At 42.4% G+C, this 144,179-nt stretch overlaps 1 protein-coding gene and 2 pseudogenes across 2 annotated transcripts; 2 read left to right on the top strand and 1 right to left on the bottom strand.

The window, feature by feature from the left end:
* Positions 3,855-24,518, bottom strand: LOC100524905 (annotated as a pseudogene).
* LPL (lipoprotein lipase) lies at positions 30,424-60,627 on the top strand. Of its 2 annotated transcripts, none has more exons than XM_021072174.1 (10): positions 30,424-30,710; positions 39,326-39,495; positions 46,176-46,355; positions 48,048-48,159; positions 49,710-49,943; positions 51,720-51,962; positions 53,512-53,632; positions 54,781-54,963; positions 56,121-56,122; positions 56,690-56,794. In XM_021072174.1, exons 1-10 carry the CDS (start codon positions 30,623-30,625, stop codon positions 56,692-56,694), a joined length of 1,338 nt encoding a protein of 445 aa, XP_020927833.1. In that variant the 5' UTR covers positions 30,424-30,622; the 3' UTR covers positions 56,695-56,794.
* Positions 75,701-77,466, top strand: LOC110256687 (annotated as a pseudogene).

Consider the following 144,179-nt stretch of genomic DNA (forward strand, 5'->3'; position numbering starts at 1 on the left):
AATACATTTTCTTTATTCATGGTTTCCAACTTGCTACATTCTGATTATCTTGAAAGAGGAGACTTTCTTTATCTTTATAACTATCATAATCTCTATAATATTAGTATCTTTCACAGTACCTGATTCAGGCACGAAGAGTCTTTTCCTTAATAAATATCACTTGGAAAACTGAGATTTGGAATTGGCATAAGGAAGTATTTCAGATAGTCACTGCTGCTCAGAGATGAACCAGGTACCCACTAGAACAAGGGTGCCTCACATCAGAGAACAAAGATTTCTAAAATTGCTTTTAACTAAATTTATCAGAGCTCCCATATAAAGAATGATCAAGGAAGTTCCCATTATGGCTCAGTGGTAATGAGCCTGAGGATGTGGGTTCGATCCCAGGCCTCGCTCACTGGGTTAAGGATCTGGTGTTGCCATGAGCTGTGGTGGGGGTTGCAGAAGTGGCTCGGATCCTGCGTTGTTGTGTCTGTGGTGTAGGCCAGCAGCCGTAGCTCTGATTCGACCCCTAGCCTGGGAACTTCCATATGCTGCAAGTGTGAACCTAAAAAGCCAAAAAACAAAACAAAACAAAAAAAAAAGAATGCTCAATAATTTCTCCATAACCATGAGGAAAATTAACTGACTTCCCTGGTTTATAAGTGCAGAATATTATGAGAGATAAAAGGGGAGAACTTAGCTTGGCTTCCACTCTTACTCAACTTTCCTTCTGCACCTGCCTCTGTGTGTGTGTGTGTGAACATGGAAAGTCCTACTGAGAGCAACTTAACAGTAAGAGCTGGAGGCAATTGATGAATAAAATCACTGAGTAATCAATTTCATAAAAGAAAAATGTTTTCATAATGATCAAGTCTAAAGCTATTTCTCTGATAATTTGTTTTATTGCAACTGAAGATTGCTACAGGACAAAATAATCTAAAGTGATGAGGGTCCTTTTTCTTTTTAGTAATGATAAGGAAAATGCTTAGGAGAAATACACTTAAGTGGTAAACTTTTTTGAAAAGCAAATAGTATAGGTCGTATTTTCTTCACTTGTGTCTCAAATGCCCAGGCCAGATCTGTGGACACCACATAGAGATTTTTCTAGAGACAACATGACAATAGACTAAACACGGCCATGAATGCAGGATGCTCAAATCCCCTAAGATAGAGTTTGAGTAGATACATACATAAGGATGGAGTCCTACAGGAAATGTTGGCCTCTCTCTGTAGCAAAAGAGGTGCAAAGCAGTTGACGCGAGAACGGGAAATTCAAGCAGGGTTCCAGGGCTCTCCTCCCACCCAGATGCTTAGCCTTAAACAAGTCACTTCATGTTGGGCTTTTGTTTCTCACCTAAAACATGAGAGACACAATTGCTTGCACAGATTTTAGGACAAATCTGTATCGTCTCAATAGCTAATGCAGGAAGCATTTTAAATAAAAGTCTGGCCTGACATTGGGAATATCTGGAACATTCTTAGTTTTCAGTATTTGCATGAATTTTGAAATGCCAAGCCTTGTGAAAATGTCTTCTACAGCTTCCCATGTGTGGCCAATCAGGACAAACAGCAACTCATGTGAATTGAGTAAGAAAAAGACACATTTTAAAATAGAAAAATCTTGCCCCATAAAACTTGTGTCACTATGAACACTGAGAAAGGTCAAAGAACAATTTCTTTTAGTTGCTCAACAGTATCAGACAAGGTTAAATAAAAGGGACAATTGCCTAATATGTACTCCTTCTCCAAACCATAAAAAAATTAGCAGTCACATGAGGCAACTGTATTTAAACCAGGAAATCCTGAATCAGAAAGATAAAGAAGTAAATGTCTACTGGTATAAAATCCTACAGAACATGAGAATATGCAGTTTAAATTCTAAGGAGACAAGAAAATCAGAGAATTGCCTAGCTCAGTGTATAGGAATATTTGATAGCATGTACTTAATTCATAACACTAGTAGTGACAGCATAGAATCATAAGGATAAATTAACATAAAAATATTTAACATCTTTATTTATATGCTTTTTTTGTATAGCATTTTACAATTTTTTTTTTTTTTTGGTCTTTTTAGAGCTGCACCTGTAGCATATGGAAGTTACCAGGTGAGGGGTCCAATCCGAGCTCTCAGCCACTGGCCTATGCCACAGCCACAGCAACATGGGATCCGAGCCATGTCTGTGACCTACACCACAGCTCATGGCAACGGTGAATCCTTAACCTACTGAGTGAGGCCAGGGATCAAACCTACATCCTCATGGATACTAGCCAAGTTCGTCACTGGCTGCATCACAATGGGAACTCCCTAGTGCTTTACAATTTAAAAAGCGTTTTCACACACATTGTCTGAATGTGAGACTCAACAACACTGTGAGGTAAATCGATTAGTCTAATTCCATTTAGACACAGGTTCCTCCTTCCTCCCAGATGCCAAAGGAATGGCCTACAGAAATCAATATGCAAGTCCTTTCTCAAAGTCATGTCTTTAATGGACCGTGTTCCCCTGTACAGAAAGCTTAAATTATTACGTTATGGAAAGAGGAGTACATGATTATACTGTGATATCAAAGGCTAAAGAAGACTTTTTTTACATCATTCTGCTTTTCTGTTCCCTTTCTTTTCCGAAAGACTAATTGACTATGCCTCTAACATGAAAAGGATGTTCCCTAAGGAAACACGTGTAACGAGTCCTACGTCGACCCCTCGGTGACCTCCAGACCACAATTCCAGCCATTGTTTATTTTCCTTACCAGTCACAATTCCGTGGCTTCTCAGGAAAAGGCCATTATATTCTCCATGCATGACCCTTGGAAAGAGTTACTCACTCCTTTTATTTTTTATTTATTCTTTTGAGGGCCCCACCCGTGCATATGGAACTTCCCAGGCCAGAGGTCAAATCGGAGCTGCAGCTGCCGGCCTACGCCACAGCCATGGCAGGATGCAGGATCGGAGCCTCGTCTGCAACCTACACTACAGCTCACAGCAACACTGGATCCTTAACCCATTCAGCAAGGCCTGGGATCGAACCCACATTCTCATGGATACCAGTTGGGTTCGTTACTACTGAGCCACAACAGGGACTCCAACTCACCAATTTCAAATGACAGATCACAGAGGAAGTGCAAAGAAAGCCATCACATATACTTTTTATCATCAGTTCCAACCTTTTTTTGCTTTTAGGTAGCAAGATAAAAGACACGGGCAGTTAGGCAGTATGAATAAAAACAGATGGTCAAAAGGATCTTGAACCTTCAAAAAGGGTGACTATCTCCTCACATGTTTTCTTAGTCAAATAGGGCAGGGAAATAAGCATCTGGTAAAATAATTGGATCTCCAGGGTGGTGCAAAGAGGACTGACTACTCCTAAAAACAAACATAGGGCTCCATCAGAATTATTTCAATGATTTGACGGCCTTATGGTTATTTTGACATTTCTTTCATATATATATATACATACACATATATACATACACATATACTTAAACCTCCATGGAAATTATGTAATGATGGTATAAATAGTGGCAAAGCATATGAAGAAAACATAGTGTCTAGGATTGAAGTCATGCAAAATTAAAGATGTATGATGGCATGTCTGTGTTATGCAATGAATCACCATCATGCAGCAGGATGCTGATACTGGATTTATCCCACAGCACCACATGTCTACACTAAAAACTGGGAAAAAAATTTACCAAGCTCTTGGTAGGTTTGCAAATCTCCAGGAATGTGTTATCATGTAAACACCTTATCTGAATAACTGCCATATATTCTTTTTTTTTTTTTTTTGGCTCTTTTCAGTTTATTGCAGAAAGGCATTACATTAGTCCAAGTTAAAAGCAGACCCAAATGGTTCCATTATACAAGCTGTGAGGTTTTTAAACTGGTGACGAGGAACAGAAGGGAAATTCTACTCATTGCAAGGAAATCCTCACTTAAGCTTCAGTGAGCCAAAGGCACTTAAAACCCATGAACCTTCAGCTGGTCGTCCTTAGCCAGTCCAGTCACTGCAAGGAACTGCCATATGTTCTTGCGCTGGTCACCCTGTAGATGAATGACTTCTCCATAGTCTGGATGCTCAATTACGGTACCATTGCAGGCAAATTTCTTCTTAAACGCCTTCACTAGTTTCTTTTTATCGTAATCCTCAGCGATCCCTTGGACAGTGTTAAGATCTTCCTGCCGTTTTTCTGTTGAATTTTTATATGATCCCTAAGTGCCAGCAGGGATCAGATCACCATCCCTACCTACACCAGCAAAGGGATGGTGAGAGTGGAGGTTCTGGATCGCGGACCTACGATAAGATTCCTTTTCTTCACTGGAAACCTCCTTCAGAAAGCAGCTGTGGGAGAAGGCGGGCTCGGGTTGGGGGATGGAGCAGCTGGAAGCAAGGGGGCTTGAGGGGGAGGCTGCTGAGTCCTCGGCTGTGGCTCAGTGACAGGGCCATATATTCTTTATGTAATAATGACAAACTAGAAATCAATGGTGCTATACTACTACAGAATTCCTTTAATTTCCAATTGCAAAACCAAACCAATAGCACAAAAATAATATCTCTGCTTACTGAGACCTAGGCAGTCACATATATTACAAAAGAGCAAGTACTCTATAAATCTTTCTATAGCACATCTTCCTGAAACATGAGCTGGTCCTCACTGAGATGTAACAAATTATAGAGACCTTACAAGATCATCTACCCAATCTCCTATATTAAAACAGATTTCAATTGATTGATTGATTGATTTAGTCTTTTTAGGACCACACCTGTGACATATAGAAGTTCCCAGGCTAGGGGTCAAATAGGAGCTGTAGCTGCCGGCCAACACCACAGTCACAGCAATGCTAGAGCCCAGCCTCGTCTGCAACCTATAGCTACGCCCCACTGAGCAAGGTCAGGGATCAAACACGAGTCCTCGTGGATACTAGTCAAGGTAGTTACCGCTGAGCCACAACAGAAACTCCAAGACAGATTTTAGATGAAAAATGTCAACCTTTAAAAAAATCAATCTGAAAAACACAAGCAGACACACAAATATAGGGAACAGACTTGTGGTTGCCAAGGGGGCAAGGGGAGGGAGTGGTATGGACACAGAATTTGGGGTTAGTAGCTGCAAACTATTACATTTAGAATGCATAAGCAATGAGATTCTACTGTTCCCACAGGGAACAATATCCAGTCCAGTCTCTTGGGATAGACCATGAGGGAAGATAATACGAGAAAGTATATATATATGGAATATATATATATGGGATAGTGTATATATATAATGACTGGGTCACTTTGCTGTACAGTAGAAATTGGCACAACATTGTGAATCAACTATACTCTAATAAAAACTTTAAAAAATAAAAACTGAATTTTAAAAATCAACCCAAGTTTGCAACATTTAGGAAAATAAACCCTGCTTGTGTAAATCTCCAAGGGCAAAAGTTTTCACAATGAAATATTTCAAAACACAGAATAATTCTATAGGCACTGAAAAAAATAGCAATCAAATATGAGCCCTTTAGAAAGCTCGAAGGGTAGAAAATCAAAACAAATACTTGGAGTTTGTTGTGGCACAGCGGAAATGAATCTGACTAGGAACTGTGAGGTTTTGGGCTCAATCCCTGGCCTAGCTCAGTGGGTTAAGGATCCGGTGCTGCCATGAGCTGTGGTATAGGTCGAAGACAGGGTTCAGATCCCCCGTTGCTGTGGCTGTGTGTAGGCCAGCAGCTACAACTCCCATGGGTCCCCTAGCCTGGGAACCTCCATATGCCGCCGGTCTGGCCCTGAAAAACAAACAAACAAACAAAAAAAACCCCTCAAAATAATAACCAAAAATTCTTACTGCCTCTCTAAACGAATCTATACTTTTATACTCACAGCAAACTCTGCTTTGTAAAAAATAAAACAAAAAACTTGAAAACACATTGTTTCCATCTAACACAGCTATTCTTCACGTCTCACAAATAAAGCCATATTTATAATGGAGAAAAACATTAAAATAGCAAAAAATTAATTTCTTCCGATGCAATCATGTTCTCTCTCTTGTTCAAGATAACTGAGATTTTTAGTTTTAGAAAATACACAAGCACCCAACGGGAATCTATGAGATTGAGAAACTGAAAGATTAATTTAGGGAGTTCCCATCGTGGTTCAGTGGCAATGAACCTGATTAGTATCCATGAGGATGTGGGTTCGATCCCTGGCCTCCATCAGTGGGTTCAGGATCTGGCATTGCAGTGAGCGGTGTGTAGGTTGCAGACAAGACTCAGATCCCATGTTGCTGTGAACTGTGACTGTGGCCAGTAGCTAAAGCTCTGATTCAACCCCTAGTCTGGGAACTTCCATATGCCATGAGTGCAGCCCTAAAAAGACATATATATATATATATATATATATATATATATATGTATATATATATATATATATATACACACATAAATTTGGGATTAGAGTATGGACCTGCTCACTACAAAAACCTCCCAGTTGTGATTTCCTTGCTGAGAATCCAAATTCTGGGAATTTAGGGTTTGGATTATTTGTATTTGCTAGTTAGTCTGTAAGGGAAAACAAAAGAAGATGAAGGAGCATTTCCAGGACATGTCCGGCCATAGCCTTCATGCCTATAATGTCCTGGTATAGGTTTGTTTCAGTCCAGGGAATGCCACCTCTCACCAAGATGCAGATCTCTGGGCATCAGAGTGGAGCTGCCAAAAAAGCAGAGAGACAAAAGTCAGTGGTCACCAACTGGCTGCCACATCTTTCCAAAGTCATCACATTCTCAAATATCATCCAAGCAGATGCCTTCAGAGCATCTTAAATATAAATATGAAGGGAAGGCATCAGTTGGGCTTGTCTCCTGATCAACCTTTCTAAGGTAATACCAAAGTATCAGCACTTGAGAGGCAGCTCACTTATAAAACTTCAGGCTTCAGGAAATTCACAAGCACAGAAATTACTCTATTCAAGGACCTGGGGGTGGTTCATGTTGAACACACATGATGTATTGTCTCCTCGGTTTTTACTGGTAACTCCTCATACAGAGAAGTGGCCCTGGACTCTGGGTTCCAAAGCCATTTCCTGGTGCACTTCTTAGAACTGTAACTTTTCAAGGGTAAAATTCTGATAATTAGGAAAATCTCTCACTTGTTGCCATAGTACAAACTGAGCCAGAACAATTCCGAGTGGAATTTACCTTCCACTCCGATGTAAGCACAGTTTCAGAAACACTGACAAGTTGTGTAAGCCGAATCTGAAACTTATTTCTTATTTTTTTAATTTATTTATTTGATTTTTATTTTTTCCATTATAGCTGATTTAAAGTCTTCTGTCAATTTTCTACTGCACAGCAAGGTGACCCAGTCACACACATACATATACATTCTTTTTTTCTCACATTATCATGCTCCATCACAACTGACCAGACAAGTTCCCAGTGCTATGCAGCAGGATCTCATTGCTTATCCATTCCAAAGGCAATAGTTTGCATCTGTTAACCACAAATTCCCAGTTCCTCCCACTCCCTCCCCCTCCCTCTTGGCAACCACAAGTCTGTTCTCCATGTCCATGATTTTCTTTTCTGTGGGAAGATCCATTTGTGCCATATATTAGATTCCAGATATGTGGTATCATATGGTATTTATCTTTCTGACCTACTTCACTTAGTATGAGAGTCTCTAGTTCCATCCATGTTGCTGCAAATGGCATTATTTTGTTCTTTTTATGACTGAGTATTGTCCATTGTGTATATATACCACATTTTCTTTCTTTCTTTCTTTCTTTCTTTCTTTCTTTCTTTCTTTCTTTCTTTCTTTCTTTCTTTCTTTCTTTCTTTTTTGTCTTTTTGCCATTTTCTTGGGCTGCTCCCACGGCATGTGGAGGTTCCCAGGCTAGGGGTCTAATCGGAGCCATAGCCACTGGCCTACGCCAGAGCCACAGCAATGCAGGATCTGAGCCGCGTCTGCAACCTACGCCACAGCTCATGGCAATGCTGGATCCTTAACCCACTGAGCAAGGCCAGGGATCGAACCCGCAACCTCATGGTTCCTAGTCAGATTCGTTAACCACTGAACCACGACAGGAACTTCTATACCACATTTTCTTAATCCATTCATCTGTGGATGGACATTTAGGTTGTCTCCATGTCTTGGCTATTGTGACTAGTGCTGCAGTGAACATACGGGTGCATGTGTCTTTATCAAGGAAAGTTTTGTCCGGGTACACTGCTGGGTCATATGGTAGTTCTATGTATAGTTTTCTAAGGTACCTCCATACTGTTCTCCATAGTGGTTGTACCAATTTATATTCCCACCAACAGTGCAAGAAGGTTCCCTTTTCTCCACACCCTCTCCAGCATTTGTTATTTGAACTTATTAATGATAGCCATTCTGACATGTGTAAGGTGGTACCTCATAGTAGTTTTTGATTTGCATTTCTCTAATAATCAGTGATGTTGAGCATTTTTTCATGTGCTTGTTGGCCATCTATTTCTTACTATTTTTAATCATTAGCTTTTGGAGAGTAACATTACGTTTCAAAATGCTACTATACAATACCTTAGAAAGAGGCAATACCAAGAAGCTACAAATAATCCCTAAACTTCAACATACGTAGAGGTTTAGAGATTTCATTTTACTAAGTCCTTTAAAAATCAATTTCATTTGATTTCAAGCCCTGCACTGTGAGGGAGCCAAGAAAGATATTATCATCTCATTTTTATAGACGAAGTATCTGAGAATCTCAGGCTGGTTAGGTAAATTGCCACCCTCAACCCACATTATATGTAGAAAGACAGGGACTTAAATATTACCTGCACAACAACATGGACTAGTAAAGGTTTACCTTAACTCATCTTCCTTAGAAAAATAATAACAATAATAATAATAAAATGTTCATCTTTGAACTCTGGTGACTTTCAGCTCTCAAAAACCACAGCTAGGAGTTCCCGTTGTGGCTCAGTGGTTAACAAATCAGACTAGGAACCATGAGGTTGTGAGTTCCATCCCTGGCCTTACTCAGTGGGTTAAGGATCCGGGGTTGCCTGGGAACCTCCATATGCCGCAGGTACGGCCCTAAAAAGACAAGGAAAAAAAAAAGAAAGAAAGAAAAAGAAAAATCAAAGACCAAAGAGGGAGAAAAGGTACTACTCTGAATCCTCTGCTCTTCCACTTGGGAACATTGCCTTAATAAAAAGAGTTCTAGGCTTCCAGGCAGAAGATGCAGATGGTCGTATTGGATTCATCCAAATAAATGTCTTTAGGAAATTCATTTAGTTTCTCAACCTCTGAAGGAGGGAAATGTAAATATGGGCGCTTATCCAGAGGGCAAATGGGCTCAACAATCTTAGAAGAAACAAAAATGAGGAAAGTTTTTTTTTTTAATTTTTTTCTCTTTTTAAGGCTGAACCTGTGGCATAAGCAAGTTCCCAGGCTAGGGGACCCATAGCAACACAAGATCTGAGACAAATCTGAGACAGCTTGTGGAAACACCAGATCCTTAACCCACTGAGAGAGGCCAGGGATCGAACCCGCATCCTCATGGACACTGTGTTGGGTTCTTAAGATGTGATAGGAACCCCTAAAATGAGGAAAGTTTTAATGGTGGAAAGTCAGTTGTGAGATGGAGGAACTTTACAAGTAAAAGAATTTTAAAACAACATTAAGCGGGACTTGAAAATGCCCCTGCCCAGAACAATGTAATAGAAAGTATACTCATTTTCTCTCCCAGAGAGAGCCCAGGGTCTCATGTACCAGCTCCAAACTTGGTTCTCTGGATTACTGGCATTTTTCTCTTTTTTTTGTTTGTCTTTTTAGGGCCGCGACCGTGGCACGTGAACGTTCCCAGGCTAAGGGTCAAATCAGAGCTATAGCCGCTGGTCTACACCTCAGCCATAGCAACGCCACATCCAAGCCCCGTGTCTGTGACCTACACCACAGCTCACGGCGATGCTGGATCCCTAACCCACTGAGTGAGGCCAGGGATTGAACCTGGAACCTCAGGGTTCCTAGTCGTGTTCTTTTCTGCTGTGCCACGTCTGGGAACTCCTGGCATTTTTCTTTATGTCTAGATAGATCCTCAAGGTCTGCAATCTATGACTAAAGGATGAATTTAATAACTCTCACGTACATTGCTCCTCCTTAAAACACACACACACACACACCCATAATATACCTAATTGAGGGAAGTAAGAATAAAACAGGAAAACTGCATTGACCATCGACGTTTGGAAAAGGGTATATTAGGGACTGCAGTAGTGTTCCCCTGTGTATGACATCACTGTGTACTGCTTGGCTCCTGCTCTGCTGATAGAGGAGGTTTCTTGGTCAGTTAGTCTCATTGCCCCCATCTGATCTCACAAAGGAGCTCTCTTGTTTCTTAATACCTTTATTCAGCTGTTACACACATGCCATACAATTCACATATTAAAATGGACATTTCCTTAAAAGAGACACATGCACCCGCATGTTCATTGCAGCACTATTCACAATAGCCAGGACATGGAAACAACCCAAATGTTCATCGACAGATGATTGGATTCGGAAGATGTGGTATATACACACAATGGAATACTACTCAGCCATCAAAAAGAATGACATAATGCCATTTGCAGCAACATGGATGGAAGTAGAAAATCTCATACTGAGTGAAATGAGCCAGAAAGACAAAGACAAATACCATATGATATCACTTATAACTGGAATCTAATATCCAGCACAAATGAACATCTCCTCAGAAAAGAAAATCATGGACTTGGAGAAGAGACTTGTGGCTGCCTGATGGGAGAGGGAGGGAGTGGGAGGGATCAGGAGCTTGGGATTATCAGACACAACTTAGAATAGATTTACAAGGAGATCCTGCTGAGTAGCATTGAGAACTATGTCTAGATACACATGTTGCAGCAGAACAAAGGGTGGGGAAAAAAATATAATGTATACATGTAAGGATAACTTGATCCCCTTGCTGTACAGTGGGAAAATAAAATAAAAAAATAAATAAAAAAAAATAAAATGGACATTTCAACAGTCTTTAGTATATTCACAGTTATGTGCAATCATCCTCATAGTCAATTTTATACCATATTTATCAATTCACAAAGAAACCCTGTACCCTTGAGTCACCTCCGTTAGTTCCCTTTTCCTATCCAGATGCATTTTGGAGAATCTCTCTTATTCAGTGTCCTGCTTAGAAATATCTAAGGTAGAAGCTCTAAGTGATCTTGGGGTTCTTTTTTTTTTTTTTAGGGCAGCATTCGTGGCATATGGAGGTTCCCAGGCTAGGAGTCTAATTGGAGCTACAGCTGCCGGCCTACACCACAGCCACAGCAACACCAGATCCAAGGTGCCTCTGCGACCTACACCACAGCTCACAGCAATGTCGGATCCTTAACCCACTGAGTAAGGCCAGGGATCAAACCCACAACTTCACAGTTTCAAGTCAGATTCGTTTCTGCTGCGCCACAACAGGAACGTCTCTTCTTGGGGTTCTGAAACCAGTTTAATAGTTCCTTTACCAGAGTTCCTGTCCTGGCTCAGTGGAAACAAATCTGACTAGCATCCATGAGGAAGAAGATTCGATCCCTGGCCTCCCTCAGTGGGTTAAGGATCCGGCATTGTTGTGAGCTGTGGTGTAGGTCGAAGAGGCAGCTTGGATCTGGTGTTGCTGTGGCTGTGGTATAGGCCAGCGGCTACAACTCTGATTCAACCCTTAGCCTTGGAACCCCCATGTGTTTCGAGTGTGGCCCTAAAAAAAAAAAAAAAAAAAAGACAAAAAACAAAACAGTTACTTTACCATTCATGTCAGGCCAAGGATTTAAGGATTACCTTAGGTTCTGAGCATTGGTAATGAAATTTCCTTCTTATTCTTCAACTCTATTTTTGTTTGGAAATGGTTACAAATTTAGAGATATTTTCAAGATCAATCCTATTTTAGGAGTTCCCATGGTGACTCAGTGGTGTTGAACCTGAGTAGTATCCATGACGACGAGGGTTCAATCCCTGGCCTCACTCAGTGGGTTAAGGATCCTGCGTTGCTGTGAGCTGTGATGTAGGTCACAGAATCAACTCAGATCCCATGTTGCTATGGCTGTGGTGTAGGCTGGCTGCTACAGCTCCAATTTGATCCCTAGCCTGGAAAATTCCATATGCCAGAGGTACCGCCCTAAAAAGATTTTTAAAAAAATCAGTTCTATTTCAATTTTAACTTTTTTAATTTAAAAAATTTTATTTAATAAAATTGAATATATTTAAGGTACACAGCCTATTTTATTTTATTTTATGTCTTTTTGCCATTTCTTGGGCTGCTCCCGCAGCATATGGAGGTTCCCAGGCTAGGGGTCTAATCGGAGCTGTAGCCACTGGCCTACGCCAGAGCCACAGCAATGCGGGATCTGAGCCGCATCTGCGACCTACACCTCAGCTCACAGCAATGCCGTATTGTTAACCCACTGAACAAGGCCAGGGATCAAACCCGCAATCTCATGGTTCCTAGTCGGATTCGTTAACTACTGCACCACGACGGGAACTCCCTACAGCCTATTTTAATACACATATACATAATGAAATGATTACTATAGTCAAGTTAATTAATATATAATGTCTTCACATAGTTGTCTGTTTTTGTGTAAGTGTTGACAACACTGAAACATACCCTCTTAGCACAATTCCAGTACACAATATAGAATTGTTAGCTATTATATCACATCCTGTACATTAGGTCTTTAAAACCTATTCATCCTGCATAACTGAAACTTGGACGCTTTGACCAACATCTGAACACTTCTCCAAACTCCTCCACCAAGATAACTGACATTCAACTCTGGGGTAATAATTCAACTTTTTTAGCTTCCATATATTAGTGGGATCATGCAGTGCTTTTCTTTATGACTTATTTCACTTAGTATAAGGTCCTCCAAGTTCATTCAGCTTGTCTCAAATGCGGGCTTTCCTTCTTTCCCATGGCTGAGTATATTCCATTGTACATATATTACTTAGTTTTCACATATTTGTGAATAATTTCTCCTTTTTTTTTTTTCTGTTACGGACTTCTAGATTCATTCCATTTTGGTCTAAAAAGATATTTGGTATGATTTTAATCTTCTTAAATTTGTTAAGAGTTGGTTTTGACCAAATCCTGTGCTCTAGCCTCAAACATTTTTCATATGCACATGAGAAAAATGTGTATTATTCTGCTGGCGGTGAAAGTTTTATATCTCCATTAGATTCATTGAGTCTACGGTGTTGTTCAGGGCTACTGGTTCTTTATTGATTTTCACTCTGCATATTTGTTCTATTACTAAAGTGAGATATTGAAATCTCCTATTTTTGCATTATTAGGAATTTTTCCCTTTAGATCTGCCAATATATGCTATATATATATTTAGATGTGCTGATGTTAGGTGCATACAGATTTACAGTTTTTATATTGCTGAATTGACTCTTTTATCATTATATAATAGCTTTGTTTGTCTAAGAGACAGCTTTAGACTATTTTGTCTAAGTATAGCCACTCGTTTTCTTTTTGTTACCATTTACATGAATTATCTCATTTTATTCATTTATGTTTAGCCTATATGTGTTCTTCTTTTTTTTTATTATTATTATTTTTTTTATTTTTTAGGGCCAAACCCAAGGCATATGGAGGTTCTCAGGCTAGGGGTTGAATCAGAGCTATAGCTGCTGGCCTATGTCACAGCCACAGCAATGTGGAATCTGAGCCTCATCTGTGACCTACACCACAACTCACAGCAATGCCAGATCCTTAACCCACTGAGTGAGGCCAGGGATCAAATCTGCATCCTCATGGATCCTAGTCAGGTTCAGGTTCGTTAACTGCTGAGTCATGACGGGAACTCCAACCTTGATTTTTTAATCCACTCAGTCACTGCATCTATTTATTGAGGAGTTTCGTCTATTTTACATTTAAAGTAATTATTGATAGGGAAAGGTTTCCATTGCCATGTTGTTAACCACTTTGTCTTGTAACTTTTCCATCCCTCTTTTTCTCTCTTGTTGTGTTCCTTTATTTGTCTTTTTGTTTTGTTTTGTTTTGTTTTTATGGCTGCACTCACAGCATATGGAAGTTCCTGGGCCAGGGGATGAATCCAAGCCACAGCTGCAACCTACACCACAGTCGTGGCAATGCCAGATCTTTTAACCCACTGCATTGGGCTGGGGATTGAACCTGCACCTCTGCAGCTACCTAGGCCTCTGCAGTCAGACTCTTAACCCACAGAGCCACAATGGGAACTCCTTTTTCAGATTTTTTTTCTTTTTTCTTTTTTCATTAATAGGTTTTGATTCCTTTCTTCTTTTTCTTTTCTTTCTTTTCTTTTCTTTTCTTTCTTTCTTTCTTTCTTTCTTTCTTTCTTTCTTTCTTTCTTTCTTTCTTTTCACTTTTTAGGGTCGTACTTGCGACATATGGAAGTTCTCACGCTAGTGGTCAAATCAGAGCTGCAGTGCCAGCCACAGCCGCAGCCACAGCAATGTAGGATCCAAGCTGCATCTGTGACCTACATCACAGCTCAGGGCAATGCCAGATCCTTATCCACTGAGTGAGGCCAAGGATTGAACCCACATCCTCATGGATATTAATCGGGTTCATTACTGCTGAGCCATGGCAGGAACTCCTTGATTCCATTCTTGTTTTCTTTGTGGTTACCAAGGGGCTTACACAAAGTATAGTTAAAACAATCTATCTTAAACTGGTAATATCTTAAGTTCTTTTGGAGAATGCAATATTTTTACATCCCTTCTCTCCACAATATATACTATTTTCATAATTTACATCTATTTATGTTGTGTATCTATTGAAATAAAATAGTTGTAGTTGTTTTGAGTACTTTCATAATTTAAACTTTATGGTAGGATTAAGTATTTTCCCACCACCACTCTAGTAATACCGTATTCTGGTTTTGCCTATATATTTGCTTTACTAACAAGTTTCATACTTTTTTAGGAGACCAACACTCAGGCAGCAATCAGAAAAGTCAGGGCACTAGATGTGCAGTCTAACTCCTTTCAGAGAGACCTGGGAGCTGCGCATTATTGCCTGCTCTGCCCTGAGCCAGCAGGAAAAGCCATCACAGGCAAAATGCTAAAAACTAAAAGTAAGGTGAAAGTCTTAAATGCAGCCAGAGGGAGAAAAAAAGACATATTATTAACAAAAAGTTGATAATAAGACGAAAGGCTGAATTTTTGAGAGAAATTATGGAAGACAGAAGAAAATAGAAAGGTGTCGCTAAAGTATTGGGAAAAAATTTTAAAAAGGAGAGAAGGAAGAAAGGAAGAGAGGAAGAAAGGAAAGGAGAGAGGGAGGAAAGGCAAGGCTACAATCTGGCATCCTCAACAAAAAGAGTCTTTGAAAATAATGACAAGCTAGGAGTTCCTGTTGTGGCGCAGCAGAAACGAATCCAACTAGGAACGATGAGGTTGCGGGTTCAATCCCTGGCCTCACTCAGTGGGTTAAGGATCTGGCATTGCCGTGAGCTGTGGTGTAGGTTGCAGACGCAGCTTGAATCTGGCATTGCCGTGGCTGTGATGTAGGCCGGCAGCTATAGCTCAAATTCGACCCCTAGCCTGGGAACGTTCATATGCTGTGGATGCAGCCCTAAAAAGACAAAAGATGAAAAGAAAGAAAGAGAAAATAATGACAAGCTAAAGATATTTTCAAGCTATCAAAAGCTGAGAGACACAAGTGATATATCTAATCACTTGTGATGGAACATGATGGAGGATAATGTGGGAAAAAGAATGTATATATATATATGACTGGATCCCTTTCCTGTACAGCAGGAATTGACAGGACATTGTAAATCAATCATAATAAAGAATTAAAAATAAATAAATAAACTTTTGGCAAAATGCAGCAAAAAAAAAAGTATTCAACTGGAAAAAAAAAGGTGAGAGAATTTACATTAGTAGACCTGTATTCTAAGAAATATTAAGGGAAGTTACTTTGCTGAAGGCAATTATCCTGGATGGAACTACAAAGCTGAAAGAAGGAAAGAAGAGCACTAGAAAAGGTAAATTTGTGTGGAAAAAGGCACTGAAAAAGATGCTGACTGCCTAACATAATAATAATGTCTTTTGAGGCAACATAGGTACTAATGGAAGTTTAAAAATGACTAAAACAGCATTAAATATAGCATGTTGTTCAAGAAGTGGTAAAAATACTAATTTAAAAGAATGATAAAATGTCAAACATGCATATTGTAATTTATGAGAAAACCACTAAAAGAAAAACATTGAAACATGTAGTTAAGAACTAAATAGAGGAGTTAGAATGATAAAAATAGTTAACGTGGGAGTTCCCGTCGTGGCCCAGTGGTTAACAAATCCGACTAGGAACCATGAGGTTTCGGGTTCGGTCCCTGCCCTTGCTCAGTGGGTTAACGATCCGGTGTTGCCATGAGCTGTGGTGTAGGTTGCAGACACGGCTCCGATCTGGAGTTGCTGTGGCTCTGGTGTAGGCTGGTGGCTACAGTTCCGATTCGACCCCTAGCCTGGGAACCTCCATATGCCGCGGGAGCGGCCCAAGAAATAGCAAAAAGACAAAAAAAAAAAAAAAAAAAAAAAGTTAATGTGGAGTTCTGCGATGCAGAGAGGGCTCAGGATCTGGCACTATCATTGCCATGGCTTGGGCGGCTGCTATGGCTCAGGTTTGATCCCTGGCCCATGAACTTCCGTATGCAGAGGGTGTTGCCAAAAACAAACAAACAAAAACAAAAAGTAATTAATGCAAAAGAAATCAGGGAAGCGGCTATAAAGAAATAAAGAATATATGAATCAAATGAAAAATAAAAATCAAGATAAAAGACTTAACCCTGTTTAAAACTGACTTTTTGCTCTCTGTGACTGACTCAGTGGACTAGTGAATTAGAGACCCTCTCCCATAGGTGAGTTAGATGCCCATCCTCAGGTTACAGCCGTAAAACTTAGGGCACTGGTTGTGTGGACCAACCCCTTCCAGGGAGAATCTGAAGGCTTGGTTTTAGCACCAGAATGAACGGGGGAGGAGAAGGTGCAGGAAGCGCCCACACTCCTGTGCAAGATCCCAGAGGACCACTAACTGCCAGCCCACCAATGCCTCTCTGTAGGTGATGTAGATAGATGTCTAACCCTTGGGCAAGAGTTGGGAAAATTGGGACAAGTGCAATCTAAACCCTTTCAGGGAGAAGCTGAGAGTTGGTCTTTATTGACGGTTTGCTTTACACAGGGCTTGGGAAGCTGGGGGAAGTGCTTATGCTTTTGTTTTGTTTTATTTTATTTTTTATTTTATTTTATTTTATTGCTTTTTAGGATGCACCTGCAGCATGCGGAAGTTCCCAGTCTAGGGGTTGAATTGGAGCTGTAGCCACAGCCACAGCAACACCAGATCTGAGCCGCATCTTTAACTTACACCACAGCTCATGGCAATGCTAGATCTTTAACCCACTGAGCAAGGCCAGGGAGCAAACCTGCATCCTCATGGATACTAGTCGGGTTTGTAACCGGCTGAGCCACAGTGGGAACTCCCAACATTTCATCTTTGAGGTGTAGTTCTGATATGAAGAAGTTCTGTGACTACCACCAGGACACTGCTTAAAGACTTGGTTTTCTCATGCATAAAGTGGAAGAGAATTTTGACCTTTTAAGATACTTTGAACACCAAAATTGGAAGAAGTAAAATAGACTAAAACAATGAAGCAGATTTTTTTAAAAGATAAACTTAATGTTTGGAGTTCATTAAGTTTATTTTATTGAGGTTTAAAGGATGTTGATGAGGATTTCAAGAAGATACTCAGAGGTGCCATTTATAGACTACGCAGTCAGTATAGTGGTACATACAGGCACACAAATAGACTTACCCAGGTAATTTAATTTTTCTGGCACTCTTCTCTCCTTGTGCTATGTATATTCCAATGTCTAAAGAGTCACTTTTTTTTTTGTCTTTTTGCCTTTTCTAGAGCCGCACCCTCAGCATATGGAGTTTCCCTGGCTAGGGGTCTAATCAGAGCTATAACTGCCGGCCTACACCAGAGCCACAGCAACACCAGATCCAAGCCACGTCTGCCACTACACCACAGCTCACGGCCACACCAGATCCTTAACCCACTGAGCGAGGCCAGGGATCGAACCTGAAACCTCATGGTTCCTAGTCGGATTCGTTTCCACTGTGCCACGATGGAAACTCCGAGTCACTTTTTCTCACTGGCTATATGCAGGGGATCAAGAAAAATTGGGGGTCATTTCTAAGTTCAGAGTTGGGAATGGGGAATGTGGGAAATATAACATAGAAAAAGGCATTTTTGTTGTTGTTAAAGTATAGTTGATTTATAGTACTGTGCCAATTCCTGCTGTACAGCAAAGTGACACAGTTATACATATACATACATTCCCTTTCTCATATTATTTTCCATCATATTCTATACCAAGACTGGATATAGTTCCCCGTGCTGTACAGTAGGATCTCACTGCTTATCCATTTCAAAGTAATAGTTTGCAGCTACTAACCCCAAACTCCCAGTCCATTCCTCTCCCACCCGGATCCTCTCTCCCCTCTCTTCTTTGGCTACCGCAAGTCTGTTCTCCATATCAGTGAGTCTGTTTCTGGAAATGCATAATTTCTTAACTGGAGATAAAACAATTGCAAATTGGGAATAGGTAAAATATTGATAAAAAGCCAGAAAGGGAGTTCCCGTCGTGGCTCAGTGGTTAACGAATCCGACTAGGAACCATGAGGTTGCAGGTTCGATCCTTGGCCTTGCTCAGTGGGTTAAGGATCCGGTGTTGCCGTGAGCTGTGGTGTAGTTGGCAGATGCAGCTCAGATCTGGTATTGCTGTGCTGTGGTGTTGCCCGGTGGCTACAGCTCCGAATAGACCCCCAGCCTGGGAACCTCCATATGCCACAAGTGAGAAAAAGACACACACACACACACACAAAAAGCCAGAAAGGACAAAGGTGAGACACAAGTTGAAGGAGTCATGGCTGCTCCTGAGTGCATAGGTGCATGTCTTCCAAGAAACTGACTTGTTCCCAAAATAAGGGACATTTTTTTCCAATTTTGTAAAAATTAACTTTTTCTTTATCATTAGCAATGCCTTTATAATCAATTGCTCCTGAAATATAGGTTGAGATAGACCTGGCTGGAAATGTCAAACATTACCTTAAAAAAAAAAGAGAGCGGTCTTAAATATCATGATTTTAAAACTTACTGTGAGATTACAATAATGACTGTGTAGTTCTGGCATAAGTCTAGATAAATTGATTTAAGAAACAGTGTGGAAAATCCAGATATTGCTGGTCAGTTGATTTTCAACAAAGATGCCAACGTACTTCAATAGGGATAGGATAGTCCTTTAACAAATGATGATTAAAAATCTTTTGATATACACACAGGAATAATAAAATTTGACCCTTACTTCATAAAAGTTAAAAATCATAATCATAAAAAAGAAAAAATGATAAAGCTTCTAGGAGAATACATAGGATATCTTTGTATACTTCTTTTTTATTATTCAGTGAATTTTATTACATTTATAGTTGTACAATGATGATCACAACCAAATTTTACAGCATTTCCATCTCAAACCCCCAAAATATCTTTGTATACTTCTAATTGGCAAAGAATTCCTCAAAAAAATTACAGAGAAAAAAAGATAAAATCAAACTTCTTTAAAATTCAAAACTCTACTCTTCAAAAAAGATTGTTAGGAAAATAAAAAGGCACACCACAGACTGAGAAAAAATATTTGTAGTAAGTGCATCTGAGAAATGCATATCCAAAATATATTAATTTAATTGAATACAAATATTAACAACACAATTTTAAAATATGCAAAATACATGAACAAAAGATATACCAATCATCAGTATACATGTTGAAAAACATTTCAAAATCATAAATCATCAAAAAATACAGAATGCTAAAACAAAACAGCAACAACAACAATACAGAATACTACAACTATGTGATATCACTACGGACACTTGAATGTCTAAAACTGAAAAGACTGACAATATCAAGTGTAGATGAGGATATAGAAGAATTAAGGAATTCTCATAACTAGCTGCTAGAAGTGGAAAACCGTACACGCATAATCAAAAACAGTTTGGCAATTTCTTATAAACATACAACTTTCCTATATTCTAACTATTTCTATACCAAGAGAAAATTTGTATATATATATATATATATATATACACACATATATACACACACATACATGCATATATTTATATACATATACACAAGAAGATTTATAAAGGAATATTCATAAAAACATTATGTATAATAACAAAACACTGGAAACAATCCAAATGTCTATCAGCAGGCGATTAGATAAACAAATTGATATATATTTATAAAATGAAATACTACTCAGCAATAACAAGGAACAAACTACTGACATACAATACAACATGTATAAATCTCAAAAATATTAGGTCAATTGAAAGAGACAGGCGTGAAAGAATGCATACTGTTTGATTTGCCTTATATAAAATTCTACAGGAGTTCCCAATGTGGCTCAGTGGAAACAAATCCGACTAGTATCCATGAGGATGAGGGGTTTGATCCCTGGCCTGGCGCAGTGGGTTAAGGATCCAGCGTTGCTGTGAGCTGTGGTGTAGGTCACAGACATGGCTCAGATCTGGTGATACTGTGGCTGTGGTGTAGGCCAGCAGCTGTAGCTCTGATTCTACTCCTAGCCAGGGAACTTCCACATGACATGGGTGTGGCCGTAAAAAGAAAAAAAAAATTAAAAATACATAAAAATGAATAAATTTACAAAAGCTCTAGGAATAGTTAAAAAGTCTTCCACACAAAAATTTGTATCCACAAACATTCATAGCAGCATTATTCCAGATAGCCCATAAGTGAGAACAAGCCAAATGTCCATCAACTTATAAATGGATAAATAAAATGTAACATATTCAATAATAGAATATTACTTGTCACTCAAAGGAATGAAATACTAACTCATGATTCTACATAATCACAAAAAACCACACATTATATGATTCTACTTATGTGAAACATACAGAACAGGCAAATCTGTAGATATAGAAAGTAGGAGTTCCCACTGTAGATCAGCATTAGCAAACCCAGCTATGATCCATGGGGATGCGGGTTCGATCCCTGGCCTCACTCAGTGGGTTAAGGATCCAGCATTGTTGTGAGCTGTGGGGTAAGTCGAAGCTGCAGCTCAGATCCTAAGTTGCTGTGGCTGTGGTGTAGGGCGGCAACTGCAGTTCTGATTCTGCCCCTAGCCTGGGAACTTCCCTATGCTGCAGATGTGGTCCTAAAAAAAAAAAAAAGAAAAAGGGGAAAAAAAGAAAGTAAATTAGTGGCTACCTAGGGCTAAGGAGTTTCAGAGAAATTGGAATTGGCTGATTATAGATTTGGAGTTTGTTTTTTGAGATGATAAATTTGTTCTAAAATTGATTGTGGTGGTGGTTCCAGAATTCAGTACACCAAAAGCCAATTATATGCTTTAAATGGATGAATTGTATGCTATACGAATACTATCTCAATAAACATGTTTTTTAAAAAAGATATTTGGATAGGTGGGTAGGGGTTGGTTGCAGATAGCAGAAAGTCATTAGAATAGGTGTAAAGGGACAATGAAATACAACTCATTGGGAAATGGGTAGGACTCTCCAAAATAAGTAGATAAGAATGATAAGAATGACGCAGAAGTTGCAGCAAGGTTCAGATGTGAAGCATTTGCATGTTAATTTTTAATACATAAGCATTTGCAAGAGTTGTAAGATGACAACATGAGCCTTTTTTTTTTTTTTTTTTGCTTTTTAGGGCCACACTCTTGGCATATGGAGTTTCCCAGGCTGTGGATCAAATCAGAGCTATGGCTGCTGGCCTACGCCACAGCCACTGCAATGCCAGATCTGAGCCGAGTCTGCGACCTACACCACAGCTCACAGCAACACCCAATCCTTAACCCACTGAGCAAGGCCAGGGATCGAACCTGCAACATCATAGTTTCTGGTCGGATTGTTTCCAATGCGCCACGACAGGAATTCCTGTGAGTCTTTTAATGGGGAAAGAAAGAGTAATTATAGGGCTGTCCTAGTTAGTTCCACCAGTGGGAATCCATTTTAGTCTTAGTGAGTATGATCTATCAGGAAGCTCCAATATCCCCAAGTTTACACTTAACCTCAACATTTTTGATATTTGGAGCTGAATAGTTCTTTGTTATGTGTGGCCCTATTAAGATGTTTAGCAATATCTCTGGCTTCTACCCACTGGATGACAGAGCAACTCTCCCTTCCTCCCACATATGTCAACCCAAAATATCTCCAAAATATTGCCAGATGTTACCCATGGGCCAAAATCACTCCTGCTTTTTTTTTTTTTTTTTTTTTAGGGCTGCACCCATGGCATACAAAGTTTCACAGGCTAGGGGTTGAATCAGAGCTGCAGCTGCCGGCCTACACCACAGCCACAGTAACATCAGATCCAAGTCATATCTGCAACTCACACCACAGCTCATGGCAATGCTGGATCCTTACCCCACTGAGTGAGGCCAGGGATCAAACCTGCAACCTCATAGTTACTAGTTGGATTCATTTCCACTATGCCACAACAGGAACTCCAAAATTACTCCTGCTTGAGAACCACTGATTTATATGTAGTTTTTTACAGGGTAGAAATAAGTGATATACTGGTAATTATTTATCAGCCAGCTTTCTTGAGGGAAAGCCTTAGTTTGTACTGTGTGTCAGTTTCCATGGTGTAAATACTCCCTTGGTGGCTTATTTCAAGTTACAAGTATTATCAACCTGCTTGCAATTCCTAAGGATTTAACAACAAGCTTTAGTGAGGTGATATACGCCAGCTTCAGGACATTGCAGATAAGGATCTACGATGCTTAAGTGAACAGAGCGTTCCTTCTCAGGGAGTCTGAAACTGCTGTTATCAAAGTGATTCCTGGGGCCAAGGTTCTAACAATCAGGAATAAGCCCAGGATTAGAACTTTTGTGATCTCCTCCCCTTGCATTGTAGATCTTGCCACCTACTCTAATCTTGATTAGAATCAAGTCCTAATGAGATTTGCTTTCCTTGGAAAAGCTGCAGAGCTGAAGCTTAGATGGAAAAGCCCTCCTAATTCAGGCAGAAATAAGCTGATGAGACTGCCTATTTATTCCTGGCCAGTCAAGCAGACATTGGGTTCAAGGCCACTAGAGAAAGCCGTTAATAATGTAGACTCAAGGTCTTGGCAGATTTATGACATTACTATGAGGTAATAAGTCAACTGGATTAACTTTCTATAGCCTAAAATGGTCCAAAGAGAGCATTTAGAGTAGGGTATGTGCAGTAGAATTTTATACAAGGGTCATTCAAATCCCTGTGCAATGATAGGAAATATAGAGATTGATGTGTGAAGTCAAAGAGAGGAGCTTTTAGAAATAATCCTGATATCAGTTTGTGTGCTTGTTTTCCCAGGTTTTTTGGGGTTTGTTTTTGTTTTGTTTTTAATATGGCCACATCTGCAGCATATAGAAGTTCTCAGGCAAGGGATTGGCGGAGACCTACACCACACTTGATACAACACAGGATTCTTTTTTTTTTTTTTTTTTTTGCCTTTTCTAGGGCCACTCCCTCGGCATATGGAAGTTCCCAGGCTAGGGGTCGAATCGGAGCTGTAGCCACCAGCCTACGCCGAGCCGCGTCTGTGACCCACATCACAGCTCACGGCAACACCGGATCCTTAACCCACTGAACAAGGGCAGGGATCGAACCTGCAACCTCATGGTTCCTAGTCGGATTTGTTAACCACTGAGCCACGACAGGAACGCCAACACAGGATTCTTTAACCCACTGCACCAGGCCCAGGATCAAACCCGCACCTCCACCGTGACCTAAGCTGCTGCAGTCAGATTCTTAACCCACTGTGCCAGAGCAAGAACTCCATCCCAGGGGGTTCTTTGAGAATCAGGCCAGATTCAGGCAAATTCTCAATTCTGCATATAATGCCTTAGCCTTTACAACTGTGAAGACTCTTCATGTGTGACACTGTGTATAATTATTAGCCTGTTTAAATACCTCAAATGAAAGGTATTGGACTTGACACTGGACAACATATAAATATTTTTGGATAAAATAGTATTTTAACTTTACCAGTGATCACAAAATATTCATGAAAATGGCCGTTTGTTTACACTAAACATTAATTCAAGGAGGAGAAAAAAAAAAAACACCAGTAAAATTATATCAGCTGCTATGACATAGATCTAAGTAATATACAAAAGTAAAAAGCATGACCATATAATCACAAAGGTTTAGGAGCAAGCTGAGATCTGGATCCTCTTGATTTGGTTCTAGCTTCTTATATTCACCTTTACTTCATTTGTGAACACCCCACACTGCCATGTTCATTCACACATAATCTTCTTTAAGACTTAAGGTGACAATTTATCCTTTTAATTCGGGCTCTTTTATTTAACCGTTTCCCAAGGAAGCTAGAAAATAAGTTTTGACATAACCGTAAATAACTTACAGTGCATGCCAATTTTCACCTTTCAAACTTTTCCTTCCATTCTTCTTTGATTCAATCATTTGTTCGCATAAATGTTTGAGTAGCTACTCTTTTTTGTTTTTTTGGTTTTGTTTTTTGTTTTTGTCTTTTTAGGGCAGCACCCGAAGCATGTGGCGGTTCCCAGGCTAGGGGTCGAATCAGAGCTGTCGCTGCCAACCTACATCACAGCCATAGCAACGCAGGATCCAAGCTGCATCCGTGATCTACACCACAGCTCAGGGCAGTGAGGGATCCTTAACCCACTAATCGAGACCAGGGATCGAACCCGAGTCCTTAGGGATGCTAGTCAGATTCGTTTCTGCTGAGCCGCAATGGAAACGCCCTAAAGTAGCTACTCTTGTACCCAGTTCTATTTCTGGTGCTAAGGAGACAGACAGAGACTGTGAATAAGGTTTCATCCCCAACGTTGTGAGGCCACAATATCGTGCAATAGACAGATAGTAAATAATATCCTATTATAATATAATAGGATATATTATATATATAATATGTATATCCTGTGTAACAATCAAGAAATGAACACTATTTTGCAATACAAGACTGTGGCAACAAATCCTCAGAGAGAAATCTGGGAATTCCTTGAAGAAAGAAGTACTTAACAAGCTAGCAGTTCCTCAAAGCCTTACATATAGACTTAGTTACCATATGACACAGCAATTCTACTCCTCCAGGTATACCCAAGAGAATTAAAAACATATTGTTCAAAAACTTTTACATAAATGTTCATAGCAGCAATATTCATTGTAGCAAAAAGTGGGAACGATCCAAATACACATCCACTGATATATGGATAAACTGTTACATTCATACACTGGAATATTGCTTGGCAATAAAAGGGAGTGAGGTATTGCCTCATGCTTCTGCATGGATGGACCCTGAGCACATTATGTAAGTGAAAAGAGCCAATCTCAAAAAACACATATTACATAATTCCATGTACATGAGATGTCTTGAATAGGTAAATCTATGGAGACAGAAAGTAGTCTAGCGCTGGCACTGGGTGAAGGAGGAGAGGGGAGTGACAGCTAAAGGGTACAAAGCTTCTTTGGGCTTGATTAAAATGTTCTCAAATTGATCATGTTTATACAGCTCTGTGAATATACTAAAAACAAGGTACTTGTACAACAAATGGATGAGTTATAACTTAATAAAGCTGTTGTATATTACATTAATAATATACAATATTAACTACTACACGTAGCCAGCACTATATGAAAGCTAGCTGATATTATTATTATTTTAAATGAAAATGAAAACAAGACATCACTTTTCACTTTGTAGGCTGGTAGAGATTAAACTGTTCAGTAATAGACAGCAATGGCTAGAATGTCCACAATCTTTTGTGGTTTTATTTTGATCAAGAGTGTATTTATTATACTTTTAACCAAAGAGCTAATTAAAAGGAAGATGAGAAATACATGAGGCCAGAAAAAAGCTCCATTAAACAAAGTTTTCCTCCATTTCCCTAACCCAGATAAATTTGGTCTAACTAGACTAGATAATGGCAAGGGACGTACGTGTGCCCTCAAGTTTCCTAATTATTAATTATACTGAAATTTTAAAATTAAAAACCCTGGAGTGCCTGTTGTGGCTCAGCAGAAACGAACCCTACCAGTATCCATGAGGATTCGTTTTCAATCCCTGGCCTGACTTAGTGGGTTAAGGATCCGGCCATTGCCACAAACTGTGGTATAGGTTGCAGAAGCGACTCAGATTCTATGTGCTACCTATTCGAGACATCTCATGTACATGGAATTATATAATATGTGGTTTTTGAGACTGGCTCTTTTCACTTACACAATGTGGTGTAGGCCAGCAGCTGCAGCTCTGATTCGACACATAGCCTGGGAACCTCCATATGCTGCAGGTGCTGCCCTAAAAAGCAATAAATAAATCAATAAATAAAATTTAAAAACCCTGCTTTCTCCCCAATTTAGGCTAGATAACCTTTACTTCAGTGTTATTAATTCACCCTAATATTCACTAAGAACCTCCTAACTTTCCAGCACAGTTTGATGCTGTGGGAATTACCACAGAGGTGTAAAGAGCAATGTTTTCCTTCACCTTATACATAATTTAACAAAAGGGATAAGAAAACCCCAAATAACAAAACAAGAGCTTAATGATTACACAAGTTAATCCCTAGTCTAGGTCTTAAAATGACTTTTCTGAGATGTTACAGTTTCACCAGCAGGTCAGCAGGGGGCACTTCAAACGTGTCTGTGCCCATCAGGCTCAGCTCATTTCCAGTCTAGGGATTTGATGTTTTATCTGCAGGTTTCTCAGAATGTGAAGCCCTCGGCATAAAGCATTCTTGATATTGCATATTGAGGTCTCATAGAAAGTCTCCTTTGATTTCCCACAAGCTTAAGTTTTTAAGTTTGCGGTTAAGTCTTAAGTTTGGGGTTTTAAGTTTTTAAGAATGGGGAAATAAAACCTACTTATAAACAATCATAGATTATAAATCTGTGGGTTATGTGTGTGCATTCTTTTTAGTTTTTATGAGCTGTCTTCTGGGAGTGACCTATGTCCTTCTCCACCTCCACCTGCTGTAGTTCCTCTGTGACAGCATCTGTGTCACTGGTATGTTCTGATGTGTCCCCCTCAGCATAAAACCTTATGCTGGGACAAGGCATTGCAATGCTTTGGCTTTAAAAAAAAATACATATTGACTCTTTTTTAAAAAAAATCTTTAATTCAAATGTAACTTTTTCTTTCTCTTTATTTTTGTTTTCTTGTGTGTTAGGAAGAGGGAGGAGTTGAATATCTCCAACTCAAGAAAATTAAAATCCTTAAAAATGTGTCTGAATTATTTAACACTGTATTTTATCATTTGAAGGAATTCCACACCCCACAATTCCTTTGTCCTCAAAGCAAAAAAAGTAACCCAGATTCCTTTATTTAAACGTGATGGAGAAAAACAAACAAACGAACAAACACGATGGAGAAAGGATGTAGTAGGAATTTGCAAAATGTATTATTTATTTGTACTTTAGTTTTTCCAGAGCATCATCTGTACAATGGGAATATCATCAAGTTTGGGCATTTTGTAATGATGTAAGGTGCCTAGTGCGTGCAAATAGGCCATCAATTTGAAAGAGGTGGGGGGAGGGAGGAAGGAAAGAAGGAAGGAAGGGAGAAAGAAAGGAAGGGAGGAAGAATGAAGACAGAACTTCCCTACAGGTGGAGTTCTGGAGTTTCTGGTCGTTTCTTTGGGTGTGCTGATTTAACTTTTTACTTACATCATCTTAAACCTACCAGGCGCAAATATCCTGCCTAAGAGTGCTGGTTTGTTAAATGTCTATAAAAAGCTCATTTTCTTTCAACCTGAAGCTTTTTAAGCCTGTTACAAAGGAAATGTCAATTATGGAAAAAGTCAAGGCTCACACTATCGGTGATGAAATAACCTTGCTGAAGTCTGGACGAGGCACTTCACTAACACACAAGCAGTCTAGACTTGGAGATCATGTGAGCCTCTGCAAGAGAATGCAGGCACCCGATAGCTCTGAGAGCAGCCAATCAAGAGAGAGCATTGCTGCCACACCCACCCGCCCATTGCCTGTCCCTGCGATTGGAGCCAACCTGCCTGATGGCTACCACGCTGAGCGTGAATTCTTCTTGGAAATCTCTGCAGCGCTGATGGACTTGCAGTGTGACAGTACAGACCACTCCAAAATCTGTTTCATATTAAAAAACAAAACCTCTAACTCTTGATTGCTTTGATTTTGTATCTGTTAACCCAGAAGATCATTTTAAAATGAGGACTACAAGCATCACACTTCCCTTTAGCAATTGTGTAAAATCTTCTTGCAGTTCTCTGAAAGGCACAGCAGTGCAGATTGGTTTGGTTGTCTTATCATATGATATTTATGTATGAAAATAGGCTGCATGGGTATTCTGTGTAAGATAGTGGACATTTCACATTTTTGTTTATGTTTTTTATAACTTGAGCACAGGCAATGCAAATGCTTCATCTTGCGTCACTTTTAAAATGAGAATTTACCATATAATTTTTGGAGGACTGCCACATCATAGTCATTCATCCCCTGCATGGTCTGTTCTGCTACTTCTGAAGGTCTTCTGAGGGGTTTAATTCTTGGCAGTTTTCAAAATCCCTCTACATGCTTTGTGGGAATAGAATAAATGTGCACAATATATTGTTTAATAATTGCAATACAAGATAAACTGTCCTTTGGCATTTGATGCATTAGCTTAAAGATAGAACTCCATTCGACAGAATAACGAACTTTAAACTATTTGGGTATTATCTGGTATTTTGTTTTTGAGAAAAAGTTAAAATGTGAGCCTAGTTTAAACTGTATGGACTTTCATCCTTCTAACATAGAAACGTAGATTCTATGGGAGTGAAAGAGAGAGATCCAAGGAGGGATAAATAGAAGGAAGCACTGAAGGTATTCAGAGAAATAACTCAACATAGACAGTGAACTAGAGGTTTTAGTTTATGGGCTTGTTTTCTAGCTGTAAAATGGAATATAGAGCTAACCCTCCCTCCTGGCTAAGTCAACCCTTTCTTTATATGTAAAAAGATATTTGAAAGTATTCTGAGTATTCTGACATATACATATATATATAAATATATATACATATAATATATATATATATATATATATATATAAGTTTCTTGGTGGCCTTGTTGTTAAGGATCAGGCATGTCACGGGCATGGCCACCCAAATTATAATATCCAAGATGATTTTATTATTTTTATTATTTTACTTGCGTATCTCAATACATATTTTTAAATAGCTTTATTAAAATATAATTTACATATTGTAAACTTCACCCATTTAAAGTGTACAGTCAGGAACTGCTGCTGTGGTGCAGTGGGATCTGCTGCCTCTTGGGAGCACTGGGATACAGTTTCGATCCCGGCATGGGTTAAGGATCCAGTGTTGCCACAGCTGTGGCTTAGGTCCCAAGGCTGTGGCTCAGATCTGACCCCTGGTCCAGCAACTACATATGCTGGCGGGTGGTCAAAATGAAAATAAATAAAAAATTAAAAAAATAAAATGTACAGGTCAATGTTTTTTTAGAGTAGTGACAGTGGTATAACCATCACCATAATGCAATTTTAGAATATTTTCATCACCATCTCCCCCCAAAAATCTCCATTCTCTATCCTCCTCTTTCCCCAGCGTTAGGCAACACTACTTTCTGTCTCTAAGATTTGTCTCTAAGATTCGGATATTTTACATAAATGGAAACATAGGATAAGGGTCTTTCATGACTAGCTTCTTTCACTTAGCATAAAAATTCAGTTTTACAATTTTAGGCTATTTGACCTCAGTAGTCCACATCTGAGGATAAAATGCTATCTTTTCATTCCTTAATGAGTTTGAGGATTAAGTATAATTTGCATGAAGCAAAAGCTAGAAAATAGAGCGAGAGCTTTTCTCAACTACATAAGCTAATCCACTTTGCCAGTGTTAAAATACCAGATGTGTAAATTCAAGCTGCAGAACAACTGTGTGTCCAGGGGTCCTTAAGACTGACATTGTCCAGGGGTATTTGGTGGGGCGGGGGGAGGAAACAAAAACAAAAACTAACCTAACAAAACATTGAAAATTACCAAAAGGATCCATCACAAGAGGAGGAGGTTTAACAACTTAATGTCCCTTCCTTGGAAAACTGGTGATAAAAAATATTCAAATAAACCCATATAAACCTGTTTTTAGTATAGAGGGTCCAGGAGAGCCAGACCCCCTAGGAAATGCAAATAGGCTTCATGAGAAAGTAAATTTTCCCTTCTGCCCTTTCCCCCTCTTCTCTCTGGCAGGGCTGATCCTCATTACAGTTTGCTCAAATGTTTGGAAGTGAATTTAGGGCCCTCCCCCCAACTTAAGATTTTATAGCCAATAGGTGATGAGGTTTATTTGCATATTTCCAATCATATAAGCAGCCTTAGAGTGGAAACAGTGTCAGACTCAATTCCTCCCCCTCCTCCTCCCTCCTCCTCCGGGGAAAGCTGCCACTTCTGGCTGCCCCGCTTCTTCTTTAAAGGGTGACTTGCCCTGCAACAGATCGCTGCTCCAGCCTGCTCCCGCCTCGGGCTGTCGGCGCTCCCGCCCGTGCCCTGTAACTTCTACCCCAGGAACGCGTCCCCAGATGGAGAGCAAAGCCCTGCTCCTAGTGGCTCTGAGCGTGTGGCTTCAGAGTCTGATCGTCTCCCGCGAAGGGTTGGCCACCGCGGACAGTAAGTTTTGCGCGCAGGCTCTCCTCCACTTACGGAATTGGCTCAGTGGCCCACTTGCACAAGTTGTGAGGATGGGAAGGAGGAAGTAGGAAGGAGCTGCGATGATCACCTGGGACCCTCTTGCCCAAACGCCGGCCCCAGGAAGGATCATCGGGGTGGGATCTGGAAGAGGCACGTTGGAAATCCTCCCTCTGATCACTCTGGGGCGGCTCCCAGTTTCTTTCTTTCTCTCTCTCTCTCTCGATCCCGCACTGTCACCTCCATTCGGGCTGAAGCCGAATTCCCAGGCGCCCGTGCTCAATAGGAAAGGATGGGGCGGCCGGGGTGGCAGGCGGGAGGCGGTAGAGAGTGAAGGGCGGGAGAAGGTAGGCGGGAGGAAGGGCTCTGAAGGCGGTGACCCGCAGTAACTTCTCCGCCAAGGTGACTCTGGTTCGGCCTTGGCCGCAGCTCAGCCCCCGCGCGTGAAGGCGCAGGCAGAAAGCGGCCCCTTCTCCTAGAGAAGCCGGCGGGGTGGCGGGGGAGTGGATAGCGGGGGCAGCGGCGTTGAATGCATTTTAGAAGCACACGACACTCTCGCTCTCCGCGCGAAGGTGGGAGGGGAGGACTAGGGGGCCGGGAGGGCAGGGGCTGGCCGCGGGGTGGGGGGAGGACCCGGCATCCCGGGGACGCGGCGTCCCGCACGCTTAACGGCGCTGGGGAAGCTGTTCCAGCCTCCACTCTGGCACGCTCGGTGTTTCTTAGCGCCCAACGAAGAAGGGTTGAACCTCCTGAAAACGTGGCAGAGCGACTAGCCTTCTGTGGCCGCTGACTTGGAGGATGCCAGGTTTGCGCTTGGCTGCCGTTACTGTCCTCCGGGCTGAGCCTGCCTCCGGGCGCCTTGCCCCGCGGTGCGGTTGCGAGCACGTGGGGCTTCTTGGACGCCGCAGGGAGGCCACTGGTTGAACCCTAGTTACCGCTCGGGCGCTGCCACTCACCAGGGTTAAGGCGACCAGCCAAGCTAGATCTGAATTTCTTTATTGCTGGGAAGAAGCGCGCCCATCCCCAGACCTGCCTACAGTAGAGGCAGCCTGTGTAACTTGAACCTTGGTTCAGTTAACGCACAGCAGCAACTAAAAGGCCACTGAAGCAAGTCATTAAAAGAGGCAACGTTTTCTTTTCTCTTTCTTGGTGGATTTACAGTTTGGGCGGTGTCCCCTGGATGTGCTTTTAGGCTGCACGTCCTCAGTGATTCAAGCTATAGTACAGTTTGTCCCTGACTTTTTTTTTTTTTTTTTTTTTGTCTTTTTGTCTTTTTTGTTGTTGTTGTTGCTATTTCTTGGGCCGCTTGGGCGGTGTCCCTTGGATGTGCTTTTAGGCTGCACGTCCTCAGTGATTCAAGCTATAGTACAGTTTGTCCCTGACTTTTTTTTGGTCTTTTTTTGTTGTTGTTGCTATCTCTTGGGCCGCTCCCGCGGCATATGGAGGTTCCCAGGCTAGGGGTCCAATCGGAGCTGTAGCCACCGGCCTACGCCTACGCCAGAGCCACAGCAACGCGGGATCCGAGCCGCGTCTGCAACCTACACCACAGCTCACGGCAACGCCGGATCGTTAACCCACTGAGCAAGGGCAGGGATCGAACCCGCAACCTCATGGTTCCTAGTCGGATTCGTTAACCACTGCGCCACGACAGGAACTCCCTGTCCCTGACTTTGATTGCAGTTAAACTTTTGATTTGTTTCAGCACTGAGTTGTGAAATAACATTTTCGATGGGTTTTTTTTTTTTAAAGTAGAGCCCATTAATGCTGAATTAGATAAGAAAAGTATCTTTTCTGTCCAATCATTGTAGGAACACCAGAGATTCAGTTAGCAAGTCTTAAACATCTTATGAAGTGGCATTTGTCCCTGAATAGTGTTTTACACTGTCCGAGAAAATGATTGGAACAAACTCCAAATTCTTATTTCAGAAAGTACATGGTAGGGTAGTGTTACATTGACCAACACTCATACCCACACCCGCCCACCCACACGCACACAAATTTGTGTCATCCACAGTCCGAGTTTTTGCTCGGCTCCTCTGAGAGGTTCAGGACCCTAAATTCCTGGTCTAGTCACTGTCACCAATCTGGGTTTCACTTCCTCAACTCAAAAATGAGGACTTTGGACCAGACTTAAAGTTCTCTCCCACACCTCTAATTCCTTACTCTTTGATGTAAATGGACTCAAGAGATTAATGAAGTCATTGAAATTTAACCAACACATGGCTGTAAATGTTCTGTAAGGGGAGGAATCATTCTGAAGTAGATTTGAAGTTAATCCCTCTCATCCTTCCCTCCCACTCTCACTTTATCCTTCCTCACCCCTTTTGATATTTTTTTAAAATTTTCAATTTTTTTTTTGTCTTTTTAGGGCCACACTCACTGCATTTGGAGGTTCCCAGGCTAGGGGTCCAATCAGAGCTGTAGCCGCCGGCCTACACCACAGCAACTCGGGATCCAAGCCACATCTGCAACTTACACCACAGCTCAAGGCAACACTGGATCCTTAACCCACTGAGCAAGGCCAGGGATCGAACCCTCGTCCTCATGGATGCTAGTCAGGTTCCTTAACCACTGAGCCATGACGGGAACTCCTCCCCGCCCCCCAGCAACTTTCTGGCCCTTTTCTCCTCCAAATGATTTTAAGTAGGAATGTCAGAAATTCAGAGTAGAACCCTGCAAATGTGAGGGAGCAGTAAGCAGCACGCCCTCTGGGCTCCGACTTGATTTGTTCATTCTGGATTTCTTTCTAAGAAAACTATGAGGTTACAGGCACTGCCCTCAGGCTCTTTGTTCTTGGAGCCACCACAATCTTGTGTGGCCTCATTCGGAAACTTGAAGAGCTCCATAGCTGTGGTTCTATTTGACTGGCCAGAGTGAATTTCTAGGGTAGCGTGGGAGTTAAACATGATGGCTGATGACAGCAAAATAGCAGAGACCACCTCTGAAGGGAGGAGAGCTCAGCAAGAGAGTGACTGATTAATAGCTGTAGGAAAAGGTGGGAGTCAGGCTTTAGGGAAGACTGACAATGAGAAATTTTGCCTTTTAGGCAGTGTATTTTTACCTCAGCCCTCCTTGCTTTATTTTGGGGGGAGAAATTTGGCTATACAATTTACAGACACTATTTTTTGCAAACTTTTTTTTTTTCTGTAAAAATGAAAAGAAGGATTTCCCTTGGTGGAGCAGCGGGTTAAGGATCCAACCTTGGATCTTTGCAGCTGCAGAGGTTCAATTCCCTGGTCAGCTCAGTGAGTTAAGGATTCAGGGTTGCCGCAGCTATGGCATAGGTTACAGCTGCAGCTCCGATTGGATCCCTGGCCCAGGAACTTCCATATGCCTCGACTGTGGCCAAAAAAAAAGAAAAAGTAAACTTGCTTGTTAGGTAAGTCAAGTGCATTGTCTACGCTGGAATATCTGAAAACTCCAATCAATTCAGTCAGATAACAACATCGATTTTTCTCCCCCAAACTTGATTTTTGTTTTCATTTGTCTTTTTGACATTCTGAGGATTCTGCTTGAATCAGTAACCATGTCCATCAGCCTCAGAGGGGAGATGAATTACTGGTGAAGTTCTTTAGGGGTGTGTGCTTGCATGTATGTGTGTGTGTGTGTGTGTGTTAGAGAGAGAGAGAGAAAGCAAAAAAGAGAGTTTCAGTTAGAAAGTCTTAAATATCTTATGAAGTAGCATGTGTCCCTGAATAGTGTTTTACACTGTCCAAGAAAAGGGAAGTGGAAACTTTTAAGGAAATTGTATTAGAATTGAGTTCTCGTACCTCATATCTTCATATAAATGTTAATCATATTTATGTGAGAACTGTGAACACCTTTCGAGTATTTTCTCTGGGATGCTCAAAGCTCCAACTTTTCTGGCAGCAATAATGTACCCTCTAGGAATTTACCATTAAAGTGTTTTGACTTCTCAAGCCTGATTTCACCCTCATGCATTTTTTTTTTTTTTTTTGTCTTTTTAGGGCCGCATGCACAGCATATGGAGGTTCCCAGGCTAGGGATCCAATCGGAGCTACAGCTGCCGGCCTTCGCCACAGCCACAGCAATGCAAGATCTGAGCTGAGTCTGCGACCTACACCACAGCTCACGGCAACACCGGATCCTTAACCCACCGAGCGAGGCCAGGTATTGAACCCGCACCTCATGGTTCCTAGTAGGATTCGTTTCCGCTGTGCCATGGCGGGAACTCCGCATCCTTGTGCATTATTATCCGTATTAAGAACTCTCTGTCTTTGTTCATACACTTAGATTTTTAACTATCTATTTAGGGACTTAGGCATAAACATTACATAGTCAAGAAATGCATTAACTTGTAACTATTTGGCACCCCAAGTTTCCCCTTAGTGTGTGATAAGAACAGATGATGTGATGTTACTGATATGATAAGGCAACTTCAAGATGGAGGCCCTTGTAAAGGATTAAACTTTAAGCATCCCCCCCCCCACTATTCTAGGGTCACTTTACTTTCTAAGGGAATTTAGTGAAAAGTCCTTCTCCCCTTAAAGGGATCAGTGCAAAGTCACTCATATTATTTCCATATCTGAAAAACAATGATTTCCTTGTCCTTGATACCAGTTGGGTCAAATGAGTTCATCTGCCAAATAGGAGCAGTCCTAATATATATTTTGGGACAACTAAACGTAGTGATGAGCCACAATGAAGGTCCATTCATCCTTCTCCTCAGTCTTCATGGTCTATGTCATTGCATGAGGGCTGATAGAAATTTGGAAAGCACACTTATCTTTAGAATGCTGGGACCTCCTTGAGAGGTTGCAGACTCCAGTAGTGTGGAAATTCCTTTCAGAACACCAAAGAGAAGGAAAAACTGACTAAGCATCACTAGTATATATGATTTCATGTGTAGAACAGCCATAAAACTGAAAACATCACATAGCATATAGAGTGGCACTGTTTTCTTGTCAAAGGACTCAGTATGCTTTCTGTAACTTAAAAAAAAAAAAAAATCTGTGAAAAGCGAAACAAACGTTTCCAAATATAAATTTGCTTGAGGAGGTATGAATTTCCTATTATTTTTCTTTCCAAGTTATGTACCCAACGGAAAATGCCAGTTGTGGGAAAATGGAGCTTTCAATGAGCCCTACAAATAATCTGATACAAAATCTACAGATTGAAGAAACTTTTCTATTTCATAGAAATCTACAAAGCCTGCCTTAAGAATTTCAAAGAATATTCTTAGTCATTTCCAAACCACCAGCAACACTAGAGCCACAATGTTGCATAATTCTAGGAAAAAAAAATAGACTAAAAGTGACTGGTATCCTTTGAAGTTATGCAGGATAATCATCTTAAATATCAGTTTGGCAAATAGATGGTGGGCGAGATATGTCTGCCAGATTGTTCAGATTATTTCTGCTTTTAAAAGCTTGCTGATAGAACATGTTAAAATAAGACTGTTAAGTGAGGAAGCAGGAGTTATTTGATGTGGATTGATGTGAGAGAGGGTGAACGAATTTCGTTTTCAATTTTCTAAAGCTCTTTCTAACCATAAAAGAACTTGAGCAGAATCTGGAAGCGGAATCAGATTAAAAATCTATATATCTTCCGCCATCAGATAAATAATAAGGCTGCCAGAGTACTTTCTGGTTAGGGAGGAAAAGGAAACCCACATTGTCCAATAAGAGGAGAGGCAGAGAATATTCTCTGTAGATGAATGGTTTTCAAGTGGAATTTTACTGGAGTTCCCTGTTGGCTCATTGGGTTAAGGATCTGGCATTGTTACTGCTGTAGCTTGGGGCGCTTCTGTGGCACAGATTTGCTCTCTGGCCTGGGAATTTCTGTATGCTGCAGGCAAGGCCAAAAAAAAAAAAGAAAGAAAGAAAAAAGTCAAGTGCAATTTTACACATCGCAGTTTCTTACTCGAATAAATTACTTTCGAATGTTCAGGTGCTAGAGATCTATGTGTGTTGTATGAGTAAGTATGTGTGATCAATTCGTTGTATATGATGAATCACTTAGCAAGCCATCACAATATTGCCTAAGGAACTTTGAAAAATAATTGAAACTGGGAAAGTTGGCTAGTCCTTAGGTGATAATATAAGCTTGATTCCAATGCCTGTACTTTTGCTATACTATATCATTCTTATTTTTTTTTTCTATTGGCCTCATTTTTGCAATGTTATTTGAAATTATGGATTTTCAACTTTGGAGTTGTAAAAAGAGAGGAAGTTTAGGTTAAGGAAGTAGAAGTATTTCTAAACAACCTCAATTATTTATCTTCTGAAAGTTCTATTAGTGAAATCTGAAATCTACAGGTTACTACCTTCCTAGGGTGAATAGATAATTTTTTTTTTTTGTCTTTTGTCTTTTGTACTTTTTTAGGGCCACACCCTTGGCATCTGGAGGTTCCCAGGCTAGGGGGTCTAATCGAGGGGGTCTAATTGAGCTGTAGCTGCCAGCCTCGGCCACAGCCACAGCCACGCCAAATCCCACCGCGTCTGTGACTTACACCACAGCTCACGGAAACGCCAGATCCTTAACCCACTGAGCGAAGCCAGGGATCGAACCCAAAACCTCATGGTTCCTAGTTGGATTAGTTTCCGATGCGCCATGATGGGAACTCCAAATAAGTTTTTTGACTTTTTTTACCTGACAAGAAATTAGATAACTTCCCCTAATATGATTTCCCCTTGGTGTTCTTTGGTAAGCTTATTTTGTAAAAGAGTTTGATTTTATTTATAATACAATTTACTTAAAGTGTTCACTGTGATGTTTTAAGCACTGACTACAAATACCCTGTGAAGATTTATCATCATTTAGAAGTATTGTCCAGAGAGTCAAAAGATAGGCCAAAGTTCTCTTTCTCTCCTGATTCACTTTGGGATTAACTATGAAGAAGCAAAGTGGATTCCTTTTTCTTTTTTTGGTATATCTTCAATTTTATTTTGGGGAACCTACACTTGCAAAGTGTTTTTATGTCAGTTCTTAAACCACTACATAATACATGCACACATATTTAGGAGACTTACAAAAATGTTTTGTAAAAATTTGGTCTGCAATAAGATTTACCCAATTTTACTGGCCAAGCATAAAGAATATACCCCCCCAATGCACCTGTCTTTAATTTTCCTCTTGCCGTCTTACTGACATTTGTTTCTTTACAGCCAATCTGTATACACATAGGACCCAGGCATTATTTTACTGCAACAACCTTTATGAAGAGGTTATGAAATTTAAAAGTATATTTTGTATTCAGAATGCATGATATTGTAATCATTAAGAAACACACATACTCCCTCTTCAAACATTTAGCTGCTGTTTGTTCACTCTTTTTTAAGTTGAGGACTCCCGTTTCTTGTTGAACCATGTATACAATGATGAGCAGACTCACGTGGTTCCACCTGCCCCCTTGAAAGTATTTGTCCCCAAAGCGGATTCTTTCCAAAGACACCTTTGCTGTAGTATTTTAAGCATCGACTTTGGGTAGAAGACTGTAAAGACACAAGTGAGAAAAGAAATATTTGGGGAAAGAACTTGGGGAATGAATTTGGCTCATACATAGCACAGATATTTCTGAACAACCCGCGAAACAATTTTTTAAAAACATTTCGAACTAATGTCCTTGTCGTGAGGGATGGGACCGATTCCATACAAAAGCCTCCCTGCAAAGGCTTCCAACTTTTCTTATTGTTAAGCGAAGCAATAAATAAATAAATAAATAAATAAATAAATAAATAATGCTAGTGAAGAGGAAACAACCTTCCCTCAAGCCTTACTGTGTCATACTTTCAGGAAAGCAATCCTTTGATATAATCAGAGATTGAAAGAGGATGACATCATACATGAAGTACGTGGAACTATACCACATGAATGCCCTGAGCCAGGGTACCCTGGAAGAATGAGCTTGGAACTGGAATCCAGAAGCCTGGGTTCTGGTCACTCCTCTCTCCCACACTATTGGCAGCAAAACTTTGGCCGCCGCACTTAAACTCATTTTGGGAGATTAAATTAACCAAGAGATTCTCAAATAGCTGTTCACTTAAGTTGAAATTATATATACATACCCCCCCACACACACACACCCCGATTGAAGGAGAAGGAAGATAAAAAACACGGGAGAGATCAACGTGGCTTAACTCTTAATCTTAATTTTATTTTGTTTTGTTTTGTTTTTGCTTTTGGGGGGCCACACTTATGGCATATGGAAGTCCCAGGCTAGGGGTTAAACTGGAGCGGCAGCTGCTGGCCTATGCCACAGCCACAGCCGTGCCAGATCCAAGCAGAATCTGTGACCCACACCACAGCTCACACCAATGCCAGATACTTGACCCACGGAGCGAGGCCAGGGATCGAACCTGCATCTTCATGGATCCTAGTGGGGTTTGCTAACTGCTGAGCCACGAAGGGTTAATTGGCTCCCCTTAGTCTTAATCTTAAGGCTGTCCCTGTCAATTTTGAGTATCTCTGTAGGATAATTCTCTCTCAATCCACATTCAGAGGGTTTTTTTTTTTTTTTTTTGTAACTTTAGGAACAAAAAATATTGATTTGGATTGCTTGTGAACCTAAGAGACGAGTCCAGCTAATAAAACAAATAACCCATTAATTAACCTCCTGTCCAATTTTCCCTTTCCAGGAATTTCAGGAGGAAGAGATTTTACAGACATCGAAAGTAAATTTGCTCTCAGGACTCCTGAAGACACAGTTGAGGACACTTGCCATCTCATTCCTGGAGTGACAGAATCTGTGGCTAACTGTCATTTCAACCATAGCAGCAAAACCTTTGTGGTGATCCATGGCTGGACGGTAAGAGAGGCTCTTTAGGAAGGAGCAGATTGGTGTGGACCAGGCATTCTGATCAGCTTGCCCTAGTTTTTTGGGGGAACCCAGTGATGGCTTTGCTTTAAATTTGAGTAAAGACAATTCTGGCTTGGGGTGGAGACTGAGGAAACTAAAGCCACAGTTTCACGGGTACTTCCTCCAGACAGTGCCAGCCTTCATTTTCCCACAATACCTAGCTCTGACCTTGAACCAGCCATTCCTGTGAGCCTTTGCTCAAATCCAGAGCAGAAAGTAGCTTATCATTTAGAGGAACTGGTGGAACCCTGACATGATCCGGATTCATCCCGCACGTCACCAACGTCCTTTTCTAAGGAAGACAACCTGTCAGGGTGAGGAGAGGGCTGGAGTGGAGGGAGGAGGTGCTGCTTCAGGTCTGGCTTTGTCAATCTCCGGCTCCGTGATGTGCATCTGTTACCAAAAGTAGGGTCTGGCTGCTCGCCACTCTAAAGCCAAAAAAGAGGCAAGGTTGGTGGAAAGGAAAGTTTGCTTTATTTCAGAGGCTGGCCACAGGGGCAGGGGATGGACTCCTGTCCAAAGCCTGACCCTCCCCCCAATCAATTATCAGTGGACAGGAGCTTTTGAATGGGAGTTTCACAGGTGTTGTCGCCAGAAAGAGGGGGCTACATGCAGAAACAGCAGTGTCAGCTCTCGACAGGCATCTTGAAATTGGTCATGCAGTGGTCTGACCAGCGTTATTTTGATTGTTTTAAGTACAGTTCATCTTCAGTTCCAGGGTCGGTTTGTTCCCATATTCTTGCGGCCAGTTCTCAGGATTGCAGCAGCTTCTGTCATGGCTCTGGTCTGGTCATCAGGTAGTTAACTGTTTCAGTAACTACAAGACAGCTTATAGGATACAGCTCACGATTTTCTCTAGTGCCCTTGAGTAGGAACTAAATTAGGTCCTTGACTTTGCTTAATGCCTAAACTATTGTTTTGTCCGGTTTGATGGTTTTCCTTTGCTTCTGTATTTACTCACTTCTCGGATTAAACTTGTTCTTCAGCTAAAGTTTTTCTGCAGACAAAAGGCAGGTGGAGGACATGGGGGCATGGGGAGGACTATCGGGTCCTGTTCCCTTTCAGAAGCAGCCACCTCTCATCTCTGGGAGGTGGCTCATGTCAGTTTACTGACCTGTAAAACACTGAGATTAGATTGCACGCCCTCCCCTCCCAACTTTATCCAATTATAAACTTTAGGGAGCTTTTCTAGAGATGAAAGAGGGCTAGCCATGGAATTGCAAGATGATTAGAAAAAGTGAAACCGTGGTTGAATTCACTTTTAAAGAATATGAATAAAGTAGTTCTCTTGAAATATAACAGAGAGTCCCCTTTATGGAACGATTCTTACTTAACCACTTTAGTCGGTTTTCAATAGTTTTACTCAAGTGGGCCATTTTGATTGTTTATTAAGAAGACATATAAAATTCGATGGTTAAAGACATATATTTCTGTTATGTCAGAGCTTGTGAATGTGGTGATACTAAATTCTAATGCTATGAACAGCTAATGACCAATACCTCTGGTCCCAATTTTATTTCCTGCATAACTTAAGTGCCTTTGTTATGGACAGGGTAGGACAATTGCTATAACTTTTATAGAGATGAAGGCAACTATTAACAATTCACACAAATGCTTATTTTAATAAAATACATCTATTTGCTAGAGTTAAATTAGCAAATTATCTATCTTATGATAAAGTTACATATTCAAACTCCTCACATAAATCTTTTTATTTTAAGAGGTTTCAGTAGAAAAAAGTCATCTTTGGCAGTTTTAGAAACTTTTGGTTCTATATAAAACTTGGTTTTTAATATTTTTCAGAAAAGTTTAGGCTTAATAAACATTTATATGACAGAAATAAATTGACTATCTCAGGGATCTTAATCTTATCCTTGAGAGAATTTTGTAACTTAGGAATTTTTGAAAAACATGTTTCCTTCTCACACTAAGATAAGGAGACTAACCCAGTATCAGTGGATAGTGCCAATTTCTTTTTTTTTTTTTTTAATTGTCTTTTTAGGGCTGCACCAGGATGTTCCCAGGCTAGGGGTCGAATCAGAGCTGCAGCTGCCAACCTATACCACAGCCACAACAATGCGGGATCCAAGCTGTGTCTGTGACCTACAACACAGCTCACGGCAATGCGGGATCCTTAACCCACTGATTGAGGCTAAGGAATGAACCTGCGTCCTCATGGATGCTAGTTAGATTCGTTAACTGCTGAGCCAGGACGGGAACTCTGGATAGTGCCTGTTTCTATCATTAACCCTACTGCCCAATAATTCCACTTTTATTCTTCACATCCCAAGTCCTGACAGTTTTGAGTGTCTGGGCTCAGAGTCTAGGCCACTGGCTGTGGGCCAGAGTCAGCTGGTCTGTGTGATAACTAATCCAGCTAGTGGGTAACTGATCCCAGCCATTTCAATGAACTCCCTGTCTGGGTCAACAGGACCAGTGGTGCAGGTGGTAAGGAGGGCTTCAAGTTCAGCTGCATGCCTGAGAAGCAAAGCTTTTAAAAATTAGTACTGGGAGTTCTCTTGTGGCATAGTCACTGTAGGGCCTTGGGTGGCTGCTCTGGCTCAGGTTTGATCCCTGGCCCAGGGAACTTCTATATGCCATAGTCGCGGCTGAATTAAAAAAAAAAAAAAGTACTGATTTAAGGAAGCTCAGAAGAGAAAACTAGGAAATCATACTTTCCAGAACTGAAGAAGGTATTTGTTTTCTATCCCTGAGTTTGGAATTACTTACGGCAGTATCTTATGTTGAATTAAAAAAAAGACAGGATGTGGGAGTTTCCGTTGTGGCACAGTGGTGACAAATTCAACTAGTAACCTTGACATTGCAGATGCAATCCTGGTCTCCCTCAGTGGGTTAAGGATCTGGCCTTGCTGTGAGCTGCGGTGTAGGTTGCAGATGCGGCTCGGATCCTGCATTGCTATGGCTGTGGTGTAGGCCGGTGGCTACAGCTCTGATTAGACCCCTAGCCTGGGAACCTCCATATGCTGTAGGTTCAGCCCTAAAAAGCAAAAAAAAAAAAAAAAAAAAAAAAGGACCAGATTAGTTGTTAGCACCAATAGTATGGAAAAAAGTTATAATGAGGGCTAAGAGCAAATGAGATTGTCCTGCCTTATCTGACGGAAGGGGCTCAGCGACTCAAGGGCGGAGGACCAAGGGAAGAGAGGAGGTTCCCAGCTTTGTCATGAGAAACCCGAAAGAATGCTTAGCATGTAATGTGCACAGGACCCATCCCAGAAGGCAGCTCAGACACAGCTGTCCTGGAGCTTGGCCACCTGCTTGTGTTGAAGTGCAGGGTTTTCACTGTGATGTTGGCTGAAAGGAGGAGTAATTCATACTGCATTCTCAAGAAATGACATCAACCTCTCTCTAAAGGCAGCTGCAAAGGGTGGCCAGCTTTCACCTTCCAAGAGAGGAGAAAGGGAGGCAGGATCCGTTCCTTAGGGTTTTGTGCTGGGTTGGGATTCCAATTGGGTCCCTCAGAGACCCAGGCCGCACCCAGACTTGAAGCAGCCTCACTGAGACAGGTCCAAAGATGATTTAAACATGTTCCTAATGGGCTAACACCACCTTTGTGCCTCTTTTTTTTTTTTTTTTTTTTTTTTTTGGCTTTTTTAGGGCCGCACCTGCAGCATAGGGAGGTTCCCAGGCTAGGGGTCGAATCACAGCTACAGCTCCCGGCCTACACCACAGCCACAGCAATGCAGGATCTGAGCCGTGTCTGCAACCTACACACAGGTCATGGCAACGCCAGATCCTCAACCCACTGAGCAAGGCCAGGGATCAAACCCGCAACCTCACGGTTCCTAGTCGGATTTGTTTCTATCGTGCCATGACAGGAACTCCTGCCTTTTCTTTGTTTTCTCTTCATGGTTGACATAGCTTATAGAGCTGGCATTTTATCACTGCAAGTAGGTTGGGAACCGAAAGGGTCACAAGAAGAAATTTAGGTAGAGAGTAACTTCCAGATCATCTGATTCTGACCCCTTTCTTCTGAGGGTGGGCTGGTAAGGTTAAAACAGTACCTGTGTTCATAGAAGTAATCGGTGGAAGAGCTGGGGTGAGAACCAAGGTCTCCTGAGTCCCAGGCGTGCTTTTTCCTTATGCAGAGCACAGCAATGTGGGAGAAAATGGTGCAGTTTGTTAGTGTCAGGAGTGATGCGAGAGCTCATGTCTTAATGTTTTAGCCTAGAAAATAGATGAAACAAAATGAAAGCAGAGATTTCAAAGAACCACCACCTAAGATCAAGTTTCAAAGGAAGTCCCTTGGTTTGGGAATTCAAGAGTCTTACTTTTTCTATTGGCCTTACTTTAGGAAAAATATAGATTTTTCAGGCTTCTCCTTAAAAGCTACCTTGAACATGAATTTCAGAATCTTCTTTGTCTGTTGAGTACATAGTTGAGTAACCTTTACCGTGGCTACAATATGATCTGCTCTCGGGTCATATTAGGAGGAGGTAATTAAATTGGGGATTTAAATCTGCTTGTTGCTGTGTATGGGCTCCTGGCAGGATGGTGTGGAATTTTATCATCTGCAGTTTGGGGTGTTTTTTTTTTTTTTTTTTGGCTGGCCCGTGGCAGGTGGATATTCCCAGGTCAGGGATGGAACCCATGCCGGAGCAGCGACCCAAGATACTGCAGTGACAATGCTGGATCTTTAACCCCCTTTGCCACAAGAGAATTTCTCATCTACATTTTTTAATATGTTTCAATTATTTTAAAGTGAGCATCTTTGCAAAAGTGTCCAAGGTCTCCTCTCTGATAGCATAAATTAAATTTTTCCATAAATAGAGTTCTTTCGACTTTGAATTTGGGTGCCCTTATCAACAATAAGCAAAGATAATCATTGGCAGCATGCTTATCTCCAAACAGGACCAATCTAATAATTTGGGAAATGTGATTATTAAACCTCATTAATTTGCACTCTAATAATTAAGAATTTGAGAGAATTGTGAAAAAGTCTGAGATGAGGAGTTCCTGTCCTGGCTCAGCAGTGATGAACCCGACTAGTATCCCTGAGAACATGAGTTTGATCCCCGGCCTTGCTCAGTAGGTTAAGGATCTGGCATTGCTGTGGCTGTGGTGTAAGGCTGTGGCTGTAGTGTAGGCCAGCAGCTACAGCTCCGATTTGACCCCTAGTCTGGAAACTTCCATAGGCGGCAGGTGCAGCCCTAAAAAGACAAAACAAACAAAACAGTCTGAGCTGAAACTAATCATTTTCTTGTGTATTAAGAGATTACTCAACAAAATTACCTTCAGTTAGAATAGATCAATATGTTTAAAATGACTTTTTCGGAGTTCCCGTCGTGGCGCAGTGGTTAACGAATCCGACTAGGAACCATGAGGTTGCGGGTTCGGTCCCTGCCCTTGCTCAGTGGGTTAATGATCCGGCATTGCCGTGAGCTGTGGTGTAGGTTGCAGACGCGGCTCAGATCCCACGTTGCTGTGGCTCTGGCGTAGGCCGGTGGCTACAGCTCCGATTGGACCCCTAGCCTGGGAACCTCCATATGCCGCGGGAGGGGCGCAAGAAATAGCAACAACAATAACAACAACAACAACAAAAAGACAAAAAAAAATAAAATAAAATAAAATGACTTTTTCATTATCATATCAAATGTTGTACATAAATGACCCTTTATGAGAAAAAAAGGACATTCACATCCCCAAAAATAATCCTGTTGGGGAACATTTATTAGCCCAATTGAAAGTATTTAAACAAAATTTCTTTTAAAATAGTCTGTATTCTGCTGCAAACTTTTAACTTATTCAGATTGATCTTTCCTCTTTCTAAAAAAATTTATTTATTTATTTTTTTGTGGCCACACCTATGGCATATGGAAGTTCCCAGGCTAGAGGCTGAATCAGAGCTGCAGCTGCAGGCCTATGCCACAGCCACAGCAACGCCAGATCTGAGCTGCATCTGTGATCTACACCACGCTTATGGCAACGCCAGATCCTTAACCCACTGAGCAAGGCCAGGAATCAAACCCACATCCTCACAGACACTATGTTTTGTTCTTAACATTCTGGCCACAGCAGGAACTCTGGGACTGACCTTTCCTTTGAATACTGTAAATTATCAAAATTGTACTGAGTTTATAAAATAGGCTTTTGAAACTGAAAGCATTGGGCGTTCCCCTTATGGCTCAGTGGTTAATGAATCTGACTAGGAACCATGAGGTTGCGGGTTCGATCCCTGGCCTTGCTCAGTGGGTTAAGGATCCGGCGTTCTGGTGAGCTGTAGTGTAGGTCGCAGACACAGCTCAGATCCTGAGTTACTGTGGCTGTGGCCTAGGCCGGCAGCTACAGCTCCCAATTAAACCCCTAGCCTGAGAACCTCCATATGCTGTGGGTGCAGCCCTAAAAGGACAAAAGACAAAAAAAAATTTGAAAGCATTGGTAAATTGTTCTGCCCTTCCTGAGCTCAATACCTTCCTTCTCTAATGTACTCAGATTTGCCCCTGAAGGACAGACTTGAGACTCTGAACACTATTGTGCTTTGGTTTTTGTGTCCGAGCCAACAGGCTTCCCGAAGGCTCATTTCTTTTCCATTTCATGTAGGTGTATTGGGCTGACATATCCTAACAAGTCGTAAGCAGGTGTTTTAAGAACGCTTGTATCATCCTCTTCAGGTGACAGGAATGTATGAAAGTTGGGTCCCCAAACTTGTGGCTGCCCTATACAAGAGGGAACCAGATTCCAACGTCATTGTGGTGGACTGGCTGTCTCGGGCCCAGCAGCATTATCCAATATCTGCGGGATACACCAAGCTGGTGGGACAGGATGTGGCCACGTTTATCGACTGGATGGCGGTAAGACTGGGGGAAGGAGTCTTGTGTCCAAAACAGATCTCTTGGCTAGAGTTGGACAGGTGGCTTGTCTTGCTTCCTTTTCGCTTAGATATCGCTATTTTCTGGGTCAACTCACATCTTCAGAATAAGCCTGGGCCTTATTTTTCAGCTGAAAGCAGCATGATGGCAAGACCGATAAAACCATAATGCCCAGAAGGCGTAGTCCTGCCCTGCCCTGTCCTGTGATATTTTTCATGGTGAATAGATTTGCTGAGACCAAGAACTAAGTGGGCAGAATGGACAAAAGCTTGTTATTTCAGGGCAGAGGGAGGATGTCATGTTCAGCCAAATATTTCCCTACCTTTGGCTGGCACATGGAAATGTCGTCCTGGCTTTGACCATTAGAATACCAATCTCTTTGACAAAAAATACTGATGGTAATTATTCCTTAGTGCGGATTAAGGATCCAGATTTTTGTTGAAGGTTAGGGGAGTGATGGAGATGAGCTAGAAAGGAAATGTTAGGGGGAGAACTATGATGGAAGATCATATGAGAAAGGGAATGTATATATATTATATGCATGACTGGGTCACTTTGCTTGATAGCCGATATTGGCGTAAACCTTGTAAATCACATACACTTTAATTTAAAAAGGGGGGGGGAGAAATGGCAGGGAAAGTCTATAGGCTATGAGGTGGCTGAGGGTCTTTGGTTTTACTCCCTTGACTCTCTGAGGCTGTCCTCTGAAGCTTACCTTGAAAAGTATCAGGGGGTTGAAAGGAAGCTAATATCCTGGGTCAAATGATTGAAGCCAAATGCTTGAAGGTAAAAAAAATAAGCTGTGTTTACTGGACTGATCATTAAAAGACAAAAGTTCTTTTCTTGACTCTTTCGCTAACCAGGAGAATGAACTTGGGCACATTAGATCAGCTCCCTGGACTTCAGTTTCTCATCTGTTCAAGGAGGGGACTGGACCAGGTGTCTCCGTGGTCTCTACCCCCTGCAGTATTTTCTGATTTTAAATCATTGCTTAGCTAGTCTTAAAGAATAAAGTGATGCAAGATATTTAGATTGGAGAATAATGGGTTAAAGTTAAATACATATTCATTATGTATGTATCTACACATGTAAATATCTATAGATACACATACACATGTACATATATTTTCATATATATACACATACATATATTTTCAGATATATGGAAATTCAGATTTCCATACATTTCTATTTCAACTCTATGGAAAAACTTTCTAATTTAAGTATAAATATATATATATTTTTTGCCATTTCTAGGGCCGTCCCACGGCATATGGAGGTTCCCAGGCTAGGGGTCTAATCGGAGCTGTAGCCACTGGTCTACACCACAGCCACAGCAACTGGGATCCGAGCCGTGTCTGTGACCTACACCACAGCTCACAGCAATGCCGGATCTTAACCCACTAGCAAGGCCAGGGATCAAACCCACAATCTCATGGTTCCTATTCAGATTCGTTAACCACTGAGCCACGACAGGAACTCCCAGTATGTCACTAAAGAAAGAGAAAAGTCTCAACACTGTAGTATATGTTCCTCTTATCTGTAACAAGAAATTAAAATCAGTAGAATTAATTTTTCAATATTGCCTATATGTGGCAAACAATATTTTATTTCTTTTAGCATTGCTATTTTGCAAAGAACTGTAAAACCCCTTTTTCTTTCCCTCTTCCAAAGGATGAATTTAACTATCCTCCGAACAATGTCCACCTCCTGGGATACAGCCTTGGAGCCCACGCTGCTGGCATTGCAGGAAGTCTGACCAAGAAGAAGGTCAATAGAATTACTGGTAAGATGGAGTTCCCATCGTGGCTCAGCAGTCAACAAACCTGACTAGTACTCACGAGGATGCGGGTTTGATCCCTGGCCTTGCACAGTGGGTTAAGGATCCAGTGTTGCGTGAGCTGTGGTATAAGCACAGACATGGCTCAGATCTGGCAGTGCTGTGGCATTGGCCAGCAGCTTCAGCTCCAATTGGACCCCTGACCTGGGAAGCTCCATATGCTGCAGGTGCAGCCGTAAAAAGACCAAAAAAAAAAAAAAAGGAATTACTGGTAAGATAAGCATTTCTCTTACCACAAAAACATTTGAGATACCTGTTTAATTCTAAAAGAGATTCAGGGAGTTCCCTTTGTGGCTCAGCAGAAACAAACCCAACTAGTATCCATGAGGATGTGGGTTCAATTCCTGACCCCGCTCAGTTGGTTAAGGATCTGGCATTACCACGAGCTGTGGTGTACATCAGAGATGTGGCTCGGATTCCGAGTTGCTGTGGCTGTGGCATGGGCTGGCAGCTGTAGCTCTGATCGACCCTTAGCCTGAGAACTTCCATGTGCCATGGGTGCGACCGTAAAAATAGAAAATTAAAAAAAAAAAAAAAAAGAGATTCAGAATGTTTGTCAAATACCCTTATGTGAGTGGTACTCTTCTGGGTATGCCTGGCCATTTAATTATCTCATGGGAGAGCTATTTTTCTGCAATAAGATAAAATCCAGACCTTGCTGTCATGGCCTTACCACCAACAGACAGTAGAAGGGAAACAGTGCAGAGTTAAACACAGAGAGCCTGGTGGTATCTCTGACAAATCTATTTCCCTCTTCCTTCTACTCTGTGCTTTGATAGAGTATTGCACACACATATGTCACCCCTCACTTCAATAGTGGGAAAATGAAAAAGGACCAACCCCAGAGGCCATTTAGAAAAAGGACCATAGGGAGTTCCCGTCATGACACAGTGGTTAACGAATCCGACTAGGAACCATGAGGTTTCATGTTTGATCCCTGGCCTGGCTCAGTGGGTTAAGGATCTGGCATTGCCATGAGCTGTGGTGTAGGTCGAAGACGCGGCTTGGATCCCGAGTTGCTGTGGCTGTGGTGTAGCTGGCAGCTACAGCTCTGATTTGACCCCTAGCCTGGGAACCTCCATATGCCGTGGGAAGTGGCCCTAGAAAAAGGAAAAAAGACAAAAAAAAAAAAAAAAAAAAAAAAAAAAAGACTATCACCTGGGCCAGGGGCAATAGATGGTTTGGCCTGTGTAGAGAGGAAGAAAGAGCCCAGCACTATTTAAAGACCTTCTAACCAGGCTCAGAAATAATTTACAAAAGGGAATCAAGTCATCCTGAGTGAATGTTGTTATTTCATGGCTAGTCTGAGAAACACAAATTTTCTTTGAGAAAGAGCTATAGCTGCTCTTCTGAATCTCAGTCATTGAAAGATCCAATCACTTTTTAAGAGTCTCTGTGGCTGCCAGTTACATGCAAATGAGCAATGGATTGCCAACGTGGGACCCAAACTAACCGGAACTTAAAAATCCCTGAGGACTTTTTGTTTTCCTTCTAAGGCCTAGATCCAGCTGGACCTAACTTCGAGTATGCAGAAGCTCCAAGCCGCCTTTCTCCCGACGACGCAGATTTCGTAGACGTCTTACACACATTCACCAGAGGGTCACCTGGCCGAAGTATTGGCATCCAGAAACCAGTAGGGCATGTTGACATTTACCCCAATGGAGGCACTTTCCAACCAGGGTGTAACATTGGGGAAGCCATCCGTGTGATTGCAGAGAGAGGCCTTGGAGGTAAACCGGATTTAGAAGCTATTTAAATGTAAATTTCGTTCTTCACTCTTGTTGACCCAGGGCCCTATCCATTTTCCACAAGTATATAGTCTCCTTTGTTTTTTTAAAGAATTTTTTATTATAGCTGATTTACGATATTCTGTCAATTTCCGCTGTTCAGCAAAGTGACCCAGTCTTACATATATATACATATATATATATATGTGATTTTTCTCCTATTATCTTCCAGCATGTTCTCTTGCAAGTGATTGGATATAGTTCCCCGTGCTGTACAGTAGGACCTCATTGCTTATCCATTCTAAATGTAACTGTCTGTGGATTTCCTGTCGTGGCTCAGCAGTAACAAACCTGACGAATATCCATGAGGATTTGGGTTTGATCCCTGGCCTCGCTCAGTGGGTTAAGGATCTGGCGCTGCAGCGAGCTGTGGTGCGAGTCACAGATGCAGCTCAGATCTGGCGTTGCTGATGCCGGGGCTGTGGTATAGGCTGGCAGCTGCAGCTCTAATGCCACCCCCTAGCCTGGGAACTTCCATATGCCGCAGGTGCAGCTCTAAAAAGAACACAAATAAATAAATGGAATAGTTTTGCGTCTACTAACCCCCAAATCCCGGTCCATCCCATTCCCTCCACAGAGTTTTAATGTACACATTTACCCAAGCTATCTTTCTGAGGCCATCTATCACATTCGGCATGATCACTCCAGAGCCTTCGTACTTCCTGTGGTCAGACAGACCGACGTTTCCTCTTATATTATAAACTACATTGACTACTGCACTTGCAGCATAAAAGAAAAAAAAGTGAGATTTAGGCAAGAAAACTGCACTGCCTTGGATAAGGTGTTATCTTTGAATACAGTTGTAAAACCAGTCCAGTTCTTTCGAATTTTACTGAAAGTAAAGGACATGTTAACTAGCCACATTTCTTTTGTTAGCCTTTTAAAGAAATACACAACTCAGAAACAAATTGCCTTTCTCTGAGAATAAATAGTCCACATTTTAAAGAAGAAAATGCAATGTTAAGTTTCAATATTTACCTTCATAATCATATTAGCTTGTATTGATTTTATGATTAGTTTTCAGGGAACTTTGCATACTTTGTGGACAATGAGACCCAGCTGTTGTCAATATGCTCAGGTGTTCCGGGCACACGTTATAGAAACGACAGCAATTATGCTATAAGTAGTGATATTATTACCATTTCCAATTGTTATAAAAGCTTATGGTAGTAGGTGCACTTTGATAACATTGCTGATTAGGTCAAAAATTCGTTTAATGTAAAAATCATGGGCAGTGATACACCCCTTAATTATACATAATATCTCTGATAAAATAACTATTAATTTAACCATTATGCCCTTTATGATGTGGTTTCTAGAAGTATGTTTCTAGGAGCCTCTGGAAGTATTACATGCTTTCAATACAAGAGAAGGGTGTGATAAACTGGGGGAAAACAACTTCTATCTTGGATGTCTCTTATCATATGCTCTTATTTATGCTTCGTAAACATACAAATAGAAGACAGCAGACGTGTCAGACGTTCCCTGTAAATTTGCAGATTTGACACTCTCGGGAGTATGTGAAAAGCTGCCACTATGGGTACCTCCCTAAAAAAGAATACTTCCTGAAATAGGACCTATAATCCAGGAGTCACAGGACAAGATCCTGGGATCATTTTATGTTAACATCACACCTCAACTGCTTTAGACATGCAAGAGGAAACTCACATTGTGGACTGTCACGGACTTGAAATGTTCTTCACGTCTCCTTTTCTCCAGATGTGGACCAGCTCGTGAAGTGCTCCCATGAGCGCTCCATCCATCTCTTCATCGACTCTCTGTTGAATGAAGAAAATCCTAGTAAGGCCTACCGGTGCAATTCAAAGGAAGCCTTTGAGAAAGGGCTCTGCCTGAGTTGCAGAAAGAACCGTTGCAACAACTTGGGCTATGAGATCAATAAGGTCAGAGCCAAAAGAAGCAGCAAAATGTACCTGAAGACTCGTGCTCAGATGCCCTACAAAGGTAGGCTGGAGACGGTGGTGAAGAGGAAAACTGATTTGCTCCTGTGTTCTGACGCACTCTTTGCATCACATGTACTGATGCTGCCCATTGCAACGGAGATGATAAAACGATGTTGCTGGAGTTCCCATTGTGGCTCAGTGGGTTACGAACCCGACTAATAAACATGAGGATGAGGGTTCGATCCTGGCCTCGATCAGCGAGGTTAAGGAACGGGCGTTGCCACAAGCTGTGGTGTAGATCACAGACGTGGCTCGGATCCCATGTTGCTATTGGCTATGGTGTAGGCCAGCTGCTATAGCTCTGATTCACCACCTAGCCTGGGAACTTCCAAATGCCATACGTGTGGTCCTTTAAAAACAAAACAAAAAACAAACAAAACCCATGTTGCTAAACCTTGGGTCTTCACCTGCATTTCTGTTGGTAGAGAGGGAGTTATACTGATCCACTTAAGTGAAGGCCCTAATTCCCCTTGCCAGTCAGGCCTGGGACAAAAGTGCATTCCATTATGCAGCAGCTCTGCTTGCCACCAGCCTCTGTACTTGTGACTGTTAGCATGGGCCATGACATTTAGTACCAGGCTCTGAGTTGGCTTGAAACCTTTCATCCAGGGTCAGCAAACTATGGCTCCGTGGGCCAAATCCAACCCACCATTTGCTTTTGTAATTATAGTTTTACTCAAATATAACCACACCAATTTGTTTCTGTGTTAACTGAGGTGGCCTTCATGCCACCACAGCAGAGTTGAGTAGTTGGGACAGAGACTGTTCGGCTCACAGAGCCTAAAAGATTTACTCTCCGGTCCTTGACAGAAAGTGTCTTCCAAGTCCTAAAGTTTGTTTTAAGTAAAGAAAGAACCACCTGTATTTTAAAACACAACTAGGAGTTGCTGCTGTAGCCCAGTGGGTTAAGGATCTGGTATTACAGCAACTGCAGCATGGGTTGAAGCTCCTGTTCCAATCTTGGCCCAGGAACTTCCATATGCCACAGGTGCGCTCAAAAAAAAAAAAAAAAAAAAAAGATATTCCCATTTCATCATGAATTTGTTCACAGTTGCATTTCAAACTTGGCAGCTTGTTCAGAGCAAGAACTGCAGGAATTAAGGGGAGACAGGAGAGGAGATAATCAGATAAATCTAGCAAGAGCAGCTAATATCAGAAGGCCAGCTTATCTGGGGTCCAGATAGACATAGGATGTAAGAGAGGGCATTGAAGAACAGCTTCCCAAAGTAAAATATATTCAATAGAGGCACCCATTTTATGCCTCTTTTTGGCCGTGACTGAGGCCTAGGAGTTAAGGAGCTGGCATTGTCACTGCGTCACTGTTGTGGCGCAGGTTCAACCCCTGGCCTGGGAAGTTCCACATGTCACAGACATGGCCAAAAAAAAAAAGCAAAGCAAAGCAATCTTTCCAAGCCACACTTAGAGTCTTTTGTGAACGGTTCCTGTTGATCTCTAGTAAGATGTGGTCTGTTGTTCAGAATTGCCTGCTTCTTGGGGCTGTAGGGTTTCCGTAAAGATTAAAAGAATGTGTTCTAATTTCCTCTCTACAGTCTTCCATTACCAAGTAAAGATGCGTTTTTCTGGGACTGAGAGTGATACCCACACCAACCAGGCCTTTGAGATCTCTCTATATGGCACCGTGGCCGAGAGTGAAAACATCCCTTTCACCCTGTGAGTAACCCCATGGCACTGCTACCTGCCTTAACCATTGGTCTGAGGAACAGGAGGAATAGGGCACCTAGAAAAAGGCATATTCAACAAAAAATTTTGTTAAAAGCTCTATGGTGAAAGATGTTCATTACAGTAGGACATATGATAGCATAAATTAGAAGCAAAGCAAGAGCCCAAAACTGAGGCAATGGTTCAGTGAATTGTGGTTGAACAAATCAATAAAATCAATCTAGCCTCTAAAAATGTAACAATAGAAAACTACATAAAAAAGTGGAAGGTAGGGGGTTCCTGTCATGGCGCAGTGGAAACAAATCTGACTAGGATTCATGAGGATGCAGGTTCGATCTCTAGCTCGCTCAGTGGGTTAAGGATCCGGTGTTGCCGTGAGCTGTTGTGTAGGTTGCAGATTCGGCTCGGATCCTGTGTTGCTGTGGCCGTGGCATAGGCTGGCGGCTACAGCTCTGATTTGACCCCTAGCCTGGGAACCTCTGTATGCTGCAGGTGCAGTCCAAAAAAAAAAAAAAAAGTGGAAGGTAAAACATGAAGTGAACAAAGAAATAAATAATAGAGAATCTTATGTACATTATGACAGTAACAAAGTAAACATATGTTCACAAATCAATACAAATTAAATATATGAAAATAATATATCCAAATGATGGACTTATGAATTTTTCCTCTTAAGAATTGTTAAATAATTCCGTCGTCCATGTAACGATCGACTAACATGAGTTCGGTTGTCCTGCCTCTCATGGTTAACGATCCGTTGCCTACTATGGTGTATGCAGAGTGGTGATCCGCGTTGCTGTCTCGTAGCGGTGTAGTCGATCAATAGCTGGAACTCATATGCGCAGGAGGCAAGAATAGCAACAACAACAAAACAACAAAAAGACAAAAGAAAAAAAAAAAAAGAATTGTTAAATAGTTCATATTGTTAGGATAAGAGTTGGAATACATTGAAGAGGTGTAGAGTGTTTCAAAATAACTTAATGCCATTGACATTCATCTTGTGTATTTTGTTGGACAGTTTTTGCATTTTTAAAATTTCTCCCCAACAAGAAAGCTATTTACATCTTGGGAGGAAGAAGGGGGAAAAAAAAAAAAAACTGATGTCCAGAACTAACCAGATTTTTTTTTTTTTAATTCAGGCCTGAAGTCTCCACAAATAAGACATACTCCTTTCTAATTTACACAGAGGTGGATATTGGAGAGTTGCTAATGTTGAAACTCAAATGGGTCAGTGATTCATACTTCAGCTGGTCCAACTGGTGGAGCAGCCCTGGCTTTGCTATTGAGAAGATCAGAGTGAAGGCAGGAGAGACTCAAAAAAAGTAATTACATTTACTTTTCTTCATTCCCTTTCAACTCACTCTAATGTCATTGCTTAGAAATTGTATGTCCAGAGCCTCCAACATTCAGGTGAGACGTTAATAACCTTTATCTTTCAAACTTTCTATTACCTAGATAGTTAGACCTGTCATTTTTTAGGAGCGTATTTTTAGTATCATACCAGGTAAGTAATTGTTTCTGCATTTTATGGAAAGAAAACATAAGCCTTGAAATGCCACAGTGCTCAAGTGAAAGCTGAGATGGGAAGTCAGGAATCTCAGATTCTCGTTTAGCACCATTTCCTGCAAGCACAAAACATGCAGAGAACCTCAGAGAAGCCTCTTTGACATTTCGAGATTAAAACCAACAACTTCAAGAAGGAAGAGATTATCTTGGAATGCCCTCTCCATCACCCCACTCCACATGCATCGATACAATGAGTTGCAGGAGATCCCACTGTGGTGCAGGGGGATCTGCAGCATCTCTGGCAGCGCCTGGCCACAGGTTCAATCCCTGGCCCGGCACAGTGGGTTAAAGGTCTGACATGGTTGCACCTTCAGCTTGGATCTGATCCTTGGCCCAGGCACTCCAAATGCTGTGGGGCGGCCAAAAGAGAAAAAAATAATTAATTAAATGAACGGCGTAGAGAGCCCCATAGGATTTAAAACTGTCATACTAAATGTACAGGGAACTTGCAAACTATAGTAGGCCATGACTGTGAATAAAAATGCCTCTTTAAATTAGGATTGATAATGTATTTCTCCTTTGTCTTTTTTTTTTTTTGCTTTTTTTTAGGGCTGCACCCACTGCACATGGAACTTCCCATGCTAGGGGTCGAACTGGACCTGCAGCTGCCAGTCTACGCCACAGCCACAGCAACTCAGGGTCCGAGCCGCGTCTGCGACATACACCACAGCTCATGGCAACGCTGCATCTTTAACCCACTGAACGAGGCCAGGGATGGAACCCGCATCTTCATGGATCATAGTCAGAATCATTAACCAATGAACCACGATGGGAACACCCTGTCATTTTTTTTTTTTTATAACCGAAAAAGGGGTGGGGAAAAGTTGTGAATGGAGAAGCTATACAGAGTATTTGTTTGTCCAGCAGGGCCAGTTGAAGGCTGGCTTGTGAATTCCTTAAGGCAGACACTAAGAAGTGGTAAAGTTGTTCCTGCATCATCTTTAGGTGAAAGCTTGTATGTTAAGCCTACTCCAGGCTTATCTGTATACCTGTCTGTATTGATTAAGTAGCTTTATTGCTGAACAGTGGGTAAAGCCCTCAAATAACCTGTTGACCAGAATGGCCTGAGTACAAACAGTTCATTACTGGAAACACCAAAGCAATCAGAACAATCACACAGGATTTAAACAGCCCTGACTGAACCATTTATTTATTTATTTTGTCTTTTTGCCTTTTCTAGGGCTGCACTTGTGGCATATGGAGGTTCCCAGGCTAGGGGTCGAATCGGAACTGTAGCCACCGGCCTACACCAGAGCCACAGCAACGTGGGATCCCAGCGGCGTCTGCGACCTACACCCTGGCTCACGGCAACACCAGATCCCCAACCCACTGAGCAAGGCCAGGGATCGAACCCACAACCTCATGGTTCCTAGTCGGGTTCATTAACCACTGAGCCACAACGGGAACTCCAGAACCATTTATTTTTGAACAGTTATTTTTCTTGTTCCAGTACGGTATGTTCACATCCATTTTTTTCCACAGGGTGATCTTCTGTTCCCGGGAGAAGAAGTCTCACCTGCAGAAAGGAAAGTCCTCTGTGGTGTTTGTGAAATGCCACGACAAGTCTCTGAATAGAAAGTCTGGCTGGTGAGCATCATGGGCTAAGCTCTCTGGGTGTCTTGAATTTGCACTCCAAGGGCTGCAGTGCTTCCTGCATTGCCCTTCAGCCCTCAACTAAAGGCTTGGATTGAGTCATCTGATGAGAACTTCTGGGTGGTCTTTCATACACACAAGATTGATCCATTTGCTCCCTCTATTTTCTTTCTGTTCTTTTTGCCAGCTCTGACCTTCACCCCAAGTGACCTTTTAAGATTTCGTATTACCTCTTGAACTATCCCAAAATCTTCATGTCTGCTTTTTCCTGCACTGCAACCTTGCTACCTTTACACACCCCGGGTGCAGGCATACAATCCTGTTAGTAGCCGTCCTTGCGGCTGTGAGTACAGCTCATCCCAGGCTGTTCTCACGGGAGCAGAACCACAGTTACATCCAGGTCCTTCCTGATTCTGCGCATGCCAGCAGATTCCAGGCCAGAGAGCCAAAGGGGCAGCCATCAAGCATCCATCTCAAAACCCCCAAAGAAGGAAAGCTAATGGACTTAGTGTTTCGGAGACTGTTCCCTTTCCATCTCGAAACAACTGCCTGGCTCTTTTCTACCTGACCTTTAAGGCTAATCCACATGGCAGCTGGCAGCTGAATCTTTCCAGAGCGTCAGCGCTAAGTAGAGACAGAACATGTGACCTTCCCCATTGCCTGCTGAATTCCCAAAGCATTCATTCCTCCTCTCATTCCCCAGCCAGATGCCAAGTGCTAATGGCTTATAGGTATACAGGGGGGAAGCTCAGCTCTTAACATATGAGCCAGTGACACGGGAAACAATGGGAAAGGTTAGTCAGTGTCACCTGGAAATAGAAAAGCCAATGGCTTTTGGTTTGTCTTCTCCCAGTTACATTTATAGACAAAAGTGCAGAAAAGGAATTGCCTAAAAAAAAAGAAAAAAAGAAGAAAAAGTGCCCAATCAAAAAAAAAAAAAAAAAGTATTAAAGGCCCTATGTGGAATATCTCTATTATTTTTCATTTCTATTTGATAATATAGTTTATCCATGGATAATTATGGATTTTGAATAGTTTAGGGAAAATAAGCAAAAAAGATAATGCAGATCATTATAACTATCACCCAGGGACCACCCCCAGTTAACATTTTAATGTATATCCTTTCAGACTTTCTCTATGCACATGTGTTTATATTCTTTTATTTTTTACATAGTGGAAGTATGGCCTATATACTTTGAGTGGCAAGATGAAGCCATCTGGATTAAAAATATTTATGTAAGAGCACTCATGATAAACTTGCAAGGGAGAATAGTTACTGGTTGAGGCAGGCAGGGAGAATAACTGAATTTGTATCTAAGCAAAGGCTGTTCTACTAAGAAGTTCATTGTTTTTTTTTTTTTCCTCATCACAAATCTGAGGCAATTCCACATTTGCTTAAATTCTTTGAAAAGGACTCCTATGTGAAGTTTTACATGTGCCTTTATGTCACATACAAACCTACACAAACACACCTATGCATATACATGCTCCCTAGATCACCCGCAACTTTAAATCTATAAGGTGAATTTTAAAAATACAACTCAAAAAATTAGGCAGTAACTCCAGCTGCTTATAAAGTATTTCTGGTCGTATTATTTATATAAGTCATAAGACTTAGTATATGAGACAGTCCAATGCTACATTCCTTATCTGATTGTAAGATTACTAAGACTACACATATTTAGGAAGCTGTTCTTTTTTTAATATCTGAACTTTCTCTAGAAAGTCATTCTGAATCAGATTTTCTGTAGTTGTTTGCCTCTGTGACTAAATTAAATCTGATAAAAACTTCTCTTTTTCTCATCTTCTGATCATAACACTTCCAAAATTGCATATCACAGGAAAAGAAAAAGCAGATATTTTAGCCAACAAGTTCTAGAAGTAAGAAATCTTCCTAAATTTTGGAGTTCCTGTCGTGGCACAGTGGTTAACGAATCCGACTAGGAACCATGAGGTTGCGGGTTCGGTCCCTGCCCTTGCTTGGTGGGTTAACGATCCGGCATTGCCGTGAGCTGTGGTGTAGGTTGCAGACGCGGCTCAGATCCTGCGTTGCTGTGGCTCTGGTGTAGGCCGGTGGCTATAGCTCCGATTGGACCCCTAGCCTGGGAACCTCCATATGCCGCGGGAGTGGCCCAAAGAAATAGCAAAAAGACAAAAAAAAAAAAAAAAAAAAAAGGAAATTTTCCTAAATTTTGAAATCACTTGGTTCAGTCCTTGAAAATGATATGCCTTATCAGAACATGGCTAAGTAAATATTAGAGCGTCCTTCATTCCTACGAGCCTGCCACTTCCTCTGATTCCTTATCCACATTTCCCCTGGGTTTATTCTCACAACCTTTGTTCAGAATTTCCAGTTGAATACTTATTCATTGTGAAGGTAGTGGAGGAGGGGAGCGGGGGAGGGAGAGGGTTGTAAAACAGTAGGCAGGTCATAAATTGTCGTGCTTCCTCTGTTTTCTCTCAGAAACTGAGCAAATGTACAGAAGAAGGAACAGCACGTGGAGTCTATGAAGAACAAAACAAATTTTACAAAAGATGCCCAGTGCTTTGGGAGATTAAAAGTGAATTTTCCCGAGTATTAATCCCAGCTCTAGCCTTATTAGTTATTTTAGGAGACAGTCTTAAACATTAAAAATGTGGCTACTTCAGTTTGAGGAGAGAGTGGCCAAATGACACATCTTCCAACATTAGAAAACAGCAGATATGAAAAGCACTGCATTCTGTCCTTTGGGAAAGAAAGAAGAATTGTTTGGGCTTGTGGTAAAATAATCAGCGGTCTTTGTGTAGTAAGTTTAGCCGTAGCCTAAAATTGATGAGAACCTCATACTTTAATTGGAATTCTGCATTTTTCAGACTGATACCTTCTCAAAATTGTCTTCAAGTCTAAATATAGAAGGTGATTTTTTTATAGCCTGAGTTGGACCCATGTACTTAATTGTCAAAATACTTTCTTGGAATGAATCTTCTCTTGCCATTGGGATGTAGCCTAGGAGTTAACCAGGAACTAGTAACTTGGAGAGAGGAAGGGAAAACAGAGTTGATAAAGCACTGAAGCTTTAAACACTCTTGCAGTTGGTTGCATCATAACTAAGTTACAAATTAAAGGAGATATAAAAGTTAGATCAATTAAATCTTAAGAGGCTTTGCAGTTTATTGGTCAGTCTTTTCCCTTCATTTTTTTTTTGCTTTGTCTCAAATTGTATTTTAACGATGTTCTTTGGGTAGGCATTTAAAATGAGCCTGTTATCATCATCTGACACATAATTTTAACTATAGAGAAAGAAATTGGTAGCATAATTTTATTATCAGATTGTCAAAATTACATTCGTTGATTTGAAATCCTTTAATATATGATGGTTACTGTTCAATTTTAGGCTTACTTCAGCCATACTTCAGTCAGTTTTTGAGCATGTTTTTCTTCTCTAATTTTGATAAGATAACGTGTTCAAGGTCAAATTTTGCATCATGCAAACTCCTACAAATTTTGGGCAAGGATTGTTTTTACAATAGGAAAGTTGGGAGCTCCATCGTGGCCCAGGGGTTAACGAACCCGACTAGCATCCATGAGGATGTGGGTTTGATCCCTGGCCCTGCTCAGTGGGTTACGGATCCAGCGTTGCCATGAGCTGTGGTCTAGGTCCCACATGCAGCTCAGATCCCGAGTTGCTGTGGCTGTGGTGTAGGCCAGTGGCTACAGCTCTGATTGGACCCCTAGCCTGGGAACTTCCATATGCCGTGGGTGCAGCCCTAAAAAGACAAAAGAAAGAAAGAAAAGTTACTGGGATACATTCATAAACAGTGCTTAAAACCATTGTGGGCAATTAAAAGAATTCTCAATTGCTATAACCACGTGAAATGTCACGAGAGTTGTTGGTTTTAACAACTAGTCGAGAGTGAATGAACGATTATTTATAAACTAGATCTCCTATTTTCAGAATGCTTTTCTACATATTAATACAAAATGGTAAAGAGGTCAAAGGTCTCAGAGGCTATTGCTGGGAATCCAAACTGAATGTGTGTGGGTGTCTGAACACTTATTCATGTATGAAGCCCCACATGTATGATTATTCCTCAGCATAGCTTGGAAGGTCAGCGATCAAGAGCTGAACTAGAACACGTTGGAGTAGAAATTGTTCCAGTGGTGCCAGAACTTCGGCCCTTCCTCTGAGAAATAGGGTTGTGCCTGTACAAAGTAGGATGAATGTTGTGATTGACATCTGCCAGCTTGGAATGAATTCTCTCTAAAAATAAAATGTTGTGCGATTTGTTGTTGGCATCCCCCTTTGTTGCTAATTCATTAATTCTCTGGATTTGGGTTTGGACCAAGGGTGCATCAATTGAAGAAAATTGAAATCAGTGTCTGGCCCTGGGAAGTCTGGCTTCTACAAATATATATATTTGAGCGATGCTATGCCTTGAAATGTTATTTATTAGCTGTAAATATATATGTGTCTGTGTAAAGGGAAATTGTACATATTGGAAGGGTCGCGGGTATCTGCATTTATAGATAATTGGTGCTAACTTTGTACGTGTCTTTATCAGTGACAGGCTCACTGAACCAACTTACCCTTATGAAGTCATACAATAAAATGGGCTTAAAAAGAAAAAACCCACAAAACTTTACATAACTATGTGAAGAAATGGAATCTGCTTTTAATAAAATTAACAACATTTTACTACAACACTAAGTCATTATTTTGTATCATTTAACCCCCTTAAAAAAGAAATTTATTCTCAGGGCAGATTCATTCAGCCAATTTTTACTGAGTAATACACAGGACTTTCCTTGCCTGTAGGATACTTTTTCACAAGTAAAATAGACTGAGATACCATTTCTGGAATACAGTGTCTCTGTTTCTGAGGTCAAATGAGTGGCATTTTTGCAATAAAATGAACTATATGGGATGGGGGTGCATTTTTTTTAGACGTTTCCTTTGGATTGTCTTGATAATGAAAAAGAACAGCATAATTTCCGTGTAACTAAGTGGAGATTGCTTCTTAGTACAATCAGTACTTAGTACTCCTGCACCAACTTCTAAGGCAGGGATTTCCCCTTCTGGGATTCAGGATAACTTCATTACTGGTTTGGTTTCTCAGCCCACATCTTCTTCATTTAAACTGTTATGGATCATATTTATTTTTGTTTTTCTGGTTACCCTAAACTAAAATGAGATGGCCTCATAAAATCTGCAATGACCCCTTAAGAAATAGACAGTTAGTTGATAATGTTCTAGACACAGTCCCTGTTTTGTTTATTAAGAAATGTCTTTTGGGGAGTTCCCTTCATGGCTCAGTAGTAATGAACCCGACTGGTATCCATGAGGATGTGAGTTTGATCCCTGGCCTCCCACAGAGAGTAAGGATCCGGCATTGCTGTGAGCTGCGGTGTAGGCTGGCAGCGGCAGCTCCGATTCAACCCCTAGCCTGGAAATTTACATATGCCACAGGTGCAGCCCTAAAAAGCCAAAAAAAAAAAAAAAAAAGAAAGAAAGAAAGAAAAAAGAAAAAAGGCAAAATCTTTTGGAAAAAAAGAATTATTATATCTGAATGGCACCATCCAATAAGTTATGCTTATCAGTTACTTCTGAAATAACCCAAGCTTCTAACCTACATTACTAGAAGCATTCAGACTCTGACCACTGAATTTCAGAAATGCAGTATCTGTGCCTGATTGTCTCCTTTCCATTCTTTAAGTGTTAAATAATTAAAGAATGCAGTCAAGAATATTGTAATTACTTTGTAAGTCTTGTGATTACTAGACTTATCATGGTAATCATTTCATAATGAAGTCTGGAGTTTACCCGAGTCTTTGGGTACTGATCACTGCGTGTGTGGGTGTGTGTGTGTGTACATGTGCATGCTTGTATATGTGTGTGAGAAAGAGAGAGGAAAGAACCATTGAAAAAGAATAGAGGAATTCCCTGTTGGTACAGTGGGTTAAGGATCCAGCATTGTCACTGCAGTGGTACAGATATAAACCCTGGCTCGGGAACTTCCACATGTCCTGGTCTGGTGAAAAAATAAAAGCGTTTTTTTAAAAACTAATAAAATAAAAATTAAATTTAAAGAAATGAAAGGAATAAATAAAAAATTACCTGTATCTCTCACACAGGAATAAAATAATGCCCGTCTCCAACTCACAAACTAGAAAAACCTCATAATTAGTAAGTTATCAAGTAGAATACACAAAAGAGCTCTACCTCAACAAAAATAGCTCTAAAATAAACACTTCACTGGTCCTGTCATCGCAGTTTAAAAACACGCCCCAAAGTCTAAAACTGTTTCCAAGAACCTGTATCCTAGAACAAGGCTAAAGACTATTTATAGAAATAAGAATCTTGAACACCCACTAAGGCAAAATTTACAAATGTACCAAATCAAAACTTAACAAGGATGCAAAAGGCAGAAAAACAAAATCCATAACTAAAAAGAAAAAAATAAAATAAAAAGCAGAATGACAGGAGTTCCTGTTGTGGCTCAGGGGAAATGAATCTGACTAGTATCCATGAGGACTTGGGTTCCATCCCTGGCCTCACTCAGTGGATTAAGGATCTGGTGTTGCTGTGAGCAATGGTGTAGGTTGCAGAGGCAGCTCCGATCTGGCGTTGCAGTGTCTGTGGTGTAGGCCGGTGGCTACAGCTCCAATTTGACCTCTAGCCTGGGAACCTCCATATGCCTCTGCTGCAGCCCTAAAAAGACCAAAAAAACCAAACCAAACCAAAACAAAACTAGAATGACAGAATGAGTAGTCTAGGACAATAAGACAATTATAATGACTCTATTTCTTATGTACAAAGGGCTAGAGATAAGATCGAGCATGTTAAGTAGAAACATGGAAACTTTTTAAAATTTTTATTAGGAGCTCCCGTTGTGGCTCAGTGGTTAACGAATCCGACTAGGAACCATGAGGTTGCGGGCTCGATCCCTGGCCTTGCTCAGTGTGTTAAGGATCCGGTGTTGCCGTGAGCTGTGGTGTAGGTTGCAGACATGGTTCGGATCCTGCATTGCTGTGGCTGTGGTGTTGGCCGGCGGCTACAGCTCCAATTCAACCCCTAGCCTGGAAACCTCCATATGCCGCGGGAAGTGGCCCTAGAAAAGGCAAAAAGACAAAAAAAAAAAATTATTAAAGTATAGTTGATTTACAATGCTGTGCCAAATTCTACTGTACAGCAATGTGACCCAGTCATACATATATACGCATTCCCTTTCTTATATTATTTTTCATCATAGTCTATCCCATCATGGTCTATCCCATGGAACTGGATAGAGTTCCCTGTGCTGTACAGTAGGACCTCATTGCCCGTCCACTCAAAATGTCATAGTTTGCATCTACTAACCCCAAACTCCATTGGAAGTTTTGAAAAAGTCGCATGTGGAAGTGCCCAGGCCAGGAATGAAACCCTCACTGCAGCAGTGACCTGAGCTACAGCAGTAACAATTCTGGATCCTTGTCTGTGGAAGCTTTTTAAGAAATAATCAAACATTTGGAAGTTCCTGTTGTGGTGCAGTGGAAACAAATCTGACTAGTATCCATGAGGGTGTGGGTTCAATCCCTGGCCATGCTCAGTTGGTCGGGGATCTGGTGTTGCTGTGAGCTGTGGTGAAGGTTAAAGATGCAGCTCGGATCCCAAGTTGCTGTGGCGGTGGTATAGGTTGGCAACTGCAGCTCTGATTCCATCCCTAGCCTGGGAACTTCCATATGCCACAGGTGTGGCCCTAAAAAGCAAAACAGAACAGAACAAAAAACTCTCAGTTGCTAAGCTGAGACAATTCCTCTTTAGCCAAAGGTGAAACGCAAAGATTTCACAGTCCAAATTCATTCCTAGGACACAATAGGAGCTTCTACAGGCGATAAAGTCAACAATAAGATCTGCAAAATTTGGTCATATAAGCCAAAAATGGCGAAATTTTCTTTAGTTTCTGTGTTCCCAGAGTGGGCTACTGTGGCAACAGAAATCATGTCATGGATAAGATGCTGAGGATTGACACATGACCTGCTCCTGAAATCTAGAGGCTATTGTTCCTCCCATGCATCTTCTTTTCTGATCCTTGTCAGAATCCTACGAGCTTGGCATCCTCGCCTCAGTATAGATGAGCAAAGGTAATGGCCAAAGTCCAGTCACATCACCAGAATGTGGCTGCCTGGAGATGTAGCCCCAAGACCACCTCCTGAGTGGAACTTAGTTAAATCAAAATTATGGACTCTTTAAGCCCCTCAATGGTGGCCTAATGGTCCAAATTTCAGGTCAATGGAACTGGGATAAGTAGCGAGACAATAAGTCCTTTTATTTCTCTAATTCAACCAATTAATTCTTCATTCATCTAAGATAGAAGCTCCCAGACAACAGGGCCTCTACTCTTTCCCCAAAGCTTTTTACTCTGACTTCTACTGCTTTGCTCATGTTGCCCTCCCTGCCAAGAATAACTACCCTATCTTCTCTATACTTTTTTTTTTTTTTTTTTTTTTGGTCTTTTCTAGGGCCGCACCCATAGCATATGGAGGTTCCCAGGCTAGGGGTCTAATCAGAGCTGTAGCCACCAGCCTAGCCAGAGCCACAGCAACGCCGGATCCGAGCTGCCTCTGTGACCTACACCACAGCTCAGGGCAACACCAGATCCTTAACCCACTGATCAAGGCCAGGGATGGATCCCTCAACCTCATGGTTGGTTCCTAGGCGGATTCGTCAACCACTGAGCCACGGCAGGAACTCCCTTCTCTATACTTTTAATGACTATATTCACTGTTCTGAACTCCCCCCCCCAATCTCTTTTCTTCTATCATTGAATAACTAGGATATATCTAGCACAAGAGTATTTGTTCAGATATTTCTTTAATAAAAATAATAGCTACCAGAGTTCCTGCTGTGGTGCGACGGGATCTGTGGCATCTCTGCAGTGCCAGAACACAGACTGGATCCCCGGCCAGCATAGCGGGTTAAAGGATCCGGCTTTGCATATCCCTTTTTGATACATTTATTAATAATGATTCTTACTGGGGCTTGTCATAAGTTTGATGTGCTCAGCATCTTAGAAAAATACTGTTTAACCTGAAAACCCTTTTAAAAAAATAACGTATATTTGATTTATATCTATAAAAAGGATGTCAGGTAATTATATTTGAAAAACATTTAATGCACTAACCTTAAATTGCAAATTCAGGTGGATAAATAGTCTTAAAAGAGACAGTGCTTTATGTTATAACTATAGCTTTGGTCCCATTTTTAATTGAGAAATATTTATCTGTATAAAACATATTTTGGGAGTTCCCATCCTGGCCCAGTTGTTAACGAATCTGACTAGGAACCATGAGGTTGCGGGCTCGATCCCTGGTCTCGATCAGTGGGTTAAGGATCCGTTGTTGCCCTGAGCTGTGGTGTGGGTCACAGATGTGCCTCAGATCCCGTGTTGCTGTGGCTGTGGTGTAGCCCAGTGGCTATAGCTCCAATTCAACCCCTAGCCTGGGAACCTCCATATGCCGGGAGTGCAGCCCTAAAAAGGACAAAAGACAAAAAAAAAAAAAAATTTTGGATAAATATATATATACACATACATTTGTATCTACAGAAAGGCTCTAAAAAACATTTGAGTAAAATATAGTTCCCTGGAGTTCCCGTCGTGGCGCAGTGGTTGACGAATCCGACTAGGAACCATGAGGTTGCGGGTTCGGTCCCTGCCCTTGCTCAGTGGGTTAAGGATCCGGCGTTGCCGTGAGCTGTGGTGTAGGTTGCAGACGCGGCTCGGATCCCGCATTGCTGTGGCTGTGGCGTAGGCCAATGGCTACAGCTCCGATTGGACCCCTAGCCTGGGAACCTCCATATGCCGCGGGAGCGGCCCAAAGAAATAGCAAAAAGACAATATATATATATATATATATATATATATATATATATATATATATAGTTCAAGACTATATATATATATAGTTCCCCTTTCTATAATTATCCTTTAAAATCTTTTTTTTTTTTTTTTTTTTTTTATCTTTTGTCTTTGTTGTTGTTGTTGTTGTTGTTGCTATCTTCTCGGAGCGGCCCAAAGAAATAGCAAAAAGACAAAAAAAAAAAAAAATATATATATATATATATATATATATATTGTTCCCCTTTCTATAATTATCCTTTAAAATCTTTTTTTTTTTTTTTTTAATCTTTTGTCTTTTGTTGTTGTTGTTGTTGTTGTTGCTATTTCTTGGGCCGCTCCCTCGGCATATGGAGGTCCCCAGGCTAGGGGTTGAATCGGAGCTGTAGCCACCGGCCTACGCCAGGGCCACAGCAACGCGGGATCCGAGCCGCGTCTGCAACCTACACCACAGCTCTCGGCAACGCCGGACCACTAACCCACTGAGCAAGGGCAGGGACCGAACCCGCAACCTCATGGTTCCTAGTCGGATTCGTTAACCACTGCGCCACGACGGGAACTCCTAAAATCTTTAGATTTGGGTTTTTTGCTGTCTTTATAGGATGTCTATCACTCCTTTTGATGTTCACATCTTGCTCCCCACTTTTTACTTTGTTGCCAGCTAATGTTTGTGTCATTTTTAATATAAAAGTTGCAGACCTAGTACGTCTGCCTTTTAATAAGTTGCCATGCTGCTAGAAAGTTGTGCTTTCTGTTTCCAGCTGTTTACCTACTTCCTGGAAAAAGTAGTATCTCTCTGTAGCACTCCAGAGTTTCAGTGGAACCAAAACTCTCTGCCATTAAAAACTGGCTTTATATTGAACTATACATTGAGAAATCAATCAGAATAAAAATTTTAACTTTCAAAAAAAGAAAAAAAAAAAGGATCCGGCTTTGCTGCAGCTGAGGAATAGGTTGCAGCTGCACCTTGGATCTGATTCCTGGCCCAGAAATTCCATATGCCATGGGGGCCAAAAAAGAAAAAAAAAATAAAAATAATAGTTACCACTTTTTTCTGCATCAATTCTGTGTCAGGCACTGTGCTAGGCATTTGTTTATATTTGCATTCATTTTATTTCTCCAATAGCCCACCAAGAGAGGAATTATTAACTTCTTTTTGTTGATGAACAAACTGAGGTGCAGAGAAATTTAATAATGCGGAAATTAAAGACTCCTGGCTAGTAAGTGGAAGAGGTGGTATTCAAACGCGTGTCTAACTTCAAAGTCTTTGTTGTTTTCCCTCTAAATTTTAGGCCTTTTAGAGCCTATCAGGAGCTTTTGTGGGTGGGCCACCAGAAATATATTGGCAGGAAAATCTTTCCAGGAAGAAAAACCAAACAAGAATACAAAAGAACAACTGATGTATAAGGGACCAGGTCAGAGAATCGAGACAGTTTTGAGTTCTGCCATGTGTCTAGTTTCTCCTATTTTCTTGCAGCCAAGCCTCTATGGAGAGATCCTGAGACTTAAGAAGGGACTAATTAATATGTGGATGGCTAGATTCAACATCCATGGTGTGGGATTGGGTGGCGCTTTTGACCCAACGTTTTCCCAGCAGTGTATTAATGCATGGGGATTGCTGGCAGTTTTTGTAAGCTGCACTGCCTTCACTGGGGACTCAGTCAGAAAACCCTGACTTCTGTGGCACTTAATGCACTGGCAGTGGGTTGCAACTAGTAATATTAACAGCTGGAGAGATGGAGGAAGGAAATTTTTTATAGGATCAGCTCAAATCAGCAAGTTTTATTAGACATGTACCATATGCAGGTATTTTGTAAGGTGCTAGGGTCATAGTGCCTATGGAGAGTTTGAGCAAGTGTATGAGAGTAGATAGGAAATCCATGGAGAAGTGCATGCCTTTTTGTAATTTGTCTACCAAAGTGAACGTCTTTGGGTAATTCATGTGAAGACCTTATACATGCTAACACTGATTTTACTTCCTGCCCTGCCCCCTCACAAAAATTAGTTAGACAAGATTTTAAAATGCTGGAAGTAACTAAATATGAAGTAGGGGGAGTTCCCTGGTGGCCTATCGGTTAAGGATTTGGAGTATCCCTGCTGTAGCATGGGTTTTGATCCCTGGTCTGTGGACTTCCACATGGCAGGGATATGGCCATAATAATAATAATAATAATGATAATAATATGAAGAAGGGGGCTAAAAAAATACTACTGTGCTGCATTGAACTTTGGCTCTTTATTGCCGCCACCGTTCTATTTTTCCAGAAATTGATTTACACTGCTGTTTGTCTTGCCTTCTCAGATGTACACCAGTCTTCTTTGATGATGATTATATCAACCAACTACTTTTTTTAAAAAATTCAGAGTATAAAATAATTTCACGTGCACTCATTTTAATAACTTTGTTAAGTAGATGCATAAATAAATGATTACTGTCATTGTCGGGAGACATGTTTCTACAATCTTTTCTTAGCCTCTCTGTTTCTATTTTCTATGCTGAAAACTCCATCTTGTCCTGCTTTACTTTACCCTATATTCCTGCTTGAAAAACAGTTGCAGTGCTGGTAAATAACTTCAGCTTAAGAACAAAGACCAAAAAGCGTAAGTTATTCATGAGGTCAGCTGAATGAGGACATTATGCGATGGTCTAGGCATGCCAGGACTTGTGCAGATAGGCACGCCTTTTGCACAGCATGATATGTCCTTTAAAATAAGAGAAAGAGAAACCTCATGGCCCCAAGGGGTTTATGAGGAGTCATTAGCAGAATAAGCATCAGCAAGGAGAATGGGGTGCAAACCTAGGCATGCCATCTGCGGAAGCACAATGGTGATTCTCTAGGTGCTATGCATAGACAGCTAACACCAGGCGTCCTCAATGCTAATGACTGTTGAATGCCTTAAAGTCAGAGTTAAAGCTTAACCAGCTTCCAGCTACATGACTTTTTGAAAAATAAAAAAAAACTATATCCTGCTCCTACAGCTCCCTCGTCACTTGACATAATCCTAAAGAACACAATAAAAGCAGTGTGGTTTCTTGAGGCTGGGCTCTTGGTCCCTGAGACCTTGAGTCCCTCAGTTCCCACCTTTAATTAAGATAAATGTCTCTGTGTTTTGTTTTATGTTAACTTTTTCTTAAGTTTCACAGCACCCGTTCTTCAGCCCTCACCTGCAGAGCTCCTCTCTGCATATCATGATTAAGTACTTTTAAAACTCTGACACATGGAGTAAATTAATGAAATTCCTCATTCCACGCTCCATATCTCCATCTCTGTAGGTTTCCTTAAGCAGCGGGTGTAATTGAAATCAACTTGTATGCCATTCTCTCTAGGATGCTCTAAAAATACATTCTTTGATTTACTAAAATAAATTTATTGAGAATATAACAAACGGGAACATAATTAGCTCTAGGAAGAGATTTCCCTGTATGTCCTAAGGAGAAGAAAAAAGGAACTGAGCTACTGATCCAAAAAAACCTAAGGAAAGAGTGGGTGGGTTGGGGTCCAAAAACAGCAATAGAAAACAGAAGTTAGAGAAAAGGAAGGAAGAAGCTATTCATGTCATAACACTATGTTTTTAATGCTAAATTTAAAAGAAAAAAATCCTTTTGTTTGCTTTGTATGTGCCAGCATCATGTGAGATGGTGTTGTACCCGGAAGGCCATGACAGTACAATTTAATAAAGAGTTGGTGGAGTTCATCACTCTGAACGCAGCGCTTTGATATCCAAGTGAGGGATAAAATATGAGGCTCTCAGAAATCTTCAAGTTGGAGAGTCTGGGTTGTAAGATGAGGCCCTAGGATTCCTCTACTACCACATGTGATTAGGGATAAGATGCCAATGATGGGTAGCCTCTCAGAAGTATGGGGAATTCCGTTTGAAACCAGGCCACTCATCATTTCAAGGTGACCTTGGTCCAAGGACACGTAGTAACTCCATCCGCATCAAATCATTCACTCTGTTCCTTCACATTGACTGCTCCTCTAATAGTAAAGGTATGATGTGAGTGAGTGAGGATGGTCCCTTTTATCCACATCAAGGGATGAAGAAACAAGTTATATTGAGTACTTTCTCAGAAAGAAATTAGCAGAATCAGAGTTCCCGTCCTGGCTCAGCTGTAACAAACTGGACTAGTATCCATGAGGACTCCAAGTGGATCCTGGGCCTCACCCAGTGGGTTAAGGATCCAAAGTTGCTGTGAGCTGTGGTGTAGGTCGCAGACATGGCTTGGATTTGGCATTGCTATGCCTATGGTATAGGCTGGCAGCTGCAGCTCCAATTGGACCCCTAGCCTGGGAATTTCCATGTGCTTCAGGTGCACCCCTAAAAAGCAAAAAAAAGAAAAAAAAAAGAAAAGAAAAGAAAGAACGAAAGAAAGAAAAAGAAAAGAAAAGAAAAAGCAAAAAAAGAAAGAAATTAGTAGGATCAGCACACTATACTTATAAAGTTCACCACGAAGGACATTTTACACAAGATGATTTGTCAAAGGAGTTCATAAAATTACAGTATTTCTGACATTTTCTCATAAGACACATTTCTAAAAGTTCATCAGAAAAAATAAGAGAAATAATGTGACTTACTAAAGAATAAGCTAAGATGCAGCTTTTACACACATACCAAAAGCAAAAATCAAAAGATACAAAATTGACTAAAAATATTGATACATAAAAACAACTTCCTAAAAATCAGTAAGAAAATCATACACACACACAGAGACAGAGAGAGAGCGAGAGAAGGTCAAAGCTGTGAAAAGAAAATTGAATATCCATACGCAGAAGGAAAGATAGCCACTGTCACTCATAGAAGAAAAGGTAGTTACTGTTATTCATTTCAAAATTTATCAAAATGCCACTTTTTTACCAATTGAGATCAGGAAAATCCTAAAGTTTAAAATTACCCTTTATTAGCAACCTTGAAAGGAAATAAAAACAGTTTTACGTTTGTAGTGGGAATGTATATTCGTACAGTCCCTATGAAATGCAGTTGATAACACCTATTGAAATTCTAAATACATGTGCTTTCTAGTATTCCAGAAATTTATCTTGAAGATATTAGTATGATGCCACTTATCACAGTTTTGTTTGAAATAGAAAATTTGTGAAAATATATATGTCCATTAATTAGGATTATTTTGTAACCATAAAAAATTGAAGATGGAAAAACACTTGTCAAAATTTGATATCCATTCGTGAAAAAAAATATTCTCAGACAATTAGGAATAGACGGGCACATCCTCAGTTTGGTGAAGGACATTGGCTTAATCAGAGTTCTCCAAAAGAAAAAGAACCAGTAAGATATAGACAAATAGATTAGGTATTGATATAGATAGCTATAAGAAGAGATTTATAAATAGGAATTGGCTCCACCAGTTATGGAGGCTGAGAAAATTCCTCCACCTGCTTGTCTGTGAGCTGATGAACCCAGAAAACAGATGGTGCAATAAATCTGCCCATTGCTATCTTTGCTTTCCTTGGTTAGGTAGAATAACTTGTTGAAGAAAAAAATTTATTCTAACACTTGTTAAATGATAAGAAAAACTTTTTTCCTGCTGTATAGCACAGGGAACTATATCTAGTCACTTGTGATGAAACATGATGGAGGATAATGTGAGAAACAATTTGTGTATATATATATACACACACATATATATGACTGGGTCACTTTGGTGTACAGCAGAAATTGACAGAATATTGTAAATCAACTATAATAGAAAAATAAAAATCTTTTTAAAAAAGGACAAAGCAGTAGAAACAGAAAAAAAAAAGAAAAATTTTTTCAAGACGATCTCGAGAGTTGTCAAGACTGTCACAATAGAGGAGAGGTAGCAGGTTCAACTTCAAATACACAAGGACATCTGAGGGTTTATAGCCAAGAAGCAGTATGAGTAAAGAAACTTACTAAGAGGATATAAGGCACCAAGAGTAGGGGGATTTTTTGCTAACTTGAGCTCATAGGATTCTTGTGGAAGGCAAGCCAGGATAATTCCATGTCAAGAATTCCATGAGGAATTTGTTTGAATATCAAGGGGGGGGGGAATTTGTTTAATATCAAGCTATTGGGGTAGGGAGGGATTTTCTCTAAGCTGACTTAGCAGGTTTCTTGTTATATAAACCCAGAAGAGAATGGAAACAAAATTCAAGTCTAGGGAAGAAGAGGGCTCAGAGGAACCTGACTCAAGTTTGAAGAGAATTTGTCAATATCATTGTAATGTTTAGTAATAACCAAGAATATATTCAACGATAAGGTGTTACAGAAATATATGTATAAATTCAGAAAAATTTGATAGAGTTTTTCCACAATGCAAAATAATTGACTTCACCAAAAATTTCAACTTTTCAGTAAATTTTGTCAGCTATGCTATTGGAATAAAAGTGCTTATATGACTATAATAAAAAAACAGAACCTTTGGAGATAAACTCACCATAAATTAACCCCAAAAAAGTGCTTGTATTACCTATAAACCCTGCCTTTTTAGTATGCACAGAACTATAGAATTATATAAAGTAATATATACTATATATATAATAGTGTAAACATATCACATCCCACATCAATTTATTCTTTCCTGTATGCTAGCACTGTGCTAAGTCTTTAACGCACATTGACTGATTCAATTTTTGCAAGATATATATGAATTAAGTACCTTGTCGTCTGTATTTAATGAACAAGGAAATCGAGACACACAGAAATCAAATAATGAGGCTGAGGTGACATTAACCCAGCTTTGAGACTCTGTATGGCTGCAGTGAACATGAGCAGTTGGACAAAATATCAACAAGCCAACACAAATATAAAGAGCACAGTGTTGCATGGCTGAGTATTATCTGGAATTGCTAAGGAATTTATTTATTTATTTATTTATTTATTTATGTCTTTTTAGGGCCACATCCATGGCATATGGAGGTTCCCAAGATAGGGGTTGAATCGGAGCTGTAGCCGCTGGCCTGCACCACAGCCACAGCAATGCCAGATGTGAGCCGCTTGTGATCTACACCACAGCTCATGGCAACACTGACTCCTTAACCCACCAAGTGAGGTCAGGGATCGAACCCATGTCCTCACAGATGCTAGTCAGATTCGTTAACCTCTGAGCCACGATGGGAACTCCTGGGATGGCTAAGGAATTTAAGGAGATACAGTTGCCTCGTGTAATTGCCACAAGGATTTGAGGTGATGCAGTTAAATTATGCAGCAAAGAGCCTAGCTCATTTGCTGAAGAAGAAAACACTGGAGGAAATTCAGTTTCATGCAAGATAAGTGGACTTAGTTTCAACAAGATGACCATGAAATTTTGGGGGATATTCACGTGGGAAAGAGGTAGTGGCCAGAGACATGGGTTTTGGAACGGAGTCCATAGACATGAGAGCTAATAAGTAAGATACCAAGGAAGAAATAAAAGTGAGAGAGAAATATGGAGCAAAAATGGAATCTTTGTGGTGTTCCTGTCGTGGCTCAGTGTTTAACGAATCCGACTAGGAACGATGAGGTTGCAGGTTTGATCCCTGGCCTTGCTCAGTGGGTTAAGGATATGGCATTGCCGTGAGCTGTGGTGTAGGTCACAGACGCGGCTTGGATCTGGTGTTGCTGTGGCTCTGGCGTAGGCTGGCAGCTACAGCTCTGATTAGACCCCTAGCCTGGGAACTAGAAAAGACAAAAAAAAAAAAGGAACCTTTGTGGCTAACTCAGTTTAGGAAAGAGGAGGTGGAGAAGAATCCACTGAAAAAGGCTCAAAGAGGCTGTAAGATAAGTAGAAGTTACGGTCGGATACATAGTGTTCCACAAGTAAAGAAAGCCATTTAACAATGTCAAAAGAAGCTTCTAGATCTGCCAATAGGAAATCTACAGATGACTGCTTAGTATATAAATTCCACGGAGTGACAAGAACAAAAACCAGCTTGTGAAGGGCTAAGAACAAATGGGATTTTTCACAAATGGGGTCAGTGGCCTTTTGAGAAGTTTGCTGGGAACTCAAGGAGGGAGAGAAACCAAGGGGGTAGAACAAAAGAGGTAATGTTTTGGCTCTATTTTTAAGAAAATATATTTGGGTATGTTTTTAGGCTTATACATTAGTACAGGAAAAGGGTTTGATTTCAGAGAAAGTATGGAAATAATTGATGGAAATTTGGCAGTAGGGAAGTTGGATGGCATGCAGGTTTATAATTATGTGTGCCTATGTGTGTGTGTGTATATATACACACACACATATATTTAAGTTTATATATATACATATATACATTTAAGTTTCTGGATGGACATCTTGACATACCTATTGGTTCCCAACAAATAATCTTTAAAAGAACATCATTGTAACTCTTATTCTTGTCATACCCACAAACGCACATGGAAACATCTGCATCAAATTTCATCTGAGGCCAAGAATATACAGAGTTACTCACATTTATTTGGACAGATCTGGTTCTTATTAGTCAGTTATTTCATCTTTATTGGATGTCTTTAGAACATGTAACATTGTCACTGGCTTTGACTGGCCTTTATTATGCCTTCAAGAGACGAGGTATATGTCAATAAAAACGGCAGTGTGTTTCCCTTTATGTATGGGTGTGTATACCCATTTGTAGCTAAGTGCTGAATACCAGTTCCATTAAGAATAAAAGAAGGGAATGAATAAATCATATTATATAATATTTATTATTACACTTCTCTTGTGAAAGAAAATCATTTGTTATTTTACCTAAGCCTTTGGCTTCGATTCAAGAGGTTAGTTTATTAAGCATAGGCTGAGTCTTTCCTCTTCTGGGAAATCCAAATGGGATGCTATATAGACAAACTTACAGGCATTAAAAAAAACTCTGATACAGAATAAATTAGCAAATGTTACCCATGGTGAGAGGAGTTAAAGAAATGGAGTCAAGGGAGTTCCCTGTGGCAGAGTGGGTTAAGCATCTGGCATTGCCGCTTCAGTGGCTCAGGTCACTGCTATGGTATGGGTTTGATCCCTGGCCCAGGAACATCAAAAAAAAAAAAAAAAAAAAAAGAAAGAAAGAAAGAAAGAAAAAGAAGAAAAGAACTGGATTCTATAGAATAAGAATGTTACTCTAATATATCTTTTCAATGCTGTTTCATTTGTTGAAGTATTTTACTTTAGTGCCTGGTCATAAAGTACATAAGAATATAAAAGGAAACTGCATAGAGATAGCCAGTCATATTCTTATAATCTCACTATACCTTCATCGAAGCACACCATTCTGGATTAAACAAGTGATCGTCCTTTATAGCAGAAAGTTGAGCAGAAAGTTGAGCAGGTCCTATATAATGAGGGTGTCAACTCTTCTTTTTTATCAAGCATGAGGCACAGTCTTCCACAACAGCATGTATCCATGTACTATGTCATATGATGATCATGATGATGGTTAGGGCACTGGAAACCCATTCCTTCAGGATGCCTGTCCTAAATGACACCCAATAAGGACAGTTCACTTAGAAAATTCATTGCTGTGTCTCACACATACACTTGCTGTTGAATTGGACTTTGCACCTTGCAGTGTGTACGGATATGCATACCTGCTCCCAAGAGACCAGGAGAGGACCAAAAGTCCACGATGCTCAGGAGAATGGCTGGATCTGCTCAGGTTACTGCTGCTCTTGAAAACTGGAGGAAGGATTGTCCCTGACTCTCACGAGATGGGAAGAGAGAGGCCAAGGGCTGGTAGGAAAGGTCAAGCCTTAAGAACAGAAAAATGGAAGAGGAATGTGGGACTATTATCAATTGTCCCTAAGAGACCAAGACCAGCATTAGAAATCAGATTCCTGGCAGTGTACCTGCCGGTCCTACGGATCTGCCTCTTGCTTCGACAGTGTTTGGACAGAACAGACGCAGGGACGCCCCTTGCCTCCTACTGCCCTCCAACCTTTTTTCCAGCCACATCCTTCGGAATCAGCCACTCAGCTATCCTTGGTCTCCCAGACCAGCCAACACCACGTTTTGAGCTTAACTCCTTATTCCTGATCAACCATGAGCTCCCAAGTTGGTCAGAATTATTCCACCCAGGTGGAGGCCTTCGTCAACCACCCGATCAACATGCATCCACGGGCCTCCTACACTTGCCTCTCTCTGGGCTTCTGTTCCAACCATGATGATGCGGCTCTGGAGGGCATGAGCCACGTCTTCCGTGAACTGGCCAAGGAGAAGTGTGAGGGCGAGGAGTGTCTCTTGAAAATGCAAAACCAGAGCAGTGGCTTCCAGGATGTGCAGAAGCCATCTCAAGATGAGTGGGGTATGGGAATCTGGGTTTCATAGATGCAAACTATTGACTGTGGAATGGATAAGCAATGAGATCGTGCTGTATAGCACTGGGAACTATATCTAGTTATTTATGATGGAGCATGATGGAGGATCATGTGAGAAAAAGAATGTATGTATGTATATGTGACTGGGTCACTTTGCTGTACAGTAGAAAATTGACAGCACACTATAAACCAACTATAGTGGAAAAATGAAAATCATTTAAAATGGAAAAAATAAAAAAAAAGATGAGTGGGGTAAAACCCAGGATGCTACGGAAGCTGCCATTCTCTTGGAGGAGAACCTGAACCAGGCCCTTCCGGATCTGCATGCCCTGGGTTCTGCCTGAACACACCCCCACCTCGGTGACTTCCTGCAGAGCCACCTCCTGGATGAGGAGGGGAAGCTCATCAAGAAAATGGGTGACCACCTGACCAGCCTCTGCAGTCTGTCTGGTCCCCAGGCTGGGCTGGGCAATTGCCTCTTCAAAAGGCTCACCCTCAAGCACAACTAGGAGCCTCTGGAGCCCAGTGGCCTTTGAGGGGCCCCTCTGGTGCCTGGGCTTCTGCTAGAAACCCCTCTCTGCAGCCACAAGTCACCATTTTAACCCCCCTGGAGCCCTCCCCCAAGTCTTGGACCAAATGGAAACAAAAAAGCTTTTTGCAGCCAAAAAAAAAAAAAAAAGAAAGAAAAAAAGAAACAAAGAAAGCAAAAGAAGTCAGATTCCTGGCAGATAACAACAATGTGTTGTACTTTACATGGTTTATCCAAGAGAAGCCCAGTTACAATGACCTTTGAAGAAAGTCTTCAGGAAAGAAAGAAATCATGCCACAAAGTACAGAAGAGCAAGAGAAGACCAAGGGGCATATCCTAAAGCTGACTTTCTTTGACTATGATACTTTGAATCCCGAGCAGCCACAAGCAATGAAGGATCTCACAGCTCTGGACAACCCCCATCACAGATTCTTCTTTCTCCTCTGCTTCATAGACCTGTCTGCTTCATAGGTTTTTGCTCCATCCTTTTCTTTTCCTTATGATTTAAAAAGCAAGCCCATTCTCACTGAATTCCTTCTGTGCTGAGACATAAAGAACTTGAACTTCGGCAAGTCCTGATGCCTGGTCTGTGGGATCAATTAAAAGGCAGTGGGTTCAATCTCCTTAGAAAAGAAAATCATGGACTTGGAGAAGAGACTTGTGGCTGCCTAATGGGAGGCAGAGGGAGTGGGAGGGATCGGGAGCTTGGGCTTATCAGACACACTTAGAATAGATTTACAAGGAGATCCTGCTGAATAGCATTGAGAACTTTGTCTAGATACTCATGTTGCAACAGAAGAAAGGGTGGGGGAAAAAATGTAATTGTAATGTATACATGTAAGGATAACCTGACCCCCTTGCTGTACAGTGGGGAAAAAAAAAAAAATCTCTAAAAAAAAAACTTGAGCTAGAATGTCACCTTCAGCATTTTTGTATGTTTCTCATGAATTTCATCAATTGTGTCAGCCTCTCCCTCACATTCTCCATCTGATAAATGGAAATAAAAATATCAAATGAATAAATATAGTAGATTAGCTGGTATTAAAAAAAAAAAAAAAAAAAAAAAACAAAAGGCAGTGGGTTCAAGTTCCAATCGGAGTTGCGTGGTTTCAAAACCATAAAACCCCAACCTTAGCCTCACATGTTGCTTTTGGATCTCAGCATTCCTCGGGAGACCCAGGCCAGGCCCTTCTTTTCCTCCTTTCCTCTGAAGGTGAAGGTCTGAAGTGGTGCTAAAGCACCAGAGTTTCTAGTACACTTAAGTGTTTCAGAAAAAATAAAAATGACCATGGCCAGAGGAATTAGCCATTTTGGGTCCAAGAAATAAACATTAATGAAAAAGGACTGTCTTGACTGCCTCAACGTTTATGAAAGGAAATGTATTTTGTGAGGCTGCTTAAACATTTCCATTGGGTGTCTCTCCTCAAAACGGATCAAGTCACTTACTATAGACTGACCATGAAAAAGAGGGTTAAAACAGGAAATCTCCGAGTTCGGGAGGGCAAGGGAAGGTTACTTTTGGGCAAATTCCTTCTCATAATTCCTGACTGTGATGGCCATGTGACTACAGCTGGCTGTAAAGCAACATGTGGCTTTGGCATTGGGGAGTTTCCGGCAGAATTATCCAGCTTATTTTTATTTTCACACATACACACAAGTGCAAAAAGAAAGACAAGCCCCAACAGAAATCAATACTTTTTTTTTTTTTTTTTTTTTTTGCTTTTTTTAGGGCCACACCCGTGGCATACGGAGCTTCCCAGGCTAGGGGTCAAATTGGAGCTGCAGCTGCTGGCCTACACCACAACCACAGCAACATGGGATCTGAGCCACGTCTGCGACCTACACACAGCTCACGGCAACGCTGGATTCTTAACCCACTGGGGAAGGCCAGGGATCGAACCTGCATCCTCATAGATGCTAGTCAGATTCGTTTCCACTGCGCCACATTGGGAACTCCCTAGAAATCAACAACTGACATCAGCTGAAGCATAACCTGTATGCTCTACAAAGATAATAAAAAAGTGGGAGACCCTGTGGGGCCCCTCTGTGTACGAATTCTTTCCCTCATTCCCTGTTTGCAGGAAATCAGCTTCATTCAGCTTCCTGGGATCTTCCCTAGTTCCAAAGGGCAGATTCAAGCAGTTGCTAACCAGGGAATGGAAGGAAATGCAGAAACAAATGAGGGGCAGTTAAGGAGCCAGAGTGCAAGGTCCTGGTTCCTCCTCAAGGAACATGCATAACAATATATCTTTTAGTTCTTCTGCAGGAACTAAGGCCCCCACCCAGGTGAGGGACAGTGACACCAAGCTGAGCACCAGCGTCCTAGAATACACCTGTAAGCTCACCACTAAGCAAGCAGAAGAAAGTCTGCCCACAGTGGAAGATAAGACGCTGACCCCCACATTCCCCAAATGCCTGACTGTGATAAACCTCCTTTCTCTCCCTTTAAAAACTTTCATGATGAAGCAAAATCTTCAGAGCTGGTTCTTAGATACTGAGTCTGCCTTCCTCCCAGGTTGTCACCTCCTGAATAAAGCAACCTTTTCTTTCCAGCAAACGCTTGTCTCTCAAGGATCACCTTTTGGTAAGCAGCCGAACCTGAGTTTGGTAACAATTGTCCTCTGGGAACTGCTAGCACAAAGGGCCTGAACCCAGCCAGAACCCAGATTGGGACTTGAACCCACGTGCCGGGACTTGAACTCGGCCTAAATCCAGATTGGGACTTGAACCCACAGTTTTTAAATTAGAATCACTCATCCAGTGCCTGGACTCACTGAGGTTCAGGTTGTTTATGCCTCTGCACAGAAGGAACTCAGCAAGAAACAAAGTGACAGGCAAGAAATAAAATTTATTAGGATAGGATGCTTGTGAGAGATGCAAGCGGGCAGGCAAGGAGTTTCTGACCCAAGGATCCAGTGGGCTACAGTTTTATCATCCAAGGGGAGTAGGGGTCAGAAAGACAGCCTCTTCCTCATTCTTGGAGTAGTAGCTCCTCCTTGGTGTCTGGTAAGGTGTGTTTTCAAATCCGCAGAAGGGAGGTCCTCAGACTCCTGCCCTGGGTCTGAATCTGAATGCAGGCCTCACCCATCTCCCACCCAATGTCTTGCTTCTCCACTCCTTCAAGCAAGCCTGCCTCGTTCTGCTGGCTTTCTTGAGCAGTTATTAACTTACGGTGATCTCCCAGCATCCCTTGGGTTTCCCTCTCCATCTATGATCTTTTACTGGGACGTCTACAACTACCTGAGCCTACTCCATCCCTATCACTCTGACTTAACTGCACGTCAGAATCAGCTGGGGGAGTTCCCGTCGTGGCGCAGTGGTTAACGAATCCGACTAGGAACCATGAGGTTGCAGGTTCGATCCCTGCCCTTGCTCAGTGGGTTAACGATCCGGCGTTGCCGTGAGCTGTGGTGTAGGTTGCAGACGCGGCTCGGATCCCGCGTTGCTGTGACTCTGGCGTAGGCCGGTGGCTACAGCTCCGATTCGACCCCTAGCCTGGGAACCTCCATATGCCGAGGGAGCGGCCCAAGAAATAGCAACAACAACAACAAAAGACAAAAAGACAAAAAGAAAGACCAAAAAAAAAAAAAAAAAAAAATCAGCTGGGGAGGTGTGACAAATGGAAGAGCCCAGCCACAGCCTATATGACCCAAATCATAATCTCTTAGGATGATACCAAGACTTCATTTTTTTTTTTTTCTTCTTCTTTCTCTGTCTCTCTCTCTTCCCAGGCTAGGAGTCAAATCAGAGCTATGGCTGCCAGCCTACCCCAAAGCCATAGCAACGTGGCATCTCAGCTGCCTCTATGACCTATACCATGACTCAGGGCAGTGCCAAATCCTTAACCCACTGAACTAGGCTAAGGATTGAACCTGCATCCTAAGCCATGATGGGAAATCCTTTTTTTTTTTTTTTCTTTTTACAGCTGCACTTGCGGCATTTGGAAGTTCTGGGCTAGGGGTCAAATTGGAGCTGCAGCCGCCAGCCTACACCACTGTCACAGCAATGCCAGATCTCAACTGCATCTGTGACCTATGCCAAAGCTTTGGGCAACACCAGATCCTTAACCCACTGAGCAAGGCCAGGGCTGACACCTGCATCCTCAAGATTGTGAGTCAGGTCCTTGACCCACTAACCCACATAGGATTTTTAAAAATTCCCCCATGTGCAGCCAAGTCTGAGAACCATTGTCCTAAGAGGGATCTCCAGGAATGAAGATACTGAATCAAAAACATGGGCTTCTCATGGACTTAAGGGATGGAATGGCCTTCTCCCCCAGTTCAGAGAAAGCAAAGTGAGAGGGACAGGGCCTTGTCAGTGCAGATTACAACTGTAATCATATTACACAGGTATTTATGAGTTGTAGGCAGGTGCCCCTCCTCCTCTAATTACAGGGGCAATTAGGAAGGACAAAGATCGGCATCATTCCGACAATCAATCAACAGTCACACCATCCAGAGTGGGAAGGGATTATAGCCACAGGATGTGAAGAGCTTATGTTTCACTGAATGCAAAGATAGGAAATGCTCCTTGCCCTCTGCAAGGCATTGATAAATTGATAAAAGACTCTGGGTAAAAGGCTCCTGCAGAGAACTTAAATAACACCACAAGTGTTCACTTGCAAAGTGACAGTCAGGGTTATATGAGGTTAGAGAAGAGGCAGATGTCACGGGGGGGGGGGGTGGGGGGGGGTGGTGGCCTTCCCTTCACTGGGAAAGGACCTGAGCTGGTTGGCAAGGGGGTTTCTTGACCCTGGGCTGTTGTTGCTGAGTGAAGATTATAACTCAGATTATCTCAGCAAATGTTTACTGAACACCTCATATATGCCAGTCACTGTTCAGGGGCCTGAGGACACAAAGTAAACCAAACATATACCCCCTCTTTGCCTTCAAGGACCTTAGACTCCAACTTGCCCCATAACATTCCCACTACATCTTTGGTCTGAATTACTCAAATTACATTCACTTATATCACTGTCAAATCATTTCTCAAATTATCATCCTTTTAAACTAAAAATTATGTAAAATAAAAAAGGAATTCCCATTGTGTCTCAGTGGGTTAAGAACCTGACATAGTGTCCTTGAGTGTGTGAGTTTGACCCCTGACCTTTCTCAGTGGGTTAAGGATCTGGTGTTGCCATGAGCTGTGGTGCAGGTGGCAGATGCGGCTGAGATCCGGTGTTGCTGTGACTGTAGTGTAGGGCCGGCAGCTGCAGCTCCAATTTGGCCCCTCGGCTGGGAACCTCCATAAGCCACAGATGCATCTGTAAAAAGAAAAATAAGTAAACAAATAAATAAATAATTTTGAAAACTAAGTGAGTGGAGAGCGAACACATTGGAAAGAAATAGAGACTAGAAATATGAGCTAGAAGTCAGGACACTCTCCATCCAGTCACCTCTCCATCCCTGTGCCTTTGGACAAGTCACGTCATTTCCTCTGGTCCTCAGTTTCCTCGTTTGTAAAATTAGGGGTTTGGAACTGTTGAGATCTCCATCAGTTCAAGATTCCTTTGAGCTTCTGTAGTTATGTATAGTATTGTTCTGGAACTCTAACTTTCTCTTATCCTTGAACCCTGGGAAGGTTTGTCTTGTATACTTAACGTCTCCACTGTTTCCTCGAACATTTAGAGTTAGATTCATCTTTGGATCTATTATTGAATATTTTCAGGATGACGCATTCATCCCCAAACCTTAATCGGGAGGTAAGGCATAATTCAGAGTAGGTGATAAGAAGAGACCCAATAGAAGATTTTAAATGATTTGAAGGCAGTCTTCATTTTGTGGCTGGCAGGGCATCCAAAGGTGGCCTGGGACAAGGGTGAATGGGGCTGGCAGAAAAGGCTGGGACCCTCAATGCACCTTTGCTCTCACTTTTAGCCCCAGTCGATGGCCCCTCCTTCCTGAGCTTCAGGTTTCCCAGAAGTGGAAAGAACAGTCTCCTCGACCCGCCTTCATCCCACATTCCCAGGAGGCAGCTCCCATTTCATACCTGAGGTCCCGAGTGTGACCATCAGCCCTCAGTCACCCTACCCAGTGGGTGTGTGGGGTTCCAATGAATCCATGAAGAATTTTTTTATTTTTCATTTTTAAAAATTTTATTATTATAGTATAGGTGATTTACAGTGTGCTGTCAATTAAATTCTGCTGTACAACAAAATGACCCAGTCATACATATGTATATACATTCTTTTTCTCATATTACCTTCCATCACATTCTATCACAAGTGACTGGCTATAGTTCCCTGTGCTGTACAGCAGGATCTCATTGAAGAATTCTTTTTTTAAAAAAATTGATTTTAAGGAGTTCCCATCAGGGGCTCAGTGGTAACAAACACGACTACTATCCATGAGGATGTAGGTTCGATCCCTGGCCTCACTCAGTGGGTTCAGGATTCAGCGTTGCTGTGAGCTGTGGTGTAAGTCACAAATGTGGCTCAGATCCTAAGTTGCTGTGGCTGTGGTGTAGGCCGGCAGCTACAGCTCCAATTTGACCCCTAGCCTGGGAACTTCCATATGCCAAAGGTACAGCCCTAAAAAGCAAAAAAAAAAAAAAAAAAAAAAAAAAAAAAAAAAAAGATTTTAACCAGAAAAAAGTGACCTCTTGGGCACTTAATCAATCCTGTTAAAACTATCAAAAGTTTTACTTCAAATATCTATAAATTTCTCATTAAAGAGATAATTGGGGCGGGGGAGAGAAAGTGGGAGAGAGAATGTTGAACTTAATCTGAGCCCTGTGCTCATAAAGTGTTGAAAGCTCTTTCTGTGTCATGAGAAAGCACCCACCACAAAGGCTGGCTTTGTTCTCACATACTCCCCTCCATCCTGCTTCCTCACTCCCATCAGACTTGCTATGGACCTTCCTTATTTTCCTACCCTATAAAGCCCCGGATCCCTTTCTCTTCCTTTGAGGCATTTCTCATTAATGATTGTTCTTTCTATGGTAATAGCCTAACCAAAACCATCCCTTCTTTGTCTGGAGTATTTGGTCCTTGACCATAGATAGAGAGCAGGAAGTGCTGGCTGCTAGGACGAGATGGTGTACATATGCTGTTTCAGTTTCGCAGTCAAGGAAGTCCTTGGTTGAGTGACATTTAAACTAAGACCTAAGAGGAGTTCCCGTCACGGCTTAGCGGACAGACATGAATCTGATTAGTATCCATGAGGACGCAGGTTCAATCCCGGTCTCAATGATTAAGGACCTGGCATTGCCTAGAGTTGTGGTGTAAGTTGCAGTCATGGCTTGGATCCTGTGTTGCTGTGGCTGTGGTGTAGGCTGGCAGCTGTCGCTCCGACTGGACCCCTAGCCTGAGAAACTCCAGATGCCATGAGTGCAGCCCTAAAAAAAGATAAAAATAAAATAAAATAATAAAAAACTAAGACCTAAGTAATAAGAGAGAGCAAGCAATGATGCAGCAAGGGGAAGCGCTCTTTAGATGAGGCACTAGGGGCAGCCAGTGCCAATATCCTAAGGCAGGAATAAGCTTGGTGTTTCCCAGAGGACTGGAGCTGGGAGGTGTGGTGGGTGTAGGGCACAGCCCAGGGGTGGTAGAAGAGGCTGGCCAAGAGAAGAAAACAGCAATGATCACAAAGGCCTTGTAGCACATGGTAAGAGCATTAGATTCTCCTCAAAGTACTATGGGAAGCACTGGAGGCATTTAAACAGAGGAATAGGAGCTCCCATCATGGCTCGGTGGTTAATGAACCTGACTAATATCCATGAGGACATGGGTTCGATCCCTGGCCTTGCTCAGTGGGTTAAGGATCTGGTGTTGCCGTGAGCTGTGGTGTGGGTCACAGACATGGCTCAGATCTGGTGGTGCTGTGGTTGTGGTGAAGTTTGGCAGCTACAGCTCTGATTCGACCCCTAGCATTGGCACTTCCATATGCTGAGTGTGCAGTCCTAAAAAAACAAACAAACAAAAAAATTAATTAATTAATAAACAGGAATAACATAATCTGATGTACCTTTTTAAAAAGGGAATGTTGGGAGTTTCTGCTGTGGTGCAATGGGTTAAGAATCTTACTGCAGCAGCTCAAGTTACTGTGGAGGCATAGGTTTTATCCCTGGCCTGGCAAAGTAGATTACAGGATCTGGCATTGCTACAGCTGTGACCATGTCGAGGTTGTGGCTAAGATTCATTCCCTGGCAGGGGAACTTCCCTATGCTATGGGTGGAGCCATTAAAAAAAATAATAATGATGTTTGCTGTTACTTGGAAAATGAATTCTATATGGACAAGAGTAGAAGTAGGAAATCTGTCAGCCATTGCATTAAAGGACAAGGAAGAATTAAGAATGACTTCCAGGTTTTTTTTTGTTTTTCTTTTGGCTTGGGCAACTGGTTAGACACTGGTATGAGTAGGGCCCAAGAGTCTCCTGGGAAGAAACCGATTAACATTTAAACCCAAATTCAGATGTTTGAAAGAGTCTTCTTGGGCAGGTATCAGACTTGCTGCTAAAAAAAGTTAAATTCATCTGAAATCTTTTTTTTTTTTTTTTTTTTTTGGTCTTTTTAAGGCTGCACCCAAGGCATATGGAGGTTCCCAGGCTAGGGGTCCAATAAGAGCTGTAGCCACCCACCTACACCACAGTCACAGCAGTGCCAGATCCGAGCTGCATCTTCAACCTACACCACAGCTCATGGCAATGCTGGATCCTTAACCCACTGAGCGAGGCCAGGGATCGAACCCACAACCTCATGGCTCCTCATCGGATTCGTTTCAGACGCACCACGACGGGAACTCCCAACAGCTGAAAGATTAACATCCATTTGATGATAAAAGTTTTATGTGGCACGGGACAGGGTGGGGCAGTTTTTGTAGAAAGAAGATTTCCAAAGAAATGGTGAATCTTGGAGGCTTTTATATCATTTGGACAGAGAAGGATAAATTTAAAGATAAGTGACATGATGAAGAAAAGGAACGCTGTACTTCCAGGGATGGCAAATTGTAGGAAGACAAATATCTGGGAAACTAATGGTAGATAATGGCAAGTTCGTAGGTAACTTCTCAGTGCCATCTCCTCTTCAACGTAAGACTGCTATCCCCCCGGAAGAAAAGGGGAGGAGGGACGTCTTCCTAAGGGAAACTTGTTATCTTGTTTACAGGTAGAAGGTAGGAAGGCAGAGAGCTTGTCCTGCGCTCTTTTTCTCAATTGCCTTCAGATCAAAGTAATTTTTATGCCAGAGTGGCCTCTTTTGGGGTGGTATATTCTGTCTCCTCCGAGATCATGTAATCACCCACCCTTAGTGGAGATGCAATGATGGCTTTGTAGCTGGTTTCCCAGGCTCTAATACCTCAGTCCACTTTCTGGTTTAAGTAAAAGAGAAATTAAAAATGCCATAATTCTGGAGTTCCTATTGTGGCTCAGCAGCTTATGAACCCAACCAGTATCCATGAGGATACGGGTTTGATTCCTGGCCTCCATCATGGGTTAGGAATATGACATTGCCGTGATCTGTAGTATAGGTCACAATACAGCTCAGGTCCCGCATTGCTGTGGCTGTGCTGTAGGCTGGCAGCTGTAGCTGTGTTTTGACCCCTAGCCTGGGAACTTCCGTATTCCAAAGGTATGGCCCTGAAAAAAAAAAAAAGCAAAAAATGTTTTTTTGAAAAGATGGCATAATCCTGGCCAACTGTTAAATTAGAAAGAATTGGATTTAATTTAAACATTCCTCTTTATACAGCATGGAAATTTGACCTTGGAACAAAAAGGAAAGAAATAATATCATTGCTCACATCTGGGGTCCGTATATTATTTATGAAACTCTAAGAATGTGAATGCTATTTACTGATTGTGGTTTCTAGCATTAACTGATAGACAAAGCATAGATAGGAATTACGGTTTCAGAGTAGAAGGTAAATGTTATTACCCTTAGCAATAAATAAGTAAGTAAATGACAGCTGGCAACAGTTGAATGGCAGGAAGAGTTAGTAGCAGTAGATTGATACATGGGCAAGTATCTTGGGGGAACTAGTGTCTTCATTCTACTACTTAACCATCTAGGAGATACAGCTTATCCATGATGACTAAGAAAGAGAGGTGTGGTCCTCCGCCTCCAACCTGGCAGCCAATGATCCTTGCCACTTGGTACCCAGGCTCTTGTGTAGTCCTTTCCTATACTGAATAGGACTGATTTACATATATAACAAAGAAGATCTTGCAGAAATGATGGTGTGTGACTTCCAAAACAAGTTCATAGGAGACCCGGTGGTTTCCATGTGGCTTTCTCGCTTGGATCATTTGCTTTCAGGGAAAGCATTTGCCTAGTAGTGGGGACACTGGTAGAGTTGTGTGGATGTCTATGCAGTGAGGATCTGAGGCTTGCTACCCACTGCTAGTACCAACTTGCAATCCATGTGAGTGAGCCATTCTTGGAAGTGGACACCTTCAGGTGACTATAGCCCTGGCTGGCATCTCTTTAATTACAGAGACCTGTTCAAGGGCAAGCATTGTGGCCAGGCTTAGATCACAAAATGGTTTAGGCTCAAAATGGCTTCTCTTATGTCAAAAAACCCATGCCTGAATCTCTTTCTCTGGGGACCCCTTACCTTATCTTCTTAGGGTAGGAGGAAGACTGCCTTTGCCCTGTAATCCTTTACGCACCATTTAAATTTTGTATGTATGCATAAATTGTTCAGGAATAAATAAAAACAATAATTTTTAAAATAATTTAACATTATCCAACTTGAATATTTGTCCCTGAAGAAAGAAGTCCCCAAATGAGATGTTTGCATTAAAAATAATTAGGGTTGGAAAATGGAACATAGAGGGAATGTTTATGGATTTGGCATCATTTCTTCTGAGGAAGGGAAGTCTGAAGTCGTTGTTTTCAATTACATGAAGAGCACTGGTGGAAAAAATAACGACAACCAGTTGTGTTTCATCTCAGCTAAGCCCACAGCAAGGAGGAAATAAGGCAGAATGGACAAGAGTTGCGAACCATAAGATCTGTAAAGATGCCCAGCCCCTGGGTCGGAGCTCCAAAACTGGCCTCACTGGACCAGGCTCTTGCTTAATGGGCTCTTCATTATCCTATTTGCATATCATCGTCACCACACACGCAACTAATGACTGTGTCCCTGACAGCTCTGATTCCTGCTTGACACAAGAGAGCTGCATGGGGTTACTGCAGGACAGGGAAGGATGAGGAGGCTTTTAGGTTACTGCAGGCCAGCAAGGACTGCAGGTCTGCTCTCTTGACTGATAGGACTCAGCACCATGATCCCGTCACAACAGTGTCAACTTAAAAAATATGCACAAATTGGAGTTCCTGTTGTGGCTCAGGCCTAACCAATCTGACTAGTATCCATGAGGACACAGGTTCCAACCCTGGCCATGCTCAGTGGGTTAAGGATCCGGTGTTGCTGTGAGCTGTGGTGTAGGTTACAGACGCAGCCTAGATCTGGTGTTGCTGTGGCCGTGGCATAGGCTGGCAGCTGTAGCTCCGATTCAACCCCTAACCTGGGAACCTCCATATGCCATGGGTATGGCCTTAAAATAATAATAATAATAATAATAATAACAACAATAATAATAATAAATATGCATAACTTAAAAGTTGAAATTTAAGTGTTATTTGGGCCAAAACGAGGACTACAGCCTAGGAGGCAGCACTTCAGCCAGCTCTGAGATACCGTTCCAAAGAAGCAAGGGGAATATCAACATATATGTGATTTTGTTGAAGGGGGAGGTACATGCAACCATGCACACATTTTACAGAAGTTTGGCCCTAGTCTCCTGAAGGTTACTGCTAGTCAGAAGAGCAGACTTCACTGTGAAAGATTTATCGCTTTTCTAGATATGAGGAGATGCAAGCACTGAACTCATAAAATCTTCCCTTGAAAATATCTAACTGAAGACCTGTTCTGCTAGTTTTCCCAGAGCACAAAGTGCCTCACTCCTGATTTCCACCCTGAGCTCTCTCAGGGGGTGTTGAAGTTCAGCAGGTGCAGTGGCTAGTCAGTCCATCTGTATAGAGGCAGTTGGCGAGTGCCAAGCTCCAGTTTACAATGGCCACCAGGTAGAAGGCACACTCAAGACAGAGTCACACAGTTGTGCTTGGAAAGCCATTCTGGTAGGTATTCCAGAAGGCTAGAAAAATCTCCTATGGGAATGTGTGTGAGATGGTCCAGAACCTATACCAGCTGAGTAGAGAAACTAAGGGAACACTCAACAGGAGAGGTGAAGTAAAGATAGAGTTGGTGGAATCATCAGAGGAGCAACATGAAGGCAAAATAAATCAACTTCTTGCTCTTTGGGATTATTTCAGTTGTCCCCATCAAAATATTGACAAGAAGACTTTTCTTTACTTTTAAATTCTTTGAATGGCTTATTTCTTTTTCCCTTGCTTCTTGGTTTGATTTTTCTCTAAATTTCCAATCACACACACCACATGCATGTTTTGTCCTTTGCTTAGAGCTCCAGAAAAGACATGCATGGATGAAGGGCTTTTGCAGCCTCTTTGGGGTTAGTGAGGGCCATTCCCTTCTGTTAGTGGAACTGGCCCAGGCTATATGACTAGATGATGTGATTTAAGAGGAGGAAGCACCCAAGGGAAAATAAACAATTTCTCGGTTGCTGGGACAAGGCTATTTCTCAACTTCATAAATTATAACCTGCCTGATAACAAAAAGGTTCTGTTGCACCTTAAAATGCAAATGTTTTCATAATAAAATGTTTAGTGGAAAGGAAAATTAAGGCCAAATCTCAACCTGAAAGCAGGGGACTGTGAGTAAACAGAAAGACACAACATGAAGTCTAACATGCTTAGCAAAAGTGAGCCAAAATCCAGTGCTGGCTCTTGCAGTCCAAATAGGACAGCTGAATTGCAATGCCTCCTGGGAGGTCATTTACTGATTTGGATTGTGTAAGTGACCAAGAACAGATTCATTTCTTGGAACTGGGTTTGATTGGAAAAGAGAAAAAACACAAGTTTCCCAAAGACGATCAAGTCTGTCTCTAATCTTCCGTCCTTCCTTTCCCTCCCTATCCCCCACCCCTCCCACCCCGCTGTCCTCGGATCTGGTCATAGAAAACTGCCATGGCTCCTACACTCCAGCCTCTGCCCTGAACCACATCTAGGATGTAAGTTAGCAGGAGGCCTGGCCCAAGACAACATTATGAAATAGTTGGGGTCTGGGTTTTCATTATTATTCATGTTTCTTCATGCAAACTCTTCTTTTCTCCCTTCTCAGGGTAGCCTTTCTTATTCCTCTTCAGGTTTTTTGGTTTTGTTTTCTCAAAATCCATCCTAAGAATGATTCCTTAGCCAACTGGTATAGACTCATGTACCACGAGTTCCTGTGGTGGCTCAGTGGTAGCCAACCCAACTAGTGTCCGCAAGGATGTGTGTTCGGTCCCTGGTCCCGCTCAGTGGGTTAAGGATCTTGCATTGCTGTGGCTGTGGTGTAGGCTGGCAGCTGCAGCTGCAGTTCGAACCCGAGCCTGGGAAATTCCATGTGCTGGGGGTATGGCCCTAAAAAAAAAAAAAAGAAAGATTCATGTCCCAGCCAAATGGGACTATTACATGTTATACCTTTCCTGACACCGACAATGGTTTTTTGGCATATAAGTAAAATAAATGTCACAAGGAGCTTTGAAGGGAAAAATAAGGGGAAAAAGGAGTGCAGAACTCAGTAGACTTGGCCCCTCTTCTATCTACTGGCTGTGAACATCATAGGCAAATTATTTCATTTGTCTGTGAATTATTTCTTAAAAAATGGCAATAATATAGGAATTGCCTAAGTGCAGGATCATTTATGATCTATTTCTGTAAGAGACCTAGTGTAAGGATAGCCTACAGCCAAGGAGGGTTGAGCAGGCAGCAAAGATAGTGACTGTGTGTGTAACGTTGACCTGAGTGGTTTTTCAAGCAAACGGACCAATTCCCCAAAATTACACTGTGACCTGGTAAAGGCTTCACGCTTCTTATTTGTGGAACTCCTATGTCATGAAAACATCCAATGTACCCTTAAGCCACATTAACTATAATTTTTTTTGTCTTTTTTTTTTTTTTCCTGTCTTTTCTAGGGCCACTCCCATGGCATATGGAGGTTCCCAGGCGGGGTCGAATTGGAGCTGTAGCTGCCGGCCTACACCACAGCCACAGCAACTCGGGATCCAAGCCGCATCTGCAACCTACACCACAGCTCATGGCAACGCCGGATCCTTAACCCACTGAGAGATGCCAGGGATCGAACCCACAACCTTGTGGTTCCTAGTCAGATTCGTTAACCACTGAGCCACGATGGGAACTCCTATAATTTTTAATTTAAAAATATATATGTTTACTTTTGATTTTTTTTGTGTGTGTGATTTATTTTATGATGGACTGATTTATGCATTCCCAAGAATTTTTTTATTTTATTTTAACTGCTGCACCTTTGGCATATGGAGGTTCCTGGGCCAGGCGACAAATCAGAGCTGCAGCTGAAGCCAATGCCACAGCCATGGCAATGCTGGATCTGAGCGACATCTGTGACCTCAGCCACGTTTGGTGGCAACGTCAGGTCCTTAACCTGCTGAGCTACAATGGGAACTCCAGGAATTCTTGTAAAATGAAAAAAAAAATTAAATTAATGATATTGTGCTTAAATGTAATGAAAATTTTGTACAAAATTAAGCCTTTAATGAAGTTAACATGTAGCTGCGAATATTTAGTTAAATATTTTCCACTTTGATTTTGTAACTTTCTCAGCATTTTGAAGCCAATCATCTATTCTATAGGGCTCCAACCTTAACAAGTTTGAAGTCTTTTAAGTCCTTTTGGCTCTGGTTCCCTTTTTTTTTTTTGCTTTTTAGGGCCACACCCTCAGCATATGGAGGTTCCCAGGCTAGGGGTCAAATCGGAGCTGTTGCTGCCGGCTTACACCACAGCCACAGCAACACCAGATCCGAGCCGCATAGGTCATGGCAATGCCAGATCTTTAACCCACTGAGTGAGGCCAGGGATCAAACCCACAACGTAATGTTTCCTAGATGGATTCGTTTCTGCTGCATCAGAATGGGAACTCCCCTTTGAGCAAAGCTACACTCTAGCTGCCTGGTCCCCTGGCAGTGGTACGTGGGAATTCAAATGCTTTCGACCTCAGGGAAGTGGCATACGCCCAGAACTGCTTAAATAGGGTTTCTACATGCTGTCAAAGGCACACTTCTCCTTATCACCAGCCTGAACTTAATGCTGTGGCTTGGGAACCTGACAAAGAAAGAGATGCAGAATCCAATCAGATGTCATTTAATTTCCTTGACAATTTTGGTTCAGGACTTCCCGCTGTGGCTCAATGAGATCGATGGTGTCTCTGCAGTAGCAGGGACACTAGTTCTGTCCCCAGCCCCACACAGTGGGTTAAGGATCTGGTGTTACCACAGCTATGGTATAGGTCATATCTCCAGCTTGGATTTGGTCCTTGGCCTGGGAACTCCATATCCTTGGGGCAGCCAAAAAAAGGAAAAAAAAAAGTAGTCCAAACTAGGAGAGAAAAAATAAACAAACAAAAATCAAGATCCAACCAAGCTGTGAAGGAAGTTGCTATAACCTCCAGCCTGGGCACCCACTCATATCAAATTTGAAAACGGAGGAGGGATCATGAACCAGGATAATGGCATCCCAATTGAAAGAGCGATACCGGGAATCCTCTGCTATAAAAACCGTGAAAGGGGGCTCAGCACACCCTTAGTGGCCCAGTCATCTGGTAGGTGTTCCAGTCATCTATTGCGGTATAACAAAGTATCCTAAAATTGAGTGGCTGTAAAATAAACTTGCTGTTTTTCTATTTCACCATTTTCTGGGTCAGGAATTCAGATGGCTTCCCCAGGGATGGTTTGACTCAGAAGCACAGTATCTGGGGCCCCATCTGGGTTGACACGAATGCTTGTGTTTTAGCTGGAGCTGGCGAGGCATCTCTCTATCCACATGTGGCATCTACATGTGGTTAGTTTGGGCTTTCCTGTGGCATCCTGGGCTTAGGGTCCTCCAACTTCTTATATAGCAACTAGTTTCTTTTAGAGTGAACATTCAAAGAGGTTGGGGGCAGCAACAAAATTTCTACCCAGAGGGATGTTTTTCCTTTTAATTTTTAATTTTGATATAATCTTAGATTTACAGAAAAGTTGCAAAAAGAGTACAAGAAGTGTCCAAATACACTTCACCCAGTTTTCCTTAATATTAACATTGTCTGCAAACATAGTACTATTTTCAAAACCAGAAAATCAACATTGATATGATTCTATTAACTAATCTACAAGCTTCATCGTATTTCATTAGTTTTCTCACTGATGTCCTTTTCCTGGTCTGGGAATCAACCCAGGATTCCACATCCTATCCAATTTTCATGTTTCTGTCCTCTGAACCATTTATGACAATTGTTTAGTCTTCCTTTGTCTTTTATGACTTTGGTGCTTGCAGGGTACTGGCCAGGTATTTTGTAGAACATGCTTCGATTTGGCTTTGTCTGATGTGATTGAATTTATGCATATTTGGCAAGAATTCTGCAGAAGCGATGTGCTCTTCTCAGTGCATCACTCAGGAGACACCTGATGACTATGTTTCATTATCGGTGATGATAACTGGCCATTCAGTTATGTTGGCCTCAGTCCGTTTTCTCCGATGTAAAGTTATTATTCTTCCCTTTGTAAATGATAACTGTCTTCTGGGTAGATGCTTCGAGACTATGTGAACGTCCTACTTTCCATCATATTTTCACTCATTTGTTTTTAAAAACTAGATTATTAAGTTCACTATAGTCCGATAACAATTTTTTTTAAATACTAGGTAAAACCATGTACCTACCTCCACGGATTATTGTAAGGAATAACGGAGACTAACATAAGTATATACATTCACTGTTGGTCTTAGTAAACACTTAATAAATAATAGGTATGATTTTCTATCTCAATTAGCATATTTAGGCAAATGAGGTAGCTCTTAGAATTTATCTGTACCTTGATGAATTATAAATTGGAAAACGGTAGAAAGAGAAAGGGATTTATAGAAATTGTAATAGGGCACACAGTGTGCAACTAACAGGTTAGTTCTGTTTAGGTTAGGTTAGCAACTAGTACAGATAGATTGTGTGTATTTACAGTTTATTTACAGAAAACTGAATTTAGAGTATAGTTTTGTGTATGAATACGAAGCATGTAAATAAAGAATGTACCCTTGGAGTTCCCGTCGTGGCTCAGTGGTTAGCGAATCTGACTGGGAACCGTGAGGTTGTGGATTTGATCCCTGGCCTTGCTCAGTGGGTTAAGGATCCGGCGTTGCCGTGAGCTGTGGTGTAGGTTGCGACACAGCTCGGATCCCGGATTGCTGTGGCTCTGGCGCAGGCCAGGGCTACAGCTCCGATTCAACCCCTAGCCTGGGAACCTCCATATGCTGCAGGAGCGGCCCAAGAAATGGCAAAAAAAAAAAAAAAAAAAAGAATGTACTCTTTAAAGCTTAGAAGTCTCAAAATTCAAATAGAAAAAACAAAATAAAAGCTAGATTGCTGAGTAGAGGACCCAAGTCAATAAAACAAGGTTATGACCTACCTTCCTTGAATTTTTCAGTTTTATTCTTCTTTCAGTTCATGGAATGTCTATTAAATTTTTTTTCAAAAAAGGTAATATGTGAAATGTTTTCTAAGCCCTATGACAATGATCATTTATTTTTGTTGCCCTTACCCATGAGGTCTAACCCAACTGAGCTATGATATTTTCACACTAAAAGCTTGATGGACGTTGCTCCATTACTTGTGTATGTATGTGTGTGTGTTTTGTTTTGTTTTGTATTTTGAATAGAAGTAGTTGCCCTTTTCTTTCCCTAAATTCCTGGACAATAGTTTTCTCCTAATAATTTGAAAGTCCAGTCAGGAATATAGTGACGTCTTCTGAAGATTTTTGTTTGGAACGTGGCACTTTACGTCGGCATTTTAATTCGGATTTGCACGCATTCAGATATTTCCAACTTAGGAACGGTTCACTTTGCTGCCCCTCATCATTGCTTTTATCCCTGCTGTCTGAGCTCTCCCTAAGGGTCATGCATATTTCTGAGGTAGGATCTGGCTTCTTTAAATGTCCATATTATTGTCCCCTTCACCATTTCATCTATTTGGCCTTTCCTTTCATTGTAAAAAGATGTCCCAAATTTAGTCTGTATCGGGCATTTAGTTTTCTGTAGTATTCTTTTATTCTTTATTCCCTTCAAAAGGTATTTATCCTGGTGCATTTCTAATTTGAGAGGAAATATTCTCTTCATATATCTCCCTTTCTATCTCATCTTCTTGTCTTTTCATCTCAGCCTATTCTTTATTATTTTTACTGTTTACTACTGCTCTGTCATATATTAGAAATTTTATAACTTCAGGATGATGTTTGTACTCAATTTTCAAGTTTAGCTTTTGTTTATTTTTTTTTAATTTTGAACACAATCCATTTATTTTTCTTTCCTATATACTCAGCCTTGAATGAGGAAAATCCCCAAAGATCTATATTTTGTCAGCAGTCAGGGTGTGATTTTCTGTGGACTTAACGTTTGTCTACCCTAGTGCAGGTGTAACTCCTGGCTTTTATAGAGAGTTGGCAGTTTGAGGCTCTAAACCTAAAACGTAAAAAATGTTCCACTACAATAGCTATTTTGGACTAAAGTGTAATATTTTCCTCTGACTTCCTGGTTCTCTGATAATTTAAACAGATGGAATATATTCAAGATCTACTGCTTTCAGATTGCACTGTTTCTCAGGGTGATTCTGTAGTATTGATTTAATTGCAGGGACTAGAGATGGCCCTTGTCTTTCATAAGATAAAACCATTTACAACCTGTATTTTTGATCATTACTCCTTAATTCCTGCCAGTACTTAAAATGTTTGATTCTGTAATGGTTGATCTATACCAGGCCAGTCAGAAGGCACTAGCTTATGTTATAATAACTGATGATGCTGCACAGGACTGGGTTCATAATTCTACTTCAGAGAAGGGCTAAATTTGGTGACTAATTTAATGACACATGTGATACACATATAAATACAAGCTATATATGTAATATGCAGTTGACCTTTGAACAGCACAGGAGTTTGGGGTGTCAACCCTCCCACACCTAAAAGTCCACATATAATTTACAGTTGACCCTCCATATGCACAGTTCCTGTACATCTGCAAACCACAGACCATATAGCACTGTAGTAATTATTATTGAAAATAATCTTCCTATAAGTGAACCCAAGCAGTTCAAACTCCTGTTGCAGGAGTTCCTGTCATGGCTCAGCAGAAACGAATCTGACTAGTGTCCATGAAGTTGCAAGTTCGATCCCTGGCATAGCTCAGTGGGTTTAGGATCCAGCGTTGCCACGAGCTGTGGTGTAGGTCACGGATATGGCTCGGATCTGGGGTTGTTGTGGCTGTGGTGTAGGCCAGTGGCTATAGCTCCAATTTGATCCCTAGCCTTGGAACTTCCATATGCCACAGGTTCGGCCCTAAAAAGACAAAACAAAAAAACATGTTGCACTGGGTCACACATATACTATATATAAAATACAGATGTACATTATGAAGTACAATTAGAAGTTACTAGAGTTCCCTGGTGGCCCAGCAGTTAAGGATCTGGTGTTGTCACTGCTGCGGCTCTGGTTTGATCCCTGACTTGGGAACTTCTTCATGCCTTGGCCCTAAAAAACAATATAAGATCAACATATTACCAGTAACATTGAATCTACCTCTGTCTTTCTCTCTAATCCCTTTCTCCCAGTTATAACTATAGAGATATTTGTATTTATAATTCCTTGCTTTTAAAAAACATGGTTGGGAGTCCTGTTGTGGCACAGTGGAAATGAGTGATTGATATCCATGAAGATGTGGGTTCGATCCCTGGCCTTGCCCATTGTGTAAGGGTCTGGAATTGCCATGAGCTGTGGTGTAGGTGGCAGATGCGGCTCAGATCTGGTGGTGCTGTGGCTGTGGTGTAGGCCGGAGGCTACAGCTCCGATTCGACCCTGAACCTGGGAACTTCCATGTGCCACCAGTGCAGCCCTAAAAGGCAAAAAGCAAACAAACAAAAACATGGTTAACATCACATATAAATATATTCTCAATTATTTAGTTTTGCCTTTTATCCATCATATTCAGACTTTTGCATGTATATTAACATACAAAATTTTTGAGCCAAGGCAAATAAAGCAAGCTACTAAGAGCCCTGGCTGTTTCTGAAACAGGAGGGAAGGGGGCAGGGCACAACCCTTAAAAGAATGACATAGGCCTTGAGGATGTACAAAAACGGATTAGAACCAATGAGGTCCAAGACGGTGGACCTTTTTTTTTTTGTCCATTTCTTGGGCCGATCCCTTGGCATATGGAGGTTCCCAGGCTAGGGGTCTAATCGGAGCTGCAGCCGCCAGCCTACACCAGAGACACAGTAACGTGAGATCTGAGCCGCATCGGCAACCTGCACCACAGCTCACGGCAACACCAGATCCTTAACCCACTAAGCAAGGCCAGGGATTGAACCCGCAACCTCATGGTTCCTAGTCGGATTCGTTAACCACTGAGCCATGACAGGAACTCCTTCCAGTGGACTTTGAGTTTCATTACACACTTGTTGTAACACATTAGCTGAATAACGTGCCCACAAGAGCCATGACAGGCTGATCATAAAAGGCCAAAAAGTGGCAGTAGCCCACTTCCTGGAAACCCCCTCCCCTTCCCAGAAATATTTGGAATAATCCTCCCACTCATCAGCCTATGAAATTACCTAGCCCTTAAAAACTCACCAGCCCATATTTTGGGGCCTCTTGTCTTCTGAGACGGTGCACATTTTGTCCATCTCTCAGTAAATCTACTTCTTACCTATTACTTTGCTTCTGGCTAAATTCCTTCTGTGCTGAGATGTAAAGAATCTGAACTTCAGTAAGTCCTGAGACCAGGTGTGTGATTTTAATGAAAAAAACAAAAACAAAAACAACCAAAAAAACCCCACAGTGGGTTCACATTCCAATCTGAGTCTTGGCTGGGTTCCAGCACGTGGGTTTGAGTCCCAACCTGAGGTGTATGGTTTAATTTCTAGCTTCTAATTTTCCTTAATTCCTGGATCATTCTCTGAAACATCAGGCAATTCTCTCTCTCTCTATCTCTCTCTCTTTTTTTTTTTTTTTTTTTTTTTTTTTTTTTTTTTTTTTTTGGCTTTTTAGGACCGCATCTGTGGCATATGGAGATTCCCAGGCTAGGGGTGAAATCGGAGCTGTAGCCGCCAGCCTGTACCACAGCCACAGCAACTCGGGATCCAAGCCACATCTGTGACCTACACCACAGCTCATGGCAATACCAGATCCCTAACACTGATCAAGGCCAGGGATCGGACCTGCAACCTCATGGTACCTAGTCGGATTTGTTTCGGCTGCGCCATGGTGGGAACTCTCTTAATTAGATAAATTTGGTAATAGGTTGAAAGGTTTTTCTTGTATCAACTTAAAAAATATGCACAACCTAAAATTTGAGAGTTGGGGAGTTCCCGTCGTGGCGCAGTGGAAGTGAATCTGACTAGGAACCATGAGGTTGTGGGTTCGATCCCTGGCCTTGCTCAGTGGATTAAGGATCTGGCGTTGCAGTGAGCTGCAGTGTAGGTCACAGACGTGGCTCGGATCTGATGTTCCTGTGGCTGTGGTGTAGGCTGGCAGCTATAGCTCCAGTTGGACCCCTAGCCTGGGAACCCCCATGTGCCGTGGGTGTGGCCCTAAAAAGCAAATTAATTAATTAATTAATTAATAAAAACAAAAGTTGAGAGTTAAAGTTTTATTTGAGGCAAAATGAGGACGAGAGCCTAGGAGGCGGCATTTCTGATAGCTCTGAAATACTGTGCCAAGGAGCTAGGGGAGGTAAGCCTATGTGATTTGGGTGAAGGGGGAGGTACAAGCAACCAAGCACACATTTTGCAGAGGATTGTCACGGGGAGCTGACGTCACACTGAAAGATGTTCGTGCTTTCTTAGATATGAGGAGATAGAAGAACTGGGCTCATAAAATCTTCTCCTGAAAATATCTGTTTGAAGGCCTGTTCTGCCAGGCTTCCCAGAGCACAGAGTGCCTCACTCCTGAGCTTCACCCCGAGCTCCCCTCAGGGGGGCTGCTGAGGGTCAGCAGCTGCCAAGGTTCAGGATTCAATCCATGTAGAGGCAGTTGGCCAGTGCCAATCTCTGGTTCACTTTTGTTTGGAAATGACCGCATAAAGGTTTCTTTAATTAGGTTTAAATAAACTAGAATTTTGATGATAGTACCTCATATTTGTTGAAAATATATCTTTTTTTTTTTTTTGTCTTTTTACCTTTTCTAGGGCCACTCCCTTGGCATATGGAGGTTCTCAGGCTAGGGTCAAATCGGAGCTGTAGCCACCGGCCTACGCCACAGCCACAGCAATTCAGGATCCTTAACCCACTAAGCAAGGCCAGGAATTGAACCCGCAACCTCATGGTTCCTAGTCGGATTCGTTAACCACTGAGCCACGACGGAAACTCCTATCTTTTTTTTTTTTTTTTTTGGCCACACCCATGGCATGCAGAAGTTCCCGGGCCAGGGAGTGAACCCATGCCACAGCTGAGACAATGCCAAATCCTTAACCCACTGCACCACGAAGGAACTCTGAAAATATGGTTTGTATCTTATTATGTCCTGTGAGAGTCACAAAACTCTTGAGGTGGGTCAGATGTTGTTTGCTCCATTTTCCGAATGAAGAAACTGAAAGCCGAAAGTACTATGCGAAGTACCATAAACCTGTTTTTGCTAGAGCTGGCAAGTCTCCTAGATCTGCTGACTCCCTGCCTCCGGAGTCATTTCCCTGGAGCACAGGGGAGGAGTCTGCATCCGCAACTAGCTTGGGGTTCAGCCTTTAGGATAAGGGGTCCCAGCAGCCTCATATGTTAGTCTGCCCAGGGTTAGAAATTGAACACAGGGCCACAGAGCTTGAAACTGACTGGAAGAAAGCCCTAAGCCCAAGGTTTTATAGCTGAACCAACAGATCTTGGCCATCTGACTATCAATTGACCCTATTGGTGAGATTTCCAGAAGCCATTTTTAAGAACTATAGAGTCCTGGATGGCTGAATAGAAAATGGGAGTTCCCGTTGTGGCACAGCAGAAAGGAATCGAACAAGGCACCATGAGGTTGCAGGTTCGATCCCTGGCCTGCTCAGTGGGTTAAGGATCCGGCATTGCCATGAGCTGTGGTATAGGTCACAGACGCAGCTCGGATCTGGCTTTGCTGTGGCTGTGGTGTAGGCGGCGGCTACAGCACTGATTCGACCCCTAGCCTGGAACTCCATATGCTGTGGGTGCAGCCCCAAAAGACAAAGAAAGAAAGAAAGAAAGAATTTAGAAAGAAAATTGAAGAGTTGCAGCCATTAAGCCATCACCTTATGGACACAAGCGCGCACGCACACACACTTGCGCACACACATACACACACACTCACACCACCCCCACCATGAGCCCTGAGGGAACTCAGGACGGAAATAGGATGCCTGCCATTAAGCAGTGGCAATGGCTGGCACCTCTTCAGATGCACCCTGAGGAGACTCAGGAGGGGAGAACACAGAATACTGCCCCAGCCAGCTGAGGTGCATAACAAAGGAATGATTTCAGTGTTGACTGAAAAAAGCACAACCTGAAGGTTAAGTTTTATTTGGAGTGAAATTAGGACTTAAGCCCCAGAGTGGAGCGAGCCTCTCGGGGAACCCTGAGAAACCACTCCAAGGAGGCGAGGGGGGAAGCTAGGATAGCGAGTTTTTGCAACAAAGGGAGGTAGTAGTGAAACTGAGCACTAAGGGCCTGAACCCAGGCAGAACACAGCCTGAGACTTGAACCCATGTACGGGGACTCGAATCCAGCCTAAACCCAGATTGGGACTTGAACCCATGATTTTAAATTAAAATCACTCACCGGGTGTCTGGACTCACTGAAATTCAGGCTCTTTGTGCCTCAGCACAGAAGGAATTCAGTGAGAGACAGCAATAGGAAAGAAATAGATTTATTAAAATGAGGTACTTGTGAAATGCAAGCAGGCAGGTGAGGAGGCTCTGTCCCCAGTGTTAGGTGGGCTATAGTTTTATAATCCCAGGGGCGTGGGGGTGGGAAAAGACCCCCTCTTCCTCCTCAGTATCCAGTAAGAGAGTATTTGACCCTATAAGGTCAAGGTGCTTATGCAAATCAGCAGAAGGGCGGTCCTTAAATTCCTGCCCTGGGTCTGAAGGCAGGCCTCACCTCACCCCCCACCCAATGACCTCGGGCATATCTCGTGCCTCCACTAGTCAAGCAAGCCTGCCTCATTCTGATGGCCCTTCTGAGCATCACCAACCCACAGTGATCTCCCAGGCCCTGCTCTCCATCCATGGTCCCCCACCGGGACCCCCGTAACCACCCCTGCAACTATCCTACTCCAGGCCTATCATTTCTATGGGCCAGAAGCTGAGCAGCTCGCAGGGATGAAGGGGTAGGCCCTGGGCTGGAAACAGGCACAGTGACCAGAGCTGGAATCCTGCCAGGAAAAGCAGACAGAAAACAAGTCCTATTCAAGTGAGAGGGGAGCAGGGTGGGGAGAGAAGGGGGGCTGCCTTGAGCCAAGCGCACAGCTGGAAGGGCTGAAGTGGGGATGCTTGCCACAGTGAAAGGAAGTTAAAAACAAAAAAGAACTTTGTATCCAGCAATTAGAAACACGTAAGATTAGGAAGGATAATCATGCACACCTACACTGTTCTAGATGCTTTGCACAAACTAGCTCCTTTAATTCCCTCCGGACCCCTTGTGGGAAGAGTACGGAGGTGCAGTGAGCTTAGTTTGTCCAAGGAGACTTTGCTAATAAGTGTTAGAACTAGCTTTTCAGCCAGTGCTCTTAAGCATCAGAGATTTCTCCTTAAAGCAGAGTTATGGAAAATCTAGCTTGCCTCCCCTTTGACTCTGGGTTGGTTGTTTGTTTGTTTTTCTTTTCTGGCCACCCCGTGGCCATATGGAGGCCCGGGTCAGGGATCAGATCGGAGCCACAGTGGTGATCTACACCAGAGCTGTGGCAACGCCGGTTCCTTAATGCCCTGAGCTCGGCCGGGGATCAATCCCAGTGCCCCAGAGTCACTGCAGATCCCATTGTGCCACAGCGGGAACTCCTGACTCTGAATTAAAATGTTTCAGGTTCTCTTAAATATCTTATTCTGGATGGGAATACAAATCAGTAATTATTATTTTTAAAAAAATCAGTTGATGATGTGGATTTTTCATACTTCTATGTCTCTCAAATATTTTCAATACTTCTAAAATCTGAAAGCTTCCCAGAATTTCTGGTGGCCTCCAGGTGTTTGTGAGGTGGTTGTCCTCCACAGATCAGAAGAACGAGGGTCAGAGTGTGAAGAAACAGCTGCATCACCCATGCTCTAATTGGCACAGAGATCAATATGAAAAAATATGGAACTCAGAGTCTGAAATGAAAAAGATGAAATAATTCTAGGAACACCTTAGCCATTGACTTTTATATACATACGGAGTAATATGTAATAAAATTTGACATCTAAGTTAAAAGAACTCTCTTTGATAAGTACAAAATAAAAATTGTATGTGATAACAAAGAATTATGGCAAGATTTACTTGACAGGTTTGTTTTTTTCCACAAAAATCATCCTCAAAATAATACTGCCTCCTTTAATCAGTGACATCCTGTATCTCATAGAATATGATCCATTGCTTTTATTTATTTCATGGTTCCCAACTATAGATTGGTTTTGTGACACTACCTTTGATACCCCCAATGTCAACCCAGGGCAGAAATGAACCCCAAATTGCCAATCAAAGATCTGGCATGACAGATATGGAAGACCTCAGAGGAGAAAATTTCAAAATATCAATCACCTCTTGGGAGGGAGAAAAGGGAAGAGAAAGAAGGGAAGGGAAGAAAATCAAACTTTGAGAACATCTGTAGTGATTTCTATCCTTAAAAAAAATCTGAAGCAAATAAGGCAGAATGTTAAGAGTTGCTTAAATTCAATAGTGGCTATATGCATCTAATATTATTCTCTATTCTTGTTTTTATATTTGAAATATTTCATAATAAAAAAGAAAAGAACAAAAGCAAAAATACTTTCATATCAAAGTGGAAAGAGAGGAGTTTCCATTTTAGCTCAGCAGTAATGAACCTGACTGGTATCCATAAAGACGTGTGTTCCATCCCTGGCCTTGTTCAGTGGGTTAAGGATCTGGCATTGCCTTGAGCTGTGGTGTAGATGGCAGACACGGTTTGGATTTGGCATTGCTGTGGCTGTGGTGTAGGCCAGCCGCTGCAGCTTCAGTTCCCCTAGATTGGAAACTTCCATAAGCCACAGGCGTGGGCCTAAGAAGACTAATAATAATAACTAACTAACTAAATAAATAAATAAAAAAGTGGAGAGTTCAAAAGATAGTATTGTGTCTTTCTGCTTGATGTTTGTTTTTACATGAAGTCTTGGAAGCTGTTGACCGAAATATTTCGACACGATTTTGATATCCTCAAGGGCACTGGGATTTGGGCAGTGACTGGCTGATGATGGAATCTGGCAGAGATGGAACAAATAGTCCCTAAGTATGAGGGAAGGTGGATACGCTGGACCTGAGACGTCATGTGTTCTTCTCTTGGTTTAAAAGAGACCCTAAAGCATGACTCAAGCAAATACTTGCAACATTTTTTTTTTTTGCCTTTCCTTCCTTCTTTATTTCTTTATTATTTATTTCTTTATTTTACATCCAGGAGTCTTTTTTTTTTAGGGCCACACCTGAGGCATATGGCGGTTCCCAGGCTAGGGGTTGAATCCGAGCTATAGCGGCTGGCCTACACCACAGCTGCAGCAACATTAGATCCAAGCCGCATCTGTGACCTACACCAGAGCTCACGGCAACGCCAGCTCCTTAACCCACTGAGGGAGGCCAGAGATTGAACCTGAGTCCTCATGGATGCCAGTCAGATTCGTTTCCCCTGAGCCATGACCAGAATGCCAATAAAATCTTAAAAATAAATAAACAAATAAAACAGAGTCAGGAAATCCGGTTCCAAGACCTGGTTTATAGTCAACTAGCTGTATGGCTCTGCAATTTACATCACATATGAAATGAGGAAATAAATGTAGGCAACATCTAAACTCACTCTTGGCTTGCTCTCTTGTGCTATAGCTACCTCTCAGTGTTTTTGTTTCCTTCTCTGAGCTTCCCCAGTAATGAATGAAAAGTGAAACACCTCAATCTGGAGATAGAAGCAATTTGTTTCTCCTTTTGGAATAAATTTTGTCATCATCATCATGTTTGTCTTTGAGAAACCATGCAAAAATCTTCTGAGGTGACAACCCTTTGTTCTTGGAAGTTAGGTCTGATCATTTGCTTACCGAATATTTTTTTTTTAGAGTCACACCCATAGCACATGGAGGTTCCCAGGCTAGGGGTCAGAGGAATCGAAGGTACAGCTGCCAGCCTATGCCACAGCCACAGCAACGCCAGATCCTTAACCCACTGAGCAAGGCCAGGGATTGAACCCGCAACCTCATGGTTCCTATTCAGATTCATTTCTGCTGTGCCACGACAGGAACTCCATGTTTACCGAGTATTTTGATATTTTAAAACTGCATTGGAGTTCCCACTGTGGTGCAGTGGGTTAAGAATCCGACTGCAGAGGCTCGGATCTCTGTGGAGGCATGGGTTTGATCCCCGGTCCTGCACAGTAGGTTAAAGAATCCAACATTGCCATGGCTGAGGCTCAGATTCAATCCCCAGCTGGGGAACTTCTGTATGCCACAAGTGTGGCCATAAACAAACAAACAAAAGCTGCATTAAGAGAATTCTAAAGACCTCTATCCAGAGAAGAATGCATGAGAATAAGTATCATGAAAGAGAACCCAGGAAATGGTTAGGTTGATGAGATGAATCCGCTTGTTCATGTATCGAGTCTTCGCCAAAGGAAATAAACCTAGTGAATGCCCCTGGCAGAGACCATTAATGGCCCCTGAGTGTCCACACTCTTCTTCCTTTTATTAATTTAACCACTAGAGGTTTAGCTGGGCAATTGGCTTCCCAGCTACCAATCCCTTTCTAGACCCTACATGCAAGGTCAAGCCAAAGAGTGCAAGCGGAAGTTACAAGAGCAAATTTAAGATTTCATCCTTTTTTTTTTTTTTTTTTTAGGTTTAACTGGATTTATTTTTTTTTCCCATTTTCCATTAGCTTCCCCATATATTTTCTTTTTTTTAAAATTATTTTTATTGTTTTAATTTTTTTATTTTTTCCTGCTGTACAGCATGGGGATCAAGTTGTTCTTACATGTATACATTTTTCCCCCACCCTTTGTTCTGTTGCAACATGGGTATCTAGACATAGTTCTCAATGCTACTCAGCAGGATCTCCTTGTAAATCTATTCTAAGTTGTATCTGATAACCCCAAGCTCCCGATCCCTCCCATTCCCTCCCTCTCCCATCCGGCCACAAGGATTTCATTCTTTTTTTGAGGGAAGGGGGCAGGATTGAACCATTGCCACAGCAGCAACCTGAGCTGCTGCAGTAACGACGCCAGATCCTTAACCACTGCACCTAGAGGAATTCCACGATCTCATCCTTTAAAAGGGGGAATTGCACAGACTTTACTCTCTCTTTCTTCTTCCTGTGGGCTGAAATGTACATGTGGGGCTAGTGAGGCAGCCTTGACTTTGTGAAGAATGGATTCTTGAGGAAAACAATGATGGAGCAACAAGATAAAAGGAATCTGGATCCCTAGGTGATTTTACAGAGCAAAGCTGCTCTGCTAGGACGGCAGACTGCTCATTTCTTTATGTGAAAAAGAAATTAAAATCTATCTATCTTGTTTCGACTCTGAAGTTGTGTCTTTGCTACAGCAGCTTAACTTGTGCCCAAATTAATGTAATGACTGGAATGGAACTCAAGTTCTTAACAGGAGTCCTAGAAGAGATGGGATCTATGAAAGCCACTAAGACCAGGAACAATACTCCCTTGAATCTAAACAAGGAGAAACAATTACATAAACCCATAGAGAGAGACATCTACAAAACAACTGGCTTGGATTCTTGAAAATTGCCAAGTGTCAAAAAAGACAAAAAAAAAGGCTAGGGTATTAGATTAATGAAACCTAAAGGGATATGTCAAGTAAATGCAATATGTGACTTTTTTTTTTTTTTTGTCTTTTTAGGGCTGCACCCACAGCATATGGAGGTTCCCAGGCTATGGGTCAAATCAGAGCTATAGCCACTGACCTATGCCACAGCCACAGCAATGCAGGATCCTTAACCCACTGAACAAGGCCAGGGATCGAACCTGTGTCCTCATGGATGCTAATCAGATTGGTTTCCTCTAAGCCACTATGGGAACTCTGCAATATGTGATTTTTGATTGGACCCTAAATCCAAATATGACATTATTTGCATAACTGAAGAAATTAGAATATAAAATATATATTGGAAAATAAAACAGTATCAGTGTTACATTTCTTTTTTTTTAAATAGTTTTTATTTTTTGCCATTTCTTGGGCCACTCACTCCCACGGCATATGGAGGTTCCCAGGCTAGGGGTCGAATCGGAGCTGTAGCTGCCAGCCTACGCCAGAGCCACAGCAATGCGGGATCCGAGCCGAGTATACGACCTACACCACAGCTCATGGCAACACTGGATCGTTAACCCACTGAGCAAGGGCAGGGATCGAACCCGCAACCTCATGGTTCCTAGTCGGATTTGTTAACCACTGCGCCACGACGGGAACTCCTGCATTTCTTGAGTAGTGCAGTTATTACAGTGATTATATAGGAGAATGTTGGAAACACATGCTGAAATATTTTAAAGGTGTGTTGTTTAAAATGTGCAACTTATTTCCAAATTGTTCAGTAAACAAATAATAATAATAGTAGTGATAATTTTTATATAGGGCAAAATATTAGCAATTCATGAATCTAGCCAAATCTAGGTGGAGAGTTTATGGAGGTTCTTTGCACTGTTCTTACAATATTTCTGAAGATTTGAAATTTTTTTAGAATAAAATATTGGGAAATAACTGTAGTAGAAAATATACCTTGATGTCTTTCAGACTTTAAGGTAGGGAAAGCATTCTTAAATTGATTATATATGAAAAGAGTGAGATGTTTTAGCATATTAAAATTAAATAGTTCTGTTCATTAGAAGAAACTCTAATCCTGTTTATTGTATTTTTGTTGATTTTTGTTAATTGCCTGACTCTCCTTCTTAGAGATGCAGAGTCTGTAAAGGCAAGAATGTTTACATGTTTTGGAGGAGTTCCCCTCATGGCTCAGTGGAAACAAGTCTGACTAGCATCTATGAGGACATAGGTTCGATCCCTGGCCTCGATCAGTGGGTTAAGGATCTGGCGTGGCCGAGAGCTGTGGTGTAGGTTGCAGACGAGGCTCGGATCTGGTAGTGTTGTGTCTATGTTGTAGGCCAGTGTGGCTACAGCTCCAATTCAACCCCTAGCCTGGGAACTTCCATATGCCGCAGTGCAGCCCTAAAAAGACAGGAAAAAAAAAAAAGTTTGCATGTTTTGTTCATTGGTTTATTCCTAGTGCCCATTGCAGTATTAGCACATAATAGGCATTCAAAGATATGATGGCTTGATTACTGAAGGGATAAATGAATGAGTTCTATAATTAATTACATTCTAAAATTAGTTAGTAATCCTTTTTAGTCGAATTATGAAGCATCTGCAGCTCAGTGGGCTTAGTTGAGATCTGTTTTGACCAATAATTCTGGAACCCCAACTTTATGATGCCGTTTAATCCTATCACTTAATCCTGAAGATTGCTCCAGTTAAAGACTGCAGGGGTTCAAATTCTGATCCTCTCATTAATTAACTACAGAACCATGATCACAGACAAGTCATACACATCCATAAGCTACAGTTTTCTTATCTTTAAAATTGGGGAAAATAATAGTTACTATTCCTAGGGTCGTTCCAAATAATAAATAAAATCATACATAATAATAAATATAATTGTACATAATAATAAAATCATGACATAAGGTGTCAGGTTCACAGAGGTATTCAGGTGATGGTACCACTGGGCTAATATGGCTTAAAGAACTGGATCTAGCCCTTCCCACGTCTCCATCATCACCCACAAGGCTCTCACTTTATATTTGGTGCTCCAGTCACCCTGAACTTTTTCTCCTGCGTATTCATGCTCTCACTTACCTATAGGTCATGAATATGCTACTCCCATGACAAGAAACACCCTTCCTTTAATTGTTTGTCTAATTGCTATCATTGTGCACATCTTACAAATCTTTCTCTTGATTTTGGGTGGGGTATGGTGGGGAGAAATATTTCTACAGAATCCTTAAGGATGCAGGTTTGATCCCTGGCCTCACTCAGTGGGTTAAGGACCTGGCCTTGCCATGAGCTGTGGGGTAGGCTGGCAGCTACAGCTCCGATTCGATCCCTAGCCTGGGAACTTCCACATGCCGCAGGTGCAGTCCTAAAAAGACTGGGGGAGAGAAAAAAAAAAAAGCTAACCTCTGCATGTTTGCATAGTTTCCTTGTGACCAGACACACCATTTTTTTTTTTTTTTTTGTCTTTTTAGGGCTGCACCTGTGGCATATGGAGGTTCCCAGGCTAGGGGTTGAATCGGAGCTGTAGCCGCTGACCTACACCACAGCCACAGCAACTCAGGATCCAAGCCAAATCTGCGACCTACACCACAGCTCATGGCAATGCCAGATCCTTAACCCAATGAGTGAAGTCAGGGATCGAACATGCATCCTCATGGATCCTAGTCAGATTCATTTCTCCTGAGCCACAATGGGAACTCCCAGACACGCTATTGAATAAGAACTCAGTATGTGTTAAATGAATGACTTGCAGCATATTCCCAACATGCCTCTACAGCATTCTGTAGGTACTGGCATAAAAGTGCTCTTAGGAGAAGTTCAAAAACTGGCAGAAACTTAGAGTTGCTAAGAGTGTTTTTCTCCCTTTTCATCCATTCTCTGTGCTGCTACTGTTCTTTCTTTATCATGCCCTTGGGCTGGAAGGAACCATTAAATCACTCCCAGGCACTGACCTTATTCCCTGGCTTGGAACAAATATATAGTTAATTTGTTGTGACTTTAGGTAGGCTTCCTTGAAAAAGAATGCTCAGTAAAACTCTCCTGCTCACATTCAGAGCAGAAACTCATAGCTCTGGGCTTGGGACTGTGGGAAAGCTAACAACCACCCAGCACATGCCACTGTTTTGTTCCCTTGTGAATCACAGAGCCTGGCACCTGGGCTGATAATGTCCTATTAATATAAAGTCTGAGTATCCAGGGGACGCCGGGGCAAGGCAGGATTTGCCTCCTAGCCCTGTAACCTTGACAGGAAGTGTCTTTGAAGATGACCTCTTGCCTAGAGGTAGAAAAATGTTGGCAAGACAGAGCATTTCACTCTGGCCACTCCATTCCCTCCACTGCCCTCTGGCTGAATTCCTAGTCCCTGAATCATGAACAGGTTGTCCTCTCTCCTGTCCGTGTGCAGATAGTTGTCATCTCCGTCCAGACTGGCTTCCAGGGCAGACAGCCAAGCTTCAAGGACTCAGTCAGTACTCCGACCATCTTATGGGCATCTGAGGTGGGAAACACAGATTCCCTTTGGAGCTGAGCTCTGCTGACACTGAATGGTCGACACATCTGAGGGGTACGAAGCTCCCCCATCTTCTCACGGTGAGTTCATGAGGGTAGACCATGATAAGTATTAGCCACCTGAACTGATCAGATCATCAAAGACAAATGTGCCATAGACAAGAATGAGGAGAACAAAGCTGGTTTTACCCCCAAAATTGACCAAAGTGTGATCACCTACCCCACGATTCTACTTGTTTCATCAGGACCTATGGAGGCTGAAAATTCTTATATTTGATTCAATTCAAGAAACAATCAATAGCAAAAGCTTCATGCCAGCAAGATGGAACATCTGCAGGAGAGAAAAGAAAATAAAGCCTGGTCCCGTCTTTGAGAAACATGGATCAGTGACCTTAGTCATAACCCCATCTTTATCATTCCATGGACAGAAGCTCCCGCTTTTTTTTCTCCCTTCACCTAGAGGTTATCTATCTCTTTAATGAATTCAGTTCCATCTAGGATCTTTGGATCCAGTTCTCTTAAGACTTTCTTGAGATGTGTTCTAGAACTATATACATAGTCTTTGTGCTTTAGACAAATCATGAATTTCTCTGAGATGGATTTTCCACATGTCTTCTCAGTTTGTAGGCGACATCCAGTGGCAGGTGGATGCTTGACCTCAGGAGCACATTGGAGTGATGTCTTCAAGGATGTCAATACCAATTTCTTGGACTGATCGGTCAGGTCCAATATCTTCCAAATCTAGATTGCATTACTTAAGCCTAAATGCGATAGATGATATTTACACGTGGCCATCTGGCAGCCCCTATGCCTTTCTTTCGTCAAGTTAAATAATCCTTCGCTTTGGTAGTTTGACAGACTGTTTATTTAAATTCTCCATAGCTCAGTGATAATTCTCTTTTGACCTTTCATAAATGTCTTTTTGAAAGACTTTTGTTTTTCGCAGTGCCTGCGGCATACAAAAATTCCCAGGCCAGGGATCAAACCCGAGCCACGGCTGCCACCCAAGCCACAGAGGTGACAATGCCGGATCCGTAACCCACTGAGCCACCAGGAAATTCCCTTGAAAGTCTTTTTGAAAAATGTGGTTCCATTCAAGAAACATAATACAAAGAGAGGAATAGGGGTTTAGGAATCACACCAACTTAAAATTGTACTCTAACTCTGCCACTTACTCTGTGCATGAACTTGGACAAATCACTGAACCCTTCTGAGATTTGATTTCCTCAGCAGCAAAAATGAAGTAATAATACTGAAGAGAGGGTGAGGATTAGAAATAATGCCCTTTCGACATGAACTGAATGTTTAATTTTTAAACTTTATTTGATCTTAAATTTAAATAGTCCCAGAGTTCCCTGATGGCTCACCGGTTAAGGATCAGGCACTGTCACTGTTGGGGCTCAGGTCCCTGCTGTGGCTTGTGTTGGATCCCTAGCTTGCAAACTTTCTCATGCCAGTGGGTGAGGCAAAAAAAAAAAAAAAAAATTAAATAGTCCCACTTAGCTACTATATTGGACATCACAGGTCTTAGGTTATGATGGTTCCTCAATAAATAATAGTCATTGATATGGTTAATAATGGGAAGTTTGGATTTCCTGGAAAATGGTCTAAAGAAAAAAAAAGAAAACAACTCTAACAAATCAAAAATTCCCATCAAAATTTTCTGAGATTTTTCTATGAGATGTTATCATATATTGACCTAAAAATGCCTAAGTAGGGTGGGTTTTTTGTTTGTTTTATTTTTGTTTTGGCTGCACAAGGGACATGCGGAAAGTTCCCGGGCCAGGGATCGAACCCTTACAACAGCTATAACCAGAGCCACAGCTGTGACACCAGTTCACTTAACCCAATGAACCACAAAGGAATTCCTCAGTGTGGTCTTTTCGATCCTCCCAGGCTCGAGCCTCTACGTCCCTTCCTGAGAGCATCAGGTGCACCAGGACTTCCTTCCCTCTTCACTACTGGCTGGGTCACTTCTGCTGTTATTGTGCCTGTTAAGGGCGAGTCCTCTAGGAATCCTAGACAGAGAATCCGGTACCCCTAATGCTACAACCCTTGCGTCATCAAAGATACTATAAAAGCTCCCAAGACAGAGCGTGCGTTCTTTTATTATGCTTGTGATCGGCGTCATCCAGAAGCTTACGAAAAAAATCTGAGTGCGTCAGATCCCACGGTCCTATACGCTTTGTTCACTTGTCACCACAACACAAAACAGACTTCAAGATTATTCAGTTCAGCCAACAAATGCTGCTGGGAGTAATTATATCACACTCACATTTCTCAATAGTAACTCTACACCAGTTTCTAAAAATACCAACCATACTGGGCCAGGTGGCCTTGGAGACCTCAAGGTCTGCGTAACTTGGGCTTCAATAGCCCCACCCTCTCTGGATCTAGTGAGTCCAGCCATGAAGAAATGGTCCTAAGGTTTAGAAGCTTGATATTATACTCGGGATAATTAAGGTTGATTTCAAAATCTAGCAGTTGAAACACACTAAACTAAAATTAGGTGCACTCTTTGTAAAAATTAGTTGCATGATTTGTAGAATTTGCCAGAAATACCTGAAAAATACAGAAGATGAGATATTATCAAGAACCTTGAGCAAACAGGAAAAGTGGACATAGTACATTGAAGCAACGCAGTCTTTAATGCCTGGAAACTAATACCAGGTAGGCATAGCGCAATAAAACCAGAAATAATAGACTGTCTCTAGAGATGAGTTAGATGGTCCGCTTGTTCTGCAGAGAAAACCCAAACCCGCAAATGTGAACTGCCCAGGGTCATGCAGTTAGCCAGTGGCAGGGCTCAGAACTATCATCTTCTGGTTCTCATTCTAGTGTCCTTTCCAGTACACCAGAAAGCTATCCACTGTGAGGGTAAATTATTTCCTTCCTATGAAGCAGCAGACCTTGAGATGTCACCTTCTTCCTCATCCAAAGACAGATTCTTTATCCTGCCCAGGATTTCTTGGCAGGCTCAGAGCTTAAAGGAAGGCAGCTGTGTTGGCAGACATATGAGTCATGTTAACAGGGGCATCAGAAGCTCCACCTACCAAGTTCTACTCTATCAAATTTCGGACCGCCAGTGAACGCTGGAGTATTCAGCTCCCAAGGATGCAGTTTTCTGAGCAGATGCCTGAGACCCTGAGATGATGCGGAAAATAGAGTTTACTCTACAAAATAAACATGACGTAGGCACCATAGCAGAATCCCAACTTCCCCAGACCCACCCTCTGCAAAGGGAGGTTCTTACTACAGATTCAGCCCAGTGCATAGACTTTAGAAGCAAGGGTGCTCCCCACGTATTAGGGTGTCCTCTCCTGGCCATGAGGCGGGGAGAGCATTTGAATCTCAGATCTGTGTTTCACCTGAAAGTTGATTCATTCATCCCACAAAGATGTCTTTCTCCCCACCCCCACTAATATGTCTTTATAACCTCATGTTCTGTTTTAATCACTGCAATAACAACAAAATCTAGACATGATTTAGTCCATCAGAAATGTGTACTGAGTCCAACAGTGTTTTGGTTGTTGAAGACAGAGTTTGGGTGGTATTTTTATTGTTCCCACCTCTGTGATCCTGTGGTGCATTGTTTGCTCTTCTACAAGGGCCTAGTTTGATTTTTTTTTTTTTTTTCCTTTTACAGCTGCACCAGCAGCGCGTGGAAGAACATGGATCTGAGCCACATTTGCAACCTACACCACAGCTTAGGGCAATGCCAGATCCTTAACCCACAAGGGCCAGGGATTAAGCCTGCATCCTCACAAACACTGTGTTGGGTTTTTAATCCACTGAGACACAACAGGAATTTCCCAGTTTGATTTTTGTTTTTTTTAAAGGCTTTTTTAGGGCCGCACTGATGGCATATGGAGGCTCCCAGGCTAGGGGTCTAATTGGAGCTACAGCTGCTGGCCTACACCACAGCCATAGCAATGCAGGGTCCGAGCCACGTCTGAGATCTACACCACAGCTCACAGCAACACCCGATCCTTAACCCACTGAGGGAGGCCAGGGATTGAACCCACAACCTCATGGTTCCTAGTCAGATTTGTTTCTGCAGTGCCACAACAGGAGCTCCCCCAGTTTGATTTTTGATATTTATTTGCGTATGTTTGCTTTTCTTTTCCTAGCTTATAACTCTTCCAAAGCACAGAATGGAAATTTCTTCCTAACAGTTGAATAAAGACAAGCGAATCTGTTAGGAATTGCCAGAGACCAATAAAACTGATGGTGATCTCTTCATCACTTCCATTGAATAAAACCAAATGCTTATCTACTATGTGTTTAGCATTGTACTAGGTGCTTTGGGGTATTGTTATGGACTGAATATTTGTATCCTCCTGTCCGGAATTAATATGTTGAAATATAATCCCCAGAGTTCCCTTGTGGAACAGCAGATTAAGGGTCTGGTATTGTCACTGCAGTTGCTTGGTTTGATCCCTGGCCTAGGAACTTCTGCATGCCATGAGCGTGTCAAAAAAAAAATGGAGAATATATGTGTATGTATGACTGGGTCACTTTGCTGTACAGTAGAAATGGACAGAACACCATAAATCAACTATAATGGAAAAAATAAAAACCATAAAATAAAAAAATTGGAAGCTTCATCCCCAATATCATCTTTGGGAGGTAATTAGGTCATGAAGATGGAACCCTCATGATGGGATTAGCGCCCTTAGAAGAAGAGGCCAGGGAGCAAGCCAGCTCTTTCTACCATGAGAAAAATGAGGTCAGGAGTTCCCTTTGTGTCTCATGACACAACTAGACTAGAGTCCATGAACACATGGGTTTGATCCCTGGCCCTCCTCCGTGGTTGAGGATCCAGTGTTGCTGTGAGCTGTGGTATAGGTCACAGATGTGGCTAGGATCCTGAGTTGCTGTGGCTCTGACATAGGCCGGCAGCTGTAGCTCCAACTGGACCCCTAGCCTGGGAACCTCCATATGTCTTAGGTGCAGCCCTAAAAAGACAGACGAACAAAACAAAAAAACCAATGAGGTCAGCCCTCCGCAACCCAGAAAAAGTCTTCACCAGAACCTGGCTGTGCTGGCACCGTGATCTCAGACTTCCAGCTTCCAGAACCGTGAACAATAAATGTAGTTGATAAACCACCCACTTCGCGGTGTCTTATTTGAGCAGGCTGAGCTGACAAAAGTTGTATACCTAAAGTGGTAGACCCTTCTCCTCAGAGGTTTGCAAAATGTGCGGCATCTAGGAAGGGGCAAAAAATAAATTTCAATGCAATCTAATGCTCACTTGAAGTAATTAAATGAGAAAAATGCAATAATCCTAACAGATATTTGGTAGAGGGGGAGAGCGGTGCAGCTGAGATAAAAGACATCACGAGGAAGATGGAACTTCGGTTGGGCCTTGAATGGTTAATTAATGAATCAGAGAGGATTGGTAATTCAGGAGGTGGGGTAGAGCGTGAGGAAGGCACACAAACAGGAAGGAAGAGAAATACAACAAAGCCGAGGGCAATTTTACTGAGGATAGAAATTTGCTTATTTTTACCATTTTCGGTCATTTCTGAGGTTCAACAAATATCAGCTTGAGACTGTTTTCTAAGTCTACCTGCATTTCTGGTTGTTTGAAATTACTTTTTGGGGGGTGGGGGGAAGATGGTTGGTCATGCCTGTGGTATGTGGAATTCCCAGGCCCACCACAGTGACAATACAAAATCCTTAACCCACTGCTGGTGGTTCAAGAGAACCAGAATTACTTTTTCTTTTTTCCACACACTCACGGTATATGGAAGTTCCCAGCCCAAATCTGAGCTGCATCTGAGACCTATGCTGCTACTGTAGCATTCCCGGATCCTTAACCTGCTGTGCGGCAGCAGAAACTCTTCAAATTACTCTTTTTTCTTTTGCTTTATAGGGCTGCACCTGCAGCATATGGAAGTTCTCAGGCTAGGGGTAAAATTGGAGCTGTAGCTGCCAGCTTAAACCACAGCCACGGCAATGCCAGATCCGAGCCAAATTTGCGAGCTACACCACAGCTCACGGTGACACCGGATCCTTAACCTACTGAGCGAGGCCAGGGATCGAACCCCTATCCTCATGGATCCTAGTCGGGTTCATTAACCACTGAGCCATGAAGGGAATTCCCCAAACTTCTTTTCTAAAACCCAATCTAGAAGGATTCTACTCAACAACCCTCTCATTCCAAAGAGGTATTTGGAGGAATACTTTTACCTTCTGTAATTAGGGGAATATCTTGGGATTCTACATTGAAAGCAGTGGTTTTCAAACTTTAGCTTGCATCCAAATCACCTTGGGAGCCTGTGAAAAGACAGATTACTGGGCCATTCCTTGGGAGTTTCTGACTCAGTATGTCTTGGTTGGGCCTGAGAATATGCATTTCTATCAAGTGCCTGGTGAATCTGATGTTCCTGTTTGGAGACCACACTTCGGGAACCACTGAAAGCTGAAGTGTTGCTCTCCTGTCCTTGCTTATAAAGCTGGATGTTGATGCGAGGCACAGGCACGAGGAAACTTGGTATCAACAGCCCAAACATAAAAATAAAGTATATCTGTGGTTAAATGAACTGAGTTTGTTCTTCTAGACGAGATTGTGGGATATAAAAGACAAACATTCTGGAGTTCCCATTGTGGCACAGTGGTTAATGAATCTGACAAGGAACCATGAGGTTGCGGTTCAATCCCTGCCCTTGCTCAGTGGGTTAAGGATTCAGCATTGCTGTGAGCTGTGGTGTAGATCACAGAAATGGCTCAGATCCATGTTGCTGTGGCTGTGGTGTAGGCCAGTGGCTACAGCTCTGATTAGACCCCTAGCCTGGGAACCTCCATATGCTGCGGGTGTGGCCCTAAAAAGATAAAATAAATTTAAAAAATCAGTGTTATTGCTGCTGACTTTGTGTTTGGCCTTTGGCATAGAGCATGGGTGTATTAGTCAGTGCTCTTTATAGAAATAGAACCAATAGGATGTGTATAGAGAGAGATCTATTTTCAGGAATGGGCTCATGCACTTGTAGAGGTTTCACAAGTCCAAAATCTGGGGGTGGCCATCAAGCTGGAGACTCAGAAGAGAGTTGCAGTTTTAATGCAAAGACAGTTTGCTGGTGAAACAGAAAGAGTCCACCTTGTAGATGAAATCCTAAGATGGTCTGCTGGCAGAGCTCCCCCTTGCTTGAGGGAGGTCAGCCTTTGGTTCTGGTCCCAACTCAGTGGATTGGATAAGACGCACTCACGTCACATTCTCAGAGCACCTTGATGGTGGGAACAAAAGGCAGGGGTGAGGTCCTCCATGCTGCTTCCCAGGTGGCAGTGAGTCAGCAGCTCATTGCCTTGGCACTGGAAGAGTATTTAAGGGGGCCTTTGGAGTTCCCGTCGTGGCGCAGTGGTTAACGAATCCGACTAGGAACCATGAGGTCTCGGGTTCGGTCCCTGCCCTTGCTCAGTGGGTTAACGATCCGGCGTTGCCGTGAGCTGTGGTGTAGGTTGCAGACGCGGCTCGGATCCCGCGTTGCTGTGGCTCTGGCGTAGGCTGGTGGCTGCAGCTCCGATTCGACCCCTAGCCTGGGAACCTCCATATGCCGCGGGAGCGGCCCAAGAAATAGCAAAAAGACAAAAAAAAAAAAAAATCCAACTAGGAACCCTGAGGTTGTGGGTTCCATCCCTGGCCTTGCTCAGTGGGTTAAGGATCCAGTATTACTATGAGCCGTGGTATAGATTGCAGATTTGGCTTGGATCCCACGTTGCTGTGGCTCTGGCGTAGGCTGGTGGCTACAGCTCCGATTAGACCCCTAGCCTGGGAACCTCCATATGCCACGGGAGTGGCCCAAGAAATAGCAAAAAGACAAAAAAAAAAAAAAAAAAAAAAAAAGATACTGTAAACCAGCTATAGTGACAAAAAGTAAAAATCATTATATTAAAAAAAATGTAATACTAAAAAGTGAGCTCAAACAGTTCCACCTCTGGGATACAGCCCCTCTCACCTGGGGTTGTATCAATCCATGTGGGTGAAATGAGCTTGCCCTATGTCTGACTGCATAGACTCATGTCTCTTTGGAAAAACTAGAACAAATAATTCCTAAGGAGAAATGAGGAATTGAAAGCATGCCCAGAGAACAGGAAAATCTGGCCTGCCCCATTGCGGGGCTTCCTCTCCTGACTTGTATCTATGCCATGGTATACTGGTGTCGCATGTGACTGCCTTATACTTTTATTCATGTGTTAAGAGAGAAACAAAGGATGCCTCTTTTTCCTCCAAAGGAAGCTTGCTGGTTCTAAGTTAAGAGAACAACGTGATAGAGTTCCCCCTGTGGCACAGTGAGTTAATGATCCAGCTGGTTTCTGTGGAGAAGCAGGTTTGATCGCAGGCCCAGTGCGGAGCTTAAGGCTCCAGGGTTGCTGCAGCTGTTGGTGTGATTGCAGCTCTGGCTCGGACATGATCCCTGGTCCAGGAACTTCCAAACACCAAGGGTGCCACTGAAAAAGAAAAAAAAACAAGAACAAAAACAGATAGAGAGGGAACAATGTAATCTAACGGGATCCAGGATTGGAGGGTTTGAGGAAGAAAAAGAAGTTTAATTGAGAAAGGACAGGGAGTTCCCACCATGGCTCCGGATTTAGCAAACCCGACTAGCATCCATGAGAATGCAGCTTTGATCCCTGGCCTCGCTCAGTGGGTTAAGGATCCAGCATTGCCATGAGCTGTGGTGTGAGTCGCAGACTCCTCTGAGATCCAGTGTTGCTGTGGCTGTGGCTATGGCATAGGTGGCAGCTACAGCTCTGATTGGAGCCCTGGCCTGGGAACCTCTATATGCCGTGGGTGCAGCCCTTAAAATACAAAAAGGCAACCCCCCAAAATAAAGAGAGAAAGGACAGGGCGTCCTCAGTGGAGAACTGGAACGCAATGTCAGAAACCAGCTCTCATGGTGCCTGAGAACACAGAAGCAATCTGTTGCCAGAGATCTCAGTTCTGTCACCTCAAGGAGTCTCACATTCACATGCAAACCCAGAAGTCAGAAGGTGGGGCGTGGGAAAGTACATGGCTGTGGTCACCCCTCTATAAATTGCAGCAGTGACTAGGGACGCAAAGACCCTTGAGAAAGCAGCTGTTTTCTTCCCCAGCGTAGCACTCTCTCATGAGAGAAGATTACATAAGAGAAAATTTGCTTAGCCCGTAACAAATTTATTAGCTTAGTAGATCTGTATTTAATGACCATCTATTTCTAAAGACTCCATTCATCAAATTGGCTCAGGCTTACTCATCTGTGAAAAAGACTCAAAGGCCCTGCAAAGACAGCATACAGAAAAAACATATAGCCTAGGGCTTGGGAAGCTTAAAGTAAACACAAGAATCAAAGATAAATACCAAAGGTCGAAGGGGATGAGCTGATTTTTCCCAAGGCCAGGTAGATGGATATAGACAGGAACTGCCCCATGTCTTGTTAGGCATGGGAGAGAGGGACAGGAGGAGTGGAACAGCTGACATGCCCACCAGGCAAATAATGCCAGATGAGGTCTCAAGGCTGGGCTGGGTTTAGGCCCATTAATGGCCAAAGTATCAGGACAACCCATGTTCTATTTAGGGAATGCTGAGAGTCAAAACCAGGCATGTAGAATTTAGCCATTGAGTTCAGAGGCGGGTACAGAACTAGAAAGAAGAGACAAAGTCAAGATGAGGAAAACTGGTAGATAATACCAAGACCAGCACTTGGTTCAACTCCAGGGGGCGCCATTCACACTGTGGTCTATATAAATGGTGCCCCATTGGGCTGGCCTGGACTGGGCTGGGCTGTGTGTAACCTGAAGTCGTTTGCATCTGTGGGTGGTGAAATGGACCACGGAACCAAAAAAGTGAGACTATAGCAAAGCTAAGAATGAAGTGGAATTTCTGCATTTTTATCTGCTCCTCATTTTAAAAGCATAGGTATCCTGGGATAGAATCAGAATATGGTCAGAAGAATAAAGGTCTAGAAATTAGGACATCAGGTCAGGTGACTCTCTGAGAAGCTGGTAATTCAGTCAATATTTTTTGAGTCTGGTTCCTGCTTCTGGTACTGCTTTTTGGGGAGTAAACTTATAATGAAATCACATAGATGTAACTTTTTCAAAAAACTTGTCTCTCTAGATTTTTTTTTTTTTTTTTTTTTTTTTGCTATTTTAGGGTCACAGACACAGCATATGGAGGTTCCCAGGCTAGGTGTCCAATCGGAGCTACAGCTGCCGGCTTACACCACAGCCACAGCAACACCAGATCTCGACCCACTAACTGAGCCCAGGGATCAAACCTGTGTCCTCATGTATAATAATTGGATTTGTTTCTGCTGAATCACAACAGGAATCCTGTTTCTACATTTTTATATGTAACTTATTCATTGTTTCTATTTTCTCCCTCTATCTACATTTTCCCTTTTTTTTTTTTTTTTTCTTTTGCCATTTCTAGGGTCGCTCCCTCGGCATATGGAGTTCCCAGGCTAGGGGTCAAATCAGAGCTGTAGCTGCCGGCCTATACCAGAGCCACAGCAACGCGGGATCCGAGCCGCATCTGCAACCTACACCACAGCTCATAGCAACGCCGGATCCTTAACCCATTGAGCAAGGCCAGGGATCGAACCCACAACCTCGTGGTTCCTAGTCAGATTCGTTAACCACTGAGCCACGATGGGAACTCCCTACTTTTTTCTTTTCTTTGGTTTTCTTTTCCTCTCTTTCTCTGGGGGAGTGGGCAGGTGATTAGATCTAGTCGTCTTAATCATGGTTTATATTTTCTGTCTTTTGCTCAGTGTGAGCCATGTAGACAGTTACAGGGAAAAGATGAGGACCAAGGGGCCTGGAGGCCTTTCTTCTAGGCAACCACCTCTCACCTCGAAACTCCCCACCCCAGGGACCCAGCTGTGTACTTAGAGGGCTATAGGAGCCTCTCTCTGGACGGCACAGGGAGCACACCTACCCCTGGCCCAATTGCTGGTCCCTTTTTATTGTCCGTTTGTTTGGGTCTCCTATCTGCCCCAACTGATTTTTATCCCTCAAGTGTCTACTGGATAAACTTCTGGTGGCCCCTGTTAGCTCTGTCTATGTGCGGTGGCCTCCCTCTCTAAGGAGTCTTCATAATCCCTGTCAACTGAAAAATAATGCACCGCCTAAAGCTGAGAGTCATGTTTTATTCTGCAGACATTCTTAGGACTTCAAGCCTGGGAGACAGTATCTCGGATAACGAGATGGGGAAACAACAGCTGGGAAAATGGTTCTAAAGAGGGCGAGGGGGTCTCCAGGGGGGTGGGGGGTGAGGGGAGCCAGATATATAGAAGTTTTTGCAACGAAAGACGAGGTTAAAAATAAGGGAAGAGGAGTTCCCGTCGTGGCGCAGTGGTTAACGAATCCGACTAGGAACCATGAGGTCGCGGGTTCGGTCCCTGCCCTTGCTCAGTGGGTTAACGATCCGGCGTTGCCGTGAGCTGTGGTGTAGGTTGCAGACGCGGCTCGGATCCCGCGTTGCTGTGGCTCTGGCGTAGGCCGGCAGCTACAGCTCCGATTCAACCCCTAGCCTGGGAACCTCCATATGCCGCGGGAGCGGCCCAAGAAATAGCAAAAAAAAAAAAAAAAAAAAAAAAAAAAATAAGGGAAGAGTTCCTGTGGTGGCACAGTGGAAACGAATCCAACTAAGAACCATGAGGTTGTGGGTTTGATCCCTGCCCTTGCTCAGTGGGTTAAGGATCTGGCATTGCCGTGAGCTGTGGTATAGGGCTCGGATCTGGCATTGCTGTGGCTGTGGTGTAGGCCAGCAGCTGTAGCTCCAATAAGATCTGGAACCTCCATATGCCACCCATGCGGCCCTAAAAAGACAAAAAAAAAAAAAAAAAAAAGGGACATTCCCATATTCCCATTGTGGTTCAACAGTAACAAGCCCGCTAGTATCTGTGAGGAGGAGGATTTGATCCCTGGCCTCGCACAGTGGGTTAAGGATCTGGCATTGCTGTGAGCTGCAGTGTAGGTCACAGATGCAGCTCAGATCCCGAGTTGCTGTGGCTGTGGCTGTGGCTGTGGCTGTGGCTGTGACTGTGGCTGTGGCTGTGGCTGTGCTAGCATCCGTAGCTCTGATTAGACCCCTAGCCTGAGAACTTCCATATGCCGAAGTAACACACCTAAAAAGAAAAAAAACCCCAAAAAACAAACAAACAAATAAAAAAACCAAACATGTATTTTGAACCCCAAAAGGTTACTGTTAATAAAAGAAAACAGTGAAGGAATTTAGCACCTTGTTTTATGTATGGGAAGATCCAGGAGTCTGGGCTCATTGAAATCATTCCTTTGCTATGCACTTCAGCTGTCTGGGGCTGGCAGGTTTTCTCATTCTGAGTTTCTTCAGGGCTCACCATCTGAGCTGTAATGTGATGGCTTGATGGCGGCAATATCCCTTTGTTGACTGATATGGAAGGTAGATTTTAGTTCTCACCCTAGGTCCACCTCCAAGGAGAGTGGAGGTGAACTAACTGCTTTAAACACAGGCTTTAGGATTATTTAGGTATAACAAGGCAAACAGATCAGGAGCTGAGTCTTCAAAAAGAGAGTTTGGGAGTTCCTACTGTGGCTCAGTGGGTAATGAACCCAACTAGTATCCATGAAGATGCAGGTTCGATGTCTTCTCAGCACTTTTGAGAGCCTGCGTTTCGAGCACACAGCCCTGGTGTGCTGGTGGGCTGCAGCCTGAGCATTTTCCTCCAGCAGTTTTCATGTCTATATCTACCACCTGCCCTCTCCAGTGTCTTAAGTAGGGCAAAGGCAAAGAGTCCCAGCTTTGTTTCCTTTTTTTTTTTTTTTTTTTTTGTCTTTTTGCTATTTCTTGGGCCGCTCCCGCGGCATATGGAGGTTCCCAGGCTAGGGGTCGAATCGGAGCTGCAGCCACCAGCCTACGCCAGAGCCACAGCAACTCGGGATCCAAGCCGCGTCTGCAACCTACACCACAGCTCACAGCAACCCCAGATCGTTAACCCACTGAGCAAGGGCAGGGATCGAACCCGCAACCTCATGGTTCCTAGTCGGATTCGTTAACCACTGCACCACGACAGGAACTCCTGTTTCCTTTTTTACTAAGCATTATGCCACTGTCTCCAAGGATGTGATCCTTTATACCCCACTGGGTCGGGGAACAAGTCACAGCAAGAGCACCAGCACAAAGTTCAAGCTCAAATGCCTTCGATAGGACCCACGGTCTCTAAGGTGGATGCTCGCACACTGTATGTAGCTCGCAACTCAGAAGGGCCTTTGAAGAATATGCGCTGCTCTCTCCACGTGGCAGGCAAGACGAAATAACATGGGAAAACAGCCTCTCAGGGCATTCCCCTCGTGGTGCATCAGAAATGAATCCGACTAGGAACCATGAGGTTGCAGGTTCCATCCCTGGCCTCACTCAGTGGGTTAAGGATCCAGTGTTGCCATGAGCTGTGGTGTAGGTCACAGACTTGGCTCAGATCCCGAGTTGCTGTGGCTGTGGTGGAGGCCAGCAGCCATAGCTCCGATTCAACCCTCTAGCCTGGGAACCTCCATATGCCGCAGGTTTGGCCCTAAAAAGCAAAAATAAATAAATAAGTAGCCTCTCAGTGCCCCCCGCCATTGCCCCCCCACCCCTTACACACACACACACACACACACACACACAAACACACACACACACACACACACACACACACACACACACACACACACACCCCAGCACTTTGGAGGAAAGTCATACCTTGCTCCCTCAGAGGAGTCTTTGGTAAACCTGGCTGGTTAATATAAAAAACGGATGTCCCCAGGCTACTGTTCCAGAATCTAGGCAAGCAGCTCAGCTCAGATCAGAATCTGGAGAGGACTCAACTTTTAGCATTTAGCATGCATTTGCAGCACTCAGCAAAAGGAGCAAACAGCAACTGCAGCCAGACCGCAAGCACACACAGGCCTGCAGGCAGAAGCAACGTCTCAGACTGCCACTGCCATCTGGAGGGACCATTTAGTAAGGCAAGAACGGTCTGTGGATAGATCGCTGAAGTCTGAGGTCACACCACCCTGCTCCCTGCACTAACTGCTTTAAACATAGGCTTTAGTACCATTTACGTATAACGAGGCCAACAGATCAGGAGCTGAGCCATTGAAAAGAGAGTTTGGGAGTTCCTGTTGTGGCTCAGCGGGTTATGAACCCGACTAGTATCCATGAAGATATGGATTTAATCCTGGTCTCACTCAGTGGGTTGAAGATCCGGAGTTTCTGTAAGCTGTGGCGTAGGTCGCAGATGCAGCTCAGATCTGGCGTTGCTGTGGCCGTGATATGGGCCAGCATCTGCAGCTCCAATTCAACCTCTAGCCTAGAAACTTCCGTTTGCCATGGGTGAAGCCATAAAAAAAAAAAAAAAAAAAAATCACAAATCGAACCAAATCTCACCATCTCCACTGTTACACTGTGGTTCCAGATACCATCGTCTCCCCCCTGGACCAGGGCAAAGGCTCCTTACTGGTCTTTGTTTCCACTTTTCCCCTTTAACAATGTGTTCTGCGAAATGTCGCCAAGAAGATCCTTTTAAACGTTCAATCCATCATGTGACTGCTTGGCTCAGAAACTCCATAGGCCTCCTTCTTGTGTATAATACAAAGCAAAAGTCTTGGTCTGGTTTACGAATTTTGTTCTCCGGATTTCCCACCAACTTTTATCCTCTACATTTTCTCATGTGACCCAGTCTCTCTCCCAGCAAACAAAGAAGGTTCCAAAGTGCCCTTTCCTCCGGCTGAACCTGTTTTCTCTCTTATGGGCCACTGGTTCATTCCCTCACTCCATCCGGGGCTCTACTCGGCTCTCATCTACTTACAGAGGCCTCCCCTGCATACGTCTCCAAAAGGATACCTCTTTAAATTCTCTATCCTTTAACTCTTCTCAGCACTTACAACTCATGATGTCAGCACATGTATTCATTGTTTTTTCCCCCTGAAGGCAAGGGCTTCTCTGCTCCATAATGATGCCTAGAAAGATGCCTGGCACAGTAGCCGCTTAGGGAATGTTTATTATTGGGAGAAATGAGTGAATAAATGAATGAATCTGTAGAGGCTTTTCCTAATTAAGATCACTTTATCATTTTTCAAATTATCCCCAGGAGCTGCCCCATAAGAGGACTGTCTGAACTAAAGCCCACGTTAAAGTACAATTTGTGTTAAAGGGAACAACGAGCCCATTTGAAAGAAATACTTTTTATTGAATCAAACTTTTTTTTTATTCATTCTTTCAAACAGAAGAACTGGGCTTGTGTTGAAGAAACTGTGGCGTGGAAGAACTGCATGGTTTGTTGCTTAGGAAAGTATTGTGCCAATACTCTCATTATTCTCAAAAAGACAAAGAAACCATCATGGGATAATTCCTTTAATATCCCACTTTCCAGGAATATGAGAAATAGCCCTTCCTGACAAGGGCTTTGCGTTCTCTTTAATGGCTGATCCTGTTGAAATGAATAGTTAACAATTTCCTGAGCAGGAGTTCCCGTCGTGGCGCAGTGATTAATGAATCTGACTAGGAACCATGAGGTTGAGGGTTCGATCCCTGGCCTTGCTTAGTGGGTTAAGGATCTGGCATTGCCGTGAGCTGTGGTGTGGGTCGCAGATGCGGCTTGGATCCTGTGTTGCTGTGGCTCTGGCGTAGGCTGGCGGCTACAGCTCCGATTCGACCCCTAGCCTGGGAACCTCCATATGCCGTGGGAGCGGCTCAAGAAAAGGCAAAAAGACAAAAAAGAAAAAATTCCTGAGCAGTTGGTGCATTTGTAAGCAGTAGGTTGAAAGAGAAAAAAAAAAATGTGTCTTTCTAAATAAATAGTCCTGTAAACAACATACCAATTAAATAAAGAAAGGTCAACAATGTAAGAGAGTGTCAAATGATACGATCATGGCGACTGGGGGAGGCAGTTGGAGATGAAGTGCTCAGAGTCAGGTTAAAAGTGTTTAACACTGGAGTTCCCGTGGTGGCACAGTGGAAACGAATCTGACTAGGAACCATGAGGTTGCGGGTTGGATCCCTGGCCTCGCTAGGGGGTTAAGGATCCGGCATTGCCATGAGCTGTGGTGTAGGTCAAAGATGTGGTTTGGATCCCACGTTGCTCTGGCAGTGGTGGAACTGGCAGCTGTAACTCTGATTCGACCTCTAGCCTGGGAACCTCCATATGCTGCAGGTGCGGCAAAAAAATAAAAGGGGGTGGTTAAATTTGTGGAATGAAGGCAGTGATCTGCCTTAGAGCTAGATCCAGCCCTGCCACATTTTTCCAACTACCTGGGTCCGGCCAAGAATAGGCACAGTTCACAGAACCCAAGGTACTTCCCCTTGATGGCTCTCTTATCACGCACTGCTTGGGATCCCTTGCCAGCTTCCCGACTGGCTGGATTGGCTTCCCCATGTGCTTTTCTGAGCCCTGCCTGAGCCTGACATCTACCTGGACAGGGCATGGTGCTCTGACTGCACGTGCTAGGACTGGCCTCTGCAGGTGTATTCTTTCCCTGGCTGTTCTCCCTTCTCCACTTCCCCACGTGGAGGGGCTCTGCCTCCACCTGCTTTGTCCACCTCCCCCCCAGCTTCCTCCACATCTCACGTGTGTCACATTCCTGGCCCCAAGCAGGGCCTAACTCCCTCTTGGCCATGTGCCCAGGCTGTCTCATGTGTTCCCAGGGACACAGCCAAGGACTGGAAGTCCCTCCCCTATGGGTACCTCAGACAGACCTGCAAGCGGACGGCAGGCAGGCCATCCAGTGCTCCAGAGCACTGCCCTGGAAGCTTCTACTCACAGCATGGATTGGTATGGGAAGGGGACCGATGAGTCAGGGCAGGAAGGGACACAGGTTGGCCACTTTCTCACTTCCTTTTCCCTTCTCAAACCTCTCCTCTGGAATGCCCCTTGCTAAGACCTCTAATGACCTTCATGTGCCCACATCTTACTGTAAAACCAAGAATGTGGCCCACAACCTAGTTCTCCCTGCTACACCCTGGAAGGAATTCAGAGCAAAGATCAGGATCAAGGCACTCTGTTCTGGGAAAGCAGGCAGGACAGGTCCTCCGATAGTTAAATATTTTCAGGACAACATTTTATGAATCCAGATTCCTGCATCTTCCCATACTTAAAAGGGCACTAAAACCATTAACTAAGATATCTATGCCTTGTGACGACGAGCAGCAACCTTCTACCAAGACGTGTGCTTGATATGCACCCTTTGCCAAAATCACATATAGGCTCACCTCCCCCTTCCCTCTTTGGAGCAGTTCCTCAGAGTTCTCTGAGAGGCTGTTTCCCTGGCTATAGTCCTCAGTGAGTCCCCAAGTAAAACAGAAACTCACGGCTCTCACTTTGTGTGTTTTTTCCACATCAGCATTGTGTGTTTTTTTTTCAAATCAACATTAAAGATCAAGATTTTAGTTTTATTTATTTATTTTTTGTCTTTTGTCTTTTTAGGGCCGCACCCGCGGCATATGGAGGTTCCCAGGCTAGGGGTCCGATTGGAGCTGTTGCTGCCAGCCTACCCCAGAGCCACAGCAACACCAGATCCGAGCCACATCTGTGACCCACACCACAGCGGCAACGCTGGATCCCCAACCCACTGAGCAAAGCCAGGGATTGAACCTGAAACCTCAAGGTTCATAGTCGGGTTTGTCTCCGCTGCGCCACAATGGGAACTCCTACTTTTTAAAATTTTTTATTAGTTTATTTTTTTTGCCTGCCATGTTAGTTCTTTTGGCTGCCGTTACAAAGAACCACAAACTGAGTGGACTAAAACAACAGAAACATATTCTTTCACCGTTCATGTGGCCCTAAGTCTGAAATAAATATATCAGCAGGGTTCGTTCCTTCCAGGGACTCTAAAGGAGAATCTATTCTGAACCTTTTTTTTTTTTTTTTGTCTTTTTTGCTTGGGGCTGCACCCATGGCTATGGACATTCCCAGGCTAGGCGTCAAATCCGAGCTGCAGCTGCTGGCCTACACCACAGCCACAGCAAAGCCAGATCCAAGCCACATCTGCAACCTGAATGCATTGTGGAGAACTGATTTAAAGGATGAGAGAGTAGATGTGGGCAGGCCAGTTAGGAGGTTTCTGCTAAAATCTAAGTGAGAAATGATGGCATTTTGGAACGTAGTCTGGTACAGATGGAGAAATATGGGTAGATTTTAGAAAGGAGGTAACATTTTGGTGCTAGATTACAGATAGGGAGAAAGGGGAGCTAGGGAAAAGGTCAAGGGTAAGTCCAAGGTCTAGAAGTGTAAATAGATGCTATTTTTTGAGGTAGGGGGCGCTGGTCCGAAATGGGGGAGGAGGGGCAAGCATGTGCTTGTTTTAGCATTTGTTGAACTGGAGGTGCTACTGAAACACTTGAGAGGTTTGGTTTTGTTTGGTTTGGTTTTTAGCACATTGGGACACTTTTATTGGACCTGGCTGGCTAGACCAGTTTCTCACCCTAGAAGGCCTTTGAGAAACAAAGTGTCAGTACCCTTCATCTCTTTTTCACCAGCACCTGAGCCAAAATGTTCCCTCACAACTCAATTGCCGGGGCGGGGAGGGAGCAAAGTCCTTTATTACTGATGGAGTGAAATCTAATGGCATCTAGAAAACCAAAGAGGCAGTCAGTAACGGCAAGCCTGAGAAGCCTCTGCCTGTGGGTCCAGCAGCAAGAAGTAGGGGGCGGCCAGGTCGTGTGTGGTCACGGGCTGGCTCCGGACCAGCTGCAGCTTCTCTTGGCCTGACCGTAGGGGTCTTTGGTCCCGATGCTCGAGATCATGCGGAAGAGCTACTGCCTCCTCTCAAACGGTTGATGACGAGGACTCCAGCCAGGCTGGTCGCTGTGAAGCCCCCTCCAGCTGGATGAGGGTCTGGCCATGCACCTCAATGAGCGGGAGGTCCGCGTCCGGGTGGCCAAAGAGGAGCTCCTCCTGGTCGTCTTTAATGTAAAATTCCAAAGGAAAGTTCAAGTTCTCAGGCATCCATCACAGCTTGATCTCCCTGTTGTAAGTGCTCCTACCCGATTGTGAATCCCAAGTTCAAGCAACTTGTCCGAACAGGACTTAGAGAATTTCTCAAGAGGAGATACCGAAGTGGGGGATAGTGATTTGAGTCTGGAGCTCAGAGGAGTGTGGGTTTAAATTAGATCACATGTAGAGTTGCTGGCCAATGCTGTTACTTTCCAGTAATATCTCTAATGTAGTTGAAACTGACATGATCAAATTTATATGATAAAATGCATGATGGCAATTTAAAGTACTTAAAACAATGGGTGTTCCTGTCGTGGCGCAGCAGAAACGAATCCGACTAGGAACCATGAGGTTGTGGGTTCCATCCCTGGCCTCGCTCAGTGGGTTAAGGATCTGGCGTTGCCATGAGCTGTGGTATAAGTTGCAGTCGCAGTCGAAGTCGCAGCTTGGATCCTGCATTGCTATAGCTGTGGCATAGGCCAGCAGCTACAGCTCTGATTCGACCCCTAGCCTGGAACCTCCATAGGCCATGGGTGTGGCCCTAAAAAGCAAAAAACAAGCAAACAAACAAAACAAAAAAACAATGCCTGGCACTTAGTAAGTGCTTAATATAAATTAGGGGTGTGGGGAAATAAAAGAGATTCTATCTTTGAAAATGCTTTTGATTTCTCTGTAGCAGAGAAATTATGATGCAGCCAAAGTTTGACCCAGGTTTGGGAACTTCACAGAAAAAAGATGAGTATCTGCCCCCATTTATTTAGAAAACCTTACTTTGCTTTTCAAGATGTTCAACATCACTCATTATTAGAGAAATGCAAATCAAAACCACTATGAGGTACCACCTTCCACCAACTGGAAGTCAAAAAGTCTACAAATAAAAAGTGCTGGAGACGGTGTGGAGAAAAAGGAACCCTAGTACACTGTTGGTGGAATTGTAAATGGGTGCAGCCACTGTGGAAAACAGTATGGAGATTCCTCACCTCAGAAAACTAAACATAGAACTCCCATTTGATCCAGCAATCCCAATCCTGGGCATCTACCCAGAGAAAACCAGGACTCGCAAAGACACATGTACTCCGATGTTCATTGCAGCACTCTTCAATAGCCAAGACATGGAAACAACCTAAATGTCCAACGACAGAGGAGTGGATCAAGAAGATGTGGTATATACACACAATGGAATATTACTCAGCCATTAAAAAGAACGAAACACCAGCATTTTTAGCAATGTGGATGGACCTAGAAACTATCATGCTAAGTGAAGTCAGCCATACAATGAGACACCAACATCAAATGCTCTCACTGATATGTGGAATCTGAAAAAAGGACAGACGGAACTTCTTTGCAGAACAGATACTGACTCAGAGACTTGGAAAAACTTATGGTTTCCAAAGGAGCCAGGTTGGGGGGTGGGGGGATGTGCTTGGGTTGTGGGATGGAAATCCTGTGAAATTGGATTGTGATGATCATTGTACAACTCCAAATGCAATACATTCATTGAGTAATAAAAAAGAAAAGAAAACCTTACTTTGCTTTTCAGATAGAAAAGGAACATTCTTAAAAATGGCCCTTCATACCATTGCAGGTAAAAGCCCCGAACAGAGACCTGTTCTAATTCTTCGTCCTACCTTCCCTGCTTATGCCACCTCCCTTGGGCTTCCTGAAGGAACTGTATTGAATGACCCCTTTTGGTTTTAAAATTCCGTATCGAATTTCTAAACCTCTTTGCAAAAGACAGCGTTTCACCCCTGGGAGAGGGGCTCCCATAGGAGAGTCAGAGAAAAGCTGGAGCCCAACAGAGATCCTGGCCCTCACGCTCTGTTGCTACATCTGCAGCTGCACGGTCACACGGAGGAGGCATGGATCATCGGGGAACAGGCGTCTTGGACGCCTCGTTCACTATTTCCTTTTAAGTCAAAGGTCAGTGATTTCCCCACTTTCTGCCCATGAGACAGACAGAAGATGAGAAACACAGAAACAGCAGGGTTTGGGACACTTAGTGCCTGGAGACGACTCGGTGCTAAGTTTAGGGAGTGAGGGACACCGGTGTAACTGAGTTTGGGTTTCCAAACCCATGGGACCCTTGAGCCCTGGGAAACAGAGGAGGCAGCCGGGCAAAGCACTGAATGCAGATCTAACATAAGAGCACCCCACCACCACCACCAGAAAACCCCCTTCCAAGAGGAAGCAACCACTTAGGACAATGCCGGGGAAGTTTACTGCTCGCAGCAGTTACTGGGTTGTAGAGCAAAGCTGTAGGTCACAGAGCTTAGGGGAGAGGAAAAGGCTGTTTGGAGAGGAAGTGATTTTATTTTATTTCATTTCATTTTATTTTTTAGGGCCACACCTGAGGCATATGGGGAGGTTCCCAGCCTAGGGGTCCAATTGGAGATGCAGCCACCGGCCTACACCACAGCCACAGCAATGCAGGATCCGAGCCTTGTCTGCAACCTACACCACAGCTCACAGCAATGCCAGCTCCTTAACCCACTGAATGGGGCCAGGGATCGAGCCCACATCCTCATGGATGCTAGTCGTTTTTGTTAATGCTGAGCCACGACGGGAACTCCGAGGAGGTGATTGTATTTTTTTTTTTTTTTTTTTGTCTTTTTTGTCGTTGTTGTTGTTGCTATTTCTTGGGCCGCTCCCGTGGCATATGGAGGCCCCCAGGCTAGGGGTTGAATCAGAAAACTGATTCACCAGCCTACGACAGCCTACGCCAGCCTACACCAGAGCCACAGCAACTCGGGATCCGAGCCGCGTCTGCAACCCACACCACAGCTCACGGCAACGCCGGATCGTTAACCCACTGAGCAAGGGCAGGGACCGAACCCGCAACCTCATGGTTCCTAGTCGGATTCGTTAACCACTGCGCCACGACAGGAACTCCAGAAGGTGATTGTATATCCAGCTCCATCACCAACTCTGTGGCCATAGACAAGTCACTTTCTGAGCTTTGGCTTCCTCACCTAGAAAATCTTCATGCCATACCTGATCTACCTTGTGGGTTTGTCAGACAAATAGTATCACAGGTGAGAGAGCGAAGCAGAGTGCCTAGCAGCCAATAATGACTATGTCTTAATGTACCTCCTGGATCCTCTCCAAAGTAGACATAAACTATTCAAACTAGGCAAAACTGCCTCATTGCCTTTCACAGAGAAACTTCCCCGGGTGAGGTGTTTATTAGAGTGAATGTAGGAGACGTTCTATTTTTTTTTTTTAATTGGAGTCTAGTTGACTTACAATGTTGTGTTAGTGTCAGGTGTAGAGCAAAGCCCATCAGATATACGTATACATATATCCATTCCTTTTCAGATTCTATTCCCATATAGGTCACTGCAGAATATTTAGTGAATTTCCCTTTTGAGGTCCTTGTCACTCATCCACTCCATATATGTCAGTCCCGACCTCCCATTTTACCCCTCCCCACAATATCCTCCTTTGGTAACCACAAGTTTGGTTTTGAAATCTTTGAGTCTGTTTTGCTTGACGCATCCTTTTCCTGGCCTTTGTTCCCAGGAAGTGATTCTCTCACGGAATTCTGCTGGGATCAATTACGAAAAAGGTATAAAGGAAAGAGGCAGAGAGAGACAGGCTCTGAACCAGTAAATGCCAAATTCTGGAGAACCTGAAACTCCTCTGAGCTCCACGGAAGGTTTCTCTGTGTGTTCTGCCTGTGTTTTCAGCCAAGCAGAGCCCCAGAAATGTCTTCTGGATCACGGGTCTTTTGGAATGTGTTTGTAGGAGATTTTTTGCTGTACACAGAGCTAGTCCGAGAGAGTGCCAAGTCACAGAATCTGCTCAGGGCCTCGAGAGGTCCAGGAAACTATGTCTGATGGATAATCCAAGTGATTTTGCCAAGTGCATGTCATCTTTGACAACAATCCTTTCTTAGACACAGATACACAGAAAGAAAAAGTGTTTTCAGAGACATCGTTTAAAAAATTTCCGCCTTGGAGTTCCCATTGTGGTGCAGTGGAAACAAATCCGACTAGCATCCATGAGGATGTGGGTTCGATCCCTGGCCTTCCTTGCTCAGTAGGTTAAGGATCTGGGGTTGCCGTGAATGGTGGTGTAGGTCGCGGACATACCTCAGATCCCACATTGCTGTGGGTGTGGTTCAGAGACCTCCACATGCTTCTGTAGAGACTCCTGCCCCCTCCCCAACATCCCAGGCCAGCAGCTGTAGCTCCGATTTAACTCCTAGCCTGGGAATCTCCATGTGCTGCATGTGCAGCCCTAAAAAGCAAAAAAAAAAAAAAAAAAAAATTCCCACTTAACCTTGATTAAGCTCTTAGTATGTGCAAGATATTACTTTAAGTACTTTAAATGTATTAATATATTTGTCATATGCATTTAATCACGTCCGTTTCCATCACACTGCCTCTCCCATTGTCATTAGAGGAAAAGAGGGAAGGACTTCCACTTTCCTCGTGTCCTCTGATGGTTGATCTGAAAGAGAGCGCCTATCAAGCCGCTGTGCTTTCCTCACCAATCTCACAGCTGTGGCAGTGGCTTAGGGAAATATCCAGAGATCTCCACATGCTTCTGTCCAGACCCCTGCCCCCTCCCCAACACCACAGCCAAAAGGCCACCAGACCTAATGGCTTCATGGCCCATAAGGTCAGCCTGCAAAAATGCTGGATCACTTGTCACTATTAAGCCCTCATGCCCAGATGACCCTCCCACTCCAGTCTGGCCCCAATGCCCTCTGCAGCTTGCTGCCACTCATCAGAAAAATGCCATTTAATCTTCAGCTCTTCGTGAACCTGACTTTCACTTTCTTGTTTGTTTGGTTTTTTTTTTTAGGGTTTTTTTGTTTCTATGTGTGGTTTTTTTCTTTTCTTTTTTTTTTTTTTTTTTTTTTTTTTTTGGTAGCAACAGGGTTTGAACGCAGGCCACAGTGATGAAAAGGTTGAATCCTAACCATTAAACCACCAGGGAACTCCCTCACTTTCTTGATTTTACTCAGTAGTTTTTGACCCTGGCTGCACATTAGAATTGCCTGTAAAGCATAAAAATTTTTAAAAATTTAAAAACCCATACTCTTGGGAGTTCCCTTTGTGGTGAAGCAGAAATGCCTCTGACTAGTATCCATGAGGATGTGGGTTCGATCCCTGGGCTCGATCAGTGGGTCGAGGATCCGGCTTTGCCGTGAGCTTCCTTGTAGGTTGCAGACACAGCTTGAATCTGGCATTGCTGTGGCTGTGGCTGTGGCTGGCAGCTACAGCTCTGATTCTGGTTCCCTAGCCTGGGAACCTCCAGATGCTGCGGGTAGGGCCCTGACAAGCAAAAAAGAAAAAAAGAAAAAGTCCATATTCCTCTCTTGCCCAATAATTAAGTCAGAATTGGTGAGGGTGGGATGGGGTTAAGGCTTTTCTTTCTTTCTTTCTTTCCTTTTCTGTTTTTTTTTTTTTTTTTTTTTTTTTTTTTTGCTTTTTAGGGCCGCACTAACGGCATATGGAGGTTCCCAGGCTAGGAGTCAAACTGGAGCTATAGCTGCAGGCCTACAACACAAGCACAGCAATGCGGGATCCGAGGGGTGTCAGTGACCTAGACCACAGCTCATGGAGAGGCCAGATCCTTAACCGACTGAGCCAGGCCAGGGATCGAACCTGCCTCCCCGTGGTTACCGGTCGGGTTTGGTACCGATGAACTACAACGGGAATCCAGCTTTTTCTTTTTTTTTTAAGTCAAATAGGAGGGGACTTATGAATGGATATTAGGTAGCGCACAGGGTCTCCAGGAGGACCAGAACCATCTGGGTCCGTGGGGTGGTTGGGAGCAAAGCTCAACTCTCCTTCCTGGAAGCTGCCCCAAGACATGTCACCTTGACCAGGAGTCTGTTCACTGCACCTTCCCCCACTTCGTCCTCACTACCAGTAAGAGGCTTTTGCTCTTGTCTTGTTTCTGATAATTATAGACAGTAAGTCTGACCTTTTTATTATGTACAATCATATGTGTTTTAACACATGTAGCAGAAATTCTCCATCACCCCCAAGTAACTCCCTTCGCCCACATCTGTCTCTAGCTACCACCATTTCTCTGTTTCTTCTTCAACAAAAATCTGTTGAAAAAACTGTCTATATGTACTACCTCCTTATCCTTACCTCACTCTGTCTCCCCCCAACCGCCTTCTTTTTTTTTTGCTTTTTATGGCCATACCCGCATACCTGTGGCATATGGAGGTTCCCAGGCTAGGGGTGAATCAGAGCTACAGCTGCCGGCCACAACCACAGCCACAGTAACGCAGGATCCAAGCCACATCTGCGACCTACACCACAGCTCAGGGGAACACTGGATCCTTAACCCACTGAGCGGGCTGGGGATTGAACCCGCAACCTCATGGTTCCTAGTCGGATTTGTTTCCACTGCACCACAATGGGAACTCCTATGTATTTATTTATTCATTTATTTAGTCTTTTCAGGGCCAAGCCCAAGACATATGGGGGTTCCCAGTCTAAGGGTCCAATCGGAGTTGTAGCTGCCGGCCCATGCCACAGCCACAGCAATGCCAGATCTGAGCTGCATCTGCGACCTACACCACAGCTCTCGGCAACGACGGATTCTTTAACCCACAGAGCAAGGCCAGGGACTGAACCTGCATTCTCATGGGTACCAGTCGGGTTCTTAACCCGCTGAGCCACAATGGGAACTCCCCAATTATATCTCTCTAGTCTAGACCTGTCTACTAAATTCCAGACTCGTATAGCAAACTTTCCACTTGGCATCTGCATTTGCATTCAACCAGCAAATCTTATTCGCTTTTTCTTTGACTATATCCAGAAGGCAAATAATGCTCTCATATTCCCACTGTTAAATCTTAGGACAAGCCACAATCAGCTCTCATTGGATTACTGTAATACCCTCTAAATGTCTCCCTCCTTCCACCTTCCACTAGTTTATTTTTCACACAGCTCAAGAATAAACTTTCAAAATGTTCAACCTCCACACACACCCCAAAATAGAGGGAGTTCCCGTTGTGGCGCAGAGGTTAACAGACCCGACTAGTATCCATGAATACGTGGGTTCAATTCCTGGCCTTGCTCAGTGGGTTAAGGATCCAGCATTGTCGTGAGCTGTGGTGTAGGTTGCAAATGCGGTCTGGATCCATCACTCCGGTGGCTGTGGCATAGGTCAGCAGCTGCAGCTCCGATTCAACCCCTGGCCTGGGAACTTCCATATGCCTGGCTTCAGCCCTAAAAAGACAAAAGACAAAAAAAAGAAAAAAAAATAGAGGCTATCACTTTTGGAGTTTCCTGGTGGCCTAGTGGTTAAAGGATCCCACATTGACATTGCTGTGGCTCTGGTCACTGCTGTGGCATAGGTTTGATCCCTGGTCGAGAACTTCCACATGCCATGGGTGAAGACAAAAAAAACAAAAAACAAAAAAAGATGTCATTCTTGCACTTAGGAAGCTCCAGCGGCTCTCCCACCCACCTCATTTTGAAAAAAACAAAGCCTTTTATGCTGACATTTGCATAATCACTCCCTGACTGCCCAACTGACCTCATTTCCTCCCCTCATTTCTTCCACTTTGTACTTATCCCCTCTATTCAAGCAGTTACTGTGGCTGGTATCTTGCAACAGACAGAATTGCAGTAGTTTTCTTAGTGGGTGTGATTTAGAGGAACATGAAATTAGTGCAGTCACTCCAGTGGGAGCCAGCTCCCACCTTGGAGCCAGCTCCCACCTTGGAGCCCTTACACTGGCTCTTCCCTCTGCACAGATGCCCTTCCTCTGGACAACAGTTTGAATCCTCCCTCCTTCTTTTCAGGTCTCTGCTAGAGGCGGCACTGACCCCTCTTTCTAAAATAATACCTATTGGAGTTCCCACTGTGGCAAACTGGAACAGCAGCATCTCTGCAGCGCCAGGATACAGATTTAATCCCCAGGTTGGTACAATGGGTTAAAGGATCTGGAGTTGCTGCCTTGGAGACACAGGTCACAACTACAGCCTGGATCTGATCCCTGGCCTGGGCATTCCATATGCTATGGGGCGGCCAAGAATGAAAAAAGAAAAAAAAAAAATATCTCCCTACTGTGGAAAGCAGTATAAGTGTTCCTCAAAAAAACTAAAAATAAAACTGCCATCTGATCCAGCAATCCCACTCCTGGGCATCGATCTGGAGAAAACCATAATTCAAAAAGATACACACACCCCAATGTTCATTGCAACGCTATTTACAATAGCCAAAACATGGAAGCAACATAAATGTCTGTTGACAGAGAAATGGATAAAGAAGATGTGGTACATACATATATAATGGAATATTACTCAGCCTTTAAAAGAATGAAATAATGCCGTCTTCAGCAACATGGATGGTCCTAGAGCTTATCATACTAAATGAAGTTAGGCAGTGAAAGACATGTGCAGCTACAGCTCTGATTCGACCCCTGGCCTGGGAACCTCCATATGCTGCGGGTGCGGCCCTAAAAAAAAAAAAAAGTAAAGGAATCTTTCCTCCGGTAACCATTAGTGAAAACTTTTGTTCAGCTTCCCTGAATATCTTTTGAGCTGGGTTTCATCTGGATCATAACTCTTGGAAGGGCCCAGTATAAAGTGTTTTTCCCAAACTTTTCCCCATGAGGACTCTGAGACTCTGAGGCCCTCTAGGGATGCCTTTCTCTAAATCAGTTTATCTAAAGGCATCACTTCAAGGGAGAATCCTATTCAGAAAAATCACGTGAGGGGAAATTAACCATGAGGGGAGTGCCCTGGGACAAAGGTTCACACACACAAAGGCGTGCATCAATATTCACACACACTTGCATGCACGCACACGTAATCAGACACAGTCACACATAAACAATTTGGCCTTGTTGGTTATTTTCTCATCAAGTCAAAATTATGTTCTATTTATCCTCTGGAACATGTCTTTCAGCTTTTCAAAAAAAAAAATTTTTTTTTTTTGTCTTTTTAGGGCCCCACCCATGGCATATGGAAGTTCCCAGGCTAGGGGTCAAATCAGAGCTGCAACTGCTGGCCTACACCACAGCCACAGCAACTTGGGATGCGAGCCGCATCTGCTACCTACACCACAGCTCACGGCAACGCTGGATCCTTAACCTACTGAGCAAGGCCAGGGATCTAAATCGCATCCTCATGGATCCTAGTCGGATTCGTTACTGCTGAGCCATCATGGGAACTCCAGCTTTTCAAATGTTTCAAAGAGAAACAAAAAAAGATCAGCTCCATAGAATTCCTTACAAAAACTCATTGTCGGGTTCAATCTTTAAAACTAGGTCATTCATCCACAATGTAGAAACGGCTAAACACAAAGTAAAATAGAACAAGACCCAAAACACATGCTTTCATATAACAAATTTGTATTTTTAGGATATAACTTGACAAAATTTTAATTATCTTGATTTTTTTCATTTTCAAAGTCTTAAAATGGTGTCATAACAAGTTAAAAACTACAAACATACAGGGTGTAGCTAACAACTCCATAACTCAACTGGTGCTATCGTTCTGATATATTTCTTTATGGAGTTATATTTTATAAATTGAGCCCATCTTGGAACTCAGCATTTACTCCATCACTCAGGGAGCTTATTCCAGATATAATCACACTTATGTCTATAGTATTTAGGTTTTAGAAGAATAGAGGCAGGAGGTCTTGCTGTGGTGCAGTGAGTTAAGGATACGCCTTTGCCTCACCTGTGGCTTGGATTCAATCCCTGGCCTGGGACCTGCCATATGCTGTGGGGGCAGCTGATAAAGAAAAGAAAGAAGAAGAAGAAGAATAGAGGTCAAAGTAAGTTAGGCTAAGTATTTGCACCTTTCTCTCTTCTGTATATATATGTACTTTTTTCTTTTTCTTAAATTGTTAAATTAAGACTTTGGCACCATTCTGATAGTCTTATTTCTTCCTGCATCCACTCAAGAAATATTTATTGAAGATCTGCTATGTGCTTGTTCTAGGAGTTTGGGATACATCAGAGATCATAAGCAGAAAAGATCTCTGCCCTCATGGAACTTGCTTTTTATAAATCAAGGAGAGATGCGTACTAAAATAAACATCATTTTCTATTGTTGCCTAACAAATACCACAAATTTAGCAACTTAAACCACACAGACATATATTATCTTACAGTTTCTGTGGGTCAGAGTTGGTGCACAGCCCCCGTTTTTTAAGGAGTTTTCAATCTAGCTTCAGAAAAGAGACGTGAAAAGATTACTAATGATTCAAGATATTAGATAAGGAATATAACAACCAAAAAAAAAAAAAAACCTCCTGAAAATATAAAAAAATTGGTATGTCAACTTAAGGCCATTTCATTTTAGTGTAGGGACAAAAGATGATCCCTATAATTTCTGTTTTTTTACATTATTTATTTTTGTGAAGTATAGTTGATTCACAAGATTGTGTTAATTTCTGGTGTACAACACAGTGGTTCCGTTATACATACGTGCCTAGATATATTCTTTTCCATATTCTTTTCAATTATGGTTTATTACGGGATATTGAATATAGTTCCCTGTGCAATACAGTAGGACCTTGTTGTCTATGGATCCCTGTAGTTTCAATGGACTTTCTTAGGCCTTGACGGGAATCAATGTTGACAGAGCAGCCTACCAGGACTGAGATTTCTGGTGATGACCCTTAGTCCCAGGAAAAAGGTCAAGTCTGCTCCTGGTGGTCTGCCCCAAACACTACAAAAATATATTTGAAACTGGTTTGTAGCCCAAACAGGTAGAATGTGTTTGTATTTGGGTGTTTAAACGCATAGACTTTCAGGTATTGAAATAAATATTGGCCCTCAGAAACGGCTAAATTTCCAGGTGGGAGGGATAAATTAGGAAATTGGGATTAATATATACACACTATTATATATAAAATAGACAGTCAACAAGGACCTACTGCACAGCACAGGGAACTCAATATCTTATAATCTGTAAGGGAAAAAAATCGGATAAATTTTATATATATATAAAATGCATATATATGTATATATAGTGGACTCACTATATATATAACAGAATTACATATATATATATATGTGTGTGTGTGTGTGTGTGTATATATATGTGCATATATTGGAATCACTGAGCTCTGTACCTTAAACTAACACAACATTGTAAACCAACTATACTTCAATTTAAAAGAAGAAAAAAAAAAACCTAATTCTAAAAAAAGAAAAGGCTAATTTTCTTAGGTTCTTAGGAAACATTAAATCCTTGAGTCTGAAATATTTGACTACACTTTGAAACTGGGAAGGAAAGCCCTGAAGGTTTCTTTGGAGGAATGAACAGAGGGGAGTTTTCTCCACTCCAGGCAATCCTGATTAAGTTGAGCCTGTAAATTCTGTCCTAATTTCTGGTGGACATGTGTAGGCACCACTTCCCCTTTTCTCCTCAAATGATTGTGCACTTTTTTGGGGGGGGGGAGACAAATGACAGCATGATTCATGCAATTAGTTCCTCCCACAAGGTCTTACAAAGGGCTTCTAGAGGAGAAAAAAAAAAAGAAATGCTTCCTGCTGCAATTTAGTCATAGGCCAGGATTAGCTTATCGACTTGCAAAATTCTGCCGTCTCCTTTTCATTCTGTATTTTTATTCTAAAATGGCAAGGGTTGGGTGAAAGTTAGGTAAGCATGTATATTCTGCTGCTCATCCACCTCCGCTGCTTTCCTTCCTTGTGACTTAAAGGGCAGGGTTTCATCCTGTTATGAGTGGCAGATTCAATCAGGACGTGATAGTCTGGCATTCATAAAATAGTTCCCATTCCCACTTGGTGGTGGCTAAAAGTGACTGCTGATCATGAGTTAGACCACAAAACAGAAAAAAAAGATAGATTAATAGTAAAAGAAACATTGGCACTCAGAAACATCACTCTATGTTGAAGGGAAAGTCATCTAAACTCAGTGAGCCTCAGTTTCCTTATCTATACATGGAGATTAGATATTTTGCCTTTAACAGGCTTATTTTAAGGATGAAGGCAGCAGTATTTTGTAATGCTTCTTCATCGTGGTAAGAGTTACTTGAGGAGTTCCTGTAGTGGCTCAGTGGTTAACGAATCCGACTAAGAACCATGATGAGGTTGCGGGTTCGATCCCTGGCCTTGCTCAGTGGGTTAAGGATCCAGCGTTGCCATGAGCTGTGGTGTGGGTTGCAGACGTGGCTCGGATCCCGAGTTGCTGTGGCTCTGGCGTAGGCTGGCGGCTACAGCTCCGATTCGACCCCTAGCCTGGGAACCTCCATATGCCACGGGAGCAGCCCTGGAAAAGGCAAAAAGGCAAAAAGACCAAAAAAAAATATATATATTGTTACTTATATATTTGTTTATTTTGCGTTTTGCTTTTTAGGGCCACACCTGAGGCATATGGAGGTTCCCAGGCTAGGGGTCCAATCGGAGCTGTTGCCGCCAGCCTACACCACAGCCACAATACCACCAGATCTGAGCCTTGTCTGTGACCTACACCACAGCTCACGACAACGCCAGATCCTTAACCCACTGAGCCAGGCCAGGGATCGAACCTGCAACCTCATGTTTCCTAGTTGGATTCGTTTCTGCTGTGCCACAACGGGAACTCCTGTTATTTATTATTTTAAAATAATTCATCTTTGTCCATCATCTCAGAGTAGGAACTTACTTGTTGTTATTACTGTCATTTGAGACCCAGGTCTAGTCTCATCCTTGCTACTAACCAGTTGAGTAGTTTGGGTGACTCATTTCATTTTTCTGGGGCTCATTTATTTTTATTTGCAAAGTGCCCAGATGGCTTCCATGTCTGATGTTCTATGTCCCCTTGAAGGTCTACTTTTCAATTCCAAGCACCTAGTGTCATGAAATATTTGATTATTTCAGAGTTTATCACCTGTATTAATAAGGGATAGTAATCCATCTAACATCTCACTTGAGGAATTATTATTATTCGTCTTTTTAGGGCTACACATCCGGCATATGGCAGTTCCCAGACTAGAGGTCGAGTCCAACCTGTAGCCACCTGCCTACGCCAGAGCCACAGCAATGCCAGATTCTAGTCTCATTTCAACCTACAGCACAGCTCACAGAAATGCCAGATCCTTAACCCACTGAGCGAGGCCAGGGATCGAACCTTCCTCCTCGTGGGTTCTAGTCATATTCATTTCCGCTGAACCATAACTGGAACTCCAAAGAATTATTTTTAAGACTCTACATCAGTATCATAGGGAATGGAAAGGAGTTAAAGACATTTGACAATTTACTGGGGAGAATGGAGATATAGAGATAATTATATATGAACTCACAAGCAGGCACTTAATTATTAAAATGGAGAGATATGAAAACCAACATAACACAATAATTAAAAACATACGTTAAAAAAAAATAAATGGAAACCTTTGCAATTGCCAAAGACCTTCTTAGTAATAAACATTAAGCAATAAAGATTCCAGGAGGTAAAAAATAAATAAATAAATAAAATAAAATAAAATGGAGAGATATGAGTGAATGTACTATGAACACAGATGAAGGAGGTACCACTGCAGGCAAGAGCAATTGCAGAGTTCTCCTCCTGGCTTAGCGGTTATGAACCAGACTAGTATTCATGAGGACACAGGTTCAATCCCTGGCCTTGCTCAGTGGGTCAGAGATCTGGCATTGCCAGGAGCTATAGTGTAGGCTGTAGACATGGCTCAGATCCTGCGTTGCTGTGGCTGTGGTGTAGGCTGGCAGCTGCAGCTCCAATTCAACCCCTTCCCTGGAACTTCCATTTGCCACAGGTATGGCCCTAAAAAGACAAACAAACAAAAAAAAAAAAAAAACAAAAAAAAAAAAAAAAAGGAAGAAAGGAAAAGAAAAAAGAACTTCTTAACAAAAATTTTTTTATAGGTTCCCTTTTTTTATAGGTTTTTATAGGTTCCCTTTTTTAATGTTTACATGTATGAACTACATGGGACATAATTTAAAGTAAGAAGTAAGGTAGAGATTTATTTTTTCCAGATGGCTAGATTGGGCCAGCTTGTCTTCCCCCAAACTATTTATTGAATAATCAATTCATCATTCCTCCAATAATTTGGACCAACCTCTCTTCTTTTTTTTTTATTTGGACTGCCTTCTTTATCACATTTTTTTTCCCATTTTTTGTCTTTTTGTTTTTGTTTTCTTTTTTTTTTTTTTTGTCTTTTAGGGCCGCACCCGTGGCATATGGAGTTTCCCTGGCTAGGGGGTCCAATTGGAACTGTAGCCGCTGGCCTATGCCAGAATCACAGCAATGCTGGATCTGAGCTGTGTCTGAGACCAAACCACAGCTCACGGCAATGCTGGATCCTTAACCCACTAAGCAAGGCCGGTGATCGAACCTGTGTCCTTATGGATGCTAGTCGGGTTCACTAACTGCTGAGTCACAACAGGAACATCTGGACCACCTTCTTTAGCACTTTTTGTTTTCCCCATTTTTGGCCACCTCGTAGCATATAGAGTTCCTGGCCAGGGATCCAGTGTGAGCCACAATTGCAGCTCGGAATCCTTTAACCCACCATGCTGGGCCAGAGATTGAAATTGCATCCTGGGGCTGCAGAGATGCCACCAGTCTCATTTTGCCACAGCAGGAACTCCCTTTTATCACATTTTAAATTAACACTTGCGCTTGGTCATATTTCTGAATACCTATTTCATTTTATTAATTCATCTGTAATTATACATCACACCATAATTGTTTCAATTAGTATACCTTTATATTTTAATAGCTTGTAGAATTCATACTTCAATATTCTTCAACATTTTTCTCATGAGTCTCACATATTTATTTTCTATACTAAATTTTAGAAAAAGCTAATCTAGCTTCTGAAAAATATTTCTTTTGATGTTTTTACTGGTATCATATTAGTAATAAATTATTTTAAAGAGACCTGATCTCTTTACAACCTAGAGTTTTTCTATCCAAAACTAGGTTATATCTTTTGACTTATTCAGATCTTTCTTGGGTAGCTAGAGAAGAGAGAAAGGGAAATGTAAGACAGAAAACTGGTTTTCCCATTGTGGCGCAGTGGAAATGAATCTGACTAGCATCCCTGAGGATGCAGGTTTGATCCCTGGCCTCGCTCAGTGGGTTAAGGATCTGGCATTGCCATGAGCTGTGGTGTAGGTCACAGATGCAGCTCAGATCCTGCATTGCTGTGGCTGTGGCATAGGCCAGCAGCTACAGCTCTGATTCAACCCCTAGCCTGGGAACCTCCATATGCCACGGGTGTGGCTCTGAAAAGATTTAAAAAAGAGAGAGAGAGAAAACTTCATGAAGAGCCAT

The sequence above is a fragment of the Sus scrofa genome, chromosome 14, assembly GCF_000003025.6.
Source record: "Sus scrofa isolate TJ Tabasco breed Duroc chromosome 14, Sscrofa11.1, whole genome shotgun sequence".
Classification (NCBI taxonomy): domain Eukaryota; kingdom Metazoa; phylum Chordata; class Mammalia; order Artiodactyla; family Suidae; genus Sus; species Sus scrofa.

What these genes read in the sequence shown, in the direction of transcription:
- LPL (XM_021072174.1), top strand. Translation starts at nt 30,623, where the DNA reads ATGGAGAGCAAAGCCCTGCTCCTAGTGGCTCTGAGCGTGTGGCTTCAG. An exon ending in CGTTTATCGACTGGATGGCG is followed by an intron (nt 46,356 to 48,047) that starts GTAAGACTGGGG and finishes CCTCTTCCAAAG; the next exon opens with GATGAATTTAACTATCCTCC. An exon ending in TGCTCAGATGCCCTACAAAG is followed by an intron (nt 51,963 to 53,511) that starts GTAGGCTGGAGA and finishes TCCTCTCTACAG; the next exon opens with TCTTCCATTACCAAGTAAAG.